This window comes from Amblyraja radiata, chromosome 26 (genome assembly GCF_010909765.2).
Source record: "Amblyraja radiata isolate CabotCenter1 chromosome 26, sAmbRad1.1.pri, whole genome shotgun sequence".
Lineage (NCBI taxonomy): Eukaryota > Metazoa > Chordata > Chondrichthyes > Rajiformes > Rajidae > Amblyraja > Amblyraja radiata.
The window spans coordinates 8,956-132,981 of NC_045981.1; the positions used below are offsets into that span (position 1 = coordinate 8,956).

At 44.5% G+C, this 124,026-nt stretch overlaps 2 protein-coding genes across 9 annotated transcripts; one reads left to right on the forward strand and one right to left on the reverse strand.

The window, feature by feature from the left end:
• Nucleotides 1–3,736: 3,736 nt before the first annotated feature.
• On the reverse strand, nucleotides 3,737–76,659 carry ogfod3 (2-oxoglutarate and iron dependent oxygenase domain containing 3). 2 transcript variants are annotated; one of them, XM_033044002.1, is made up of 9 exons: nucleotides 76,413–76,588; nucleotides 72,440–72,654; nucleotides 68,487–68,562; nucleotides 65,293–65,335; nucleotides 57,317–57,381; nucleotides 50,087–50,143; nucleotides 37,877–38,030; nucleotides 30,709–30,832; nucleotides 3,737–4,143 (listed from the first exon to the last, which is right to left on the reverse strand). In XM_033044002.1, exons 1-9 carry the CDS (start codon nucleotides 76,484–76,486, stop codon nucleotides 4,007–4,009), a joined length of 945 nt encoding a protein of 314 aa, XP_032899893.1. In that variant the 5' UTR covers nucleotides 76,487–76,588; the 3' UTR covers nucleotides 3,737–4,006. The 2 variants fall into 2 exon arrangements, with proteins under 2 accessions (XP_032899893.1, XP_032899894.1); XM_033044003.1 differs by lacking the exon at nucleotides 30,709–30,832 and having other exon boundaries at nucleotides 76,413–76,659.
• hexd (hexosaminidase D) lies at nucleotides 75,938–121,491 on the forward strand. 7 transcript variants are annotated; one of them, XM_033044000.1, is made up of 14 exons: nucleotides 75,961–76,076; nucleotides 79,726–79,771; nucleotides 80,533–80,679; nucleotides 85,381–85,490; nucleotides 89,141–89,228; nucleotides 90,519–90,683; nucleotides 92,703–92,886; nucleotides 94,126–94,197; nucleotides 96,130–96,331; nucleotides 98,491–98,573; nucleotides 110,802–110,877; nucleotides 114,346–114,450; nucleotides 120,370–120,459; nucleotides 120,610–121,491. In XM_033044000.1, the coding sequence occupies exons 3-14, from the start codon at nucleotides 80,551–80,553 to the stop codon at nucleotides 120,782–120,784; spliced, it is 1,479 nt and encodes a 492-aa protein (XP_032899891.1). In that variant the 5' UTR covers nucleotides 75,961–76,076; nucleotides 79,726–79,771; nucleotides 80,533–80,550; the 3' UTR covers nucleotides 120,785–121,491. The 7 variants fall into 7 exon arrangements, with proteins under 7 accessions (XP_032899889.1, XP_032899891.1, XP_032899892.1 ...); XM_033043999.1 differs by lacking the exon at nucleotides 75,961–76,076 and adding an exon at nucleotides 76,327–76,336; XM_033043998.1 differs by lacking the exon at nucleotides 79,726–79,771 and having other exon boundaries at nucleotides 75,938–76,076.
• The last annotated feature ends 2,535 nt before the right edge of the window (nucleotides 121,492–124,026 follow it).

The following is a 124,026-nucleotide window of genomic DNA, read 5'->3' on the forward strand; positions in this document are numbered from 1 at the left end:
CCAGGTTCCCAGCCAAGGTCTGTAGAATCATATAAATATAAATAAAGTATTATAGTTTTAACAATTGTAATTGTTATGTTATATATATCTTTTGAATGTTTTTTCCCCCACTCAAAGTAGAGAAAAAGGAAAACAACACTAACAGCAGCAAAATAAATGACAATAAATGGGATGGGCAGTAAGAAGCCATTGTTTCCTATTACTTACTGTTCTTTAACCAATTCACCTTCTCATATTATCTCAAACCCATATCCGCATTCTATGTTGTAACCTTCTGTATGTTAGCTTTTCAAATATCTTTGAATCTGTGGAATTCATTGCCACAGACTACTGTGGAGGCCTAGTCATTGGGTATTTTTAAAGTAGAGATTGATAGGTTCTTGATTAGTATGGGCATCAAAGGTTATGAGGAGAAGGCACGAGAATGGGGTTGAAAGGGGAAGATAGATCAGCCATGATTGAATGGCAGAGTAGACTTGATGGGGCCGAATGGCCTAATTCTGCTCCGATAACTTATGAACAAACATTTTTAACATTTGTTCAATTTCCTAAAGTGGTGGTCATTAAATTGTTGTGAATCAAGTGTATTGAAGTGCCAAACTGTTACAGATGGATGAAGGAGGTATAGTTGTTGATTTAGACATTATCCAATATGCTCAAGGTCTTTAGTCATAAATCGGAATTGTTTTGATTTATTCATGTCAAAATATTGAGTTAAAGCGAGCAGATTTAAAGAAGTCTGAAAAAGGGTCCCAACCTGAAACATCACCGAAGAGATGATGCCGGGCCCACTGAGTTACTCCATCCAGCACGCTGTCTTTTTTTTAAAGAGGCAACGTAGTTCATCTTTAATCTAAGAATAAAAGGACATACCTTTAGAAAGTAGATGAAAAGGAATTTTGTTCATCAGAGGGTGGTGAATCTGTGGATGCTAAGTCAATGGATAATTTTAAAGTGGAGATTGACAGATTCCTGATTAGTAATATTAAAGGTCCTGAGGGGAAGGTAGGAGAATGAGGTTGAGAGGGGAAGATAGATCATCCATGATTGAATGGCAGAGCAGACTCGATGGGCCGGATGGCTCCTGTTACTTATCTTTGGAAAACATTTTGAGGACTGACCAACTTTGAATTTTTGTACAATGGGGTTTACAGGTGGCTGTAAATCGGGTGGTTACACTCTCATGTTCTCCAAGGACTGGAATGTAATTAATGTCTGAAACGCCTACCTGTTATATTGTGTAGATGTGTACTGCTTCTTAATGGTAGCAATCTATAGGGTTGACCTGTTTTTGATAGAGAGGGGTTATCACTTCCATTGGTGCTGTTTGGAGCTAAACAAGTTCTGTTCTATAGTTACCATACCAAGTAGTGCTAAGGAATTAAAGTATTCCATTCCTGGAAATTAACAAAACAAATGGCTGTTTAGTTTATTGTCACGTGCACCGAGGTACAGTGAAAAGCTTATGTTGTGTGCCATCCAGTCAGCAGAAATACAATTCATGATTACAATTGAGCCAATTATAGTGCATAGATACATGATAAGGGAATAGCGTTGAGTGGAAGATAAAGTAAGAAAAATTGCTGCACAAACAGAGATATAATGGGCCTGTCCCACTTAGGCGACTGCAGACTATGCGGTCGCCACATGTTTGCGGGTGGTTGCCGGGGAGTCGCCTTCATGGTAGTGAGGAGTTCCCGCATTCTGGGAACTAGTCGCGGTCTCATTATGGTTGCCGTGGATTTTTCAACATGTTGAAAAATTAGCGGCGACTAGAATGAAGCCGCCATAGAGAGTAGCGAGAATTCTCGAGCCGTAGATGAATCGCCAGGAGGTCCTAATGGGTCGAAGGTTCTCGGAGGTTCTCGTAGGTTGTAGCTGATGCTGACCGGTGAATTTCATTGGCCCATTGGGGAAAAAAAAGGTAAGCAGTAGTTTTCAGAACCAAGGATAACCAATGTTAATGTCTGCCGAGCTTCACAGCCGTGTATCTCTGGCTTCTTAAAAGTTGTCTCCACTCCTTCTCCCTCCCTCTTCCCCCTCTTTTAAAGGACTTACCATACACTGTGCTTTAGCTGTCTTTTTACAGCGCCAACCTTCCTGTTCATCGCGGTGTGTGTCTGTTTCACCTTGGCTTTGCACCATGTGAATTTTTTAGGCAGCGCTCCCCCCGCTTGCCCTGTCCCCCGCCTGCATAACCGGCTAGTGAAGGAAGCGGTGTGTGTGTGTGTGTGGGTGTGTGTGTGTGGGTGTTCCACTCTGACAGTCGCCGGCTGTCTGCTGAAAAATCACCTAAGTGGGACAAGCCCATAAGAGTGTGGAGCGATTGTAATATGTTCGTAGATCTGCTTCTGTGGCCAGCTTGCAAATAGTCGCCTGGGTTGGGCGCCACTGAATAAGTATATAAATGTGACAAAGCAAATGGTGGTGCTCAATAGACTGCAAGCCACCTGATTTATAGCCACCTGTCCAAAAATCCAAAGTTACTCCAGTCACTGTGAACTCGATTTGGCTTTGAAAAGCAAATTATTGTGGGAGCTAAAGAAACAAAATAGAATTAAATTAGACAATTTCATAACCTGATCAGCATCTGAGAAGGCAGGAGTGAAATATTTCTCAACAAATGCTGTAGTTTATTCAGGCAATTGAGAAAACATGTTTAAAGGTGAAAAAATGAAAGCTAGACACAGCACACCCACAACAAACATCATTTATTTACCTAGATATTCTTATCAAATCTATTTGGGTACAATCATGGCCAGAGGTTGATAATGTCTTAAAGGCTCCTTAATCGAATGGTGCTGACCAGAAATCATTTTGAAACAAAGAAATGTGTGAAAAATGTTATATATTTCTTATTGTGTGAAAGCAAAAGGTTTCATATCTAATACATGTAAACTTCAATGAAAAGAGAAAAAACTAGTGATAAATTATGTCCAGAGATTCTAACAATCATCAGTATTCGATCCATGTCAAGATCCTCTGGATAATCATTTTTATTTCAGATTTACAGCATTTGCAGGTTTATTTTGCTTTTAGGCAGCTGTTTTGTTACTTGTGCCATCAATCCTCTCTTAGAATCTCCCTCAGTGCTAAAAAATGACAGTTAATAACTATATGGTCAATCAATTAATAACCTGAGTATTTCATCGGTCAGTGAACCATTCAATATTTGACCAGCCTTTTAATAATTTCAAATACCAAATCAAATAATTGTTCAATATTTTATCAACTAAACAAAAATATCTAATGTTCACCAATCGGTCCTTATGGTCATTAACTCTTAACTTTAACTATATTCAGTATTTTAGCAAAAACATACACCTTTAAAATTACTGTTCTTGAAATACTGATATGAGACGCAGAACCCAATTGATGATTAATACTGTATTACCCCCTCTTCTTTTATTTACGTACAATCATTGTATAATTAGTTTAGTAGAGAGACAGCATGGAATCAGGCCCTTTGGCCCACCGAGTCTACGCTGGCCATCGATCACCTATTCACACAAGTTCTAAGTTATCCCACTTTGGACATCTACTCCCTACACATTAGGGGCAATTTACAGAAGCCAATTGACCTACAAACACATAAATCTTGGGGATGATCTAACTTAGTTAAAATGTAATGACACAAAGGGTTGGAGTAACTTCGCGGGTCAGGCAGCATTTCTGGAGCAAATGGAATAGGTGACATTTTGGGTCAGGACCCATATTCAGCTCAGCGGGTCAGGCTGCATCTCTGGATAAAAAGGATGTGGTGTTTTGGGTCAGTCCAAAGAAAGGTTCTGTCCCAAAACGTGACGTAATCCTTTTTTTCCCCAGAGATGCTGCCTGACCCGCTGAGTTACTCCAGCGATGTATCGATCTTTGGTATAAAACCTCATCTGCAGTTCTTTGTTTCTACTAGTTAAAATGTGTAAGTGATTAATGGCTGTGTTTTCATGAAATACTTTCCAGGAATAAGATGCTCTTCAACCCTTAACTCTTCAGGCTGTCAACCAGTTCATGGTAACGAAGGGTCTTGAATGGCATGGACAGGATCACATGTGAAGGACACTGTGATGGCATACCGGGTGCCCCATGATACCTTTTCCACATAGTGAAGATTTTCGGAGCCAGATGTGAAGAACGAAACTCGACCTGGGATATGAAAGATGAGCAACATTAAACTTTGTCATATTTACTTTAGTTTAGAGATACAGCATGGAAACAGACCCATCCGCCCTATCAGCCCAGCGATCCACGCCCACAAACACTATCCTACACACACTAGGGACAATTTACAATTTTTCCAATGCCAATTAACCTACAAACCTGTACGTCTTTGGAATGTGGGAGGAAACCGGAGCACCCGGAGAAACCCCACGTGGTCACAGGGAGAATGTACAAACTCCGTACAGACAGCACCCATGATCTGGATCGAGCCTGAGTCTCTGGAGTTGTAAGGCAACAACTCTACCGCTGTGTCACTGTGCCGCCCCCATATAATAATGTTCTGTAAGACTCGTGTTTACAATTACAACCATTCTGGATGGTTTTATTACTGCTAAATATAGCTGTATTCTTGAGAAAATACTTAACAATTTTTTTTTTTGCAGAGCACAATTATGGAAACCATGGATAATGACAGCCATTGCTTTTTTTGTGTACAAAATGGTGGCTGAACGCATGATTAATAAATTAATACGCGAGATGTAGCCGGAAAACAATGTGTTGCAACTGGTGGAGCTGCTGCCTCACAGCTCCAGAGGCCCGGGTTCGATCCTGATCTCGGGCACTGCCTGTGTGAAGTTTGCTCATTCTCCCTGTGACCATGTGGGTTTCCTCCAGGTGTTCCGGCTTTGTTCCACATCCCAAAGACGTACAGGTTTGTAGGTTAATTGGCCCTCTCTGTAAATTGGCTGTGCAGTTGATGCCAAAGTGGGATAACATAGCACTGGTGTGAATGAGTGATCAATGATCGGCATGGACTCGATGGGCTGAAGGGCCTGTTTCTATGTGTCTTTCAATCAAACAAAGCTTTTAAGAAACAATGCTGGTACATTGCACCGGCGCATAGCATCACAAAAAATCACTGATGTCAGGAAAAATCATTAAATGCATACAAAGGTCAGTGGTCGCTTTTGGAATATGCTTAAATTCCCGTTAACTAGACTTTGATCATCCTCATCACTATAAAACTACTGATGCACAACATTTAAGACATGCAAAACATTTCTCATTAATGTAACTGGACACAACACAATAGCTGCTTTTGCAGGGATATTAAAATATTATACAGCAAGAAGCAAATGCACGATACATTTATCTCGGTCTAATTGTCAAGCACAAGGTTATCTCCTGCACATGCGGGAAATCATTATAGTTTCCATCAGTAGTTTGGTTTGATTTGGTCATGGCAAATTTGACTACAGGGAGATAGTACTTATATGTGAAAACGCACAAAAATATAGCAACAGATTAATCTTCTACTGAGAGAGATCTTTTTGCAGATGCTCAGCCCAGACACAGATTGAGGGGAAACCTGGTAGGTATATAAAACTATGAGGGGCATGGATAGAATAGACATGGAAATGTCAAAGGCCATAAGTTTGAAGTGAGAGTTAAGGTATTTCAGAGACTTTTGTATAGACATTTGGATATGCAAAATATGGAGTATGTGCAGATTGATAAAAGTTGATTTTGGCATCATGTTCAACACAGACATTGTGGGCCAAAGGGCCTCTTCTTGTGCTGTATTGTTCTACAACACATTCATGTTAATAAGTTTAGTTCCTAGTCGATTTTGGTTTGGTGTGGCACCCACATCTCAACAAGAAATTATAAGGTTTAAGTTGATAATGCAGACATCTAATGTAGGTAGGTACCACTTTCACACTGTCATTTCATTGGAGCTGCAACAGCTTAGTAATAAAGCATGCATATTTCCATGATACACAATTCCACAATAGAAGTGATTATCTGAAGTAAAAGTTTATGGATGCTGTTTATCCTAAAGCATCTGAGCAATTACATTGTAGATGACAGAAGATTACACTAACAAAGAAGATGCAGACACTGCGGAAACCAATTCTTATTTCACTACCTAGACAAAACTGGCAACAAAACTGCAATTTAATTCCAATAAATCTCGAAAAGAACTGTTATTCTGGATTCACCATGTGCTCACCATATACACCATAAGGTTGCTTTCCTTGGAGCAGTAATGCCTGAAGGGAAGCTGAATGGAGGTGTACAAAATTAGGAAGAGCAAAGAGAGGATAGATTGTAGGAAACCTTTCCCCTTAACACCAGTGCATAAAACCAAAGGGTGTTGGTTTAAGATAAGGAGAATTAGTTTATAAGGGGCCCGAGGAAGTATATTTTTCACTCAAAAGAGTATGGTTGGAATATAGAACGCACTGCCTGAGGGTGTGCTGGAAAGCTTGTTCTAACTTAACTAGTGCCAACTTAATGTCTGAGGTACTGAGATGATTTAGATTGATCAGCATTTCAGATTTCAAACACAATTAAGTTGTAAAAGTGTGTTAAAACATTTAAGCAGAACATAAACACACTTAAACCACCAAGGCATAGAAGGTGTGTAGTAAGTGCTGGAATGTGGGATTAGTGTAGGTGGGACCTTGACGAACAGCATGGATATGGTGGGCTGAAGGGCCCGTTTCTGCCAAGGGCACCAGTTCTCAAGAGAATGATTACTGGTTCTATGCCTATATTCTGAAGTCAACATGAACAGCAGTCCTAAGAGCCACCGTGTCACTGCCTAGTATCGGCCTCTTTGTTGCTGATCTCCCTGGAGCACCTGACAGCATTTTGGAACGGAATTAGAGTAACTAATTACAACTCGGGTCAGGTCATCTTCATTTGACGCACGTTTTCCACTTGCCTCGCATCTCACCAGAACTCAAACGATGAAAGATTCCCAAGTATTTACTGCGATCCCAAAATAAATGCTTAATTCAGTCGTGAGAGAAATTGAAATACAATTCTTGCCAATAACAAAAGGGGGAGAAGGTAAAGGAATAGGGCTAGGTACACAAATATCTCTCTAAAGTACACAAATCACATGTAATTATTTTACAGGTTACGTGCATTTTATGAAGAATTACACAACCGTAGCAAATGATAATTACACCCCAAAGACTTACACAAAAATAAGGTCACCATTATAAGGCATTTTTTAAACACAGTTTCAACAAGGCGGCAGAGTAGCGCAGTGGACAGAGCTGCTGCTTCACAACGCCAGAGACACGGGTTCAAACCTAACCTTGGGTGCTGCCTGCATGGAGTTTGCACGTTCTTCCTGTGGCCGCGTGGGTTTCTTCCAGCTGCTCTCTATTTCCTCCCACATTCCAAAGACGTGCAGGTTTGTAGGTTAATCGGTCTGTGTAAATTTCCCTAAGTGTGTAGTAATGGTGTGTAGACAAAGTGTGATGATCTAGAACTAGTGTGAACAGATGATTGCTGGGCGGCATGGACTCGGTGGGTCAAAGGGCCCATGCAGTGTCTCTAAACTGAACTGAAAATCTTTCTTTTGAATCAATCATTTTGTAGTTTCTTTAATTATTTCAGTAATTCAAGTATAACACCCATCAACAGTATTGATCGTACTACATAAGGTTTAAATATTGTGTTACTTATCAGTTTCCATCTGTTGCAGCTTTAGTTTAATTTAGTTTAGTTTAAAGATAGAGTGTGGAAATAGGTCCCCGCTGACCAGCGATCCCCCGCACACTAAAACTATCCTACACACGCTAGGGACAATTTACAATTTTACCAAGCCAATTAGCCTCCAAACATGTATGTCTTTGGAGTGTGGGAGGAAACCGGAGCACCCAGAGAAAACCCACGCCGGTCATGGGGAGAACGTACAAACCCCATACAGACAGCACACTTGGTCAGGATCGAACCCGGGTCTCTGGCTCTGTAAAGCAGCAACTCCACCGCTGCGCCACCATGTCGCCGTTAACTTGTTCTTGGAAAACCTGCATGTTCTTGGAAAACCTGTGTGAGGGATAAGATGATTAAACCACCACCATTGTGAGGGGCCGAGTGATTGTAGTCACCGACCTTGTCATGGGCCGAGTAGCTGGAATCACCAACCTTGTGATTCGAACAAACAGTCAGACCTTCAGAGCTGTTGATAACATTGTAGAATAACAAGATGAGGTAAGGAATGTAGCTGACAACACAGAAGCTATTCTTTAGGTCAAAGGCAATTAAATAGGTTAGGCCAACAGATACTGCGCATGCTTAATAAGTTAAATGAATATTAACTTTACGCCCCTCATGACAAAGAACCTAATTTAAATGTACATACGATGTATGATGTGGGAGGAGAGGGAATGATTGATGACGCACGGAGGAGAGGGTTGGAAGATTGTGAACCTCGGTACCCTGATTGGAAGGGGTCAGAAGGGGAGTAGTCCGATCAATAAAGACTGTATACTGAATTGTATAAAAATAGACGTTTTTCCTTAGCTCGGTGTGTCTCAACTTGGAGAGGCACCCGATTCTGCAGACTCGCAAATAAAGCATTTCCACGATTTAGTCTCTGAGTAGTGATTGTGAGCACAAACAATATATCTCACAAGTTGGGGGCTCGTCCGCGATCGCCACTCCGGCCGCTTGACGGAGGCATGAAAGGAAGGGAAGGTGCACCCTGCTGATTTCAGCAGTCTCTGATCTCCTTGCTTGCCGTCAGCGGTTTGAGCGAGTGATATTCGGACAAGAGACTCTGGAAACAAGAGGGAATCCGGTGAAAGGGATCAATCAATCGAGCAATTCCTGTGCACAGGACTCGGGTAAGAATATTGACTATTAAGTATTACTCGGGCGATTGGGTTCTGTTGGACGGGAAAAGGTCTGACAGGGATGGGTAACCGGAACGGGCAAAGTAAGGGCCCGGGGAAAAAGGCTCAAACTGGTGAAGAGCCACACATTCCGCCTGATAGTCCATTGGGGCGGATGTTGCACGGATGGGGTGAGGGGGGGGGGGGGGGGGGGGGGGGGGTGAGGTGTGCGTCTGGCTTATTGAGACATCCGAAGAGTTGTCGGATTGAGAAATAAGTGGCGTTGGAACCCAACCCAAAGAACCCCCGTGGTCAGGGCATCTGCTCCTCCCGTGAGGGGGAGCGAGAACCAGGGACCCCAAACTTTCAAAGAAGAGAAAGAGGAAGGGGTGAATGGAGGGACCAAGGTTGGGGTCCCCCGGGAAATAAAGAACAAGGATCAGGGGGATGGCGCACCGGGCCATCCCGGTGTTATCATTGTCACAAAGAAGGACACTTTAAAAGAGAATGTCCAAAGATAAGGCATGAAGTACAATCGTACACACTGATGGAGGAATAGGGGGGTCAGGGGTTCCCCTCCTTGGGGTGTGTAGGACGTACACGGGAACCCTTGGTAAACTTAAAATTAGGTCCCCAAGGAGAAGACACGGTATTTATGGTGGACTCAGGGGCGGAAAGATCAAGTGTAACCAGGATACCAGAGGGAATGGAATTAGGGGAAAAGCAAGTCAAAATCTCTGGAGTAGGGGGAAAGGTAATGACAGCTCCCGAGATAGAAGGAGTAATGGTAAGATATGAAAATCGAGAGGCCATGGAAGACTTAATCCTGGTGCCCCAGGCAGGAATAAATCTGATGGGAAGGGACTTACAAGTTCAATTAAGAATGGGCACAGCTCCCGTAGGTGCAGATTATAGTACAACTATATAAATTGACGACCGAAGATGAAGAAAGAATAGTCTCACAGGTGTGGGCAAGAGAGGGAAATAGGGGAGGGCTAAGAATACCACCTCTGAGGATAGCCTTGCGAGAAGGAAGTGAAGTAGTACAAGTAAGACAGTATCCGATTTCAATGGAAGGAAGGAAAGGGCTGCAGCCAATTATAGAAAACTTACTGAAGGATGGAGTATTGGAGAGTTGTATGTCCCCCTACAACACGCCAATACTCCCTGTAAGAAAGACTGACGGAACGTTCCGACTGGTCCAGGACCTAAGAGAATTGAATAGGGTAGTTAGGGCTCGACACCCGGTAGTCCCAAATCCTTATACCATAATGGGACGTATACCCCCTAACCATAGGTGGTTCAGTGTGGTAGATCTGAAAGACGCCTTTTGGAGCTGCCCCCTGGCTGAGGAAAGTAGAGACCTCTTTGCATTCGAGTGGGAAAACCCAGACACACTGAGGAAGCAACAGTATCGATGGACTGTGCTCCCTCAGGGATTTACTGAATCCCCGAACCTGTTCGGGCAAATATTAGAACAAGTATTAGAGGATGTTCCCAGGACCAATGGGACACAATTATTGCAGTACGTAGATGATTTGTTACTCTCAGGCGGAGAAGAAGAGCCAGTAAGGGATGCAACCATAACCCTCTTAAACTTTTTAGGGGAAAAGGGATTGAGAGTGTCCAAAAATAAACTACAATTTGTAGAACAGGAGGTTAAATATCTAGGACACCTGATTAGTGACGGGAAAAGGAGAATAAATCCCAAAAGAATAGCTGGGATCACCGGGGTGCCGATGCCAAGGAACAAAAAAGAAATCAGGAAGTTTCTCGGGTTAATTGGATACTGTAGATTATGGATAGACAATTACACCCGACAAGTCAAGTTCTTGTATGATAAATTGTGTGAGGAGACTGATAAAGTACAATGGGATTCTGAGGACGAACAGAGATTTGGAGAAATAAAGAATAGCCTGATCACCGCACCGGTACTGACCCTCCCGTCCATCGATCAACCATTCCATCTCTTTGTTAACGCGGAGAATGGAATTGCGTTGGGGGTACTGACACAAAAGAGAGGAGGGAAGCGACAGCCAGTCGCATTCCTTTCTAAACTCTTGGATCCGGTATCACGAGGGTGGCCTGTATGTATTCAAGCGGTAGCAGCAACAGCAATATTAGAGGAAGAAAGTAGAAAATTGACATTTGGAGGAGCAGCCTCTGGTAGAGGGAGAAAGGTGGTTTATAGACGGTTCTTCCCGCTGTATAAATGGAAAAAGATATAGTGGGTATGCCATAATAGAAGGAGAAGGATTTGAAGGAGTGGAGGCGGGCAGGTTGCCAGGTAGTTGGTCGGCTCAGTCATGTGAATTGTATGCCTTAATACGGGCGTTAGAATTGTTGGAGGGGAAGGAAGGAACGGTGTACACCGACTCCAAATTTGCATTTGGAGTAGTGCACACGTTTGGGAGAATATGGAAAGAAAGGGGGATGATTATAGCAAGAGGAAAGGAGTTGGCACATGAGCAATTAATTGAGAAGGTGCTGGAAGCATTACATTTGCCAGAAAGGATAGGTCCATGTGGCGGGACACCAAAAGGGGAACTCATTAGAAGCAAGGGGAAATGCAATGGAAGACATTTAAAGACTGCATGGATGAACTACAAAAATTGTTCATCCCAGTTTGGCAAAAGAATAAATCAGGGAAGGTAGTGCATCCGTGGATAACAAGGGAAATCAGGGATAGTATCAAAGCGAAGGATGATGCGTACAAATTAGCCAGAAAAAGCAGCATACCGGAGGACTGGGAGAAATTCAGAGACATAGCAGAGGAGGACAAAGGGCTTAATTAGGAAAGGAAAAATAGATTATGAAAGAAAACTGGCAGGGAACATAAAAACTGACTGCAAAAGTTTTTATAGATTTGTGAAAAGAAAGAGATTAGTTAAAACAAATGTAGGTCCCTTGCAGTCAGAAACGGGTGAGTTGATCATGGGGAACAAGGATATGGCTGACCAATTGAATAACTACTTTGGTTCCGTCTTCACTAAGGAAGACATAAATAATCTGCCGGAAATAGCAGGGGACCGCGGGTCAAAGGAGTTGGAGGAATTGAGTGAAATCCAGGTTAGCCGGGAAGTGGTGTTGGGTAAATTAAATGGATTAAAGGCCGATAAATCCCCAGGGCCAGATAGGCTGCATCCCAGAGTACTTAAGGAAGTAGCTCCAGAAATAGTGGATGCATTAGTAATAATCTTTCAAAACTCTTTAGATTCTGGAGTAGTTCCTGAGGATTGGCGGGTAGCAAACGTAACCCCACTTTTTAAGAAGGGAAGGAGAGAGAAAACGGGAATTACAGACCAGTTAGTCTAACATCGGTAGTGGGGAAACTGCTAGAGTCAGTTATTAAAGATGGGATAGCAGCACATTTGGAAAGTGGTGAAATCATTGGACAAAGTCAGCATGGATTTACAAAAGGTTAATCATGTCTGACGAATCTTATAGAATTTTTCGAGGATGTAACTAGTAGCGTGGATAGGGGAGAACCAGTGGATGTGGTGTATCTGGACTTCCAGAAGGCTTTCGACAAGGTCCCACATAAGAGATTAGTTTACAAACTTAAAGCACACGGCATTGGGGGTTCAGTATTGATGTGGATAGAGAACTGGCTGGCAAAAAGGAAGCAAAGAGTAGGAGTAAACGGGTCCTTTTCACAATGGCAGGCAGTGACTAGTGGGGTACCGCAAGGCTCAGTGCTGGGACCCCAGCTATTTACAATATATATTAATGATCTGGATGAGGGAATTGAAGGCAATATCTCCAAGTTTGCGGATGACACTAAGCTGGGGGGCAGTGTTAGCTGTGAGGAGGATGCTAGGAGACTGCAAGGTGACTTGGATAAGCTGGGTGAGTGGGCAAATGTTTGGCAGATGCAGTATAATGTGGATAAATGTGAGGTTATCCATTTTGGTGGCAAAAACAGGAAAGCAGACTATTATCTAAATGGTGGCCGACTAGGAAAAGGGGAGATGCAGCGAGACCTGGGTGTCATGGTACACCAGTCATTGAAAGTGGGCATGCAGGTGCAGCAGGCAGTGAAGAAAGCGAATGGTATGTTAGCTTTCATAGCAAAAGGATTTGAGTATAGGAGCAGGGAGGTTCTACTGCAGTTGTACAGGGTCTTGGTGAGACCACACCTGGAGTATTGCGTACAGTTTTGGTCTCCAAATCTGAGGAAGGACATTATTGCCATAGAGGGAGTGCAGAGAAGGTTCACCAGACTGATTCCTGGGATGTCAGGACTGTCTTATGAAGAAAGACTGGATAGACTTGGTTTATACTCTCTAGAATTTAGGAGATTGAGAGGGGATTTATAGAAACTTACAAAATTCTTAAGGGGTTGGACAGGCTAGATGCAGGAAGATTGCTCCCGATGTTGGGGAAGTCCAGGACAAGGGGTCACAGCTTAAGGATAAGGGGGAAATCCTTTAAAACCGAGATGAGAAGAACTTTTTTCACACAGAGAGTGGTGAATCTCTGGAACTCCCTGCCACAGAGGGTAGTCGAGGCCAGTTCATTGGCTATATTTAAGAGGGAGTTAGATGTGGCCCTTGTGGCTAAGGGGATCAGAGGGTATGGAGAGAAGGCAGGTACGGGATACTGAGTTGGATGATCAGCCATGATCATATTGAATTGCGGTGCAGGCTCGAAGGACCAAATTCATTTTATTCTCAAACATTAGACCTAATTAAATAAAAGGACTGTTGGCACAAAGTCCACCACTCGACTTTCCAATACACGCTATAAAGGCCGGTGACTGGGTACTGATTAAAAGTTGGAAGGAGGAGAAACTGCAGCCCCGGTGGACTGGCCCATACCTGGCATTGCAGACAACGGAGACAGCAGTACGAACAAAAGAAAAAGGGTGGACACAAGCGACCCGGGTTAAAGGACCCGTTGACCCGCCGTCAGTTCCTGAGAAAGACGATCAGTGGACGGTAAAACCAGGGAATAAGCCCCTGGCATTAACTTTCAGTAAGAAATAAGTGTATGAAACTAACAGCATGAAAGGAGCAGTTGTACTATTACTAACTATGTATGTAACCATTATAAGAAGTGTTAATAACTGTGATAAGTGCTACCATCCTATCAGATATGGAGGGCGAACAACCAGATCATTTACCTATCATTCCCATGTAAGTGATGATTGCTACGACCTAAGGACTAGAGCTGTTTGTCAGGACGGAGGGAGGGGGTATTATGTAGTAGAAAATAAGGGACATGTAGGAAGTGTTGGGCACATTACCTGCCCAAAAGGGGAGAAATGGGTCTGCATGACCAAGAGAGGATAGTTAGGCATCCCTTCCCGAGCCAGGGAGGAAACATTAGACAAAATTAAGGAGGTAGTGATAGGGAAGTTAGCAGAAGCAGTAGTCAACAAACCTCCCCCACCTTCCCAGCCTCAACTGCACCAGACTATGTATGATGAAATAAAGCAGCAGGTTGAGATCCCGGAAGTGGGGAGAAACCTGTTTGTGGACTTGGCCCTACGGATAGCCAGAACCCTGAATGTGACTAATTGTTGGGTTTGTGGAGGACCGCTGATGAGCTCACGCTGGCCATGGAGAGGATCTATCATTGAGGTATGGGACCTGATAAAGTGGAATTTGACGGTGGGAAGAGATCGAAGTCCCCAGGAATGGGTCCTGACACACACCCCGGTTGGAACTGAGTGTATCGCCAGGCCCTGGTCAAAGGATGCCATCCTAGTAGGCAGCAGCCCCTGCCAGCGCATCATCACCCAGTGGCCAAATCAATCCCGAGTGTGGTGGCCAGAGGAACCTCAATGGTATCCCACTGTAAAGGATGAAGGAAACTATACTATCTGGATGAAGACTGATGGAAGCGAATCGACTGGATTATGGAATTGCACCGGGAACAACCCTTACCAGGGAATCCCAGTGTTGCAGGACATATGGGACAATGTTACCTCTAGTGGACCTGCCCCTGAAGGACTGCTATGGATATGCGGACACAAGGCATACTCGGTATTGCCAGAAAAATGGAGTGGGACTTGTTTAATTGGACTGGTACAACCACGGTTTTTTTCTGTTGACCACTGAGGAGGGGCGGTCGCTAGGAACACCCATCTTTGACGATCTACACCGAACGAAGAGAGGAATGGACATCGGAAAATGGGAAAATGATGAGTGGCCACCTGCAAGAATCATCTCATATTATGGACCAGCCACTTGGGCACAGGACGGATCCTGGGGCTACCGGGGGCTACCGGACCCCAGTGTATATGTTAAATCGGATCATAAGACTACAGTAAGGAGGTAGTGCTGGAAGTAATTACTAACCAGACTGCATCTGCACTAGAGATGTTGGCAAAGCAGCAGACACAGATGAGAACAGCGATATACCAAAACCGTTTGGCCTTAGACTACTTGCTAGCCGAAGAGGGAGGAGTATGCGGAAAATTCAACCTCTCTAATTGCTGCCTAAACATAGATGACAACGGGCAAGCAGTAATGGATATATCAGAAGGAATCAGAAAAATAGCACATGTCCCGGTACAGAGATGGAACACAATCATGGGAGCAGGATGGTGGGATTACATCTTAGGAGGAGCTTGGTGGAAAGCGGTGGGACTGGTGATTTTATGGGCATTAGCTGCATTGATCATTATCCCCTGTTGTATACCATGTCTCAGGGTTCTTATAACTAGAAGTATAAGCCAAATGCAGGCAGTTGTAGTCCCCATGGGGGAGAAAGGGGGCGTCCAGAAGATAATGATAATGAAGCCGAGAGAGGACCCAGAGGAAAGAGAGATAAGAAGAATGTTATTAGCTTTGGAACAGCAGGAAGTCTAGGAATGGGGTTTAATACAGGATGCGTAGCAAAAGAAAAAGGGAGGATTGTGAGGGATAAGATGATTAAACCACCACCATTGTGAGGGGCCGAGTGATTGCAGTCACCGACCTTGTGATGGGCCGAGAAGCTGGAATCACCAACCTTGTGATTCGAACAAACAGTCAGACCTTCAGAGCTGTTGATAACATTGTAGAATAACAAGAATGAGGTAAGGAATATAGCTGACAACACAGAAGCTATTCTTTAGGTCAAAGGCAATTAAATAGGTTAGGCCAACAGATACTGCGCATGCTTAATAAGTTAAATGAATATTAACTTTACGCCCCTCATGACAAAGAACCTAATTTAAATGTACATACGATGTATGATGTGGGAGGAGAGGGAATGATTGATGACGCACGGAGGGGAGGGTTGGTGAACCTCGGTACCCTGATTGGAAGGGGTCAGAAGGGGAGTAGTCCGATCAATAAAGACTGTATACTGAATTGTATAAAAATAGACGTTTTTCCTTAGCTCGGTGTGTCTCAACTTGGAGAGGCACCCGATTCTGCAGACTCGCAAATAAAGCATTTCTTGTTTCCACGATTTAGTCTCTGAGTAGTGATTGTGAGCACAAACAATATATCTCACACCTGCTTCATCATTGTTTTCCTGTACACTTAAGGCCCTGTCCCACTTACGTGTCCTTGGCACACAAATTACGCGACCTCGTCGTCGCGTTGAGGCGCACGGGCATCGTGTGATGGTGCGGGGCCGGTCCCACTGAGAAGTGCGGAGGGGTATGTAGTTGTGCGCGGTATCGCGCGGCGCTCCGGGATTTTGTACCGAACAAAATCTTCGCGCTCCACTGGCCTGTCGCGTAACTTACGGCCAAAGTGGGACAGGCCCAAGACCCTGGCGCGATGCAACGTCTCACCTCCAACAGCAGCAGAAGCGGGCAAACGATCGTCGAACTCGGCCTGGGGCTCACGGCCGTTGCGAATCCAGTCCGCCCCCACTTCTATTCTCAGAGCGGGGCCAAGAAAATTGAAGATAGACACAAAATGCAGGAAACATAGAAAATAGGTGCAGTAGTAGGCCATTCGGCCCTTCGAGCCTGCACCGCCATTCAATATGATCATGACTGATCATCCACCTCAGTATCCTGTACCTGCCTTCTCTCCATACCCCCTGATCCCTTTAGCCACAAGGGCCACATCTAACTCCCTCTTAAATATAGCCAATGAACTGGCTTCAACTACCTTCTGTGGCAGAGAATTCCAGAGATTCACCACTCTCTGTGTGAAAAATGTTTTTCTCATCTCGGTCCTAAAAGATTTCCCCCTTATCCTTAAACTGTGACCCCTTGTTTCAGGTCAAGACCCTTCTTTCAGACTGAAGAAGGGTCTCGACCCGAAACACCACCCATTGCTTCTCTCCAGATATGCTGCCGGTCCCACTGAGTTACTCCAGCATTTTGTGTCCATCTTCAAATGACGTCACAAGCTCCAGACGGCTGTGCGGACGCATTAAGTCGCGTGTGACCTTCGCGGGACCGTCGCGCCTCAACGCAACGACGAGTTCGCGTAATTAACGTGCCATGGACACGTAAGTGGGACATGGGCTTTACTTTCACACATCTCCATGGATTTCTAAAGAAATGATCAGGCAACATAACTTAAGTAGGAAGTACAATTACAGGTCATAAAACAATGTAAATGTTTATGGTTATGAATAATGTGGTTCTATTGTATTTTAAGATATCTGTGTTAATTACATTAATAGAAATATATTAATGGTAAATCAATAATTCCTCTTGTTTTGTATGCCTGAATGTTCTTTTACAATAAATGTTGCAAAATAATATAATTGTACGCACTGATTATAAATGGTGATCAAAGTGAACCGCTGCCTGTTCTATTTCCATGGTCACAATTATTTTATGCAGCCCAGCACTCTGACGTATGTAAAAGCAAGGGGGAGACACAAGAAATTGCAGATGCTGTCATCATGAGCAAAACATAAAGTGCAGGAACCACCCGTGGAGTTTGAACCGTCGCCACGGCGCAGAGGGAGAACAAAGAGGGAAGAGACAGAGACTTTAAGATTTTGCCTTCCACCACAGTGAGGAGGTGTTTGGTGAACTCACTGTGGTGGATGTTAAATTTGTGTTGATTGTGTGTTTTTGTCATTTTTTAATTATATGTATGACTGCAGGGAAACAAAATTTTGTTCAGACCGAAAGGTCTGAATGACAATAAACAAATCTAATCTAAACTAATCTAATCTAATCTAAGGAAGAACTCACTGGGTCAGGCAGCATCTGTGGAGGGAAATGGACAGACGATGTTTCGGTTCGGGAACCTTCTTCAGATTGATAGTAGGTGGGAGAAAGGTGAAAAAAGAGAGATGCAGGTGAGACGAAGCCTGGCAAGAGATAGAGAAGAATGAAACTGCAGATGCTGGTTTACAAAAAAAGACACAAAGCGCTGGAGTAACTCAGCAGGGTCAGGCAGCATCCCTGGAGAACATGAATAGGTGGTGGTTTGGGTTGGGACCCTTCTTCAGAATGGTTGTGGTGGGGAAAATGCAGGAGAATGGGGTTAGGAGGGAGAGATAGATTAGCCATGATTAAATGGCAGAGTAGACTTGATGAGCCAAATGGCCTACTCCTACTCCCATCCCTTATGACCTTATGAGAGGGGGGAGAGAAGGAAAGTTGGAAGAGAGGAGGGGCAGGACAAAGTTTGATGGATGATCGGTGGATTCAATCCAATGAGGTAGATGGGAGGTCAGGACCACTCTCTAGTTGGTGATAGGATGGCCCAGTTGCCTGACAACATCTGGAAAGAAACCTCCCAGCTGTAACTTCCTCCAACCCAGTAAAACCTAAAAGTGCTCAGCAAACCGATGAAACTGTACAATATGATATTTCTGAAGCAGTGATAAACCGCATGCTACTTAAATGTATCTTCAAATTGCAAAACGTAGTGCTTTTTTAAACACAAAAAAAAAATTCTGAGCAAAAAAAACATTCAGTATTCTAAAACAGTTCAATTGAAAATTGCTTCAGCTCATTCCATTAACCCGAGTTATATACAGTATATTCACTGCTGGGAGCTAAAAACCTAGTTTCAATCTTCGTTTATCAAATGTTTCATGCCTTTAATATCTTATTCATAGTAATGGTTCTCAATGAGATAGTGGTAGGCACTGCATAAATTGACAGCTCCCTCAAACCCCATATACTCAGCAAGAGATGATTGGTGATTGCATTACAGATTATTCAGACTCATCAGCACACTGCTAAAATGCAATAACCTCAGCCTGAAAATGGCTCAGGGAACAGGAATATTATCCAGGTGAATAGCAAATTAATTCATTTGCAGGCATGATCAACTTTTAATCGACAAACAATGCAATTATGCATGTTTTTGCAAATTAAGAGAAATAAGACTGAAGGACCTAAATCAAATGCTGATGTCAGAGGTCAGTTAATAGAAGCAACATATATTTCTCCAAAGAAAGAGAAATACAGATAAGGAATAAACCTTTTCTCTGCATGAGATTGAGTTTGAAACCAATTCCAAAACATAAGCAATGTTACTGTTTACTATCAGCATCCTCTTGGTTACAGGTAACAATTTGGGATAATTTAGAATGTTTAGTTCAGTTTAGAAACATAGAAACATAGAAAATAGGTGCAGGAGTAGGCCATTTGGCCCTTCGAGCCGGCACCGCCATTCGATATGATCATGGCTGATCATCCAACTCAGTATCCCATCCCTGCCTTCTCTCCATAACCCCTGATCCCTTTAGCCACAAGGGCCACATCTAACTCCCTCTTAATTATAGCCAATGAACTGGCCTCAACTACCTTCTGTGGCAGAGAATTCCACAGATTTACCACTCTCTGTGTGTAAAAAATGATTTTCTCATCTCGGTCCTAAAAGATTTCCCTCTTATCCTTAAACTGTGACCCCTAGTTCTGGACTTCCCCAACATCGGGAACATTTAGATATACAATTTGGAAAAAGGCCCTTCAACACAATCACCTCGTACATTAGTTCTATCCTACACACTAAGGACAATTTTGACAGAAGCCAATTAATCGACAAACCGAAGATAGACACAATGGAGTAACTCAAGGCAGCATCTCTGGAGAGAAGGAATGGGCGACGTTTTGGGCTGAAACCCTTCTTCAGATGGTTTTTTAGCTGCCGAGGGGATAAAGGGCTACGGGGAGAGGGCAGGGATATGGACCTAGGTATGGTTAGTATAGTAAGACCTGAGTGATCTCCTGGACAAGTGTCGATCGCCTGGATTGGGGTCGGAGAGGAATTTCCCGGATTTTTTTCCCGAATTGGACCTGGGTTTTTATCCGGTTTTTTGCCTCCCCCAGGAGATCACGTGGTTCTTGGGGTGGAGAGGGGTGATAGCGGTATAAAGGGGAGGGTAGTGTCTTGTGTTCTGTGTCTTGTGTCTACTGTTTGTGGGTAAGTGTGTCTGTTTAGTGTTCAGCCATGAGCGAATGGCGGTGCGGGCTCGACGGACCTGGTGGTCTACTCTCGCACCTACTTTCTATGTTTCTATGTTTCTATGTTTCAGACTTTGGAATGTGGGAATAAACTGGAGCACCCGGAGAAAACCCACCCGGTCACGGAGAACGCACAACCTGCAGACACAGAGCTGCCAAGTTTTGTCAGAGCATTTCAGTATTCTAGTACCTGAAAATTAGTATTTTGCTGAGGAAATCAGTATTTTTACATGGTGCCATTTTGCTGAAAAAAATGTTATTTTTTAAGTGCGGTCATACCCGTGTAAGAGTACAAGAATGCATAACTTTGCTACCAATTGACATGTCTTCAACGCATCTTATTTAACAGTGCATTCATTGCCATCTCCTCAGGGCCGGATTTAGATGAAGAGAGGCCCTAAGCTATTTCATTTGTGAGCCCCCCCCCCAATCCCCCACCCCCACGACTAGAGGACCATGACTACCCGACAGTGACAGTGTGACACTTTTAGATCCTACTATATGTTGTCATTAAACAGTTGGTTTTAAAATACATATTGGATTCACCGCGGAGCGGGCGATGCTTTACCTGGATCGCCGTTTGAAACTCTGGAGTGTTGGGCCTACTGCTTCAACATCATGGAGGGGTCAAAGGGGTCAAAAACTTTATTTGCCATTTGTGCTTACACACATAGGAACTCTTGTGCGGTTGTTCAGAGAGTCAAGTCAAGTCAAATTAAAAAGACACACAGAAAGACACATAATCTATAAAAACATATACTTCTCTAGAAATAAAAAAAGAAAGTGCCTAAAACCCTATATAAAGGGGAAAGTGAGAGCATTGTAACTTGCACAAACCCTATATAAAAGTGTCGATTGCATTGTAAATTGCACAGGCCCAGGAGACAATATAATATGATATAATATGATATGCTATGAGGTAGGTCAGGACATCAGTTCATTTTGTTTTGGCCAAGAGTCTCACTGTGGCAGGGAAGAAGCTCTTAAAAAAGCGTGTTCTGTTTGTGGCGATGCTGTCCGCTCGTCTGTGCCTGAGGTTGTATGTGCAGTTTTTGTGTTTGAGCAGGGAGTGAGCTAGATATAGTGTCTCTCTGATGATTCTCTCTGCTCTTTTTTGACAGCGCTGTGTGTAGATTGTGTCCATGGAGGGGAGTTCCGTTCTGATAGTCCTCTCTGCAGTCTTTATGACTCTTTGCAGAGCCTTCCTCTCTGTCTGTATGGTGTTTCCATACCACACCGTGATGCCTGTGGTGAGGATGCTCTCTATCAGTCCTTTGTAGACCTGGGTGAGAGGGCGACAGTGCAGACCAGCTTTTCTGAGCAGCCTGATGAAGTACAGTCTCTGCTGGGCTTTTTTCACTGTGGCTGCAGTGTTCAAAGTCCAGTTCAGATCTAATGTTACTTGTAATCCCAGGTATCTGTAACTGTCAGCCCTCTCCACCACAGTCCCCTTGATGATGAGGGGCTGCAGGGGGGGTGGATTTTTTCTGAAGTCCATTATTATTTCTCTTGTCTTGTCTGTGTTGAGGTTTAGGTCGTTCACCTCACCATAGGCAAGAATGTCGTTCACCAGACTCCTGTAGCCCGACTCGTCCCCCCCCTTGATGAGGCCCAGGATGGTGGTATCATCCGCATACTTAATAATGATGGTATTTTCCTGGGTGGAGACACAGTCGTGTGTGTACAGGGTGAAAAGTTTGGGACTGAGACAGCAGCCTTGTGGTGATCCTGTGCTGACGGTAAGCTCTGCAGACACCCTCCTCCCCATCCTCACCACCTGTGGTCTTTCAGTCAGGAAATCCAAGATCCAGTTGCAGGTGGGAGTCGGGACGCCGAGGTCTGTCAACTTCTCAGTCAGCCTGCCCGGGCGAATGGTGTTAAAAGCCGAGCTGTAATCCAGGAACAGCGTTCTGACGTATGTTCCTCTGCTGTCCAGGTGTTGCAGGATGTGGTGTAGAGCAATGGCCACTGCGTCGTCCACTGAGCGGTTGGGGCGGTAGGCGAACTGGAGGGGGTCGATCGTGCCTGGGACCATGTGATTGATATGTGTGAGAACCAGTTTTTCTAGACACTTCATGGCAACTGGCGTGAGTGCCACTGGCCTGAAGTCATTCAGGGTGGATGGGTTTGGTTTTTTTGGAACTAGTACAATGGTGGAAAATTTAAAAATACGGGGGACCACTGCTTGGTTTAAAGACAGATTGAAGATGTCTACATACACTCCAGTGAGTTGTTCTGCACAGGCCTTCAGAACTTTAGGAGGGACGCCATCTGGTCCCACAGCCTTGTGGGGGTTCACCTGCCTCAGAGCTTTCAGGACCTGTGTGGGTGTCACCTGAAAAACAGTGTCCGTGGGGTTGCATGGGGCTTTTGAGGGGGTGTCTGTGTTCAGTCTGTCAAACCTGGTGTAGAAGGTATTAAGGCTGTCTGGGAGGGTGACATCCTGGGGGTCTGTGGTTGGTACTGTTTTCTTGTAGTTTGTGACTGCTTGGATTCCCTGCCACATACTGCGTGTGTTGTTACTTAGGTAAAAGCTTTCAAGTTTTTGGGAATAAGCCCTCTTTGCAGCTCTGATGGACTTCTGTAGCTCGTACCGGGCTTTCTTGTACTCCCTTTGATCTCCTGACTTAAAAGCTTCCTGCCTTTTCCTGATCTTCTGTTTTATGTTTCCATTGAACCAAGGTTTCTGGTTTGGAAACACACGCACAGTTCTGGGAGGGGCACATATAGATGTGCACCAGCTGATGTAGTCACTCACAGAATGTCATCTGTGGCCACCTTAAAGATGTTCCAGTCTGTAGCCTCTAAACATCCCTGCAGGCTAGCCTGTGCACTGTCCGTCCAGGTGTTAACAGTTCTGACTGTGACTGGCTGTGACTTAAGCCTCTTGGTGTAGGTGGGCTTGAGCCGAATTGCCAGGTGGTCAGACTTGCTGAAGTGGGGTATTGGTTCAGCTATAAAAGCATTTCTGATATTACTGTAGCAGTGGTCCAGTATCTTATTTCCTCTAGTTGGGAAAGTCACAAACTAATACAGTTTTGGTATGTTTTTCTTGAGGTTGCAATGATTAAAGTCTCCCAGAATAATAAAAGCAGCATCAGGATATTTGTTTTCATGCTCATTGATCATGTCGTGTAGCTCCCTGAGTGCAGCCTCTTCTTTGGCAGAAGGGGGAATATACACGACACTCACAATAATACATTGCAGTTCTCTGGGTTGATAAAACGGCCGTAGCTTCACAGTTAGATACTCCACATTCTGAGAGCAAGATTTAGAAATAAGCTTACAGTCGGTACACCAGGTTTGTTTGACGAGTACAGCCGTTCCTCCGCCGCGGGTCTTGGCGCTGTCCGCTGCGCTCCGGTCCTCCCTGAAGGCCGTGTAGCCGTCTGGTGTTATCGCCTCGTCGGGTGTCCTTTCCCCCAGCCATGTTTCACAGAAGCACAGCATGGAGCAGTCCTGTAAGTCCCTCTGCGTGGAGATCCGAGCATGGAGCTCATCCATCTTATTTACCAGAGACTGGACGTTAGCAAACAGTATGACCGGGAGGGCTAACCTTCCACTGCTAACCAAGCGCCGGAGTCGTCGTTCGGCCCCTCCCCGTCTGCCGCGTCTCCGCCTAGGCCTGTCGTTGTCCGGGTGTCGGCCTAGCGTCGAGTCGCCGTAGCGTATTAGCTCAGGGTAGGGGTTAAACGTGCTCGGGTCTAAATGTCCAAAAGGACTGCACTCTCTCAGCCGTAGTAGGTTCGCCTGGTCATAGATGCCGTTTGCTGACCATGCTGTTACCGTAGTATGGCACAAAATAACAAGAGACAGACAAAAAAGCAGGTTGACTCTGAGAGCTCCGCGACGTCGCCCTCTCAGGAGCTGTGGTTTGCGGAGCTCCCAGCCTCGGGCTGTGCTGATTTTAATATAGCGCAGCCCTGGGAACCCTTTGCCGAGGGTCGCCAGCGTGAATCTCCGCCCAGCTCAGCCTGTGGACTTTGGGTGCCCCGGTCTCCGGTGGGAATTGGCCGATTCGGAACTCCAAGCCGCTGAGAATGTTCTGCCGTTCTGACGTCGAATGGTGACCCCCAAATTTCATTGTACCAATGACCATGAGGGGGGGTCCAAGGGGAGGGGGTCCGTAGGAGACGGGAAAAGGGATCATTAATGGGGGCGAGGATACCTTCCCATGGAAGAACGGTGTGAGGCGCAGACGACAGAAGAGCTCCAAATCGCGGCAGGCGTGGAACTCATTGAGGTGGGGATGGAGGGGGACAAAGGTGAGGCCTCTGCTGAGGACAGACCGTTCGGTATCTGAGAGGGGGAGGTCAAGGGGGATGGTGAACCCACGGCAGGGATGGGGGTTGGGGGCGGAGGAAGGCAGGTGAGTGGACTGAGGCCGAGGCGATGTCTGGTGGGGGTTTGGTGGGGGGTGGTCAGGGGGTAGGGGGGTATGAGGACTGTAGTGTGGGTGGGGAAGAGCTTGGGTCACATGGTTTGAGGGGAATGGGGAAGTCCCAGTGGAACAGCCACTGAGGTTACCAGGGTTAGGGGGACTGGCACTAGGACCCAGCGCAGTCAACCCCAGGGGAGTGGGAGTCTGCAGCATGGAAACTTCAGGCCCGGTGCTGAGTCCAGGCTGCAGGTAAGGCGATGGCTGCGGGCTGCTGGAGGGCGGTGGAGTGGCGAGGCAAAGAGTAGGAGGTCCCGGTGAGCGGATGGTCGGTGGGGCGGCGAGGTTCGACGGGTCCGGTGAGGCAGCGAGGTGAGTAGGCCCCCCTAGATCTCAAGGCCCTAAGCTTAAACTTGTGTAGCTTATACGTAAATCCGGCCCTGCATCTCCTTGTACACTGCTGTTTGAACGGCAGCTTCCTGCTTTTAGCACCAGATGATGATGATGTAGAAGCCATTTTGGAAGCCTCCCTCTCCCTCCCTCGCTCTCTCTCCCTCCTTCCTCTCTTTCCCTCCCTCTTTCCTTCCCACCCTCCCTCTCTCTTCCTCCCTCTCTCCTTCCTTTTTTTCTCCCTCCCTCTCTTATTCGCTCCCTCCCTCCCTCCCTCCCACTCCCTCGCTCCTTCTCCCTCGCTCCCTCCCCTAACAGTCTGTGACCCATAGCGCTGTGGCCATAGCGCTATGTGTAACGCGCCCCAGCTGGAAGCGCTATTTTTAGAACCCATAGCGCTTAGTTTAAATTCCCATGCGTTAAACTGACAGCGATGTTTAAACCTGGAGCGGGACAGGCAGATCAAAGCTTACAAAAATAACCATCCAGATCCTGAAATGTAACATACTAATAGATTTAATCTGCTATAATGTTTAGAGTTGCAGTATGACTTTTTATATCCTTGCATTTTTTAAGCAGCAAGATGAAACAGGAAGTCGGGCTGATTTAAAAAAAATCCGTATTTTACAAAGCAAATCCGTACATCTGTATTCTGATCGCATTTCCGTACAAAATACGGAAAATCCGTACTACTTCGCAGCTCTGCAGACAGTACTCATAGTAAGAGTTGATGCCAGATACCTGGATTCGATCATGACCTCGGGTGCTGTATATACGGAGTTAGTATGTTTTCCCTGTGACCCCGTGAGGTTTCTCCAGCTGTTCCGGTTTCCTCCCACATTCTAAAGACTTGCAGGTTTATAGTTAAATTGGCTTCTGCATATTGTCCCTGGTGTGTAGGATAGAACTAGTGAATGGGTAATCACTGGTCGATTATGCACATGGTGGGCTGAAGGGCCTGTTTTCACACTGTATCTCTAAACTAAACTAAACATCTGAATCTAATCCAATGAGGTTCAGGATAGGTATACATTAGTTGCATGGACAACTTACTAAGAGTGCTGGTATTATCATACCTAAATCTCATCCAAAATACAGTCATTTACATTTCTTTAGTCAGAAGCTATTTCCCATTCTCCCTCATCACACTGTTTCTGCTAAATCAAGAGATTCTAATCCCTGTGAGTGTTCCGCCCAGCATTAAATGTCACCTGTTGCGAAGCTGCATATTTTTACACCCTCAGGAAGCAGGTCATTTGATTATATGACTAAACATTCCTTTGGGAATTATGGTTTAATGCCCGGGATTGTGGATGGACAGCGTGAATAGGTGAGGACAATCTTACTTGAATCTTGAAAGAACAAATACTAATATCAGTTAAGATAACGCTATTAATTTGAGGCTTACAAGCGGCCTCTGATAAAGATAGCGCATTGTAGATTGGGAGTACGTAAAATCAAGAAACAACCAGCAAAAGACTAATTTAGCAAGTTGGTACTTGGTCAACTTAACGGGCACTTGGCACTTAACAGCATCCATGGAGACAGAGGTCATAAGTCAACATTTGGGGTCAAAATGTTTTTTGACTGAATTAATTGAAAGATACAGCGTGGAAACAGCTGGCCCACAGAGTCCTCTGGCCCACCGAGTCCATGCTGACCATCGATCACCCATTCACACTAGTCTTATTTCATCCCACTTTCATATACACTCCCTACACACCAGGGGCAATTCGCAGAGGCCAATCATCCTACAAACCTGCATGTCTTTGGGATGTGGGAGAAAACCTGGGCACCTGGAGGAAACCCACGTGGTCACGGTGAGAGTTTGCAAACTCCACACAGACAGCACCCGAGGTTGGGTTCGAATCAGCGTCTCTGGTGCAGTGAGGCAGTAGTTCGACTGTTGCTCCACTGTGCTGCCCCGAATGGAATATTTTGAAGCAAATATAATCTAATTTTCAATACTCTCCATATAGTTGAATTTTCTTAAACCTGGTACCTTTTGCAACCTACTGCAACCTTTTCTTAAATGTCTTGGGGATGGGTCACATTTCAGAGACTTTTAGATCGGCACATGGGTATGCAGGGAATGGAGGGATATGGATTATGTGCAGGTAGATAAGAGTTGGTCTTTGTATCATGTTCGGCACTGGCATAGTGCGCTAAAGGGCCTGTTCTTGTGCTGTACGGCTCTCTACGTTCTGCGTATAATTATTGGTTTTTGATGAGTCCTATAATGTCCTATAAATACATTCAAAGTCACTCATCCGTTGCACGGCATGGGTACAGGCCCTTTGGCCCACCAAGTCCGCGTCGATCAGCGACCCTCGCACACTTACACTATCCTACACACAGTAGGGACAATTTTACCAAGCCAATTAGCCTACAAACCTGGGAGGAAATTGGAGCACCCTGAGAAAACCTACACAAGTCACGGGAAGAACGTACAGTTTCAATCGCACCAAATTATCTCCTCAACTTAAAATGTATCGTGCACTGACCACAAGCCGCAGGGGAAGAATTTCTCTTCCAGTAATTCAAACATTGCTGTGACTAATGAACATCACACTTTTAATTTATGATAATTTCAATCATTACTCATAGAAATGAAACTGCAACAAGTTCACTACATAATTGCCACCACTGAACACCAGCCATGGGGCATTTAACGAGATAAGCATCATATTTAGAAATAATATGCTGATATCCTTCCTCATTGTGTAAATTCACCCCAGTCTCCCGTCAATCAGTTGCATATTATCTGCTATTTCTAAGATTGCTGCAATCAGTCAAATAATGATTGGAGTTGGCCGATACACCTTCTGCTGTTTATATTCAGCTTCACTCTTTCCTGACAATTTCTCAAGTGATTAGTAACAAACAAATTATGTCTGCTTGCTAATTCTTGCATCCTTCTGCTCTGGTTTAAGGATCCATTCTCTCTCTGCTTCTTTGGTTCTGATATACCTTTGCTAATTATCTCGGTATGTCATAAAACGACACATAGTGCTGGAGTAACTCAGCGGGTCAGGCAGCATCGCTGGGGAACATGGATAGGTGACGTTTCAGTCCAAGAGCCTTCCACAGTCTAGTTGTAGGATGAGGGGAGGGGGGGGGGGGGTGGGTGGGAGAGGCAGGACAAACCGTGGCAAGTAATATGTCGACACAGCCAAGGGTGGGGGGGGGGGGGGGTTTTGACAGCCAGATGATTGGAACAAAGGCCAGTGATATGAACAATAGGTGTGAGACAGGTTTGAAACGTCATGGATTTTGAAGCCAGAGGGAGAAATGTTGCAAGAGGAGTGGGGTTGGGGGGAAGAATAGGTGGGAGTCAAGATGAGTCATAGGGGAGGCAGGGGGGGAAATAGCAAGGAGCTGTGGGAAGAAACAAGGGGGGAGGATGGTTAGAGGTTACTTAAAATTGGCAAATTCAACGTTGGTACCGAAGATAGACACACAATGCTGGATCAGGCAGCATCTCTGGAGAAAAGGAATAGGTGGCATTTCAGGACGAAACCCGTCTTTTGACCCGAAACAGATTTGAGTCACTTTGACTCAAAACATCACCTATTCCCTTTCTCCAGAGATGCTGCCTGACTTCACCGAGTTATTCCGGCATTGTATGTCTATTTTCAATGTAAACCAGCATCTACAGTTCTTTCTTACTCAATGTTGATATCATTAGGTTTTATGCTGCCCAAGCGAAATATGAGGTGCTGTTCCTCCAGTTTGCATCTGGCCTCACTCTGACAAGGGAGGAGTCCCAGGACAGAATGGTCAGCGTGGGAATGGGAAAGACCTGCCCTTAAGATATGGTTTCCCCCTGCAATGCTCATTCTCTTCATCTCCTTCAGTAGTTTCGTGTTTTTAGTTTAGATACAGCGTGGAAACAGGCCCTTCGGTCCACCGTGTCAACACCAACCAGCGATCCCCACACACTAACACTATCCTACACACACTAGGGACAACTTACAATTACGGGGAGAACTAATTCAATGCCACAGACGACTGATAGACACAATATGCTGGTGTAACTCAGCGGGATAGGCAGCATCTCTGGAGAGAAGGAATGGGTGTCGGTGCGGGTCTTCTTCAGACATTTTTAGTGTAGATTGACTGATTTTTGACTAGTGAGGGTCTCAAAGATTACGGGAGAAGGCAGGAAAATGGGGTTGAGAAGGCAAAATAGATCAGCAATGATCGAAAGGCAGAGTAGACTGGATGGGCCAAATGGCCTCATTCTGCTCCTTTGTCTTATGGTCTTGTATTTCTCACATTAAATCTGAAAACACAACAAATTTCCTCGGATATGGTTCGCTTGTTGTCTGCTAATTCCCAATTGTTCCCTCTTGCCAAACCCTGGAATCAGTGCCTTACATAAATAAAGTTATGCAGCAGAAATGAACGAGCGAAAGCAAAATTCTATTTCACTCAGGCATGGGTTTGATTAAGTGCTTAATACAACTGGGAGATTCTGAAACAACTAAATGTAAATAGAGCTGCAGATTCTCAGGCTTGTTGTTCAGGCGAGCCACAAAGCTTCTGGAGTCATCTGTAATCGTTGAACTAATTTTCCAATGTATTCACAAGTATATCAAGGTGTTGACAATAACAGCTCTTGGCAGGAATCCAAGTCAAGATTGGTCACACAGAAAGATTGAAGCAATATGGACCTGCACAAGACCACATTGTCCAGATTCCAAGACAAGGATTATTGCAACACAAAGGCTGCACGGGACCTGTAAACTGCAGTTTAATGTACGAAAGAACTACAGATGCTGGTTTAAACCAAAATTAAACACAAAAAGCTGGAGTAACACAGCAGGACAGGCAGCATCTCTGGAGAGAAGGAATGGGTCTGAAGAAGGTCTCGACCCGAAATGCCACCCATTCCTTCTCTCCAGAAAAGCTGCCTGTCCCGCAGAGTTACTCCAGTTTTTTGTGTCTAACTGCAGTTTAGTGTTGAGCATTGCATTGCAATTCTCCAGGGGAACAATTGAAGAAAATGATGCAAATGAAAATGATGATCCTTAGTCTATCACACAGACTGGTCTCCCCACCATTGACTCCATACACACTTCACGCTGCCATGGAAAAGCAGCCAACAGAATCAGACCTGTCCCACCCGAATATTTGTGTTTCTCCCTGCAGAGAAAGGAATGCAGGGAGAAGATACAGAAACTCGCAGGCAGGCACGCACCACCAGGTTCAAGGACACTTTCTTTCTCTCTGTTGTCAGGCTTCTGAACGGTCCTTCCGTAAACTAGGCCTGGGTACCGTGTGACTCATCTCGACTCCAGGGTATCTGTTCTGCTTGGATAGCATGCAAAACAAAGCTTTTTCACTGAACTCCAATAATGAACCTAAACCCCTAAACCATAAGGTAGACAAAAATGCTGGAGAAATTCAGCAGGTGACGCAGCATCTATGGAGCGAAGGAAATAGGCAACGTTTCCAGTTGAAACCCTTCTTCAGACCTTTGCTCCATAGATGCTGCTGCACCCGCTGAGTTTCTCCAACATTTTTGTCTACCTTCTATTTTCCAGCATCTGCAGTTCCTTCTTAAACAACCCCTAAACCATAAGCTAGGATACTATCTGATTCATCCCTACTCCATTGCAGATACAGGACTTTGTCCGTGGAACTGATGCTACAATGCTGAGAACTGTATTCTACACTGTATCTTCCACTTTGCTCTTTTTCCTGTACCGGATCTGTTTGGACAGCATCCAAAACAAAGCTTTTTCACTCGCTGTGACACTCATAAACCTAAACAAGAATGGGGAAATGAGAAGCGAAATTCATACCTATTCGCGGCTCCACAGTTCTGTTAACAAGCTCATCAACAAACACAAATTTTCCACCTCCAAAATCAATCTTGTAGTCAGACAAGTAGAGTAATGAAGTGTAGTCAAATGATCCATACGTCACCTGTGGAAGACAGCAGGACAAGCAGGTCAGATTTAGTGTGTAGGAATGAACTGCGGTTGCTGGTTTAAATCAAAGATAGACACAAAATGCTGCAGTAACTCAGCGGAACAGGCAGTCAAGAAGGGTCTCGACCAAAATATCACCCTTTCCTTCTCTCCAGAGATGCTGCCTGTCTCGATGAATTACTCCAGCATTTGTGTCTAGGTCAGATTTAGTTCCTGTTTGTATTCCGCCGAGAAGAGTATAACTGAACATAATTTGATGTAACAACATAAAAGTGGCGATTTTGCTCATATTTCGCTTGGGTAGCTTGCAACTCAGCGGCATGAACGCTGAATTCTCTAATTTTAAGTAACTTCTACCTTCACTCCCCTCCCCTCTCTCTTCCCGAGTGGTCTAACCAGTTCGACAAGTTCACCACATTGTATCCCTCCTGAGATCACACCTTCCCAAGATGGGCCTACCAGGGCACCACCCTGCCTGAGGTCATTTGTGACTGTCCCTGAATGATCCTGGTCTTTTCTAACCGCCAGCTGTTTCCCTCCTCCCTCTCCCCCCACCCTACGTTCAGTCTGAAGGTGGGTTCTGCCAGCCCCGCTGAGCTACTCCAGCATTTGTGTCTATCTTTGGCATAAACCAGCATACGCAGTTCTTTGTTTCTACTAAACGTGGAGACAAGCAAGTATACATTTTAGTTTGGATACGATAGTGGTGTTTAAGAGCCTTTTAATGGATATACAGAGAATGAAGGGATGTGAAACACGTGCAGGGTGAAGAGATTAGTTTATCTTGGCATCTTGTTCGGCATAGACATTGTGGGCTGAAGACATGTTCCTGTTCTGTTACTCAGCGCAGTGCAACCCTTACAATGTCACAACACCAACATTCATCAGAATAACTCCTGTTCACGGGAAAATGTTTCTCCATGGCAATCATTTTTTAAAACGTCTGGTTGGAAATTAAGTGATCATTCATCGTTGGAAGATACAACTGAGCAATACCCGAGTGCCGCATTTGCCTGTCGTACAACAGCAACTGATAACTTTGAGCCATGTATGCTAGAGATGATAAATGCTGCACAGTCCGTACAAAACATGATGAACACATCATTTGCAAATCTGAGCACATAGACATGGCAGTCACACAACTGCAATGAAGAGGCAACAAAGTTTTCAATGCATTAATAATAATAATAATAAATTTTATTTAATGCGCGCCTTTCAGACATCTCAAGGACACCTTACATAGTAATCGGAATAAAAACATATAATCGGAATAGAACAAGTAAAAAAGACATCACAGAGACACAAATTAAAAACAGAATTCAATCCAAAAACAGAAAATCAAAAACACAGTGTGAAGAGAGAGCAGCGGCAGCCAAAGCGCGCCAGCGTCCACTCTCTCTTCACGGCAGCCAAAGCGCGCCAGCGTCCACTCTCTCTTCACGGCAGCCATCTTGGACACAGACCTACAGGACTACAATTAGACAAAAAAAATCATCCCCCCACAGTGGATAGCACTGTGGAGGAAGGCACAATGTCCAGTCCCCACCCCATGTTCACCCCAAAGTAAGGCCTATTGAGGCCACCGCAATTGCCTCTACGGAGGCCCGATGTCCCTGGCCGTTCTCACCGGGTGGTCTTGCCCCGGCGTCGGGAGAGTCCTTTCGGCGGCTGGGCCACCTGGAATGGCCGCTTCCTGGTTGGAGCCCGCGGCTGCCGAAGCCGACAAGGCCGCGCCGGTTTGGAGCTCCCAGGCTCCCGATGATAAAGTCGGCGCCGCCTCTCCGCACTGCCGCCTCTCCGCTCCGCAGACCCGCAGCCTGGAGATGTTGCTCTCGGCGGTCCAGCTTGCCAGAGCTCCAGCGCGTCGCTCCAGCGTGGCGACCCAGGCAAGGCATCGCCCGCTCCACTCCGCTCCAGCGCTCCAACGCTGTGCCGCCGCCGAGGCCGAGATGCCGGGCGGTCCCCGCCAGGAAACGGCGCTCCAAGCCCGCAGGTATGCCACGAGGACGGGTCATGTTCATAAGTCATAGGAGCAGAAGTAGGCCATTCGGTCCATTGAGTCGACTCCGGCATTCAATTGGATTGGATTGGATTCAATTTTATTGTCATTGCACTTTTCAGTGCAACTAAATGGTTTAGCCTGCAGTCATAACATAGAATAAATAACAAAACAAACACTCAACACAGTTTAAAGTCCCAAAGTCATTGTCTCTTCCCTCCTTGCTCTCCCTCTGCGCTGAGGCAATCCAGGCCTCCGATGTTGTGACCCCGCCGGGTGATGGTGAGCAATCATGGCTGATCTATCTTTCCCTCTCAACCCCATGCTCCTGTCTTCTCCCCGTAGCCTTTGACACCCATACTGCTCAAGAATCTGTCAATCTCCGCTTTAAAAATACACAATTACTTGGCCTCCACAGCCGTTTGTGGCAATGAATTCCACAGATTCACCATCCTCTGACTAAAGAAATTCCTTTTCATCTCCTTTCTAAAGGTGCGTCCTCTTATTTTGAGGCTATGGCCTCTGGTCTCCCACTAATGGAAACAAAGTCTTAACAAAGCCAAAACATTTTGATAGTTCTTTGTTTATTAGATATCACGCAGTACATTAACTCTGGTAAGATTCTTGTGATGCTGTGGATTAGTTTAGTTTGGAGCCAAAACCTTGTGTCCTTCATATACTGTCTCAGTGTCTATTCCTGCATGTTACCACCTAATCTAAGATTGTGCTTATGTTTAGTAATACTTTTACTGAACGGTATGCAAAAAATAGTTTCACTGTGACACTAGAGTACCATTGAACCACTGAGATACAGCATGAAAATAAGCCCTTCGGCCCACCGAGGCCACACTGCCCAGCTTTATGGTTAGAGGGGTAAAGTTCAAAGAAACTGTGCTGGGCAAGTTTTATTTTACACAGAGAGTGGTAAGTACCTGAAACGTGCTGCCATGGGTGGTGGTGGAGAAGATGCGATAGTGGCGTTTGAAACTTTCAGCTAGGCACATGGATATGCAGGGAAGAGAGGAATATGGATCATGTGTAATGAAAAGTTCTTCAATAGAGGATCCCTGAAAGTGGCAACATAGAATAGTAAAGAATGCATATGTTACACTGGCCTTCATAAGTCGGGGCATTGAGTATTAGAGTCAGGAAGTCACGATGAAGCTCTATGAGAATTTGGTTCGGCCACATTTGGAATATTGTGTGCAGGTCTGGTCGCCCCATTACAGGAAAGATGTGGAGGCTTTGACAAGGATGCAGATGAGATTACCAGAGTGCTGCCTGAAGTTGAGGGTATTAGCTACAATGGGCGGTTGGACTCAGCTGGATTGATAAAGACCCAGATTTTGAATAAAGTTGCTTTAAACTCACTTTTTAAAATATAATCGTCACTTGCCAGCTGCTGACGTCACAATGCCCACATGCCCACCAATCCACACTACCTGCCTCCTGCCCCCCCCCCCCCCCCCCCCCCGCCGCTGTGGATTAAAGGCGCAGAAAGATCGAGAAAGTTCTGCAGAACAAAGATTCTATGGCTCCGTTCCGCTATAGGATCTTTGTTCTACAGATCTCGGAGCAGCGGAGCCTCACGCGCTGAACCTTCGCCTCACGGTCGGTGCAGTTTGTGAAGCCCCGCCCCCTGCGCGCTCATTCCAGCTGTGGGTTTCCAGTCAGAAGTCGCTTCTCTCTCCTCATTTGACAGTCCACTCACTGGCCCGGGTCCCCTCCACCCCCCCCCCCCTTCTCTTCTCATCTCCTCCCCTCTCCTTCCTCCCTCTCTCCCCTCTCCTCTCAACCAAAGATCCTATACCGTTATAGGATCTTTGCTCTCTACCCGTCACAGGGGACGATCGTCTGTCCCCCCCCCCCAACCCTCCATCCCTCCCGGCCCGGATCTGTCACGCTGGGGGAAGCCATAATCGGTTGGTCCCCCCGCTGCTTTTCAACGTCCTCAGATCGTTCCGTGCCTCGCGCTCGGGCTGCCGCCCCTCTCCTCTCTCCCTCTCTCTCTCTCTCTCTCTCTCTCTCTCCCCCCCCCCTCCCCCTCCTCTTCTGACCTCCTCCCATCTCCTTCCTCCCTCTCTCCTCTCTCCTCTCTACCAAAGATCCTATGGGAATTCAGGGCTCCTCCCCTGAATTTCATCGAGCTGCCAACAGCTTTCATGCATGAGATGCGCACGCTTCATTTCCAGAACATTCTGAACACGTGTGCACGGTTGCATTTTGCTCTCTCTCTCTCTCCCTTCTCTCCCTCTCCCCCCTCCCTCTGTCTCTCCCCCTCCCCCCCTTCCCCCCAACCTCTCCCCCTCCCTTCCCCCCCTCTCAGCCCCCCTCTCACCCTCTCTCTCCGCCCTCTCTCTCATCCCCTCTCTCTCTCGTCCTATCTCTCTCACCCCTCCTCCCCCACCCTCCCTCTCCTTCTCCCCTCCACCCCCTCCCCCTTTGTCTCTTACCCTTCTGTCTACCACTTTCTCTCTGTCTCTCCCCATTCTCTCTCTGCCCTCACTCTCTACCCCCCCCCCCTCTCTAGATGCGCCTGTGAGTTGGGGGCTATGTGTCAGTGGTTAGTGTGGCTATGGGGTAAAAGGAGCAAATTAATAATATTAATATAATATCAAGGGGGGTAGTTAGTGTGTGTGACGCCGCCTGCCCCCCCCCCCCCCCCCCCCCCCCCCCCCCCCCCCCCCCCCCCCCCCCCTCGCAACCAACGGGTCTGCACTTGGTCTAGTGAAACTTAAAGCTTGCGGTTCTTTGTGATTTACATATAAATAGAACCAGTACAAATAAGCGATGAATTTGAATGATCAAGAGAGATTAATTACTTGCAGCACAAAAAAATAAATTCTGGGAAATAATTATGTTATCTTGTCAGGCCATTACTTGGCAATTAGAATATGGTGCAGTCTGACGTCTGCTTATAAAGTCACAGCAGAATTCGTAATTATATAATTGACGTTGATGTGCAAAAATGCTCGCTTTAAAAGAGATAAAACTATGTTTTCAAATCGCCTGTAAAAATTAGTGATTTTTGTCTGCCAAAATGAATACAAACGGTAATCAGGCTTAATATTGAACCTTTCGAACGACTGATTCAAATATTCACGAGGTAATGTCTCTCATCAAAAAAAATTAACCAAAAAGCAAATATTCTGCTTCACTCAAAGATTGTGAACGTAAACGAGTTAAAGTTCAGCAACTGTAGGGTCGACAAGCTACAAATCCAATTATCCTCCATGTGAATGCTTCTACTTGTTACTTCAGAAGCACTGTCACTTTACTGTTGTTATTTCATTATGTACTACACACAATCTATAGAGAATGGAATAAACTTATAGTATTTCAATTAGTTGCCTTTGACACGTACAACATAAACAGTAAAAATCATAATATCACACCATACACTCGATATCAAACCCCCCTCGCCTATGTCAACCTATTACCCACCATGCTTTGTCCTGCCTCTTCCCTTTTCCAGCTTTCTTCTCCACCCCCAACAATCAATCCAAAGAAGGGTCTCAACCCAAAACACCACCTATCAATGTTCTCCAGAGATGCTGCCTGACATGTTGAGTTACTCCAGCACTTTGTGCCCTTTCATGCACTCTGCATCTCCCCCTTTGCTCTATCTATTGTACTTTAGTTTGACTTGATTGGCTCGATTGTATAGAATTATCTGATCTGATTAGATAGCATGCAAAACAAAGACAAAGCTTTCCACTGTACCTCAGCACATGTGGCTATAATAAACCTAAACCCAGTCTTACCATCAGAGTGACACACTAGTATTCCCTGAAAGGCAAGAAAAAAGGATATGCACATGAAAGCTCTTCCTTCTGAAAGTCCTCGAGAATATAAGCCTAAGTCTCCAGGATAGGTAGCAGTCAAATAAGACACACTTAAATGGATTTGTGACCCATGGATAGACAAACAGGTTTAATTCATGCCAGATAATCGACCAACCAAGTCCCCAAAAGTGAAATGAAAATAGCCGAAGATTTTGTAAACTTCACCCATCAATAACTTGGAAATAAAGTCCAAATGGCAAGCCTTCAATAAGTCAATTGTTAACTAAAATAAAAGCTTCCTTTAAGTTAGGTGACATTCAAATCTCGTTTATACAATCAGTGCCGTCTTTGTTGAATTGAGGTCAACATTTATGAATCTTCTGAGATTGAACTTCAATGTCAAACCCTTTGATAAGCAGAGGCATAGAGCCATACAGTACAGAAACAAGCCCTTCGGCCGACCTTGTCTATTGTTAGCACAAATAACTCACCGCAACTACCCTTTGATTACTTTTTTCAAGCTACTCTTACATCATTTATTAATACACAAATTGGTGATAATGAGTAGAAAGAAGGAACTGCAGATGCTGGTTTATTAAAAAAGACACAGATTTGGGGTAACTTGAGGGGTCTGGCAGCATCCTTGGAGACGTTTCGGGTTGGGACCCTTCTTCTGACTGATTTTGGGGGGGCGGACAAAGAAAGCTGGGAGAGAGAAGAGGCAGGATGTCACAATAGGTGAACAGATGGGGAAGGGATTTTGATAGGCGGATGGTTGGACAAAGGCCAGAGATGAGAAAACAGGGGTGAGACAAAAGGATTGAAGAGTTGCCAATTGTGAAGCCAGAGGAAAGAATGTAGATGGAGGGGAGAAATAGGTGCAGAGTCCAGGTGAGGGATGGGGGAGCGGGTAGAAAGGATAAGAATATGGTTTTCCATTTGCATATATTTTGTGAATACCCTTAAATCTAGGCTCCATTTATTTTGGGCAACCAATAATGAGGAACTTGAAGACATATGTGTTTTTAAAAGCAAAGCTCCGAGGCAAATGTTGTAACACACGCTACTGTGTGCACAGCACCGCAATAAATCAATAAATTGTAGCCCTTCACCATGATAAATGAGCAGCAGATTTTATCTGAATTGCAACAAATTATTTGCGGATAACATATCCTCATAAAATTATATGAATCATAGAACTGAATGAATTATAACTGCAATATTTACCATTGTGTGTCAAGATATTAGCCAATACCTTATCAATGTGCGGGTGCCAATATTCATCATGCATTGTCTTGGCTTCTGTATTGTTCATCCTTGAGAAAAATGTGGGCTTTGTGAGGTGCAAGCGAGTTATGTCGATCCCAAATGCTTCAGCAATTTCCTTCTGAATCCGCCACCTCACATTGCTACAAAAGAGAGCACTCCATAACGTCAACCATCCTTCTTTAAATGACCGACAGCAAGACATACAGAGGTCAGTGCACGGCAGGGCAACAGGTTAATATAGAAAAGACACAAGAGGCTGCAGGTGCCTGAATCTTGAGCAAGACACAAAGTACTGAAGGAACCCAGCGGGTCAGGCAGCATCTGCGGAAAGAATGGACAGACCACATTACGAGTCAGTCTGAAGAAGAATCCTGATCTTAATCACTCCCCAGATGCTGCTTGATCCACTGAATAACACCGACAGTTTAATACACTCAGGTGAACGTGGATGAATTTTCAAATCTGCGGCTTTAAGTTTTCAGACAGAGGACATAAGATGATTCGGAGTTCGAAGCCATGCAGCAGTGCGTTTTTAGTGACATTACGTACCGCTACAGCGTACTGATGCATATGTTTATTAATCATGCTTAACTAATGGGTAATATCAGTGAATGAATTAGAAAATTTATATGTTCAGACATTAGATTACAAGTTAAAGTATCCTCAACATTGGTCATATTGAAAGACACAAAAATATTGGTCAATGTAGCTTAATTTTTAATTGATATTAGACCAAGTGGGACACGTTGGGCCCCGTTCCCCCAACGCAATATTCCACCACTCACCCATAGCCCCCAACTGCACAGGCGCGGCTCATTTCCCCACATCCCCCAGCACTCCCTTCCCCTCCTCTTCACCCTCCACTCTTCTTTCCCCTCTCCTCCTCTCCTCCCCTCCCCCATTCCCTCCCTCACTTCACCCTCCCACTCCTTTTATCAATCCTTATTCACGCTCTCCCTCCTGCCACAAGCCCTCTCCCCACCTTACCCCTCTCATCTTCCTCGATCTATACAATAGATATATAATAGACTCCGCTATTTTTAAAAGCCCTATCTAGCTCTCTCTTGAAAGCATCCAGAGAACCCGCCTCCACCGCCCTCTGAGGCAGAGAATTCCACAGACTCACCACTCTCTGTGAGAAAAAGTGTTTCCTCGTCTCCGTTCTAAATGGCTTACTCCTCATTCTTAAACTGTGGCCCCTAGTTCTGGACTCCCCCAACATCGGGAACATGTTTCCTGCCTCGAGCATGTCCAAACCCTTAACAATCTTATATGTTTCAATGAGATACCCTCTCATCCTTCTAAACTTCAGAGTGTACAAACCCAACTGCTCCATTCTCTCAGCATATGACAGTCCCGCCATCCCGGGAATTAACCTGGTGAACCTACGCTGCATTCCCTCAATAGCAAGAATGTCCTTCCTCAAATTAAGGGGCCAAAACTGAACACAATACTCCAGGTGTGGTCTCACCATAGTTCTGTACAACTGCAGAAGGACCTCTTTGCTCCTATATTCGACCCCTCTTGTTCACTGCCTGCTGTACCTGCATACTTACTTTCATAGACTGATATATAAGGATCCCCAGATCCCGTTGTACTTCCCCTTTTCCCAACTTGACGCCATTTAGATAGTAATCTGCCTTCCTGTTTTTGCTACCAAAGTGGATAGCCTCACATTTATCCGCATTAAACTTCATCTGCCATGCATCTGCCCACTCCCCCAACCTGTCCAAGTCACCCTGCATTCTCATAGCATCCTCCTCACAGTTCACACTGCCACCCAGCTTTGTGTCATCTGCAAATTTGCTAATGTTACTTTGAATCCCTTCATCCAAATCATTTATGTATATTGTAAATTGCTGCGGTTCCAGCACCGAGCCTTGCGGCACCCCACTAGTCACTGCCTGTCATTCTGAAAGGGACCCATTAATCCCCACTCTTTGTTTCCTGTTTGTCAACCACTTCTCTATCCATGTCAGCACTCTACCCCCAATACCATGTGCCCTAATTTTGCCCACTAATCTCCTATGTGGGACCTTATCAAATGCGTTCTGAAAGTCCAGGTGCACTACATCCACTGGCTCTCCCTTGTCCATTTTCCTAGTTACATCTTCAAAACATTCCAGAAGATTAGTCAAGCATGATTTCCTCTTCGTAAATCCATGGACTCGGACCGATCCTGTTACTGCTATCCAAATGTTCGGCTATCTCATCTTTTATAATTGACTCCAGCATCTTCCCCACCACCGATGTCAAGCTAACTGGTCTATAATTCCCTGTTTTCTCTCTCCCGCCTTTCTTAAAAAGAGGGATCTATTTAAATAACATTAAACAACAATTGTCTCCTCGTCCCCTCTCCTACTACCTTTTGCAACAAAATAACAAATCTCTCATTGCATTGGCAGTCCTGTCTTTGTTAACATTGTAATAGTGGAGCATTGTAAATTAGATCCAATTGTGACGTCATAGCTGTAACTCCCACTGCAACTTAAAATGATTTTTCTCAAACTGGATTTTGTAAAGCTGACAATGTGAATAACTTGTAAAATATACCATCAATCTGAACGAAACTTGCTACAACACATCACAGGACAATGGTCAGTGCTATCATGTATCGTTTTGGCGTAATTCAGGGCATGACTGACACACAAACACGCAGACTCACAAACTAATAAGATGAGAGGTTTAGTAATATATAGAGAGATAGATGCGTGCCTACACCTTTGATAACAAAACTCAAGCAGTAAGTGCTGCTGCCTCATGGCTCAGGGATCCAGGTTCGATCCTGACCTTTGGTGCTGCCAGTGCGCAGTTTGCAGTCTCCCTGTATGTGCGCCTGACTAGTTTTTGTCCCACACCTGACAGGGTGGCACAGTGGCACGGCTGGTAGATCTGCTGCCTCACAACGAAGGGACCCGGGTTCGGTATTGACCTCAGGTGCTGTCTGTGTGGAGTTTGCACGTTCTCCCTCTGACCGCATGGGTTTCCTCCGGGTGCTAAAACTCAAACTGGCTCTACTGGCCACTGAAAATATGAAGTTACTACTATTAGAGGTACTACTAATATTGCGTTACTGCAGAAATAAATTAAGCCTCAGAATCCCCCTTTGGACCGAGAGAGGAACAATAGTCATTGAGATGTTCACAACACCCACAAACAGTTTGAGATATAGTGAGAGGCAATAGGAGAATGGGAAAAGGAAAATAAGAAGCAGACATGTAAAAATCAAGGGCGGCACAGTAGTGGAGTGGTCGAACTTCTGCCTCACAGCGCCAGAGACCCAGGTTCGATCCTGACTTCGGGTGCTGTCTATACGCAGTTTGTAACCGCAATAAGTGGTGAACACTGCCCAGTCAATCATGGGAACTGACCTCATCACCATCAAAAAGGCATCCTGCATCATCAAAGACCCACACCACCCTGGCCACACTCTCTTTTCACTCCTACCATCAGGAAGGAGTTACAGAAGCCTGAAAAGTGTAACATTCAATGTCAAGTCAAACTGAAATGCAAGAAACTTGCGAGCAGAGAAATGCTACAATTGAAATCACGAGACAGTGATTGAAGTGGGCGGAACCCCAGCCTGCCGAGTTCTGCCTGGGGGTCAAAAGGGCACAGAGCACCAGAAGCCAGTGAAGGAGAGACAAGAAACTTGCGAGCAGTGAATCCAGCAGTAAATCAAAAAGACTGTCCGAAAAGACTGCCGCGAGAGCCAGAAAAGGCAAGCAGGACTGATTTTTCTACAGACCCGATTGGCAGCCGGTAAGGACTGAACTCTAAATGGACTGAGTCGAAGACTGCAGCCCCAGAGACTCTGTTTAACCATTTAAAAGCTGAGAAACTTGTCTGGCTAACGTGTTGATATTGGTGGTGTTTGTTAACCAAGATGACAGGGTGATGATAATGTTTGTTGCCTATGTGAAGTGCATATGTTAAGGGCTAATGTAAGCTAATTTCTAATACTTATATGCTATGTGTGGTGTTAGTTTAAATAATTGCACTTTAAAAAATATGATAAAATGTGTTAAAAAACAGTAAAGATTCATATGACACCAGCTAAAAAATTGGTAACAGTAGTGGGCATTATTTGTATTTTTCATTTAATGAAATGTGAAAATTATTTAAAAAACAAAATGGCTGCTATGAGTTGGAATGTAAATACATGTAATTTTCTGTTATTTATATTTGGTTACAGTAATGTGTATATTTTTTGCCTTTGTGTCTAAAGGTTTTTCACCTGATAAAGACCTAAACTGATAAAAACTAATCTGCCAAAATAAAAGAAGGAGAAAATAAAAGGTGGAAAAGAAGTGTTTGGTCTGAGTGAATCCAGTTCATCATTTCGGGGTAGATAAATCAAATCCCTTTCAAGCGGGGAAACTGCAAAAACATTAGAAGACTTGACAGTGAAAAACCGCTGTGACCAGGAGATCTGGAAACAGTAGAAGACTTAACAGTGAAAAACCGGGCGGGGCCAGGATATCTGGAAACCTGGAAAAAAGACAGTTAAGTCAAGATAAATCATGGCTGATGAAGTTGCTGTAAAGTCAGCTGAGCAGCTCAAGCTGAAGAGGACAACAGCAAAACGGGCATTCTCTCGCCTTGTTAACAGCATCATTAGGAACCATGAAGAAATGTCTGAAGAGGAGCTCAGGAACAATTTCAACAAACTCATGCAGGAGGCCGAAAAAGTCATGGAAGCCAATGACAATGTGGAGGCTGGACTCATTGCAGAGCTGGAGGCGGAGCTGGACGCAGATGAAGAAACTGTGTTAACTGAACAGCAAAATGCCGACCTGGCAAAGACTGCAAAGGAGTGTAAGTCGAAACTAAAAGAGGTCAAAGGGCTCATCCAGGACACTCTATGGGCAAACTTTGGAAATGTTGAGTTATCCACCTCACTACAGACAGCAGATGGTGCATGTGAACTTGCTGCTGCCACCGCACCATCAAATAGCAACCAAGAAGCATATGAATTCATGCTTAACCACCTGCAGAAACTGGTAGAGACTGCAAAGGAGACGTACAGTCGGTGGAAACGTTGGGTCCCTCTGGATGAGCAAGAGAGCTTCCAGAAACACCTAAGAACACTCGAGCTTCTTGTCCCCAAGCTGGTTTCCAGAAAGGCTGACTTCATACAGGCAAGAATAAAGAAGGACGCTGAAGGATTAGCACAAGCGGCGAATGCTTTCAATTATCCTTCACCAGCCATCAGACTGAGGCCCACGGCCCTTCCTAAGTTTACTGGAAACAAGCGTGACTTTTATAGATGGAGGAAGGATTGGGAAGCACTGCAAAAGCAAGGTGAACCCACTGGATCAAATGAGGTGAAGAAGGTTCAATTGCTGGACAGTCTGGAGGACAAAATTACAAGAGACCTCCGCCTCACAAGTTATAACACTGCAGATGATATCTTTCGTGTCCTAGAGAACCGGTTTGGAAATCAAACAGCTATTGCTATTGAGATAGTGGAGGAGCTTCAGGGAATCCCACCTGTCAGAGGACATCAGCCACGTAAAATAGTGGAATTAATTCAAGCTGTGGAAAAGGCGCTTAATGACTTGAGCGATCTCGGAGACACAGGCGCTATTAAAAATCCACTGATGACAAAATCAATTGAAACCAAGCTTCCAGAAACCCTTAAGAAGGAATGGCTGGTTTATGTAGCTGACAAGAGGAATGGTGTGGCACCAGAGAAACGGTTTGACAGTCTCTTGTCATTTCTCAAAGAGCAGGAGAGCATATACGAACAGCTCGAGCAACTGAGGGACGAGGAGCCGAGTAGAAAGGAAACTCGGATTGAACCAAGACATGCCAGAACCAAGTCTACCAAGTCAGAAAATGACCACACAAGTTGTGTAGTCTGTGGTGACATAAAGCATAAAAGGAAGCTGTACTTCTGCAAGCAGTTTCGAGGGCTAAAGCTGACAGAGAAAAGAGCTGCAGTAAAGAAGTTGGGAGCATGCAAAAAGTGTCTTGAAGTCCATGATGATGGTTCATACTGCAAACCTGCATATCTGTGTAAAAATCTAATCTGCAAGGATGAACAAAATCCTGAGCATCATTTTTATCTGTGCCCCAATTATGAGATGAGGAAAAGCAGTGTGGATCAGAGAAGAAGTAAATTTGGTCCAGAGGAAGATAAAGGCAAGAAGAAATATACAGTGCACCAAGAGGAGTTTTTCAGCAAACTTCCACCAGAGTTGGCAAAACAATGCCGAGATGTGTTCTCCAACACTGCATCAAGAGCCTTCAACACTGCAAAGCATCAGCCAAGCCTCCTAAAGGAAGGTGGACTGCAAGAGCATCCAGTGATTTTGATGCTTCTGGAGGTCGTAGCAAATGCTGGACAAAAGGTTGGGACATTAATTGACTTGGCTTCAGATACCAACTACATAACTCACAAGGCTGCGAGTAGACTGAACCTTAGGAGTGAAGACATCACGCTTATCGTCCATGGAGTTGGGGGGATGAAGGTCCACGTAGAGACGATGCGCTACCTTCTAAAGATCCGAGTGAAGACTCCCAAGGGCACACTCAAGTCGCACCAGTTAGTTTGTTATGGATTGGACAGCATTGCAGATGTTCACAAACATGTGACACCACAGCAGCTGCAAAAGTTCTTTCCAGACGTCCCACTTGAGGAACTTGTGAGACCAAAAGAGATACATTTGCTCATAAGCCATAGAGAAGGTCAGCTAGCGCCTCAGAGGATTAGAACTGTTGGAGATCTCATTCTGTGGGATGGACCACTGGGAAAGACTGTTGGAGGTTGTCATCCTGAGCTGTTTGAGAAGCTTACCATGTCAGCCCACATGTCCAAAACACACTTCGCAAGATCAATGAGAGCAGCTGCTTTAAAGTATGAGGAGCTCACTGCCCCAGTCCCTGAGGAACTTTCACCAAACGGACAGGTCGCCGTCAAAGTTCAGAAGTCACGCACATCAACCGCCAATCGGGACTTCTTGGATTGGTGGAAGTGGGATAGCATTGGAGCAGCATGCGAGCCAAAGTGCGGGGGTTGCCGTTGTGGAAACTGCCAGCCAGGCGGAAAAGAAATTACTCTTGCTGAAGAGAGAGAGCTCGAAGTGGTAAGGGAAGGCCTCACCTACGTAACAGGAGACCGTCACAGTAAAGACCCACATTGGCATGCTAGCTATCCTTGGTTGGAAGACCCAGCTTCTCTACCAAATAATAAAAGGACAGTGGAAGCCACATTTCTCAGGACGGAGAGGCAGCTATCCAGAGAACCTGAATGGAAAAGTGCCTACACAGCTCAGGTGCACGACATGGTGGACCGAAAGGCTGCAATCAAATTGTCCGAAGACATGATTGCAAACTGGAAGGGACCAGTGTGGTATGTGAGTCACCTTATTGCTCCAAACCCCCACTCTGTCACAACCCCAGTGAGACTAGTGTGGAACAGCAGCCAAAAGTGCAATGGTGTCAGCTTAAATGATTTGCTGATGAAAGGTCCAGACGTCCTCAACCAAATTCGCGCCGTCCTCCTCAGATTCAGAGGCGGAATCTATGCTGCTCTGGGAGACATAAAGAAGATGTATAACTCAGTCTGGTTGGAGGACCGTGAAGTACACTTACACAGATTCCTCTGGCGAGATTCCGAGGACGAGGAGCTGGGAGAGTATGCTATCACAAGAGTGAACATCGGAGACAAACCTGCGGGGTGCATTGCACAGTTGGCAATGCGTGAGACTGCTAATCTTCCTTCTTTTACCCACCTCAAGGATGAGCAGCAAGTACTCCAGAAAGACAGCTATGTTGACGACATCCTCACATCTCACAACAGCCTCGACCAGTTGAGAATCATCACAGCAAATGTGGAACGAATCCTAAAAGCTGGTGGGTTTGGCTCAAGCCTTGGGTTCTGTCTGGCCAAAGTGGGAGGAAGGAGGACAGTGATGCTTTAAAGAAAAGCAAAACAAAAAGCATGATCCGACCAAACCAAATGCATGATGATGATAACAAGGCACTTGGTCTGGGCTACATTGTAGAAGAGGACATGCTCCACGTTATGGTGGAAATCAATTTCTCCAAGAGAAAGAAAAAGATGCGGCTTGGTCAAAGCCTTCTACAAGAGCAAATCAGAACTCAGACGCCAAATCCCCTAACAAGAAGAGAGCTTCTCAGCCAGGTAGCAGGGCTATATGACCCCATCGGCATAGTGGCTCCTGTTAAGCAAAAGGGAGCGATTCTAGTACGCAGAGCTTTCCAAGAAGCAAAAGAGGGAAGCTGTTCGGTCAGAGACACATGGGACATGGCACTCTCAGATGGACTCAGGGAGGATGCAATTAAGCTCTTTGAAGAGTACGAACAACTTGGAAAAGTCAAGTTCGTCAGGGCACTGACTCCCTCTTGCTCCGCAACTGAACCCTTGGGAATCACCTTTTCTGACAGAAGTGAGCACACCTACGGGGCAGTGATGTACGTGAGATGGGATTCAGACCATGGCCCAATTGTCAGACTTGTGGAATCCAAGGCCAAGTTAATTCCCTTGGACCACAGAGGAGACGCTGTTAAAGCAGAGATGTGTGGAGCAGTGTTCGCCTCACGTTTAAAGAAGTATTTGAGCTACACAGTCAAATTCAAGTGGAGAAGTGGTATCATCTTGTGGAAAGCCCTAAACAATCCAAAGTGGGAGGCCATCTCTTTGACAGGAGTCATTACAGTAAGAGAACGAGAAAATGCTCTAAAAGACATTTTTTGTGCTGCGCAATTGGGCACAACTTTCCCAAGCACCACAACAGATCGACTGGTAGCCTATAAAGACCAAGATTCTGGGCTGATGGTTTGTGGTGGCAGAGTGCAGAGCTTTGAAGAGGATAAAGTTGCTGTTCCCATCCTACCCGTTGATGCCTGGGTGTCCATGCTGCTAGCTCGGGAGGCTCACAGGGAGAGTCATGACGGAGTGGCTGGGACCTTGCTTAAAATGAGAAGAAAGGCTTGGGTCATAAAAGGAAGGAGAATTGCTCAAAAAGTTGTTGATCACTGCATAATCTGCAAGAAAGCAAAAGCAAAGAAATGTCAACAAGTAATGAGTGATCTGCCGCCTGAAAGAACTGAACCTGCTGCTCCTTTTGAGTTTACAACAGTAGACCTCTTTGGACCCTACCACGTACACGATGACATCAAGAAGAGGGTAAAACTCAAAGTCTGGGGAGTTGTCTTGCTTCCAGTAGAAGGACAAGACAAAAATGCATCAGGTGACTAAGTTCAAACCCCCATTCAAAGTTTGACTTTAAAGCGTCGATCTCCCAAGTGGTTCCATTGGAAGATCGAGTGGGAGGTGTCAAGTCAAACTGAAATGCAAGAAACTTGCGAGCAGAGAAATGCTACAATTGAAATCACGAGACAGTGATTGAAGTGGGCAGAACCCCAGCCTGCCGAGTTCTGCCTGGGGGTCAAAAGGGCACAGAGCACCAGAAGCCAGTGAAGGAGAGACAAGAAACTTGCGAGCAGTGAATCCAGCAGTAAATCAAAAAGACTGTCCGAAAAGACTGCCGCGAGAGCCAGAAAAGGCAAGCAGGACTGATTTTTCTACAGACCCGATTGGCAGCCGGTAAGGACTGAACTCTAAATGGACTGAGTCGAAGACTGCAGCCCCAGAGACTCTGTTTAACCATTTAAAAGCTGAGAAACTTGTCTGGCTAACGTGTTGATATTGGTGGTGTTTGTTAACCAAGATGACAGGGTGATGATAATGTTTGTTGCCTATGTGAAGTGCATATGTTAAGGGCTAATGTAAGCTAATTTCTAATACTTATATGCTATGTGTGGTGTTAGTTTAAATAATTGCACTTTAAAAAATATGATAAAATGTGTTAAAAAACAGTAAAGATTCATATGACACCAGCTAAAAAATTGGTAACAGTAGTGGGCATTATTTGTATTTTTCATTTAATGAAATGTGAAAATTATTTAAAAAACAAAATGGCTGCTATGAGTTGGAATGTAAATACATGTAATTTTCTGTTATTTATATTTGGTTACAGTAATGTGTATATTTTTTGCCTTTGTGTCTAAAGGTTTTTCACCTGATAAAGACCTAAACTGATAAAAACTAATCTGCCAAAATAAAAGAAGGAGAAAATAAAAGGTGGAAAAGAAGTGTTTGGTCTGAGTGAATCCAGTTCATCATTTCGGGGTAGATAAATCAAATCCCTTTCAAGCGGGGAAACTGCAAAAACATTAGAAGACTTGACATTCAATTTCAGGGACAACTTCTCCCCTTCAACAATCAGGCTATTAAACACTGCAATCACCCAATAAGCTCTGACCAATATAGACTCGGGGGCATTTTTACACTATTATTGTTTGTTTTACAGTATGTGTGTAAATGTATGTATGTGTGTATATATATATTTGTGTGTTTGTGAAGGCATATACTAGCAATGTTACAAAATTTTGAGATTTAAAAAGTCAAGTCTGTAATTTATGCCATCAGATAAAGCATAAAAATAAGTTTAATTTGACACCTAATTCACTTTCATATCTCAAGTATTTAAAAAGTTATGGCCATTTTCATACTCGGAAATGAGCATCTTGTTCCCTATTGATTTTCTATGGACATAACAAAAAAGCTGTGATCGTGGACAGTCAAAAGCCCATAACTTTCTTAAAAATTAAGAGAACTGAATGAAATTTTCAGTTATCATAGATTGAAGCATTCTGAAACAAATATAAAATAATCTTACTTGGATGACCTGAAGTTAAAGCATATAATTAGTTAGTTACCTAATTGTAGCTAATTTCAGACTTCAATTACTAGATCTAAACATCTATCCATTTCTTAATAAATGATTAACATTTTTAAATAGCCTAAATGTCCAAATAATATTCACGAATAATTCACAATAAAACATGATTTTAAAAATCTCATTTACATTAATTTATAGACCAAATGGAAGGAATTTAGTGTTCAATTGCTGTAAATAAATGCCCATTTAAATCAGTTTTCCAGTGGGTCCCTGTGAACGCGCTGGTTTAGAACGTTCACATTGCGGTAGATTTGTGCCCCAAATGCCCAGAAAAATACTGCGGGATATAATGGGCCCAAAATGAGCTACTCGCAATATTAAACTTTGTATAAAGGGATCTTAAGAAGCCCTTTTTAATGTAAAAATATACAGCCCACCTTCTGCTATTTGCTTTATGAGACCCTGCGGTTGCTGGCGGTCGCGGGTTTAGAGATTGATTTTTAAACTACTATAACTATTATACGAGGCCTTTAAAACTAATAATAGCTTTTGCGACGGGGTCTTCCAGCGATTTTTCGTTAATAATTAACTAGGCTGAACATCTTCGATTTGAACAGCCTAGAGAAAATCGCGTTTTAAACCCGCCCCCCTCTAAACGGCGCCAAAATCGCGCACACCCGCAGCGGCAGATTTTCAAAGACGCTTCAGGTAGGCTTTGCAACATACCTACATATACATATAAAACTTATTTTTGTTTATTAATTTATTTGGAAAGTACTATGCTTACATATTCTGTTGTGCTGCTGCAAGTAAGCAGTTTCAATGTTCTGTTTGGGACTTATGACAATAAAACACACTTGATTCCTGACTGTTTAACTGTCTGTATGGAGTTTGCATGTCCTCCCTGTGACCGTGTGGGTTTTCTCCCACATTCGAGCGATGTGCAGGTTTGTAGGTTAATTGGCTTCTGTAAATTGTCCTTAGTGCTTACGATGCAAAAGTTGGATAAAATCGAACTATCGATGGTCGGGCTGGACTCTGTGGACTAAAGGGCCTGTTTCCAGGCTGTATCTTTAAACTAAACTAAACTAAGCAAACTGCAGGAGTAACTCAGAGGGCCATTCAGCATCTGTGGAAGTCATGAATATGTCTGAACAAGTCTGAAGAGGGGTCCCGACTCGAAACGTTATCTATTCATTTCCTCCACAGAAGCTGCCTAACCTAGTGAGTTCCTCCAGCACATTGTGTTTGGCTCAACAGCACCTGCAGTTTCATGTGTCCCATCTTCAAGAGATCAGTATCAGTCAACCTTTTATTGAAGATAGACACAAAATGCTGGGGTAACTGAGCGGGTCAGGCAGCATCCCTGGAGAAAAGGAATAGGTGACTTTTCGGATCAAGACCCTTCATCAGACCAAACCTTTTATTGAGCTATCCTTACATGAGAAAGTTATCAGAATAAACAACAATAATTTTCTTACCTGTATAATGCAAAGTCTTCTTCGTCAAATAAATCATTTATTTGATCGCCGAAGTACCTGCAAATGTAATGTTGAATTGACAATTTATACAGTTCTCAGTTTAATTCCCCTTTAAAATTATTCCACCCTGTATATTCTATGCTGTTTCAATTCATGCAAAAACGTTCTTTATCTGGGGATTATCCATCTAGGAACATTTCAGAGTAATTCCAGGAAAACCATGTGTAATGTTGTGTGTTCTTTGACCCACCTCCAAAAGATAAACACGGATAACAATCAGAAAAATTCAGTTTGCATGATATTGGATATTAGGCTGAGACAATAATGGCACAAAGTATACTACAATATATAATTGATTGAAAGATAGAGCATGGAAACAGGCCCTCTGGGTCACCGAGTCCACGCCGACCATCGATCACCCATTCACTCCAGTTCTATGTAATCCCAACTTCTCATCCACATTAGGGGCAATTTATAAAGGAAAATTAACCTACGAACTTGGGATGTGGGAAGAAACCAGAGTCCCCAGAGGAAACACACACAGGGAGATCATGCAAACTCCACACAGAGGTCAGGATGGAACCCGGGCCTTGAGCACTGTGAGGCGGCAACTCCACCAGCTGCACCACTGTGCAGCCTTGGCCTGAATGATGAGAGACACTGGCAGCTTGTTGGAGATACAACTTTAGCGTGATGTCAGCTGGAGAAAAGCCATGTTTTAAAAGCAAAATTGAATATTTAGAGAAAGGTTGGCAGTCCCTCAGCTACTGACACCTTCACCAGTAATAAACATAAAATCCAGCAGAAACAGTATTGAGTAATTCCAGTTATTCAGCTTACTGGAGAGGAGGCAGATGTGTCACCATAGTCTTCCTTCTGCTCATTCTTTCTCCAGATTCACAACTTCACAAGATCCAGGAGTAGAATTAGGCCATTTGGCCCATCGAGTCTACTCCACCATTCAATCATGGCTGACCTCTGCCACCTAATCCAATTTTCCTGCCTTCCCATAACCCTTGACACCTGTTCTAATCAAGAATTTGTCTATCTCTGTCTGAAAAATATCCACTGACTTGGCCTCCATAGCCCTCTGTGGCAATAGGTTCCACAGATTAACTACCCTCTAAAGAAGTTTCTCCTCACCTCCTTTCTAAAAGAGTGCCCTTTAAATCTGAGGCTATGGCCTCTGGTTCTAGACTCTCCCACCAGTGGAAGCATCCTTTCCACATCCACTCTATCTATGCCTTTCTTTATTCTGTAAGTTTCAATGAGGTCCCCCTTCAACCTTCTAAACTCGAGCGAGTACAGGCCCAGTGCTGTCAAACACTCATCATATGCAACCCGCTCATTCCTGGAATAATTCTTGTAAACCTCCTCTGGACCCTCTCCAGAGCCAGTACATCCTTCCTCAGATATGGGGTCCAGGTTTGCTCACAGTTCTCGAAATGCGACCTGATCAGTGCCTAAAAGAGCCTCAGCATTACATTTCTGTGTTTGTATTCCAGTCCTCGTGATATAATTGTTACATTGACTTTGCCTTCCTTACTACCGGTTTGACTTGCAAATCAACTTTTTGTGAGTCCTGCACCAGATAAGGGGACAACTTTGCTAATTCACTCAGGGGTCAGGACAACAGACTGTATGTATATAGCCTTAAAAATCACCATGTGAAGTCAGACCCGGCTATCGAAACTTTAAATAAGAATGGAAAAACATCCAAAATGTACAAATTTGCAATAGTTTGAAGAATTTGAAGTGGCAGGGTGGCGCAGCAGTAGAGTTGCTGCCTTACAGAGCCAGAAACCCGGGTTTGATCCAGACTACGGGCGCTGTCTGCACGGAGTTCCTTCATTCTCATTGTGACCAGATGGGTTTTCTCCGGGTGCTCCGGTTTCCTCCTACACTCCAAAAACGTACAGGTTTGTAGGTTAAATGGTTTTGGTAAAAATTGCGACTTGTCCCTAGTGTGTATGATAGTGCTAGTTTAGGGGGTGATTGCTGGTCGGTGCGGACACGTTGGGCTGAAGGGCCTGTCTTCACGCCGTATCTCTAAAGTCTACATTATTTGGGGTTTATGAACCCCTAAATAGCATGAAAGCAGCATCTCACAGATCCCACGGCCTGGGTTAAACTGTGGTCTCGGGTACATGTGAGGAGTTTCCATATTCTCCCAGTGACCAATTGATTTTCCCCCTGATGGTCCAATTTTTTCCTGCATCCCATAGACACACTGGTCAGTAGGCTGAGTAGTAATTTAAATTGCTTTTGGTGTCGATGGCTGGTGAGAGAATTGGTTGGGACAAGGCAGTCATTTAGTCTTGTTTAGAGATACAGCGTTGAAACAGCCCCTTTGGCCCACAGAGTCCACTCTGAACAGCAATCACACAAGTTCTATCCCTTCACACCGTGTACACTAGGGACAATTTACAGAAACCAATTAACCTACAAAACCTACACATCTTTGAAATGAAGGAAGAAACCGGAGCACTCGGAGAAAACCCAAGCAGTCACAGGGAGAACATATAAATTCTGTGCAGACACTGGCACTGTAAGGCAGCAGCTCTAATGCTGCACCACCATGCGCTAAGAAATTTCACACTGGGAAATAAGTGGGGAATTGGAATAGATGGAAATGCTCAGGGCTGGCATAATCTTAATGGGCCAAATGGCCTCCAGCTAGGTTAGTGAGGAAATGTAATCTATATTACTAAATCTCTGTTCTTGACCGCTTTTGGCCTTCTGTGCTGCGATTTCCGAGAGAACGCCGCCACCTACGGCCGTCATTTTTGGCCACCTCGCTCAGAGCCCCCCTCCGCCGCATGTGTGCCGAGGATTTTTCCCGTCGATGAAAAATGACAGAGATATTAATGTTTTTACAAAATTCCCCATTCTCTCTGCTGCCCCTGCTGGAGGGAGGGGGAGGGACTATAAAACCAGGAAGTGGTGTGCCTCAATCAGTCTCTGCAAGTGGTGTGCCTCAATCAGAGCTCTGAATAACACTGAACAAATGTCTCCACAGTTGTGAGTACCCATAATGTGGTATGAAAATGAAAATATGGTTAGTTTGAGGAAAAAAGCACTGCCTGCAAATGGTTGTTTGGGTTGAAGTAAAAAAGCACCCTCTCTCTCTCTCTCCCCTCCTCTCTCTCCCCTCTCTCTCTCTCCCCTTCTCTCACTCCTTCCCTCTCTCCCCCTCTCTCTCCCTACACTCTCTCTCTCTCTCTCTCCCCTCCTCTCTCCCCCCTCTCCCCATCACCCCCCCCCTCTCCTCTTCCCCCTCTCCTCTTCCCCTCTCCCCCCCATACCTCTCTCTCCCCTCTTTTTCTCCCTCTCCTCCCCTCCACCCTCCCTCCCCTCCCTGCTCCCCACCTCTCCCCCTCCCCTCACCTCACCCCCCTCTCAGCACACCCTCTCTCCCCCTCCTCTCCTCCCCCCCTCTCCCCTAAACCCCCTCCCCTCCACACCCCCTACCCTCTTCCCTCCACCCTCCCCCCCCCCGTCCCTGCTCCCCACCTCTCCCCCTCACCCCCCTCTCAGCACCCCCTCTCTCTCCCCCTCTCTCTCTCCTCCCCTCCTCCCCCACCTTTCCCCCCTCACCCACCCTCCCTCTTCTCCTCCTCTCCACCCCCCATCCCTCTTGCCCCTCTCTCTGTGTCTCTGTCTCTCTCTCTCTCTGTCTCTGCCCCTTCTCTCTCTGCCCTCACTCTCTAAACCCGCCCCCCCCCCCCACCTCTCTCTAGATGTGACTATAAGTTGGGGGCTATGTGTCAGTAGATAGGGTGGTTATGGGGTAAAAGGAGCAAATTAATAATATTAATATAATATCAAGGGTGGTAATTAGCGTGAGTGCGAGGGGGTGGGGATAGTTAGTGTGTGTGATGCTGCATGCCGCCTCCCCCCCCACAACCGCACGTTGGGGGAACAGACCCAACGGGTCTGCACTTGGTCTAGTAAAAATATAAATCCTTCATGCTGCTTAACACAAGTTCAACTGTGCACATCCTCCAACCTCATCTTGGTTCACTTGCACCTCCTCCAACCTCATCTACTGCATCTGCTGTACCAGGTGTGGACTCCTGTACATCGGCGAGACCAAGCGCAGGCTCGGCGATCGTTTCGCTCAACACCTCCGCTCAGTTCGCCTAAACCTACATGATCCTCCGGTTGCTAAACACTTCAACTACCCTTCCCATTCCCAATCTGACTTTTCTGTCCTGGGCCTCCTCCACTGACAGAGTGAGGCCCAGCGCAAATTAGAGGAACAGCACCTCATATTTCACTTGGCAGCTTACAACTCAACGGTGTGAACATTGACTTCTCTAACTTCAAGTGACCTTTGCTTTCTCTCTCTCTCTCCGTCCTCTCCCCCTTCCCAGTTCTCTGACCCGTCTTAATGTCTCCAACTACATTTTATCTCTCTGATTGCTTTGTTGTTACCCTCTCCCAACTAACAATGATCTGCAGGGCTCTCCATAATGTTTGGGACACAGACTCATCATTTATTTATTTGCCTCTGTACTCCACAATTTGAGATTTGTAATAGAAAAAAATCACATGTGGTTAAAGTGCCCATTGTCAGATTTTTATAAAGGCCATTTTTATACATTTTGGTTTCACCTGTTTTCACACCTTACACTTCCTTATCTATACACTTATCCCACTCCCTGACATCAGTCCGTAGAAGAGTCTCGATCTGAAACGTAACCCATGCCTTCTCTCCAGAGATGCTGCCTGTCCCGCTGAGTTACTGCAGCATTTTGAGTCTATCTTCAAAGTCAGGAAGAGACAAAGACTGGATTGTGGGGCTCCAAAATGGCATTGGCCAGGTCTAAATCCCTGATTGACACCTTGAACTATATCCTGATGATCAACCCTGCCTATACCTTCTCCACTGTCAGAGTGAGGTCACATGCAAACTGGAGAAACTGCACCTTTTTTCCACTTGGGCAGCTTACAACCCAGCGGTATGAATTTGATTTCTCTAATTTCAAGTATCCCTTGCATTCACTCTTTCTCCGTCCCTCACCCACCCTAGTTGTCCTGCTAGTTTCACTGTTTGTATCCTTTTGTTATCATCCCTTCCACAGTCAACAATGGACCATTGTGGGCTCCACTTTTCCTTGGTCATGTATTGGCTCCGATTTGTTCTGAATCTCATGTCAAGTCAAGTTTATTCGTCACATACACATACGAGATGTGCAGTGAAATGAAAAGTGGCAATGCTCGCGGACTTTGTGCAAAAAGACAAACAAACAAACAACCAAACAAACTACAAACAGAATGGAACAGAATCACATATTCTTTTACATATTAAATATTGTGGGTGGAAGGAAAAATGGAAAAAAAACAGCAATTTAAAAAAAAGCAGTAGAGTGGAACAGTAAAGTTAGTCCCTGGTGAAATAGGAGTTTCTGGGCCTCTGGGAAGAAACTCCTTCTCAACCTCTCCGTTCTCACAGCATGGCAACGGAGGCGTTTGCCTGACCGTAGCAGCTGGAACAGTCCGTTGCTAGGGTGGAAGGGGTCTCCCATGATCTTGTTGGCTCTGGAGTTGCACCTTCTGATGTATAGTTCCTGCAAGGGGGCGAGTGAAGTTCCCATAGTGCGTTCGGTCTAACGCACTACTCTCTGCAGAGCCTTCTTGTCCTGGGCAGAGCAATTCCCAAACCAGATTGTAATATTTCCGGACAAGATGCTTTCCACAGCCACTGAGTAGAACCACTGGAGGATCCTCGGAGACACTCTGAATTTCCTCAATTGCCTGAGGTGGTAAAGGCGCTGCCTTGCCTTACTCACGAGTGCTGCGGCGTGTGATGTCCATGTCATATCCTCAGAGATGTGGACTCCCAGATATTTAAAACAGCTCACCATATCCACAGTATCCCCATTTATCCTCAATGGAGTGTACGTCCTCGGATGATGTGCCCTCCTAAAGTCCACGATCAGCTCCTTAGTTTTTTTGATGTTCAAGAGGAGGCTGTTGTCCTGACACCATAGTGCCAGATCAGCCACCTCCTCCCAGTAGGCTTTCTCATCGTTGTCTGAGATCAGGCCCACCACCACAGTGTCATCAGCAAACTTGATTATTGAATTGGAGCTGAACCTAGCCACACAGTCATGTGTGTACAGGGAGTACAATAGGGGGCTGAGGACACAACCCTGGGGCGATCCTGTGCTCAGGGTGAGGGACTTCGATGTATTTCTTCCCATCTTGACTACCTGGGGCCTGGCGGTGAGAATGTCCAGGGCCAGGCACACAGGGGGGTGTTGAGCCCTAATTCCAGTAGCTTCTCGGCCAGTCTGGTGGGGACTATCGTGTTGAAGGCTAAACTGTAGTCTATGAACAGCATCCTCACGTAGTCCCCCTTCTGGCTGTCAAGATGAGAGCCATACCTTAAGTTTCTCCTCTCCGTCTGAAGAAGGGTCTCGACCCGAAACGTCACCTATTCCTTATTCCTTGAGATGCTGCCCGACCCACTGAATTACTCCAGCATTTTGTCTCTATCTTCTGCCCATAGCTTATTATTTTTACTTGAATGTGGCTGAATTTTAGGGATGCCAATGAACAAGTCAATGCTGGCACAAAAACATAATAATGGCAGAAAATCTTTACATATAAACTGCACTCCCCAAATGAAGAGAGGAAATAAAAGGCATAGATTTGCAGTCTAGGTCAGTGGATGGAGGAGAGGATCATTGTCAAGATAAGACTGTATTCTGTAGAACCAGAAACATGGCGGCTTTGTGTAAAGTCTCGGTGAAGTCGACTATTGCATCACAAACGTTGCACTTTCATGCCTATCTACGATTGTGCTTATCTATAGTATGGTTTTACTGAATTGTATGCAAAACAAAGTATTTCACTGTACCTAGGTACATGTGATAATAAAGTATCATCATCATCATAACTCCAGTCCAAACAGATGGGGGTGATAAGGTTCCTTCCTCTATGAGGTATTCTTCATTCAAATAATTTGTAAGATCCCAGGCCATGAAGAACATTTAGGGTGGTGCAGCGGTAAAGTTGCTGCCTTACAATGACAGAGACCCAGGTTCGATCCTGACTACGGGTGCTGTCTGTGCGGAGTTTGTACGTTCTCCCTGTGCCTGGTGTGTTGCATAGTGTTGGTGTACAGGGATCGCTGGTCGGCGTGGACTCGGTCGGCCTGTTTCCACGCTGTATCTCTAAAACTGTTTAAGAAAGTCCAAACTGTGGAAAACCATGTCTTACCTATAGATATTGACAAACTGTTTCCCCATGGAGAGAGCACCCGAGTGCAGATCAAGAATGGAGGCCTGTGAATAGAGAGAGAATTCAACAAATTAATGATTGCCACGTGCAATACAACACTTGTCCCACTGCGAAACTACCATCATTTTCGTAATGTTTTGCAATATAAAATTGAATTGCTTTATATTTTAAATAAAATTAAGCAAATGGATGAGGGTTTCGTGTTAGAATCAAGCAGCTTCATTGCCATAAACAATCAGCAAAAAGCAGCAGGTAAGGAATTCAACAACGTGGAGAGAAACTGTTGTAAAACCCAGCAGGTCTGGAGGTTAACACTTCACACTGAAAAGGTTTTGCACAGTTTTGCTCCACAAATGACATATAATCTGCTGCACAGTTTCAGCGGTTTCTCTTCTTGCTGATTGGAATAGTGGACTAAAGTTCCACTGCTTCACTTCCTCAGTCAGATAAAACATGACCAAAAAAAAAAGCAATCAGATTGATTCGCAGCAACCAACTGTATCAGGAAATCACTGCGTTTGCTCAGAAACTGTGCACAAGCTAATTGGTTCTTTTAAGCAGCAAACTGAATTCAAGAATGGTTCATTGCCATTTGCACCAATCGCAGACCAATGATATTCTTACTTATAGCAGCAGAACAGGCCTGTAAACACAGTACTCATACAGAAGGTCATAAGGTCATAGAAACATAGACATAGAAACATAGAAAATAGGTGCAGGAGTAGGCCATTCGGCCCTTCGAGCCTGCACCGCCATTCAATAGGATCATGGCTGATCATCCACCTCAGTATCCTGTACCTGCCTTCTCTCCATACCCCCTGATCCCTTTAGCCACAAGGGCCACATCTAACTCCCTCTTAAATATAGCCAATGAACTGGCCTCAACTACCTTCTGCGGCAGAGAAATCCAGAGATTCACCACTCTCTGTGTGAAAAATGTTTTCCTCATCTCGGTCCTAAAAGATTTCCCCCTTATCCTTAAACTGTGACCCCTTGTTCTGGACTTCCCCAACATCGGGAACAATCTTCCTGCATCTAGCCTGTCCAACCCCTTAAGAATTTTATAAGTTTCTATAAGATCCCCCCTCAATCTTCTAAATTCTAGCGAATACAAACCGAGTCTATCCAGTCTTTCTTCATATGAAAGTCCTGACATCCCAGGAATCAGTCTGGTGAACCTTCTCTGTACTCCCTCTATGGCAAGAATGTCCTTCCTCAGATTAGGAGACCAAAACTGTACGCCTTACTCCAGGTGTGGTCTCACCAGGACCCTGTACAACTGCAGTAGAACCTCCCTGCTCCTATACTCAAATCCTTTTGCTATGAATGCTAACATACCATTCGCCTTCTTCACTGCCTGCCGCACCTGCATGCCTACTTTCAATGACTGGTGTACCATGACACCCAGGTCTCTTTGCATCTCCCCCTTTCCTAATCGGCCACCATTCAGATAATAGTCTACTTTCCTGTTTTTGCCACCAAAGTGGATAACCTCACATTTATCCATATTATACTGCATCTGCCATGCATTTGCCCACTCACCCAGCCTATACAAGTCACCTTGCAGCCTTCTAGCATCCTCCTCACAGCTAACACTGCCCTCCAGCTTCGTGTCATCCGCAAATTTGGAGATGTTGCATTGAATTCCCTCGTCCAAATCATTAATATATATCGTAAATAGCTGGGGTCCCAGCACTGAGCCTTGCGGTACCCCACTAGTCACTGCCTGCCATTGTGAAAAGGACCCGTTTACTCCTACTCTTTGCTTCCTGTCTGCCAGCCAGTTCTCTATCCACATCAATACTGAACCCCCAATACCGTGTGCTTTAAGTTTGTATATTAATCTCTTATGTGGAACCTTGTTGAAAGCCTTCTGAAAGTCTAGATATAACACATCCACTGGTTCTCCCTTATCCACTCTACTAGTTACATCCTCGAAAAATTCTATAAGATTCGTCAGACATGATTTACCTTTCATAAATCCATGCTGACTTTGTCCAATGATTTCACCACTTTCCAAATGTGCTGCTATCCCATCTTTAATAACTGATTCTATCAGTTTCCCCACTACCGACATTAGACTAACAGGTCTGTAATTCCCCGTTTTCTCTCTCCCTCCCTTTTTAAAAAGTGGGGTTACATTAGCTACCCTCCAATCCTCAGGAACTACTCCAGAATCTAAAGAGTTTTGAAAGATTATCACTAATGCATCCACTATTTCTGGGGCTACTTCCTTAAGTACTCTGAGATGCAGCCTATCTGGCCCTGGGGATTTATTGGCCTTTACTCCATTCAATTTACCTAACACCACTTCCCGGCTAACCTGGATTTCACTCAGTTCCTCCATCTTATTTGACCCCCGGTCCCCTGCTATTTCCGGCAGATTATTTATGTCTTCCTTAGTGAAGACAGAACCAAAGTAGTTATTCAATTGATCTGCCATGTCCTTGTTCCCCATGATCAATTCACCCGTTTCTGACTGCAAGGATCCTACATTTGTTTTAACTAATCTTTTTCTCTTCACATATCTATAAAAGCTTTTGCAGTCAGTTTTTATGTTCCCTGCCAGTTTTCTTTCATAATCTATTTTCCCTTTCCTAATTAAGCCCTTTGTCCTTCTCTGCTGGACTCTGAATTTCTCCCAGTTCTCTGGTAGGCTGCTTTTTCTGGCTAATTTGTACGCTTCATCTTTTGTTTTGATACTATGCCTGATTTTCCTTGTTATCCACGGATGCACTACCTTCCCTGATTTATTTTTTTGCCAAACTGGGATGAACAATTGTTGTAGTTCATCCATGCAGTCTTTAAATGCCTTCCATTGCATATCCACCGTCAACCCATTAAGAATCAATTGCCAGTCTATCTTGGCCAATTCACGTCTCATACCCTCAAAGTTACCTTTCTTTAATTCAGGACCCTTGTTTCTGAATTAACAATGTCACTCTCCATCCTAATGAAGAACTCAACCATATTATGGTCACTCTTGCCCAAGGGGCCACGCACAACAAGACTGCTAACTAACCCTTCCTCGGAGACCCAGGACCGTTGGAGACAGCGGTGGAGGGTCAGAGCGGTGAGGGCTTGAATCGGGCACGGGGCTTGTTCTCACAGAGACCCAGGACCGTTGGAGACAGCGGTGGAGGGTCAGAGCGGTGAGGGCTTGAATCAGGCACGGGGCTTGTTCTCACAGAGACCCAGGACCGTTGGAGACAGCGGTGGAGGGTCAGAGCGGTGAGGGCTTGAATCGGGCACGGGGCTTGTTCTCACAGAGACCCAGGACCGTTGGAGACAGCGGTGGAGGGTCAGAGCGGTGAGGGCTTGAATCGGGCACGGGGCTTGTTCTCACAGAGACCCAGGACTGTTGGAGACAGCGGTGGAGGGTCAGAGCGGTGAGGGCTTGAATCGGGCACGGGGCTTGTTCTCACAGAGACCCAGGACCGTTGGAGACAGCGGTGGAGGGTCAGAGCGGTGAGGGCTTGAATCGGGCACGGGGCTTGTTCTCACAGAGACCCAGGACCGTTGGAGACAGCGGTGGAGGGTCAGAGCGGTGAGGGCTTGAATCGGGCACGGGGCTTGTTCTCACAGAGACCCAGGACCGTTGGAGACAGCGGTGGAGGGTCAGAGCGGTGAGGGCTTGAATCGGGCACGGGGCTTGTTCTCACAGAGACCCAGGACCGTTGGAGACAGCGGTGGAGGGTCAGAGCGGTGAGGGCTTGAATCGGGCACGGGGCTTGTTCTCACAGAGACCCAGGACCGTTGGAGACAGCGGTGGAGGGTCAGAGCGGTGAGGGCTTGAATCGGGCACGGGGCTTGTTCTCACAGAGACCCAGGACCGTTGGAGACAGCGGTGGAGGGTCAGAGCGGTGAGGGCTTGAATCGGGCACGGGGCTTGTTCTCACAGAGACCCAGGACCGTTGGAGACAGCGGTGGAGGGTCAGAGCAGTGAGGGCTTGAATCGGGCACGGGGCTTGTTCTCACAGAGACCCAGGACCGTTGGAGACAGCGGTGGAGGGTCAGAGCGGTGAGGGCTTGAATCGGGCACGGGGCTTGTTCTCACAGAGACCCAGGACCGTTGGAGACAGCGGTGGAGGGTCAGAGCGGTGAGGGCTTGAATCGGGCACGGGGCTTGTTCTCACAGAGACCCAGGACCGTTGGAGACAGCGGTGGAGGGTCAGAGCGGTGAGGGCTTGAATCGGGCACGGGGCTTGTTCTCACAGAGACCCAGGACCGTTGGAGACAGCGGTGGAGGGTCAGAGCGGTGAGGGCTTGAATCGGGCACGGGGCTTGTTCTCACAGAGACCCAGGACCGTTGGAGACAGCGGTGGAGGGTCAGAGCTTACCAAATCCCGTAACGTTCCATACTCCATAGGGAGGGTTTCTGGGGAAGCCGCTGATTGGTGGGAGCAGACTAGAGGAGGCAGCTGATTGGGTGCAACCTCAGGTTAGCATTTCTGCTTTCTGGTTAAAGGTACAGTGATTTAGTAAGGGTACGGTGAGCTAAGGGAGGCTAGGGAAGCGGAAAATCAAAATGTGACAGGAGGATCCAGAATGTGTGAAGATAAAGCTCTAGATGTAAAAGGGGCAAAAACGGAAAGGAAGGGTAGTAAGAATCATCTGAAAGTGCTTTATCTAAATGCGCGGAGTATTCAAAATAAGATAAATGAATTAACGGTGCAATTAAGTATATTTAGTTATGATATCGTGGCCATTACGGAGACATGGCTGCAAGGGGATCAGGACTGGGAGTTAAATATAGAGGGGTACTCGACAATTAGAAAAGATAGACAGGAAAGAAAGGGAGGAGGGGTGGCCCTTTTAATAAGGGAGGGAATAACGGCAATGGAGAGGAAGGATATTGCGTTGAAGGATCAGGATAGTGAAACAGCTTGGGTACAGATAGAGAATAACAAAGGGAAAAAAACACTGGTGGGTGTAATTTATAGACCTCCAAATAGCTGTGACGCTGTTAGTCAGAACATAAATCTGCAAATAGTTGACGCATGTAAAAAGGGAACTGCTGTAATCATGGGGGACTTCAATTTTCATATTAATTGGGCAGACCAAACTGGGCAGGGTAGACTAGAGGAAGAGTTTATAGAATGTATTAGAGACGGGTTCCTAGAGCAGTATGTCACGGAACCGACAAGTGGGGAGGCAATCTTAGATCTGGTCCTGTGTAATGAAGCAGGATTAATTAAAAATGTCATAGTTAGGGACTCGTTGGGAACAAGTGACCACAATATGGTCGAATTCCATATTCAGATAGAAGGGGAGCAGGTTGAAACTCAGGCTAGGGTGCTTAGTCTAAATAAGGGGGATTATGAAGGTATGAGGACTGAGCTGATCAAAGTTGACTGGGATAGCAGACTCAAGAATCAGACGGTACATGAGCAGTGGTGTACGTTTAAAGGTCTTCTGTATAACCTTCAAGATAAATTTATTCCTATGAAGAAAAAAAGGGGTAAGGGTAAGAACAGTCAGCCATGGCTCAGTAAAGTTATAAAGGATAGTATTCGGCTGAAGGCAAGGGCATACAAGGTAGCCAGAGGTAGTGGGAGGGTAGAGGATTGGGAAGCATTTAAAGGTCAGCAGAAAGTAACTAAGAGATTAATTAAGACGGGGAAAGTAGGCTATGAAAGGAATTTAGCGAACAACATAAAAACTAATAGTAAGAGTTTTTATAGCTATATAAGAAGAAAAAGGGTGGTTAAGGTGAACGTTGGTCCATTGGAGGGTGAGACTGGAGAGTTGTTGGTGGGGAACATGGAAATGGCAAAGGCATTAAACGAGTATTTTGTATCGGTCTTCACCATAGAAGACACAAAAAATATTCCAACGCTGGATAAACAGGAGGCGGTAGGAGTGGAGGAGCTAAATACTATTAAGATCACCAAGGAGGTGGTATTAGGGAAATTAATGGGACTGAAGGAGGATAAATCCCCTGGACCTGATGGATTACATCCAAGGGTCTTGAGGGAGATAGCAGTGGGGATTGTGGATGCATTGGTGATAATTTTCCAAAACTCCCTGGAGGCAGGAACGGTCCCAGTGGATTGGAAAATGGCCAATGTAACACCTATATTTAAAAAAGGAAGTAAACAGAAGGCGGGTAACTATAGACCGGTTAGTCTAACATCGGTGGTGGGTAAAATGTTGGAGACAATTATTAAAGAATCACTAACGGGCCACTTGGATAAACATGACTTCATCAGACAGAACCAGCATGGTTTTGTGAAGGGGAAGTCGTGTTTAACGAATCTGCTCGAATTCTTTGAGGAAGTAACAAGCCGAGTGGATAAAGGGGAACCGGTGGATGTGGTATACTTGGACTTCCAAAAGGCTTTTGACAAGGTGCCACATAAGAGACTGTTGCTAAAAATAAAAAATTGTGGGATTGGGGGTAATATATTAGCATGGGTAGAGGATTGGCTAACGAATAGGAAGCAGAGAGTGGGGATAAATGGTTCATACTCGGGATGGCAACCGGTAACTAGCGGGGTTCCGCAAGGGTCGGTGCTGGGACCACAGTTGTTCACAATTTATATAAATGATTTGGAGGAGGGAACCAAGTGTAATATATCAAAATTTGCGGACGATACGAAAATGGGAGGGAAAGTAGGGGATGAGGAGGATAGGAAGAGTCTGCAAAAGGATATAGATAAGCTAGGTGAGTGGGCAACAACTTGGCAGATGAAATTTAATACTAATAAATGTGAAGTCATTCACTTTGGGGAAAAAAATGATAGGGCAAGTTATTTTCTAAATGAGGAGGAGCTGCGTTGTAATGCAACGCAAAGGGATCTAGGGGTATTAGTACATGAATCACTAAAAGTCAGTATGCAGGTGCAGCAAGCAGTCAGGAAGGCCAATGGAGTTTTGGCCTTTATTGCTAGGGGGATTGAGTATAAAAACACGGAGGTCTTGCTGCAGCTGTACACGGTATTAGTGAGACCACATTTGGAATACTGTGTACAGTTCTGGGGTCCATACTTAAGAAAGGATGTACTAGCCCTGGAGGCAGTGCAGCGAAGGTTTACAAGATTAATTCCTGCAATGAGGGGATTGACATATGAGGAAAGGTTAAGTAAGCTGGGACTCTACTCTTTGGAGTTTAGAAGAATGAGAGGCGATCTCATTGAAACGTATAAGATCGTGAGGGGCCTTGATCGGGTGGATGCACCGAGGATGTTCCCAATGATCGGGGAGGCTAGAACTAGGGGACATAGTTGCAGAGTGAGGGGGGGCTCTTTTAAAACTGAGATGAGGAAGAACTTCTTCACCCAGAGGGTGGTTAGTTTGTGGAATTCACTGCCCCAGGGAGCAGTGGAAGCAGAAACGTTAAATATATTTAAGTCAAAAATAGATGGTTTTTTAGCTGCCAAGGGGATAAGGGGCTACGGGGAGAGGGCAGGGATATGGACCTAGGTATGGTTAGTATAGTAGACCTGAGTGATCTCCTGGACAAGTGTCGATCGCCTGGATTGGGGTCGGAGAGGAATTTCCCGGATTTTTTTCCCGAATTGGACCTGGGTTTTTATCCGGTTTTTTGCCTCCCCCAGGAGATCACGCGGTTCTTGGGGTGGAGAGGGGTGATAGCGGTATAAAGGGGAGGGTAGTGTCTTGTGTTCTGTGTCTTGTGTCTACTGTTTGTGGGTAAGTGTGTCTGTTTAGTGTTCAGCCATGAGTGAATGGCGGTGCGGGCTCGACGGACCTGGTGGTCTACTCTCGCACCTACTTTCTATGATTCTATGATTCTATGATTACTCAATACCCAATCTAGAATAGCCTGCTCTCTCGTCGGTTCCTCTACATGTTGGTTTAGAAAACTATCCCGCATAAAGAACCACCTTTAATTCTGAGGCTATGACATCTAGTTCTAGACTTCCCCCACGAATAGAAACTTTAAAAAAAGTTTGCTATTTAAGTATGAAAGTTCATAACATTGAGCCACTTACCCCACCATCCGAGCCACCCAGCGATAGGCCTCTCTTTGCTATGCTGCAAATAAAAAGTAAAGTTTGAAACGGGGAAGGTATCATTTAGATCCACATTTCATTTGCCACATGTTACTACAGCTCAGTTTAAGTGGGCCTTACCTCATTTAATTGAGTCAAAGTAAACATTAACATTTTAATTTGTATGAATCTAGTGCTTCTTTGTCAAATCTTTTTAGTGACATGTTGTGAACTTTCTTTTTGCAAACAAAATGTTAGATTACATGAACAAATATAGTACAAAACAACAACAGTGAAATATTGAGCACAACAGTGAGAGGGGAAAGATTTAATAGGAACCTGAGGAGCAACTTTTTTCACCCAGAGGGTGGTGGAACAAGGAAGTAGTTGAGGCAGGTACAACATAACCATTTAGACATGTGGGCAGTTGCAGGGATCGGAAAGGTTTAGGATACGGGCCAACTGGGACCAGTATAGATGAGTCATCTTGGTTACCTTTGGTTCCAGAGGCTTTTGGGATTATCCTTTTTGTTGGGACAAACAAAGGTCAAGGCCTCCATAGGAATCGAACGGTACCAAAACGGTCTGCCTAGGCCGCCGAGCCACTGAGATACTAGCCTGCAAAGTCGACCTTGGAAGTCGGCTATGGGAACGGATCTGCCGGCTCCGGTCCAGCTGGAGTTCCTGAGCCCTGGCTACAGGGGGCAAATTCGACCCGCCAATCGACGTGGAATTCCCGATGTGGTCGAGATCGGCCACTTAACCCGGCCTAAACGTCACATTTAGCCGCTGTGCCACCCCGTGTATTCACTTGCAGTTGTTCCAATTTAGTGTGCAACGTTCAATGCTCACGATGTAGTCGTCTCTACACTGGAGAAACCTCACACAGATTAGGTTAATGCTCGCAATAACAGCAAAGAGCTTTCTTACAGCCCCAGTGACCCGGGTTTAATCCTGACTTCGGGTGCAATTGTACATAGTTTGCACGTTCTCCCTGTAACTGCATGGGTTTCCTCCCACATACCAAAGTCGTGCAGGTTTGTTAGTTAATTGGCTTCTGTAAATTGCCCCTAGTGTGTAGGATGCAAATGTGGGATAACATGGGTGATGGATGTTCACCGTGAACTCGGTGGGCCAAAGGGCTGGTTCCATGCTGTATCTCTATAGGCAACATCTGTGGAGAGAGTGGACAGGTGCTGTCTCACGTCTAGACTTTTCTTCAGACTTGGCTGAGGGAAGGTCCCAACTTGAAACGTTGTCTGTCCGTCCCCTCCAGAGCCCCGGATGCAGGGGGCAGGTTCGAACTGCCGATCGGCCGCAAAAGTCCCGATGAGGTCAGGATCAGCCACCTCACCCGGCCTAGGCACTACATTTTCGAGAGGGAACTTCATGTGTGCTCTTGTAATTTGTCCGGATTAAAGGAGATGCCGGACCACCAGTTGCTGGACAATCGATGGTGGACCCCGTACCATGGTTTGACTTTCCAAGATACACCTCAAACCAATCCAAATTAACCTTCATTGCCCAACTTCATTAAATCTCCAAAATATTCACGGTTTTTAGGGCGGCACGATGGCGCAGTGGTGGAGTTGCTGCCTTACAGCGCCAGAGACCCGGGTTCGATCCCAACTACGGGTGCTGTCTGAACGGAGTTTGTACGTTCTCCCCGTGACCGCGTGGGTTTTCTCAGAAATCTTCGGTTTCCACCCACACTCCAAAGACGTACAATTTTGTAGGTTAATCGGCTTTGGTATAAATGTAAAATTGTCCCTAGAGTGTGTAGCGTGTTAGTGCGCGGGAATCGCTGGTCAGCACGGACTTGGTGGGCTGAAGGGCCTGTTACCGCGATGTATCTCTAAACTAAACAACACTAAACAATGTAGCTAGATAGGAATGTGCAGTCGTCCATTAAAGTGCTGAGTTCAGCAGCCTACCAAGCAGAGCGGGACTAATAGGAGCAAGTGCACTTTAAGTTGGAGAATAGGGTAAGTTAATTCAGTCCTCTATTTCCAATTACTGACATAATACATAATACATATTTGTTTTGTTAACTCTTCACGCTCCTAATGCATGGTATTCTAAATTTGACATGATTGATTGTACCTGTACTCCCAGGAGCAAAGAAGATTGCAAAAAGTGGTGAACATTGCCCTGTCCATCACAGGTTCTGACCTCCCCACCATTGATGGGATTTACAGGAGTCGTTGCCTCAAAAAGGCAGCCAGCATCATCAGAGACCCACACCGCCCTGGCCACACTCTCATTACATTCCTGCCACCGGAGCCTGAAAACTATAACGTCTAGGTTCAGGAACAGCTTTTTTCCTACAGCTGTCAGTTTATCTATATTACTAAAAGTCTGATCTTGACCACTTCCTGTTGTTCTGTATATTGATTTTAGAAAAAACGCTGCCACTTACGGCTGTGATTTTTGGCCATCCTACTCAGAGGCCCCCTCCGCTGCGCAGGACAAGAGGATTTTTCCCATCGATTAAAAATAAAAGAATTATTAGTCTTTAAAAAATGTTAAAGATTCTCTCTCCTGAAGGACACGTCCCTTCCGGAGGGACTATAAAACCCGGAATTGTTGAGTGCCTCAGTCAGTCTCTGCAAGATGGGGGAGCGAGTGGGTCACGTCTCTCAGTCTGAGCTGTGAATAACACTGAACACATGTCTACTAAACTGTGAGTGGTTTTACCGACCTGTCAGTGCCCTTAATGTGGTTTGAAAATATAATTTGGAAATACCAAAGCTGTGTTGCCTTTGGTTTGGAAATGCTAAAGCTGTGTTACCTTTGGTTTGGAAATGCTAAAGCTGTGTTGCCTTTGGTTTGGAAATGCTAAAGCTGGGTTGCCTAATTAAAGTTGCCTTGCCTAATTAAAGTTCAGTGTGTGTGTGTGTGTGTGTGTGTGTGTGTGTGTGTGTGTGTGTGTGTACACATACACACACACTGAACTTCTCGTTCATTATATTATTTACAGAGTATTATGTTTACATATTCTGTTGTGCTGCCGCAAGTAAGAATTTAATTGTTCTGTCTGAGACATATGACAATAAAACACTCTTGACCCTCTTTTTCCCTTCAAGCCAAATATATTTAAGCTAACAAATAACAAATAACCAGGTATTGCAGTCTGTTTTTTCTCCATCTTATTTATTGAGGTATTATTGATTTTTAAAAGATAACAGCAGTACCGTAGCATCTTCAAAGCTTCCTCTCGATTAACCACTGTGTCTTGCACCGCTCTGCCGCATTTTGTTGGAGTACAACCTATTAAAAATTTAAAAAAAAGACAAAACACTTAAAACAAAAGATCTAAAGACAAACTTTGATGATACAACATAGACAGGGAAACTTCTCAGTTTGATAATTCAACAACAAGAAAAACTCAAGATGGACACAAAATGCTGGGGTAACAGGCAGTCTGTCCCGCTGAGTTACTCTGGCATTTTGTGTCTATCTTCGGTTTAAACCAGCATCTGCAGTTCTTTCCTAAACAAGAAAAACTCCATAATTCTAACCGCACTTGCACCTGCCAATTGAATAAGCACAATGATTCAACGATACTTTGAATAGTTGTAGCGGCACCTAGTGGTGGGGTGGGGAGGTCAGAACCCTCATCATTGGTCGGTTCCGTCACGAGACCGCGGGGGTTCGCTCGCAGGCTTTTTAGGGTGTGTTAGTGAGTCAGAGCTCCTCCGAGTAACTGGAGCTATTATTGTTACCCGTCGATCCCAACGTTTTTCCCCGATCCGCAGCTCAGATCCACATCTGACGTCGGTGGGGGCATATGCTCCGATCCTGACAGAGTTCCCGGAGATCCTGACTCCACGATTTCACTCAGACACACCTAAACATGGAGTGGTGCATCACATCCTCTCCGCTGGCCCTCCACTGCATGCAGGGGCGCACAAGCTCACACCCGACAAGTTGCGTTTAGCGAGAGAGGAGTTCCAGATGTTGGAGGACATGGGGATCGTGCAGCGCTCCGACAGCCCTTGGGCTTCCCCACTGCATATGATTCCCAAGCCGTCCGCCGGGTGGTGGCCATGTGGGGATTATCTCCACCTGAATACCGTCACAACCGCCAATTACTACGCAGTCCCGCACCTCCAGGACTTCACGGCCCACTTGGATACTGTTACCATATTCTCCAAGGTCGATCTGGTGCACGGCTACCATCAGATTCCCGTCTACCCCGACGATGTGCCATCATTACTCCGATCGGCCTGTTTCAGTGGCTGTGAATGCCTTTCGGACATAAAAACGCTGCGCAGGCTTTTCAGCGCCTAATGGACATGGTTGCTCGCAGTTTGGACTTTGTTTTCGTGTACCTCGATGACATTCTGGTCGCCAACGGCTGTGAGCACCTTCGCGTGCAGTTACAGCAGCTCCGGATTCACGGCCTGGTCATTAACGCCGGAAAGTGCCAGTTCGGTCTCAGCTCCATTTCCTTCCTTGGGCACCTTTTTACCCCACAGGGCGCCACCCCTCTTCCCAGCAAGGTGGAGGTGATTTGGCAGTTCCCTCGGCCGCTCACCGTCAAGGGGCTGAAGGAGTTTGTGGAGATGGTGAACTTTTACCATCGTTTTGTACCTGCGGTGGCTCGGATCATGCGGCCTTTGTTCCAGTGCCTGGCCGGTAAGCCGCGGGATCTCATATGGGACGCCGAGACCGAGGCCGCTTTCGATGGTGCCAAGGAAGTCCTAGCCAATGCCACATTGCTGGTGCACCCGTGGGCCGCTGATCCCACCACCCTCACCGTTGACGCTTCGGATACTGCTGTCGGAGGGTTCCCGGAGCAGTTTATCGACGGTCGTTGGCAACCGCTTGCTTTCTTCAGCCGGCACCTACGCCCTCCTGAGCGGAACTACAGTGCATTCGACCGTGAGCTTCTGGCTCTTTATTTGGCGGTCCGGCATTTCCGGTATTTCCTGGAGGGCAGGACGTTTACGGCATTTACTGACCACACGCCTCTCACGTTTGCCTTCGCGAAGGTGTCCGACCCCCGGTCTGCTCGTCAGCAGCGGCACCTGGCGTTCGTTTCCGAATTTACCACGATGTTCGGCACATGGAGGGCAAGCAGTTGGCCGATGCTTTGTCTCGCCCTGCGGTCCGTGCTCTGCTGGCCGTGTCCCCGGGTTTGGACTATTCTGGGCTGGCTGCTACACAGTGCGAGGGAGACGAGATGCAAGGCTATCGGACTGCCGTGACGGGATTGGTGTTGCCGATGTTCCATTCGGTCCAGCAGGTGTGACGGTCCTGTGCGATGTCTCCACCGGGCAGCCGCGACCTTATCGTCCCTGCGGGTTGGTAGCGGCATGTGTTTGATTCTATTGACGGGCTGGCTCATCCTTCCATCCGGGCGACTTCTGCGTTGGTGGCCGCCAAGTTCGTATGACATGGCCTTCGCAAGCAGGTTGCGGCCTAGGCTCGAGCCTGCATTCCCTGCCAGAGGTCCAAGGTCCAGTGGCATGTTCGTGCGCTGCTCCAGGATTTTGTGCTCCCTCCTCACCGGTTTGCCCACATTCACGTTGACCTGGCTCCTAAAGTCAATTCCTCTCACAATGAAGGCCAACATTCCATTAGCTTTCTTCACTGCCTGCTGTACCTGCATGCTTACTTTCAGTGACTGATGGATAAGGACACCCAGGTCCCATTGCACCTTCCCTTTCATTTATTGCAAGTACTTTGCAGACTCACAGTTCAGTTGACTCACAGCTTAGAATGACTGGGGTCCCAGCACTAAGCCTTGCGGCACCCCACTAGCCACTGCCTGCCATTCTGAAAAGGACCCGTTAATTCCCATTCTTTGCTTCCTGTCTGCCAACCAGTTCTCTATCCATGTCAATACCCTTCTCCCAATACCATGTGCTCTAATTTTGCACATTTGTGTGGGACCTTGTCAAAGACTTTTTGAAAGTCCAGATAGACCATATCCACTGGCTCTCCCTTATCCATTTTACTTGTTACATCCTCAATAAATTCCAGAAGATTAGTCATGCATGATTTCACCTTCGTAAATTCATACTGACTTTGACTGATCCTGTCACTGCTTTCCAAATGCGCTGCTATTACTTAGTTATTAGCTTAGTGTAATTTAGAGAAATAGCGCGTAAACATGCGCTTTGGCCCACTGAGTCCATACCGACCAGTAATCACCCACACACAAGCTCTATCCCACACACTAGGGACAATTTACAGAAGCCAATTAACCTACAAACTTGCATGACTTTGGGATGTTAACACCCGGGTTAAGCCCACGCGGTCACAGTGATAATGCGCAAATTCCACACAGACAGCACTCGAGGCCAGGATCAAACCCGGCGCTCTGGTGCTGTGAGCCAACAACTCGACCGCTGCACCACTGTGCCATTCATTTGCTGTTTAATTGGCCATCACCATTCACGACTAGTTGTGACAGGAATGGAAATCTCTGATTTAACCCCTTGGTTGTAAGATCTTCTAGTTCTATCATTATGCTGTTGGCACCAATGCAGTGTGTGTTGCATTGTTACCAGTTTGGCAACTTATTGGTTATGCAGTTATAGGGTTACAGATTTTATACACAGCATATATATTGTGCAATTCAGTGGGTCAGACAGCATCGCTGGAGGACATGGATCGGTACCAATTAAGGTAGAGTGAAATTTGAGTTACCATACAGCCATACTAAGTGAAAGCAACAATGCACACAGCCACATAAAATAAAATGTAACATAAACATCCACCACAATGGAATCCACAATCCTCATTGTGATGGAAGGCAATAAAGTTCAGTCCTCCTTTGTTCACCGGTGCTCGGGGCCTTTGAACCCTCCGCAGTACGCCGCTGCTGATGGTGCGATGTCCGAGGCCCTTGCATTGGGATGATCGAAACTCCGTCGTCTGGACGGATCGGAACACTCCGCTAAGTGGCTGAAATAAGTTTCCCTTGATCTCCCCCCCCCCCTCCGCACCCCTACATAAAACAGGCCAAGAAACATTAAAACATACTTTTAAGATACTTAAAGTAATAAAAACAGAGAAGGGCCGAGACAGACTGTTGGCGAGGCGGCCATTACGGGCGCCAGACTGAAGGCTCAGACTCATATACATTAATTCTGCACATATATTAATTGATTTTTAAAAAGGAACAATTACTGACCTGCAAATCGTTTGTTACTTTCATAATCTTTGGAACATGGTACTTCGAAAAACTTTCCTTCCAAGATATCCGTCTGTCGAGCAAACACTTCTTTGAAGTCATCCTCCTGCAGATAATCCCAGAGTACAACCGTACTAACAACAGATAGTGTAACTGATACTGCAACTGTGAACCACTTCTGCCAGGTTGCTCGCTTGGATTTGTTCTTTATCATGCTGCAAGTAAAATAGAAATATGAAACTATCAATCATTTGTTTGACAACTTGGGAATTACCTGTTTCTGTACGATTATCAAATATGCATAATGAATTCTATTAGCAACACAAAATACTAAATTGCTTTTCAAGAGATGAAACAACTCAAAATACCAAATTGCTTTCCACTTAACATTGTACCAGATGAACAGCTTCGGCAATTGCCAAACAGATAATGCTTACATTATAATATCAATTTTATGCCAATTATTTGGAAACGTATCATTGCTTTTGAAGTAAGGTAATATAATTTGATTAAACTTCACATTAACCCTTTCAAAATGACAAAATGTTCATTATTCTTCATAGGAATAATACCAAAACACTGAAAATGCGAAGGCTGCGGATGCCAATAGGTTCAACAAACTCATCAGGAAAGCTGGCTTCGTCCTGGGGGCGGAGTTGGATTCATGAGAGGTGGTCTTGGAGGGGAGGATACTCCTCAAACTGTGGAGCATCCTGGACAATACATCTCACCCCCTCCATGACACATTGGTCAACCTGAGGAGCACCTTCAGCAACAGACTGGTTCCACCAAGATGCAGCACAGAACGCCACAGGGGATCCTTCTTCCCTGTGGCTATCATACTGTACAACTCCTCCCCCTTCTGTCATGGGGTAGACTGAGACCGACTCCCCCCCACCCCCCAATGTTTGCACGTCCCCCAAGCCTTTCCACTCGTCACTTTAATTTCATGTATTTTGTGCTTTTATGACTATTGGCAGATCAATTTCCCTCCTGAGATAAATAAAGTTTTATCGTTTCAAATAATATTGTATATGTGAGGAATTACAAGTCAAGACAGTCAAGTTTGCTCAGTGGTAATAGTTAAGGAATACCATCATCCACAATCAGTACCCCGTTCCTGCCTTCTCCCCATATCCCCTGACTCCGCTATCTTTAAGAGCCCTATCAAGCTCTCTCTTGAACGTATCCAGAGAACAGGCCTCCACCGCCCTTTGAGGCAGAGAGTTCCACAGATTCACAACCCTCTGTGTCAAGGAAAAATAATTGTAATCTTTATTTTCAACGTTAGCGATATTTAAAGGAAACAAATGGAAATGTTTTCCTTGACATCAGTTGAAAATATGATTGTTCATAGTATACAAGACCATTATTAACCTTGTAGATAGTTCTATAAAGTTGACCTAAAGTATACTTAAGAAATAATTTCCATACATGTAGCCAACAAAACATGAATATCAATCTTTTCATGTTGGAGTTATTGGTACCATCCGCATTCAGAATATTTTTTTTTCAATTATTATTTTCCACTATATTGAGCACAAGAAGTAAGTATGTAAGTTTATTGGCCAAGTATTCACAAGTAACAACATGACATACAATGACAGACACAAGGAACTGCAGATGGTGGTTTACCTGAAAAGACGCAAAGTGCTGAAGTATCTCTGTGGGTCAGGCAACGTCTCTGGAGAACATTGTTCTGTGACATTTCAGATCGGGACCCTTCTTCAATCTGAAGAAGGATCCTGACCCAAAACATCACCGATACATGTTCTCCATAGATGCTGCCTGACCCGCTGAATTACTCCAGCACTTTGGGTCTTTATTGAGCACAAGATTGCTTTTACGATGTTTTTTGTGTACCGACATATTCACTTCTCTGAGAGTAACTGACAATCCAACAGAATGATCAATGAATTTTCCAATTTCAGGTAACCCACCTCTAGTGTTCCTGTCCCAGTCCCCCCTTAGCATCGACATTTTCTCTCTCTCTGTTCACCTTTTCCATTCAAGTTCAAGTGAGTTTATTGTCATGTGTCCCTAATAGGACAATGAAATTCTTGCTTTGCTTCAGCACACAGAACATAGTAGGCATTTACTACAAAACAAATAAGTGTGTCCAGATACCATTATACAAATACAATACAATACAATACAATTTATTTGTCACTTGAACCTCATAGAGGCTCAAATGAAATGTTGTTTCTGCAGTCATACACACAAGAAAAAAAGACCCAAGACACAACACAATTTACACAGACATCCATCACAGCGCATCTCCTCCTCGCTGTGATGGAAGGCAAAAACTTATCTCTCCCCTGCACTCCCCATTCCCCTCACGATGTCAGAGTCAAAGCCCCCAGTGGGCGATGGCAATTGTCCTGCCGCCATTAACGCCGCGCCGGGCGATGCAAGGCCACGCTCCGGGTCTTGTTGTTGGAGCCCCGGCGGGCGCTAGCAAAGTCCCGCAGCCGTTGAAGCCGCGCCGGGCGGTGATGTAAGGTCCCGCTCCAGGTACTCCTCGACCCCGCAACTCGGGTGGGAGAAGTCGCCGTTGCAGAAGCCCCGAAAAGCGGTCTCCCAGCAGGGACCCGCGGGCTCCCGATATTACTGTCCACTGGACCTGCGGTTGGAGCCTCCGAATCTCCGGGGGTCGGGTCGCAGCAGCGCGCCACCACAGCTCCACCCGCTCCGAACTCGGCCAGCTCCGCGATGGTGGGTAAGTCCGCAGCTCCGTGACTGGAGCCCCAGGTCGTTCCTGCTGGAGGCCGCTCCACGTTGCTCAGCCCCAACGACAACGGAGACCCGACAGGGAAAAGGTCGGGTTTTCCGTGCAGGGGAAAGATTATACAAATATTACACACATGAATAAATAAAATGATAAAGTGCAAATAACAGATAATTGGTTGTTTAATAGCCTGATGGCTGTGGGGAAGTAGCTATTCCTGAACCTGGTTGTTGCAGTCTTCAGGCTCCTGTACCTTCTACCTGAAGGTAGCAGGGAGATGAGTGTGTGGCCAGGATGGTGTGGGTCCTTGATGATACCAAAGATCATAGAGCTCCTCTATGATCTTTGGATGATACTGCAAGCCTTTTTGTTACTTGAATTTGATATCTTCCCTCCAACCTGGTTCCATCTGCCCATCACCTACACTTCTACCCACCTGAGTTTCTTCTCCCTTGGCCTACCTTTCTATCTCCTCCCCATTTGGTTCCATCCTTCCCTTACCTGGTTCCAAATCACCTTTCAGTGTTTGTCTTTACCTTCCCACCCCATGTTTAATTGTTCGTGAAAAGTATGATCGTGCAGTTTGAATGTTAGTGCAACGTTTAATTGATAGTGCAACATTTGAATAATAGCGCAAAGTTTGATTGATAGTAGTTTTAGTGTTAGCGCAAAGTTAAGTTAGTGCAAAGTTTGATTGATAGTTTTAGTGTTTTTTAGTGATAGACAGTTTTAGTGTTAGTACAGAGTTTGACAGTGCAGTTTGATTGATAGAGTAAAGTTCGACTGTTTGTGCAAAGCCAGGTTGTTTGCAGCAAGTTTGCAGCAGATGCCAGGATAGAAACAGTGATGCTGCAGCTGCAGAGCGTGGAACTGCGAGGAGCAGCGAGCCTCGCGCGGCCTGTGCAATAGGTGGGATGCAGACCTTGATTGTGTGCAGCAGCGGTGCAGTAGCCCGGGGAGGGGGGGGAGGGGCAGCGGTGCGGTAGCCCGGGGAGGGGGGGGAGGGGCAGCGGTGCGGTAGCCCGGGGAGGGGGAGGGGTAGCGGTGCGGTAGCCCGGGGAGGGGGAGGGGTAGCGGTGCGGTGCAGGAGGCAGCAGCGGTGCGGTAGCCCGGGGAGGAGGGGGGGAGGTACAGCGGTGCGGTGCAACGGGGACGGTGGCGAGGACGCGGTGCGATGGCGATGGCGGCTGCGGCCTCTCCCTCTCTCTCTCCCTCTCCCTCCCTCCCTCTCTCCCCTCCGCCTACCCGGGCCGGGTCTGGTCGCCGTCCTGGTTTCTGTCCTCGACCTTCCTGGGTCCCGCTCTCCTCAGGGTCGACATGGCGGGCAGGGACGGGAAGGACAGCGAGGCCTCGGCTCGGGCTCGGGCTCAGCCCCGGGAGAGGAGGGGAGGGGAGGGCCGGGCTGGATGGGTTGTGTGTGTGGGGGGGGGGGGGGGGTGATCTGTCCCTCCGGCCTGCCCCCTTCCCCACAGGCCACAGGCTGGCCAGCTCCACTGCCCCTGGGCCGGACGCTGATGCTGATGTTGCCACGCTGGCTCCTTGGTTTATTTGTCTTGTGTAAACAGGGTTTATAGTCGGTGGCCACCGACCTAGTGTTGGCCAAAGATACTAGAGGTGTTGGCTATGTGGCTTCATGCGTGGAGCATTTTACTCCAGCACTTTGGGTCCATCTCAGGAATTGCAGATGCTGATTTACAGAGAAAGACACAGTACTGGAGGAACTAAGAGGGTCAGGGAGTATCCGCGTTGAAGGATAAAATGTAGACAAGGAACTTTAGATGCTGATTTACCAAAAAAAGACATAAAGTGCTGGAGGAACTCAGCACAGGTCAGGAAGCATACAGTGCCCTCCATAATGTTTGGGACAGACCCATCATTTATTTATTTGCATCTGTACTCCACAATTTCAGATTTGTAATAGAAAAAAATCACATGGTTAAAGTGCACATTGTCAGAGTTTAATAAAAGCCATTTTTATACATTTTGGTTTCACCATGTAGAAATTACAGCTGTGTTTACACATAGTCTCCCCTCCCCCCCTTAGCAGTATGTTTGGGATCATTATCTTGCTGTAGAATGAACTGCTGGCCAATGAGGCATTTGTTTGAACGAGCACATAGGATGTACACTTCAGAATTCATTACACTACTACTATTAACACTGCAGTCGTATCATTAATGAAGATAAGTGAGCCAGTACCTTCAGCAGCCATACATGCCCAGGCCATAACACCCCCACCACTGAGTTTCACAGATGAGGTGGTATGCTTTGGATCTTGGGCAGTTCCTTCTCTCCTCCATCATTTGCTCTTGCCATCACTCTGATATAAATTAATCTGTGTTTCTTCTGTCCACAAGACCTTTTTTCCAGAACTGTGGTTGCTCTTTTCGGTACTTCTTGGCAAACTGTAACCTGGCCATCCTATTTTTGTGGCTAACCAGCAGTTTGCATCTTGCAGTGTAGCCTCTGTATTTCTGTTCATGAAGTCGTCTGTGGACAGTGGTCATTGACAATCCACACCTGACTCCTGAAGAGTGTTTCTGATCTGTCGGACAGGTTTGGTGATTTTTCTTTATTATAGTGAGAATTCTTCTGTCATCAGCTGTGGAGGTCTTCCTTGGCCTGCCAGTCCCTTTGTGATTAGTAAGCTTACCAGTGCTCTCTTCTTATGTTCCAAACAGTTGATTTTGGTAAGCCTAAGGTTTGGTTGATGTCTTGTTTCTCAGTCTCATAACGGTTTCTTTGACTTTCATTGACACAACTTTGGTCCTCGTGTTGATAAACAGCAAAAAAAAAAAAAAATGTCCAAAGGTGATGGAAAGACTAGGTGCTGATAGCTCTCTTATACCTGCATTAAGGAGGCATTTAAACACACCTGACCAATTACAAACACCTGTGAAGCCATCTGTCCCAAATATTATGGTGCCCTGAAATGGGGGGGACTATGTATAAACATAGCTGTAATTTCTGCATGGTGAAACCAAAATATTTCAAAATACCCTTTAATAAAATCTGACAATGTGCACATTAACCACATGTGATTTTTTTCTTCTATTACAAATCTCAAATTGTGCAGTACATGGGAAAATAAATAAATGATGGGTCTTTGTTCCAAACATTATGGAGGGCACTGTATGTCGATGGATAAAGTGTAGACAAGGAACCGCAGATGTTGGTTTACATTCGAAACACACAGCCTGGTGGAACTCAGGGGATCCTGGAGTATCCGTGTTGGACGACAAAATGTAGAGGAGGAATTGCAGATGCTGGTTTTACCGAAGATAGACACAATGTGATGGAGTAACTCAGCAGGTCAGGCAGCTTCTCTGGAGAACATGGAAGGGTGATGTTTCAGAACGAGACCCTTCTTCAGACTTCCCAACCCGAAACATCACCCTTCCTGTTTCTCCAAAGATGTTGCCTGATCTGTTGAGTTACTACATCACTTTATCGATCTAAAGAACTGCAGATGCTGGTTTACAGAAAAACACTGCTGGAGGAACTCAGCGGGTCAGGGAGCATCAGTGTGGAAAGATTAAGTGTAGACACGGAACTGCAGATGCTGTTTTACCCAAAAAAGACAAAGTGCCGGAGGGAGTTAGGTGGTCAAGCAGCAGCTGTGTGGAGAGATAAAGCAACACAAGGAACTGCAGATGTAGAAAAAATGAAACGCAGATGGTGTTTTTTTATCAAAGATAGATACAAAGTGCTGGATTAACTCAGTGGCTCAGGTAGCATCTCTGGAGAAAAAGCATAGATGATGTTTCGGGTCGAAAAGTCTGAAGAATGGTCCAGACCCGAAAAGTCACCCATGCTTTTTCTCCAGAGTTATTGCCTTGCCTACTGAGTCATTCCACCACTTTGTGTCCAAGGAACTGCAGATGATGGTTTACCCAAAAGCACATAGTGTTGGAGGAACTCAACAGACAAGACAACATCTGTGTGGAAAAATTAAGTGTAGACGCAAGGAACTGCAGATGCCAGTTTTCCAAAAAAGAAACAAAGTGCTGGAGGAATTCCGCAGGCCAGGCAGCATCTGTATCGAAGGATAAAATCTAGACAATGAACTGCAGATGCTGGTTTACAGAAAAACAAAAGTGCTGGAGCAAATCAGCAGATCAGGGAGCATCTGTGGAGGGAAATGGAAAACACCATTTAGGGTTGGGACTCTAGAATGAATATGGTTATTTACCTTCCGTCAACCCCCTCCCTCATTTGTACACACCTATCACTTGCCAGATTTTGTCCTGTCTCCGCCTCTCATTTTCAACAGTCTGAGAAAGGATCCCGTCCCAAATTGTCACCTCTGTATTCCCTTAACAGAAACTGTCTAACCTGCTGAGTTACTCCAGCACTTTGTATCTATTTTTGTAAACCAGAATTTGCAATTTATGTATCTCCGTCTGCAGGAGATATGTTAGTACATACCTAGACTTCAGGGGCCTAACCAGCATGTGCTAAAGGGATGGCAAAATAGCTGTATGCATTCCCCATTTTCTATTTTTCAATGTTAAATGAATAGCATGTTGTCCCTGATACTATCAATGTTTTTCCACAGCTTTTATACCACCCTGCATACTGACCCAACAGAAGCACCTGTGTCGGTGAGTTGTGTAGTTAGTAATCCAAGCAATGCTAACAACTGATGCTTTATAAATAAGGCACAACCCTCAGTGTAGCATGAAAACCGAGAGCAAAGTGCTGCAGAAAGCCACTCTAGCAAAACTTAGCACAACTGTAGAAAAATTATCTTCCTCGATATTCCAGCTACCGTGTAATTGAGGCTTACTTACTATTTGTCTTTTTAATCGTCTTTTGCACATGCGTGTAGTGATTCGCATGCAAAGTTTATATCCATTACAACTCAAATTGCTTTGTATTTCAATTTGTCGGCTTGAAACAGTCATTTTCCTTATCTTGTCTAAAACTGGAACATCAGTTGAAGATTACCCTCAATATTTTGGTTGCAGAAAATTTGTTGAAATTAATTTGTTCTCCACGACCATTATCAGATAGAAATTGTTCTATTTCCTATTTCTGAAATTGCAACATTTAATTGAGTTGAGGATCTATTGCAAAAATAATTGGTCTAACAGCACAAATTTGAATATTCTTGAATATTGAAAAAATAATAATAATTTTGATAAAATATTTTTTTTTGGAGTCCTGAAATATTCACAAGGCAGAGAAAATACTCAATCTTAAAACATTGTCGATCCATGTTCTCCAGAGATGCTGCCTGGTCCACTGAGTTACTCCAGCACTGTTTTTTTATATATGCATAAAACATATTTTTATATATATTGTATGATTTAGCTGAAAATAAGCGAGTGTGCAAAATTAATTTCAATATTTTTTCCTTCAGGTGGTATCCTGCCCCAAAATGGCTGACGGTCAAGGGGATAATCCAATGGAGGCAGATGTTAAAATGCTTAAATCTCCACAGATGGGGTTGAAATTGGTACATATGGATTTGAAAGGAGCCCCACCCAAGATGTCCTACCTACGTGAGGTAATTTGGTGGCCGATTAGGAAAAGGGGAGATGCAACCGAGACCTGGGTGTCATGGTACACCAGTCATTGAAAGTAGGCATGCAGGTGCAGCAGGCAGTGAAGAAAGCGAATGGTATGTTAGCATTCATAGGCAAAAGGATTTGAGTATAGGAGCAGGGAGGTTCTACTGCAGTTGTACAGGGTCTTGGTGAGACCACACCTGGAGTATTGCGTACAGTTTTGGTCTCCTGATCTGAGGAAGGACATTCTTGCCATAGAGGGAGTACAGTGAAGGTTCACCAGACTGATTCCTGGGGTGTCAGGACTTTCATATGAAGAAAGACTGGATAGACTCGGCTGTACTCGCTAGAATTTAGAAGATTGAGGGGGGATCTTATAGAAACTTACAAAATTCTTAAGGGGTTGGACAGGCTAGATGCAGGAAGATTGTTCCCGATGTTGGGGAAGTCCAGAACAATGGGTCACAGTTTAAGGATAAAGGGGAAATCTTTTAGGACTGAGATGAGAAAAACATTTTTTACACAGAGAGTGGTGAATCTCTGGAATTCTCTGCTACAGAATGTAGCTTTTTCTTTTTTTTTTATTTCTATATGCACTACTACTACTACGGACTGACGCAAAACTGCATTTCGTTGTACCCATACTCAGTATTTGTGCAATGACATTAAAGTTGAATTGAATTGAATTGAATTGAATTGAATTGAATTGAATAGTTGAGGCCAGTTCATTGGCTATATTTAAGAGGGAGTTAGATGTGGCCCTTGTGGCTAAAGGGATCAGGGGGTATGGAGAGAAAGCAGGTACAGGATACTGAGTTGGATGATCAGCCATGATCATATTGAATGGTGGTGCAGGCTCGAAGGGCCGAATGGCCTACTCCTGCACCTATTTTCTATGTTTATCAAACAGAATAATGGAATTCTTTATATTTCTTTTGCATGTCATTCCAACCTTCAAAATGTCAGCTTTTATTAACGATCATAGAATTTTAGCAACAGCACAGAAACAGGCCCTTAAGCTCATGGGCTGAAATCCCGGGGTAGGGGGGAGGGGGGGAACATGTCCCTGCCATGTTTTGAGAGGTGGGGTACAATTCCCCCCCCTCCCCTCCCATGTTTTGTAATCCAGATTTTGAAATTCGGTGGAAAAAAAAATCTATTAGAATCTCCGCTTTCCGCGAGACAGCGGGGTGTCACTAATAAGCGCTTGTTAAATGTCTATTAACACGGTGTGTCATCAATTGTGTTTTGACCAAGTATTACTGAAGGTATTCACAGAGAATTTCTTAAAGCTGTCGGATGCGGGTACAATTACCATTTGAACTAATGGATGGGAAAGATTTAAATGGGTATCGGATTTAAACGGGTCAGGTCATTAAGGGCGCTGGTCGAACGGGTTTCCTGGCTGGCTTGCAGGTAAGTCCCTCATTCAGGTTACTCACGTTATTTAGTATTTTTTTCCCATCTGTCTCTCTCTCTCCCCCCTCCAAGGTTGGTTCGTCTGTTTACATTTATTTGCTTCAGTTTTATTTGTTTAAATGTTATTTATCACATTGTAGTTTTTGAAAGATTCAAGCGGGTATCAGACGCTTTCTAAGGGCTGAATTGGCCCGTTCGCAGGGCCTTTTCATCGCCCGGCGCGGCTTAAAATCAAACTACTGCATCTAGGCGATCGAGGCTCCCGATGTTGAAGCCCCCGCCGGACGATTTTAAGCCGCGCAGGGCTTTGAAAGGCCCCGCGAACGGGCCGATTCAAGCCCCATGATTCGGGGTGGACGAAGCTGCTGTTGCTGGAGTTTGGAGTCGGTCACCAACCAGGTCAGCTCCCGATGTTACCGCCCATAGGGCCCACGGCCGAAGACGTGTGTGTGTGTGTGTGTGCGCGCACATGCGCGGGATCACCAAGAAATTGTGTGTCCCCCATGTTTTAATAGCGATTTCTCCCCTGCTTAAGCTCAACCTGTCCAAGCCGACCAAGATGCTCCATCCAAGCTAGTCCCATTTGAATTGCATTGAATTGAATATATTTTATTAGCCAAATATGCATACATACAAGGAATTTGCCTTGGTGCTTTGCTCGCAAGTAACAACATGATATACAGTAGACAATTAAAAATAAAACATTATAATTTAAACAAGTGAAGAATTAGATAAAATACCGGAGCACAAGGAGGCTACAGACTTTTGGCTGTTGAGTAGAGTTACTGCTCGTAGAAAAAATATATTTTTATGTCTGGCTGTGACAGCTTTGACAGTCCGGTTTGTGACCAGGGTGAGAGGGGCCAGAGTTGATCTTACCCGCTCTCTTCCTGGCCCTTGCAATGTACAGTTCGTCAATGGAGGGAAGGTTGCAGCCAACAACCTTCTCGGCTGATCGAATGATGCACTGCATCCTCCGGATGTCATGCTTGGTGGCTGAGCCAAACCAGACCATGATGGAGAAGGTGAGGACAGACTCTTTGATGGCAGTAGAAAACTGGACCATCATTGCCTGTGGCAGATTGTGTTTTCTCAGCTGCCGCAGGAAGTACATCCTTGGTTGGGCCTTTTTGACTGTGGAGTCGATGGTGGCCTCCTAGTTAAGGTCCCTGGAGATTATGGTTCCAAGGAACTTAATTGACTCCACAGATGTGACTGTGGTGTTGTTAATGGTGAGTGGGGGAGAGGGAGGGGGAGCTCTCCTAAAGTCTACAATCAATTCCACAGTCTTTAGAGCATTGAGCTCCAAGTTGTTGCGATGGCACCAGGACGCCAGCTGTGTCACTTCCTGTCTGTAAGCAGATTCCTCCCCATCCTGGATCAGTTCAATCAGGGTTGTGTCGTCCACAAACTTGAGAAGCTTGACAGAGGAGTCTGTGGAGGTGCAGTCGTTGGTGTAGAGAGAGTAAAGGAGAGGGGAGAGTACGCAGCCTTGCGGTGCTCCTGTGCTGTGTGTCTGCGGGTCCGAGATGAGCTTTCCCAGCTTCACATGCTGCTTCCTGTCTCCCTCCCAACCACCTTCTCTCCCTCAATCCCCCCCATCTCCCTCCTCACCTCCCCAGGATCTCGAGGTTGCCACTGCTTTCCCCTGGAGCGGCTGCGGCTGTGGCCTGCGGCGGCTCTGGCTGTGGCGTCTGTGGCCATCCCCTCCGGCCGACTGTGCTATGTAGCTGTGGCCGTGGAACGCTGGGCGAGGAGGGAGCTGCCGGTGAATGACAGGACATGAGACCAATCAGCGTGAGGGTCACTGACAGGAGAAGTGACCAATCTGCGCATGTGCGGTTTTTAAGATTTTCAAACCTTAATAACTTTGAAACTATACCATCGATTGGAACAAAACTTGGTACACTTGAGCACAGGAGAATGGTGAGTAAGGTGGCGAAAAATCGTAGCGCTATCTTGTACCATTTTGCACAAAGAGGAAAGAAAACACAAACCGGAAGAGCACAAGATCAGAATTTTTGTTATGTATAGATAGATGTTTTGTAAAATGTCTATCATTTGACTTATTTTCTCAACTTTATTATTTGAAGGTTACATAACATAGGAAATAGAATATTGTTATGGTCCACTTTTTAATTGATAATACGTGTGATTTTTTCAAAAGTGTCCGCCTCCTATGTAGGTATGTTGCAAAGCCTACCTGAAGCGTCGCTGAAAATCTGTCGCTGCAGGTGTGCACGATTTTGGCGCCGTTTAGAGGGGGCGGGTTTAAAACGCGATTTTCTCTAGGCTGTTCAAATCGAAGATGTTCAGCCTAGTTAATTATTAACGAAAAATCGCTGAAAGACCCCGTCGCAAAAGTTATTATTAGTTTTAAAGGCCTCGTTTAATTGTTATAGTAGTTTAAAAATCAATCTCTAAACCCGCGACCACCAGCAACCGCAGGGTCTCATAAAGCAAATAATAGAAGGTAAGCTGTATATTTTTACATTAAAAAGGGCTTCTAAAGATCCCTTTATACAAAGTTTAATATTGCGAGTAGCTCATTTTGGGCCCATTATATCCCGCAGTATTTTTCTCGGCATTTGGGGCACAAATCTACCGCAATGTGAACGTTCTAAACCAGCGCGTTCCACAGGGACCCACTGGAAAGCTAATTTAAATGGGCATTTATTTACAGCAATTGAACACTAAATTCCTTCCATTTGGTCTATAAATTAATGTAAATCAGATTTAAAAATCATGTTTTATTGTGAATTATTTGTGAATATTATTTGGACATTTAGGCTATTTAAAAATGTTAATCATTTATTAAGAAATGGATAGATGTTTAGATCTAGTAATTGAAGTCTGAAATTAGCTACAATTAGGTAACTAACTAATTATATGCTTTCATTTCAGGTCATCCAAGTAAGAATATTTTATATTTGTTTCAGAATGCTTCAATCTATGATAACTGAAAATTTCATTCAGTTCTCTTAATTTTTAAGAAAGTTAAGAAAGACTGTTCACGATCACAGTTTTTTTGTTATGTCCATAGAAAATCAATAGGGAACAAGATGCTCATTTCCCAGTATGAAAATGGCCATAACTTTTTAAATACTTGAGATATGAAAGTGAATTAGGTGTCAAATTAAACTTATTTTTATGCTTTATCTGATGGGATAAATTGCAGACTTGATTTTTAAAATCTCAAAATTTTGTAACATTGCTATCCTATGCTGTACGATTTTTAAACCTTCATAGCTATAAATTCATTGTAGACTTTTTTTTTGTAGATCTTTCCTCTGTTTGAACAGCTTGGTGCAGATGGCATTCTCCTGGAGTACGAAGATATGTTTCCTTATAATGGAAATCTGCAAATATTACGGTCTCCAAATGCGTACAGGTAACTTAGATACATGTTTGTACAAAATGGCTTTGTGTTTCTTATTAACCATACGATGACCTAAGCAATGAATGCAACATGTGACAACTAAAAAAGAAATATTGAAAAAATGTTTTTGGAATGTGGAATTATCAGGAAACAACATGAATTAATTCCAATTGCTTTAAATGATCATTATTTCCTTGTCATTCATGGAGGTTCATGGTCATTTCCTTTGTAATCACAACAGTGCACAGTTTATATCATTACAACCCACTTTCTGAGCTGCATAACTTACATATCCCTGAAGGTGGCATAGCAGCAGTAATGTGGTCCACCCAGCATCAACCACATCTGTCTTCCCAGAAACAATCAATATTATAGGATGTTCCATGGCACACATTCTGGCTGCCCCTTAAAAGGCCAACATCCATCTCATTGTCCTTTTTGCCTTGTAGATTTCATTGTGATAGCGGCATCTCTTTCTATGCTGCTACTTCATCCCTTTGCATAGTTTCCTTTCTTAAAAATAAATCACTACATTTGAATGCACACTGAATCACGTTGATCATTTGATTTCCTGATCTTACCATGTGAATATGTTCACAAGCATTTTTTTTTGGAAGATTCAAAGCACCTTATGCCAAACGAGTGTCTCCCATTTTTTTTTATCCAGCTCTTTTAAAGTTTGCAAACTGCCTCTAGTCAGACAGCCGGTTAGACTCAATGGCCCTTCAAGCCAGCACCGCCATTCATTGCAATCATGGCTGATCGTCCCCAACCAATAACCCATGCCTGCCTTCTCCCAATATCCCTTGATTCCACTAGCCTGTAGAGCTCTATCTAACTCTCTCTCAAATCCATCCAGTGATTTGGCCCCCACTGCCCTCTGGCAGGAATTCCACAAATTCACAACTCTGGGTGGAAAAGTTTTTTCTCACCTCAGTCTTAAATGGCCTCCCTCCCCTTTATTCTAAGTGCCGCTACACTTTGTCTGAGAAGCAATGGGTCTTACACTTATCATTTCTGGATGTCTCTGGGGTGCAGTACCTACCACTGAGTTGGGCAACAGAGGAAATTCATGCCGATATATTCATATTTATGTGTCATGTAATTGGAGATTAGTGTCATGTAATGCATTACATTCATAGACTTGTTAAGAACTAAATGTGCATGGAATGGTTGATGGATTTTAAAATAGACAGATGTCAGGTAATGTGTACTGAGTTTGACAAATAGTGTATCATGTGAGAAATATGAAATATCCTATTTTGGCAAAAGTTTGAGATGCCCAAGTGAAAAAAAGCTAAAATGCAGATAGAGCATATTCACAATGTTTTTGCTCTTTACTGATAAGGAATTGCATACAAAAGTAGAGAGATTGCATTTCAACTATAACTGGCTTTAGTGATATTGCATTTGTAGTTCTATGCATTGCATTGGGTGTAGGAAGGAACTCCAGATGCTGGTTTAAACCAAAGATAGACACACAAAGCTGTAGTAACTCAGCGGGTCAAACAGCATATCTGGAGAAAAGGAATAGGTGACGTTTCGAGTCGAGACCCTTCCTCAGACTCAGGGGCCTTGGAAGTAGTTCAAAGATGTACAAAACTAATATCTGAAAGGGACGGATTGTCTTATGTAGAAATGTATCGTATGATGCTTTGAGACTGCAGGGTGACTTGGGATAGGTTGGGTGAGTGGGCAGTTACATGGCAGATGCAGTATAATGTGGATAAATGTGAGGTTATCCACTTTGGTGGCAAGAATAGGAAGGCAGATTATTATCTGAATGGTGTGTGCTTGTACATCAGTCACTGAAAGTAAGCATGCAGGTACAGCAGGCAGTGAAGAAAGCTAATGGCATGTTGGCCGTCATTGCGAGAGAATTTGAGTTTAGGAGCAAGGAGGTCCTACTGAAGTTGTACAGGTCCTAGGTGAGACCTCACCTGAAGTATCGTGTGCAATTTTGGTCTCCCAATTTGAGGAAGGACATTATTGCTTTTGAAGGAGTGCAGTGTAGGTCCACCAGGTTAATTCCCGGGATGGCAGGACTGAAAGAATGGGTCGACTGGGCTTGTATTCACTAGAATTTAGAAGGATGAGAGGAGATCTTACAGAAACATATACAATTCTTAAAGGATTAGACAGGCTAGATGCAGGAAAAATATTCCCGATATTGGGGGAGTCCAGAACCAGGGGTCACAGTTTAAGAATAAGGGGTAGGCCATTTAGGACTGAGATGAGGAATTTTTTTTTCACCCAGAGAGTTGTAAATCTGTGGAATTCTCTGCCACAGAAGGCAGTGGAGGCCAATTCATCGGATGTTTTCAAGAGGGAGTTAGATTTAGCTCTCAGGGCTAAAGGAATCAAGGGATATGGGGGGAAAAGCAGGAACGCGGTACTGATTTTTGATGATCAGTGCTGGCTTGAAGGGCTGAATGATCTGCTGCTGCACTTATTCTTCTGTTTCTATGTATTGGAGTTTCGAATGCTGAGAAGGAAATTAATTGAAACAAATTAGATCCTGGGGGCTTTTGACACGGTGAAGATGGGAGGAAAATGTATTCATGTGGGTGAATCTAGAATTAGGAGTCACCTAATTAAGGCAGATGGTGCAATTTTGTTTCCCTCAGCTTGTCTTATGAAATCCATCAAGTGAAAGCAATGTTTTTACATATTTTTTATGGCATGTCGATACTTGATAAGGAGAGGAATGAAAGGTTACCATAGGTACACGAAAACATGAAGTTGAGATTATAATCAAATCAGCTCTGATGATGCCAACGATTTGACTGCCAGCTGCCTATGTTTGCAAGAACAATCACTGCAAAATTGTCATACAACTTTTTATAGAGACAAACACAATCGTAACCCATCAAAATATCCAACATCTACTTTCAAGCTTCACATTGCTCTTTTGGTCTCCTGATTTCAATTCTGTGTGTTCGGCTGATGCCCAATTCATCTAAGGAGCTAGTTTTATACTTGATATTTTGGTTCTTTATTGCCTGCCTCTGAAGTAGAATTCATTAAGAAGAAATGTTAGAATTGGTCACCTAACCCAGTCTGTCTGGACCATTCTGCTTTCAGTTTAGTTGAAATGATGAATCACTACATGTGAACTATTTTTTTTTCTATTTTCCATGAACCAATATCTCTGGTCAAGCGGCAGGAGTGCCGATGTTATTTCCACCTCATTGGACTTGAGATGTACTGTTATGAATTTTGGACAGTTGGAGATTGCATGAGCATTAAAATTACAATTTGAACTGTAATTTTAATGCTCATGCAACAAATGAGCATTAAAATTACAGTTTTATTGTCATTTTAATGCTCATGCAATCTCCAACTTGGTTACCTGTGTCCTGCCAATAGAGTATATGAACGCACGTAAATTTGTGCGCTCAACCATGCAAGCTCAGAAGAAAATTGTCTCACATTCTGTGCCAGACACTGAAAAGCAGACATCCAGCAAAGACTTTTGTCAATGATTGAGTGTGAAATAATGATAGGGGTTTTGTTTTAAGACACAGATTGTTCATTATTCTGCTGCAGTATATATTAACGACTCGATGAAATTCAACCAGCTCTGTAGGAGATGGGAAATGAGGGTTGGGACAGATCTGTAATGTGTGTGGATTTCAGTAACAGTACATTCTGCATTGCAGTCCTTCAGACATCACCAATCTTATAAATCTGGCCAAGAAACACAATTTTGAAATAATTCCATTAGTACAAACCTTCGGCCACATGGAGGTGAGTTCTGAAACAAAAGAAAATGATAAAGCATTTGTGGTTAACAATAATAAAATCTACAAAACATGAATAAATATACTGCAAATTATGTTCGTAACACAATGTATAAGAAATTGTTAACTCGTATAATTTAAATCAATCTTGTATTTGTTTCGAATTAAAGTCTTGATCAAAACAAGAAAATATTTATAAAATGTTATATAATTTTACCATGTTGATACTTTAAATATAGTAGATAAGAATAATATTACACAAACCTTTTAAGTCGTTGAAACCCTTCAAAATCTCAAATTGACTTAGCCCTCTTTGTATGGGGTTGCTTATGTGACCCATGTGCAAGAGGCTGGTCCTTCACCAATTCATTGTCCATGAGCTTGGATTTCTTTGCAAAAGTGGATTAATCTAGTGGCCTAACTGTATACCTGATACTCTTCATTATTGCTCTGGAGAATTGTTTCTCAGGTTGTGTTCTGGTCACTGATACCTATTGAGTTACTAAATCTGCAGATTAGGTGACAGAGAAAGCTAAGTAATTTAGGGTGGCACAGTGGCGTGGCAGTAAAGCTGCTGCCTTACAGTGCCAGTGACCCAGGTTCGACCCTGACCTCAAATGCTGTCTGTATGGAGTTTGTACATGCTTACTGTGATCATGTGGGTTTTTTATGGGTGCTCTGGTTTCCCCATACACTCCAAAGATGTACAGGTTTGTAGGTTAATTGGCTTCTATAAATTGTAAATTATCCCTAGTATGTAGGATAGTGCTAGTGTACGGGTTGATTGTTGGTCGGCATGGACTTGGTGGGCCGAATGGCCTGTTTCCATGCTTAAGGTAAATTAAAGTAATTTATTTTTCCTGGTTTTCCTTTAGCTTCGGTTTAACCATGTTAACTATTTATGATTTTTTAAATTTTAATTTCTATTTTTAGATTATTTGCCTCAACCTAAATAGTCCTTATTAAAAATCTAAAGCTCAGAGATATTTAATATTTCTTTAAATGTATCCAAACTTTAAAGCTCATAATTGGTCTTTCCCCAATCTTCCCTATCTTCAACTTACCTGTCTTTCAGAATACGGACTTGAGGGTAAGCATGATGGGTTTCCATATCCAGTTTAGATAAGCGTAAATTAGCAAGCAGAAATGCCAGGCAGTGAGGTCAATTCAGTTTAAAGTTGCCCTTTGATAAATACAATAACGTGAGAGATTAGAAAAATTATTTATATAAATAGGATGTTTTTAATGTTAAACTGTCATTCATGCTTTTTCTATCTCTTAAAACTTATTCCTACAGTTTGTACTTAAACATAATTCCTTTTCTCACCTTCGTGAAATGAGAGCATTTCCTAACAGTCTCAATCCACACAAAGAAGAATCAATGGAACTAATAAAATCCATGATCGACCAGATAATGGCAATACATAATGACATAAGATGGCTACACATTGGATCAGATGAGGTAATGCAAAGATATGCATGTGGTTTGATACTAATTTTGAATAATTTGGCTGGCTGGAACTTGCTAGCAGCTGCCATCATTTCTCTACACAAGCATGATCAAAGTTGGGATTATGCATGAACCTAGAAATCCCCAATGTGCCAAGGACTCAACACTTAACGTCTTGTCTACACACTATCTTAGACTCCGCTGTGAATCCAACAGTAGATCATGAACTTAATTTAGTTCTCCAGCACTGACATCTACCAAATTAGAGGCAAAGGATAGTATGGGTTGATTTTTTTTAATTAATTGAGTTTAATTAGATATAGTCTTGTATCTTAGTAATATCTTAGATAGTTCTTAGTAACTATCATTCTGTTTTAAATTGTTTCATTGATATACGATAGTGACACGGGTAGACAAAATGGTAAAGGTGAAAGATGTGCTTCCCTCAGTGTAGATGGTTTTGAGTGTATCTTGAGTGTAACTTTGAGTTTTGCAACAGGGTTTTACAGTTGTATGGACAAGACTGCACCTTGAATTATGCATGCAGTTCTGGTCACCATAGTATAGTAAGGATGGCATTAAGCTAGATAGGGGGCACAAAAGATTCTCAAGGAATTGCCAGAACCTGATGCTTAAGTTATTTGAGGCTGGGACTTGTTACCCTTGGAGTAAAGGAGGCTGACGGATAAATTCATAGAGAGGCATACATGGGTGGTGACAGTCATTTTCCAAGAATAGGTGAATCTTAAACTAGTGAACTAAACTAGTTGGTGGAAGTGCTGGGGGCGAGTACAATTATAGTGCTTAAAAGACTTGGACAGGCTTGAGGGATTGGGCCAGATTCAGGCAAATGGGACTAGCTCAGGAAGGATCCTTGTAGAAACAAAGAACTGCCGATGCTGGTTTATTACCAAAGATAGATACAAAGTGCTGCAGTAACTCTGCAGATCAAGCTGCATATCTGGAGAAAAAAAGATAGGAGATCTGAAGAAGGGTCCCAACCCAATGCATCACCTGTCCTTTTTCTCCAGAGGTGCTACCTGACCTGCTGAGTTACTCCAGCGCTTTATATCTATCTTAGGAAGGATCCATGGACCAGTTGGGCCGTGGGGCCTGGTCCCAGGCTGTATGGATTTGTGATTATATATTGTTTTTGAATGCCAAAAGCATTAGTTCCTTCCTGTATAGATTTGGGACAGCACAGTGGCACAGCAGTTAGTGCTGCTGTCCAAGGGAGCAGTGTACAGTCCTGACCAGGTCTATGTGTATTTCTATGCGGACTTTGCTTGTTATTCCTGTGACTGCTGTGTTTCCTGTATTCTTCATTATCCCAAAGATGTGCTGGTTGATAGATCAAGAGTCAAGAGCGTTTTATTGTCATATGTCTCAGATAGAACAATGAAATATTTACTTGCTGCAGCACAACAGAATGTGTAAACATAGTAATATTAATTGTCCCTTGTAAATAACCACACGTGTAGGTAGCTGAGGAAATGGGGGTGTTGATGGGCATGTGACAGAGAATAGGTTGCAGGGAAATAAGTGAGGGAATGGGATTGATTGGAAGAATGAACTTGTTGGGACAAATGGCTTTCTTCTGTGTTGTGTTTAAAAAGAAAAATAGAACTGCACTGAATGTCATGTCCACACCAGAAGATCCAGAAAAGACGAGGTGACTCTGTTTCAAAGGAAAGCTGGGAGTCTTGGCCAATATTTACCATCAATCGACATTATCAGGAGAGATTTACTGCCAAAACAGTAAATAAAAATAAAGTAGAAGAAACAAGTAGATGCTGGTTTACAAAAATCGTCAGAAAGTGCTGGAGTAACTCAGCGGGTCAGGGCAACATCTCTGGAGAAGATAGATGGGTGACAATTTGGGTCGGGATCCTTCTTCAGACTCAGATAAAAATATAGACGGCTGCTGCATTTCCAGCCTATTTTCTTTTGCGGCAATTCGGGAATTTTTGGTGATGCTTTGTCTTAAATAGCATTTACATGAAAATTAATAATCTGCATTATTTTCTTTAGGTTTATTACCTTGGTGAAGGTGAAGAATCCAAGCAATTGATTGAGCACGGTCAAACTAATATAGATAGTCTGTTCTTGTCTCATGTGAAAGCAGTTGCAAGTTACGTCATCGCTACTTACCCGAGTGTGAAACCTATCATGTGGGATGACATGCTCCGAAATATCAGCATCGATAAACTTAAAGGTACAACTGTTTTATCACTGATGGTGTAGGAAGGAACTGCAGATGCTGGTTAAAATTAAAGATAGACACAGAAAGCTGGAGTAACTCAGCAGGTCATGTTTGATACCATCCAGTAATTTAGTTAAGAGATACAGCACAGAAACAGGTCCTTCGGCCAATGAAGTCTGTGCCGACTAGCAATCCCCATACTCTTACTCTATCCTACGCACGAGAGATAATTTACTATCTACCAAAGCCAATTAACTTACAAACCTGTACGTCTTTGGAGTGTGGGAGGAAACCGGAGACCCCATGGAAAACCCATGTAGGTCACGCTCTCTCTCCACTCTACCTATTGTATATAAGTTTGGCTTGATTGTATCCATCCATGGTATAATTGAATTTGATTAAAACAAAGCCAAACAAAGCTTTTCACTGTACCTTGGTACACGTGATAGTAAAAAACTAAACCTACGTTAATTCCTTTTTCAATTGTGCATCTCCAGATTCAGATCTATTCTGTTTTTTTTGTCAAAAATGTAATCCAAGACACACATGATTTCTTGTTTTGGGAGGTTTCTTTTGTTAATTTTCGTTGTGAAACAGTTTTAGTGACAAATTCTGTCACCCAATGCTGAGGTATTGCAACAGAATTATCAAAGAACTACAGTTGTCTTTGATGTTTAAGAATAAATGGAGAGAATATTTTGATCTCATTATTGTAAATTAGTTTTATTCATAATTGAAATTAACATTAAAAAACATTTAAATTAAGATGAAAATTATTTATCCTAGATGCATTAAGAAAGGTTTGTTGCCAAGAGTTACGTGACAGGTTGCTCTGGAAAAAAAATGATACTTGTAAAACGTTGAAATACTTTACATTTCTATTCATAACATTCACTTGTATTCATAATTCTGAATAGGTTGAAATATCTCAAAAATATTTGCTGCAATTAATTGGTGGTTTTTTATAGATCTAATGTTAAAAATGTGTTTTCCTTCATAATTTATGGTACTAATAGAATAATAATATGTATACCAAGATAATGACGTCAACAATTGCCTTCATAAGCAGCTGTAAAGAATTAAAATGCAAATTAAATTATGAATTGGTAAGCAAACCTGGAGGTTTATATTTTAGCTTTTTAAAATAGTTAAGGGGTTTGTGTTCTTTATTTAATTTTCTTTTACTTATTTTATCTTTGGTTTTGGGACATTTAGAAATGAATAATTTGCTTGCCTTCGTTCTCCCTTTAGAATCCATGTTGGATCAGCTGGTTGAACCAATGATCTGGGAATATAATGCTGATCTTGATGTGCGTATGATGTGTGAGTAAAATTATTTTGAAATTTTTCAATAGCTCGGGTATAGTGAAAGCTCTGAAGATAAATCACATGGCACAAGTGGTTCAAAGTTGAAGCCATGTAATCTGAAAACATTCAAACTCATTCCAAGTTATTGTTGGTGAGATTGCACTATTATGTCATACAAAAAGGGGAATATGCAACCTATTAAAGTTCTATTAAAGTAATTCTATTTGTTTAAAGATTTAAGAGAGTCATGTATTAAGTCACTGGTATTATTATAATAGATCATTATTAAAACTCTTGTAAGAAACTGCATAATAGTTTATCAGAATTATGTTTATTTTTTTTCTTTTAATATTTATATTTAGAAGGCCATTGTGTCGAGTATAGCAAAGTTGATCTACTTTTCTCTAGCAATAAATTTGAGCAATTTCAGTTTAGTTTATTATTGTCATTTGCATCAAGATACAGTGAAAAGCTTTTTGTTATGAAATTTGTAGTCGAGGGACAGAAACCTGCCGATTATGGAAAGATAACAGTGGACCAGATAGTTGGGATTTAATCAGGAGGTTATGACAGTTGATTCTGCAAAAATGAAAGGACTGTGCACAGGCACGTTGGAGTACGTGTCCACAGATCACCAAAAGCAGCTGAATAGTTAGATTAGGTGGTTGAAAATACATGGATAATTCTCTTTATTGACCAAGTCATAGGATATGAGAGTTAGGATGGTTCAAAATTCTAGTTAGAGTTGGAGTACAGTTCAGTTTATTATTGTCAAGTGTACTGAGGTACAGTGAAAAGCTTTTTGTTGCGTGCTAACCAGTCAGCGGAAAGGCTATACAAACAAGCTGTCCACAGTGTACAGATATAGGATAAAGGGTATAATGTTTAGTGCAAGAGCCTGATTAAGTGCAAAAGTATGATTAAAGATAGTTTGAAGGTCTCCAATGAGGTAGATGGGAAGTCAGGATCGCTCTCTAGCTGGTGAGAGGATGGTTCAGTTGCCTGATAACAGCTGGGAAGAAACTGTCCCTGAATCTGGAGGTGTGCCTTTTCAAACCTCTGTGCCTCTTTCCTAAAGGGAGAGGGGAGAAGAGGGAGTGTCCGCGGAAGACTCGTTCTTGATTATGTGTGGCCTCGCCAAGGCAGCGTGAAATGCAGATAGAGTCAATGGAAGGGAGGTTGGTTTCCATGATGGTCTGGGCTACGTCCACAACACTCTGCAATTTCTTGGTTGTTGCTTTTCCCAATCCATGCTGTGATGCATCTTAATAAAATGCTTTCTACAGCACATCTGTGGAAGTTGGTGAGTGTTGTTGGGGACATACCGAACTTTCAAAGCTTCTGAACTTTCTATAATGCTTCCATGATTACAGGCTGTAACGGCTAATTTGATTTAAATAATTAATTGTTTTCTATCATGCATTTTAAAACTTACTGATATGCGGTGTTACGGTTTTGAACAATTGAACCAATAGATATATGACTTCTAAAGACGTGAAAAGATGCAATCACATTCCGTTAATGTGGGTGAGCTTGCACTATTATGCAACATAAAAAGAGGAATATGAAACCTAGTGAAGTTCTGTAAACCTATGTGTTTAATGATTTAAGAGAGTCATGTATTAGGTCATTAGAAAAACAAGATTATCTATTGCAACTCTTTCTTGTAAGAAACTGTATAATAGTTTATCAGAATGATAATGGTTCTTTACTTTTTACTTTTTTACTTCTAATATTTTCACATTTTATAATATTTATATTTAGAAGGCCAGCATGTCGGGTGAAGCAGATTGATTTGTCACAAAATGAATCGCTCAGTATGCTGCCTGTAACAAGGCTGAAAGCACATTTTACTTTGCATTTGTGGTGAACTCTGATTAAATGGTTTTATTTTAAACATAATAGACTAGATTATATATCGTAATGTAATATTGATTTATTTTACAGCACTTCAAATAGAGAAGTATCAGAACACAGGATTCTCTCAGATATGGTTTGCAAGTGCTTTTAAAGGAGCAACTGGTGCAGCTCAATGTCTAACATCCATTAGCTATCACTTAGCTAATCACCTGCAGTGGCTGAATATAGCTGAGGCTCTGCCCAGGAACACCATTCACTTACAGGGGATAGCACTCACTGGCTGGCAGAGGTATGCAAGCTCTCTGACGTTGCAGTATTTGCGCCACAACCATTTGTGTCCCAATGCTTTTGCTTGTTTTGTTTCATTATTGAGTATCACTTTAGTGTGGTTTAGGGATACAGCATGGAAACAGGCCTTCGGCCCACCGAGTACGCGCAATCAACAATCACCCATACACACTAGGGACAATTTACAGGAGCCAATTAACCTACAAACCTGCTTGTCTTTTGAGTGTGGGAGGAAACCGTAGCACCCGGAGCAAACCCATGTGGTCCCAGGAAAAACGTACAAACCCCATATAGACAGCATCCGTAGTCAGGATCAAACCCTGTCTGTCGCTGTAAGGCAGCAACTTTACCGCGGCGCCATTGTGCCAACCTTGCACTTGTAGATCATATCCTTCTTTAAATCAACTATTATTATCTCCTTGCTTAATTTTGCCAATCCTTAATAAGTAACCTGTGGTTTACTAATTTTCATCATAATGGAAGAATGTATCTTTGTATTAACTATAGAAACATAGAAATTAGGTGCAGGAGTAGGCCATTCGGCCCTTCGAGCCTGCACCGCCATTCAATATGATCATGGCTGATCATCTAACTCAGTATCCTGTACCTGCCTTCTCTCCATACCCCCTGATCCCTTTAGCCACAAGGGCCACATCTAACTCCCTCTTAAATACAGCCAATGAACTGGCCTCAACTACCTTCTGTGGCAGAGAATTCCAGAGATTCACCACTCTCTGTGTGAAAAATGTTTTTCTCATCTCGGTCCTAAAAGATTTCCCCCTTATCCTTAAACTGTGACCCCTTGTTCTGGACTTCCCCAACATCGGGAACAATCTTCCTGCATCTAGCCTGTCCAACCCCTTAAGAATTTTGTAAGTTTCTATAAGATCCCCCCTCAATCTTCTAAATTCTAGCGAGTACAAGCCGAGTCTTTCTTCATATGAAAGTCCTGACATCCCAGGAATCAGTCTAGTGAACCTTCTCCGCACTCCCTCTATGGCAAGAATGTCTTTTCTCAGATTAGGAGACCAAAACTGTACGCAATACTCCAGGTATCTCACCAAGACTCTGTACAACTGCAGTAGAACCTCCCTGCTCCTATAGTCAAATCCTTTTGCTATGAATGCTAACATACCATTCGCTTTCTTCACTGCCTGCTGCACCTGCATGCCTACTTTCAATGACTGGTGTACCATGACACCCAGGTCTCATTGCATCTCCCCTTTTGCTAATCGGCCACCATTCAGATAATAGTCTACTTTCCTGTTTTTGCCACCAAAGTGGATAACCTCACATTCATCCACATTATACTGCATCTGCCATGCTTTTGCCCACTCGCCCAGCCTATCCAAGTCACCTTGCAGCCTCCTAGCATCCTCCTCACAGCTAACGCTGCCCCCCAGCTTCGTGTCATCCGCAAACTTGGAGATGTTGCATTCAATTCCCTCGTCTAAATCATTAATATATATTGTAAATAGCTGGGGTCCCAGCACTGAGCCTTGCGGTACCCAACTAGTCACTGCCTGCCATTCTGAAAAGGACCCGTTTACTCCTACTCTTTGCTTCCTGTCTGCCAGCCAGTTCTCTATCCACATCAATACTGAACCCCCAATACCGTGTGCTTTAAGTTTGTATACTAATCTCTTATGTGGGACCTTGTCGAAAGCCTTCTGTAAGTCCAGATATAACACATCCACTGGTTCTCCCTTATCCACTCTACTAGTTACATCCTCGAAAAATTCTATAAGATTCGTCAGACATGATTTACCTTTCATAAATCCATGCTGACTTTGCCCAATGATTTCACCACTTTCCAAATGTGCTGCTATCCCATCTTTAATAACTGACTCAAGCAGTTTCCCCACTACCGATGTTAAACTAACTGGTCTGTAATACCCCGTTTTCTCTCTCCCTCCCTTTTTAAAAAGTGGGGTTACATTAGCTACCCTCCAATATTATCCCGTTCTTTATTCAATTTAATGAGGATTCAACCTGTTAATTGGAGACACATAATGCCATTCAAACTTGTTGCAAGGATAAACCTGTTATAATGAATATTCTCCAACATGTTTAGAAACTGTGTGCATACAAACTAAGTGTAAAGGTAAATATTGGAAATAGCAATGATTTTTATATTTGTCTGTTCTCTTATTTTGCAAGGTATGATCATTTTTCAGTTTTGTGTGAATTACTTCCTCTGGGGATTCCATCATTGGCAATCTGTCTGCAGACCTTGAAACATGGTAAGCCCTAAATATATACTGGTGCTTAAATACCTATTGACTTTCTAAAGTATTAAATGGTGAAGGCAGGTAGACACAAAATGCCGGAGTAACTCAGTGGGACAGGCAGCATCTCTGGAGAGAAGGAATGGGTGGCGTTTCGGGTCGAGACCCTTCTTCAGACTTCAGTCTCCATTCCTTCTCTCCAGAGATGCTGCCTGTCCCGCTGAGTTACTCCAGCATTTTGTATCTACCTTTGATTTAAACCAGCATCTACAGTTCTTCCAAATGATGAAGGCATCACTGTCTGAGCCACTGTTGGCTTAGAGACTGTTACACATCCAGTGAATAATTTCTAAATTTTAGGCATTGGTTGGATATTTGGGACTAGAATTGGTAGGGCATGACACTTGTTCAGTGGATACATACCAGTCAGAGAATAGGAGCATTACTTAAATATTGTTTTCCTCACAGCAGTAAATTTGTTTCGTTTTAGAACTTTCCTTCTTATAGAATTCCAATGTTTTTCTTTGTATTTCTGGTAATAATTATTCTCATAAGTGTTTCCTTCTCAATTAATATCACTAAGGTTAAACTGCATTCAATTTTAATGTTAACTAGACTAAGTGGGACCCGTTCGGTCCCAATCACACGGGAGGCCTGGTCTGCCAAAGCAACCCATTCCCCAACGCAATATTCCACCACTCACCTGTTCCCCCAATGCAATATTCCACCACTTACCCATAGCCCCTAAATGCGCAGGGGCAGCACATTTCCCCTCATCCCCCAGCACTCCCTCCCCCTCCTTTTCATGTGTGCGGGAGGGTGTGTGTGTGGGCGTGGAGGTGTAGGGGGGGAGGGAGGATGTGGGGGAAGGGGGGCTGGGCAGAGAGGGGGGGGGGGGGGGGGGGGGGGGGGGGGGGGGGGGGGGGTGTGGGTGGGTGGGGGGAGAGGTGGCGTAGGGAGGGGTGTGAGCGGGGCGAGTGGTGTGGGCAGGGGGGAGGGGTGTGGGCAAGGGCGAGGGGTGTGTGGGCAGTGGGGAAGGGTGTGAGGGCAGGCGGGGTGTTGTGGGGGAGGGGAGTGTGGGCAGGGGGGTTTGTGGGGGGTTAGGGGGGTGGGCAGCGGGGAATGTGGGGGGGCAGGGGATGTGGCGGGGGCGGGGGGTGTGGGCAGGGGGCAGTGTGGACGGAGGGATGTGTGGGGGATGTGGGCAGGGGGTTTGTGGGGGGGAGGGGGGTGTGGAGGAGTTGTGGGTGGGGGGTTTTATGGGGGTGGGGGAGGGGGGTGTGGGCAGGGGGGTTGTGGGGGGGGGGAGAGAGGTGTGGGCGGGAGGAGGAGAGAGCTCGGAGAAAAGATGGGGGAAGAGCCATGGGGAGAAGGGGGTTTCACGGGGGGTGGGGCGGGGCAGCATGCGGCGTCACACACACTTACCACCCCCACACACACACTAACTACTGCCCTTGATATTATATTAATATTATTAATTTGCTCCTTTTACCCCATAGCCACCCTATCCACTGACGCATAGCCCCCAACTCGCAGGCGTGTCTAGAGAGAGAGGGGGGGTAGAGAGTGAGGGCGGAGAGAGAATGGGGAGAGACAGAGAGAGGCAGAGACAGAAGGGCAAGACAGAGGGAGAGGGGGTGTGGAGGGGAGGAGGAGAGGGAGTGTGGGAGTGGGGGGAGGAGGGGAAAGAGAGGGGGGAGGGAAGGGGAGAGGGGGTGGGGTGGAGGAGAGGTGGGGAAGTGAGGGGGGAAGGGGTAGGGGAGGGGGTTTAGGGGAGAGAGGAAGGGGGTTTAGGGGAGAGGGGTGGCGAGAGTAAGGGGGGAGAGAGGGGGGAGAAAGAGAGGGAGGGGGAAGAGAGAGAGGGAGGGGAAGAGAGAGAGGGAGGGGGAGAGAGGGGGGGAGGGAGAGAGGGAGGGAGGGAAAGAGAGAGGGAGGGAAAGAGAGAGAGGAGTGCAGCAGGTCGCGGGGACCTGAGCAAGGCACGGAGCGATCTGACGAGCAAAGATCCTATATCCTATAGGCTCTTTGCTGAGCTGCCAAAAGCAGTGGATGATCAGCCGATTTGAATTGAATTGAATGCCTTTATTGTTATTCAGACGTTACGGTCTGAACGAAATTTCGTGCCTGCAGTCATACATACAATCATACAATAATAACAACAATAAACACAAATTAACACCACCACAGTGAGTCCTCCAAGCACCTCCTCACTGTGGTGGAGGCAAAAATCTTAGGGCTGCAGTCTCTTCCCTCCTCTTCTCCCTCTGCACTGAGGCGATTCCCCACCGGGCGATGGCACAAACAGTCCCGCGGCTCACCGAGCCCCGCAACGGGCCGGCTCAAACACCGCGGCCCGGGGTGGTCGAAGCTGCCGCCCTCCAGTCCAACGGACACAGCCGCTGGCCCGCGGCTCAACCCCGGACTCAGGTCATAGCCGCCAGAACGCCGTCCCAGCCACCCGAGCACCGTTCCAGCCCCGAGCCGGATCGCCCTCACGTGAGTGCCGTTCCTCCCTCGAGCTGGGCCACTCCGACGGGAGTTCCGTTCCTCCCTCGGGCTGGGCCACTCCGACGGGAGCGCCATTCCTCCCTCGGGCTGGGCCACTCCGACGGGAGCGCCGTTCCTCCCTCGGGCTGGGTCACTCCGACGGGAGCGTCGTTCCAGCCCCGAGCTGGGCCGCCCTCACGGGAGCGAGCCCAGTGCAAGTCCTGACTGGCTCTGCCTCCGGAGTCTCGAGGCCGCCAGCTCCGCCATCAGGCCTCAGCGCAGACAGAGGCAGAGAAGGGGGATACGATAAAAAAGTCGTATTCCCCGGAAGAGAGAGACAGCAAGCCCCGTTTCAACCCCCCAACCCCCCCCCCACATAAACACAACCTAAAAAACAAAAACTAACTAGACAAAACAAAAAAAAACAACATAAAAAAGTGTGGCTTCCGCCTGTGTTACAGACGTTCGGACCGCGGACACGGAGAGCAGATGGTCCCCTGTGACGGGTAGAGAGGAGAGGGGAAGGAGGGAGGTGAGAAGATGAAGGGGGGGAGAACCGGGCTGCAGCAGCCGTTATCGTCACGCGGGGCACGCGATGAGAAGGTGGCCTCTCCATTTGACAAATGATAACTTGCTTGTATAAGCAGCTTGCATTCCCAATTTGAACATGATGTTGCCTAGGATACTGACACTGTGCTTACCCCATTTATTATAAATTATTGTTATCCTGTGCTGAAGCAAGACTAAAGTAAATGTCATTTTAGGTTTAAAGCTGATAATTAATTTGGAATATCACTGGGTGAATAGAAGACAAATAAACTGAAATGCTCCAGCTCATAATATGAATGTGCATTTGTAAATTGCTCATTCTAAGCTTCCCCTCAGTCTAGTTTCAGTCAAAAACCACTGAAACAAGCACTTGATCAACTAATCTTTATTTTAACAAAACACAAGCACAGTTCCCACCACAGGACCTAACCACCGCGGGTTCAATCCTCGTATCTGCCTGTTCAAGCACTCTAGGCCTCGCTCAGACAGAGACACATCAGAAGGTCACGCAGTCCTAAGCGCTCTCCCAGAAGATCGACGCAACACCTTGTGGCAGCGGTCTTTATATGTCCCTGAACCTTGAGGGGCCGAATCACATGGGGTGGTCTCTTTACAATCCAATTACAGATATCAATTAACCCCATACATGACAGACTTCCCTAACCCAATAATACAGTAGCTAATACATTGTATTCAAACAGGGCTTCTCGGAGGAAGCAAACATAGCACCGTTTACCCTGATCTGCAAGAAAACCAGAAAAGGCTCAATCTCATCCAATCAACACTCAGTAAAGTAGAACTCTGCAACATTATTTACAAAGTGTATGTGTGGTTTACAGTCACCCAATCCATTCTATGCATTTTGCAACTAATTGACAGGGTCTGCAGATGTTCTTATTCTTTTCCTGCAGCTTGGATCTACGTTCTGGACAAACTGGCACCACTCTGCAGCTTGTCCCAGTTCCACAGAGAGCACTTTCAAATTGACCAAATCTCCCAGCAGCCCCGAAGCTTTTACCCAATTTTAGTCCTAGCCCCTCCAATCTGGTCAGGATCAACATTCCTTCCTTTTTATCATATATGATAACCCATCATTTATGATAACCAAATAGTCCAATAATCAGCTAACCAGATATACATAAGTGTATCCATTACATATCCCATTTATCAGCAACACAAGATGATGATGTTTCTTCCCAGAATCTTATCAAGCTTCCCGAGTTTTCGTGGGTGTAGCTTCACAATTTCCGTCTGATGAGTCTTCACCTCCCGAGTTTTCGTCGGCGCGAATTCCCTCCATCTGTGTTGTTGCCCATTCTTCCATCCCTTTCCATAGTCAAACCTATAACCTAAAATTCCTGAAAAACTAGGGCCAAAGCAAGTTACCATCATGCACCCATGCTTTCCCATACATACATCTATCTATCTATCTATATCTATATCTTCTATATATATATAAAACTGTGTGGCTGCCGGCTGGCTGTGTGTGTTTCTGCCTGACTTGTGGCTGCCAGCCTTTGATTCGTTGCCACGACAACACCCGACCCACAAATGCCCTGATTTTTTCCATTTCACTAGAGATTTCACTTTTCATTCCAAGTATCCACTCCTCATTAAATTTCGTCGTGTTTATGTACACATTTTTAATCAAATCCTTCTCCCCCACCCCACTCACTCATTTTGTCGCCTCCTGCTGGCCAGCGACCATAACGGCTGCTGGCGCCTGCATCTCGCCTCAAAGACGCCATTTAAAAACAGCCGCACTGCTGAGTCCTGAACGGCTTGAGTTGGAGGACCACGTCTCCCGTGGAGGCTATGGGTAGGGAACGGCTGCGTTGGGGCAGCAGACCCAACGGGTCTGCACTTGGTCTAGTATACTTCTAAAACTGTGTATGTGTGTGGTGTATGTCATTATTTTTGCCCTTGATTCGTTACTCCGCGAAAACCAGACGCAAAAACTCAGAGATTTTTACCATTTCACTAGCGATTTTACTTTTACATTCGCTCATCCACTCATTAAATTTAGTCATTTTTTCTGTACATATTTTTAATAAAATCCTTCCCCCCTCCCCACTCACCCATTTTTTCGCCTCACACTGGCCACCTTCTCATCGCATGCCCCGCGCGACCACAACGGCTGCTGCCGCCCGGCTCTCCTCCACTACCCCCCCCCCCCCCCCCCCCGGCCCGGCTCTGTCACGCTGGCGGAAGCCAAAGATCGGCTGGTGCCCCCGCTCCTTTTCTCCATCCTCGCTGGCGGCCCGCAGGCTCACTCGGCATCCCGCCCGTCTATTGCTATTTTGTTCCCTAATATACTCTTTATTCTCTTGGGATCAACACAAATCAGCCCTCTCCATATTCACACAATGTTATAATATGTATATCTGGTGATGGGTTCACATATAAATTTCAGCTCGGTTCAGTCCAGCTTTTCCTACAGGCGTGACTCTAATTTAAAGCAAACCATGATAAATGTTCCAATTTAACCAAATTCAGTCTCACCCTTCAACTTACTATTTCAAATTTCAGTGTCCATCTCATCCTTCTCATTCCTCAGCATTGAAGCTGATAACACAATTCCATTCCAATTCCTGTGGAATTCCCAGCTGTTCAAATTTAAGCAACCAATTTCTATATGCCGTCAATTTCAAGTTCAAGTTCAAGTGAGTTTATTGTCATGTGGCCCTAATAGGACAATGAAATTCTTGCTTTGCTTCAGCACACAAAACATAGAAACATAGAAAATAGGTGCAGGAGTAGGCCATTCGGCCCTTCGAGCCTGCACCGCCATTCAATATGATCACATGGCTGATCATCCAACTCAGGATCCTGTACCTGCCTTCTCTCCATACCCCCTGATCCCTTTAGCCACAAGGGCCACATCTACCCCCCTCTTAAATATAGCCAATGAACTGGCCTCAACTACCTTCTGTAGCAGAGAGTTCCAGAGATTCACCACTCTCTGTGTGAAAAATGTTTTTCTCTTCTCGGTCCTAAAAGATTTGCCCACTCACCCAGCCTATCCAAGTCACCTGCAGCCTCCTAGCATCCTCCTCACAGCTAACATTGCCCCCCAGCTTTGTGTCATCCGCAAACTTGGAGATGTTGCATTCAATTCCCTCGTCCAAATCATTAATATATATTGTAAATAGCTGGGGTCCCAGCACTGAGCCTTGCGGTACTGCACTAGTCACTGCCTGCCATTCTGAAAAGGACCCGTTTACCCCTACTCTTTGCTTACTGTTTGCCAGCCAGTTCTCTATCCACATCAATACTGAACCCCCAATACCGTGTGCTTTAAGTTTGTATACTAATCTCTTATGTGGGACCTTGTCGAAAGCCTTGTTGAAAGTCCAGATATAACACATCCACTGGTTCTCCCTTATCCACTCTACTAGTTACATCCTCGAAAAATTCTATAAGATTCGTCAGACATGATTTACCTTTCGGAAATCCATGTTGACTTTGTCCAATGATTTCACCAATTTCCAAATGTGCTGCTATCCCATCTTTAATAACTGACTCTAGCAGTTTCCCCATTACTGATGTTAGACTAACTGGTCTGTAATTCCCCGTTTTCTCTCTCCCTCCCTTTTTAAAAAGTGGGGTTACATTAGCTACCCTCCAATCCTCAGGAACTAATCCAGAATCTAAAGAGTTTTGAAAAATTATCACTAATGCATCCACTATTTCTGGGGCTACTTCCTTAAGCACTCTGGGATGCAGCCTATCCGGCCCTGTGGATTTATCAGCCTTTAATCCATTCAATTTACCTAACACCACTTCCCGGCTAACCTGGATTTCACTCAGTTCCTCCATCTCATTTGACCCGCGGTCCCCTGCTATTTCCGGCGGATTCTTTATGTCTTTCTCAGTGAAGACAGAACCAAAGTAGTTATTCAATTGGTCTGCCATGTCCTTGTTCCCCATGATCAATTCACCTGTTTCTGACTGCAAGGGACCTACATTTGTTTTAACTAATCTCTTTCTCTTCACATATCTATAAAAAACTTTTGCAGTCAATTTTTATGTTCCCTGCCAGTTTTCTTTCATAATCTATTTCCCTTTCCTAATTAAGCCCTTTGTCCTCCTCTGATGGACTCTGAATTTCTCCCAGTCCTTTGGTATGCTGCTTTTTCTGGCTAATTTGTACGCTTCATCTTTTGTTTTGATACTATCCCTGATTTCCCTTGTTATCCATGGATGCACTACCTTCCCTGATTTATTCTTTTGCCAAACTGGGATGAACAATTGTTGTAGTTCATCCATGCAGTCTTTAAATGCCTTCCATTGCATATCCACCGTCAACCCTTTAAGAATCAATTGCCAGTCAATCTTGGCCAATTCACGTCTCATACCCTCAAAGTTACCTTTCTTTAAGTTCAGAAACCTTGTTTCTGAATTAACAATGTCACTCTCCATCCTAATGAAGAACTCAACCATATTATGGTCACTCTTGCCCAAGGGGCCACGTACAACAAAACTACTAACTAACCCTTCCTCATTACTCAATACCCAGTCTAGAATAGCCTGCTCTCTCGTTGGTTCCTCTACATGTTGGTTTAGAAAACTATCCCGCATACATTCCAAGAAATCCTCTTCCTCAGCACCCCTGCCAATTTGATTCACCCAATCTATATGTAGATTGAAGTCACCCATTATAACTGTTTTACCTTTGTTGCACGCATTTCTAATTTCCTGTTTGATGCCATCCCCAACTCCACTACTACTGTTAGGTGGCCTGTACACAACACCCACTAGCGTTTTCTGCCCCTTAGTGTTTCGCTGCTCTACCCATATCGATTCCACATCCTCCAAGCTAATGTCCTTCCTTTCCATTGCGTTAATCTCCTCTCTAACCAGCAACGCTACCCCTTTTTCCTTTCTGTCTATCCCTCCTGAATATTGAATATCCCTGGATGTTCAGCTCCCAGCCTTGGTCACCCTGGAGCCATGTCTCCGTGATCCCAACTATATCATAATCATTAATAGCTATCTGCACATTCAACTCATCCACCTTATTACGAATGCTCCTTGCATTGAGACACAAAGCCTTCAGGCTTGTTTTTACAACGCTCTTACCCCTTATACAATTATGTTGAAAAGTTGCCCTTTTTGATTTTTTTCCCTGGATATGTCTGCCTGCCACTTTTACTTTTCACCTTGCTACCTATTGCTTCTACCCTCATTTTACACCCCTCTGATCTGATCTGAATCTGATCTGTCTCTCTGCTCACACATTTAAGAACCCCACCACCTCTTATTCTCTGTTTATTATTTTTTTCTTCTTTCCCCCCTACATGTTGGGTCTGAGTGCTACCCTTCTTTGCCTCCTGCCTCACACACTGTCTACTAACATAGTAGGCATTTACTACAAAACAGATCAATGTGTCCATATACTGTAATATAAATATATACACACATGAATAAATAAAATAATAAAGTGCAAATGACAGATAATTGGTTATTAATGATCAAAATTTTGTCCGAGCCAGGTTTAATAGCCTGATGGCTGTGGGGAAGTAGCTATTCCTGAACCTGGTTGTCGCAGTCTTCAGGCTCCTGTACCTTCTACCTGAAGGTAGCAGGGAGATGAGTGTGGCCAGGATGGTGTGGGTCTTTGATGATACTGCCAGCCTTTTTGAGGCAGCAACTGCGATAAATCCCCTCGATGGAAGGAAGATCAGAGCCGATGATGGACTGGGCAGTGTTTACTACTTTTTGTAGTCTTTTCCTTTCCAGGGGGCTCAAGTTGCCGAACCAAGCCACGATGCAACCGGTCAGCATGCTCTCTACTGTGCACCTGTAGAAGTTAGAGAGTCCTCCTTGACAAACCGACTCTCCGTAGTCTTCTCAGGAAGTAGAGGCGCTGCTGAGCTTTCTTGATAATTGCATTAGTGTTCTCGGACCAGGAAAGATCTTCAGAGATGTGCACGCACAGGAATTTGAAACTCTTGACCCTTTCAACCATCGACCCGTTGATATAAACGGGGCTGTGGGTCCCCATCCTGCTCCTTCCAAAGTCCACAATCAGTTCCTTGGTTTTGCTGGTGTTGAGGGCCAGGTTATTGTGCTGGCACCATATGGACAGTTGCTCTGACTCTTCTATACTCTGACTCATCCCCATCAGTGATACGTCCCACAACAGTGGTGCCGTCAGCGAACTTGATGATGGAGTTCGCACTGTGACCGGCTACGCAGTCATGAGTATAGAGTGAGTACAGCAGGGGGCTGAGCACGCAGCCTTGAGGTGCTCCCGTGCTGATTGTTATCGAGGCTGACACATTTCCACCAATACGAACAGACTGTGAATGAGGAAGTCGAGGATCCAATTGCAGAGAGATGCGCAGAGACCCAGTTCTGCGAGTTTGGTAACCAGCTTGGAGGGGATGATTGTGTTAAATGCCGAGCTATAATCGATGAATAACAGCCTGACATATGAGTTTTTGTTGTCCAAGTGGTCCAGAGCGGAGTGGAGGGCCAGCGAGATCGCATCCACCGTTCATCTGTTGTGATCAGAAGTGAGAGGTTGAAAATGTCCGTATAAACTCCAGCCAGTTGGTCCGCACAGGTTTTTAGAACACTGCCATCAGGTCCAGGCGCTTTTCGAGGGTTCACCCCTCTGAAGGATTTCCTGACGTTGGCCTCTGTGACTGAGATTGAAGGCACATCAGTATTCTCCCTATCAAATGTGTCTATTCTCCCTATCAAAGCATGCACAAAACGAATTGAGCTCGTCAGGGAGTGATGTTTCGCTGACATTCGAGCTGCCTCCTGTTTTCGCCTTGTCGGAGATGATTGCATTCAGGCCCCGCTACAGCTACCGAACATCTGTCTCATCCTCCAGTTTGGAGCAGAAGTCCCTTTTGGCCTTTTTGATGGCCTTACCAATGTCGTATCTGGACTTCTTATAGGCCACTGTATCATCGGACGTGAATGCCCGATGTCTGGACTTCAGAAGAGTGCGGATCTCAAAGTTCATCCAAGGTTTCTGATTGGGAAACTCTCGGAAGGTTTTTGTCGGGATGCAGTCCTCCACACATTTCTTTATGAAGTCTGTAACGACTGTGGCGTACTCGTTCAAGTCCGCTGCCAAGTCCTTGGAACATAGCCCAGTCTACAGACTCCAAACAGTCTGGAGTTGTTCCTCTGCCCCCCCCCGACCAGCTTTGTACTGTCCTCACTTCTGGGGGTGCGCTCTTCAATTGCTGCCTGTAGGCAGGAAGAAGCAGCACCGCGGTATGGTCGGATTTACTGAAGTGAGGGTGAGGGATAGAACGATAGGCATTCTTGATGGTGGTAGCAGTGGTCGAGGGTGTTAGGTCCTCTAGTGCAGCAGGAGACATGTCGGTGGAAGTTTGGGCGTGATTTCTTGAGGTTTGCCTTTTTGAAGTCCCCAGCAATGGTGGTAAATGCCTCGGGGTAAGACGTCTGGTGTTTGTTGACCACTGCGTGCAGCTCCTCCAGTGCCAGATGGACGTCTGCCTGGGGTGGGATGTAGACCGCGGTCAGGATGATGGAGGTGAATTCCCTCGGAAGGTAGAAGGGACGGCACTTCATCGCCAGATGTTCGAGGTGTGGAGAGCAGGAGTTGGACAGGACTGCCACGTCTGAGCACCACGCAGAGGCAGACGCCCCCTCCTCTCCCTTTCCCAGATGCCAGTGTACGGTCCATACGGTGGATGGAGAAACCTTCAGGCTGGACCGCTGAGTCTGGGGAGCTGGGGGTGAGCCATGTCTCTGTGAAACAGAACACAGAGCATTCCCTCAGCTCCCTTTGATAAAGCAGCCTTGCCCTTAAGTCCTCCACTTTGTTTGCAAGCGATTGTACGTTGGCCAGTAGGATAGTAGGGAGAGGGAGCCGAAGTCCCCTGCGCTTCATTCTGACCTGAAGTCCTGCCCGTCGGCCATGTTTCCGGACACAATGGAGGCTTCCCCTTTGTTTCCAGGTACTGAGTTTACTGTACCTGCTGTTTCTGCAGACCTGCGCTGGAATGGGAATTCCCTCACAGACGGCAGCTCCAGCTCCGTTACGGACGGGGGTTCCCCCAAAGTCGGCAGCTCCAGCTCCGTTGTATCTGGGAGATCCAGCCCGTCGGCTCTGGAGGTCACCCCGGGGTCTCCAGGTACCGTACCAGGGATCCTCAGTCGGGTCGGGAGTTCCACAGCCAGCGTGGGAAAATTTAAAGTCTGGGGCTCCCGCAGCTGCGGGAGATCTCGAAATTGACAGCGCTTTCAGCTGCCCAAGCAGCTTGTCTGAAACGGCACCGATTACTGCCATTTCCCTGATGCAGGTAAATTGGTAGAAATTGTAGGTGAACCTTTTATGTTCTGGTGCTCCGCAAAAGTCGCCGCAGGCAGGCGTCATCTTGTAGTTCCTTCCGAAAATTTCATCATAAATCAAATTAAGAATGCTGAATCCAGGGAATCTAGCCCCTCCAATCTGGCCAGGATTAACATATTGAAAATAGAAATGCCATCAAAGTGAAAATCACATGCAGGGAGAATGATGCACCTGACTGCCAGCTTCAATGTTCTGATAATGAACTGAATCATTTTTAATTTATGACATTCAAGAGAATATATTGGCTATGGCATTAATACCACATTTTTGTGTGTATCATTTTAAACATCATCGAACAAACATTATTGTAGAAATTCTGGGGGAAATCCTCAAATTAGGAACTCCATTGAGAATCAGATCCACCTATTGCAGTCACGGTGGCGCAGCGGTAGAGTTGCTGCCTTGTAGCGAATGCAGCGCCGGAGACCCGCGTTCGATCCCGATTATGGGTGCTGTCTGTACGGAGGTTGTGCGCTCTCCCCGTTGGGTTTTCTCCGAGATCTTCGGTTTCGTCCCACATTACAAAGATGTACAGGTTTGTAGGTTAATTAGCTTGGTAAATGTAAAAATTGTCCCTAGTGGATGTAGGATAGTGTTAATGTGCGGGGATCGCTGGTCGGCGCGGACCAAAGGGCCTGTTTCCATGCTGTATCTCTAAACTAAACTAAACAACAAAAACAAACCTAAACTTGCTTTGTGAGTGGAATTCGCCAGGAGGTTATTGCTTCAGCCAGAATGTTGTACTAATGTCAATTAGGACGACGTGTTTTTAAATTATTTTACCTGAGTAATGCTCTTATATCCTATGAAATAAAAATTATTATTTCTCCTTAATCTGAAAACCTATTGTGTGTTACAAATAGGTGAGTTCTCTGAAAATGTAGAGGAATTGGTGAAGAAGTCTCTTGGATGCAAATCATTGCAACTTAATTTTCCAAGGTAACTGATCACTGGATTGTATTTGTCATGTTTTATTTCAAGGGCACTAATTCAATCTGGAGAAATTAGGTTCCTTAAGGAAATTATGTCATTGAAAAATGATCTCTTTATTTGATTCTTATTTAGAAAGCAAATACAAAAGTGAGTTTGGCCCGGCAACAGTTCATTTGAATATGGCATTAATTATCTGAAAAATATGTAATAAATAGAAGAAAGCTTTGTCTATTTGTTGATATGCTACAGAAGTGATGGGATAAGTTTAATGTGGGGTCTTTCTTCCAAGAAATAAAAAGATCTTTAAAGAGATAACCTGATAAAGGACTTTATCTTTGTGAACTGAAATGTTAATAGAACTTTTCTATTAATCAATAAAATGTAAGCAATGACACAAATTTAAATCAATCAAACAAGGAATTAAAGAGGCTGAAAAAAGGCAGTGGGCCGAGCATCAAAAATGTGTCTAGAAATCAACTTTTGCGACCCATGTCTCAGAACTACATGAAATTTAGCACGGATTTAGATAAAATATAATTGAGAAGGAAGTCATAACTCGTCAGTGCCAAATATTGACGATAATTAATTAAACTAATTAGAACATGAGATCGAAAAAGTAGTGTCCAGTGCCCATATTACACCATGGGGAGCCTATTTCAGTCTCCTGTTGCAGTCTATTTAAACCATATATACATATACGTGTGTGTGTATATGTATATTGATATATATATTTATATTTTAATTTGTTTATATATATATGACATGAATATGACTGTAATCAAAGATAATTATGTATAATATTATATAAAAATAATATTTATATTACTAAAAGTCTGATCTTGATCACTTCCTGTTCTGTATATTGATTTTAGAAAATACACTGCCACTTATGGCTGTGATTTTTGGCCATCTTACTCAGAGTCCCACTCCGCTGCGCAGGACAAGAGGATTTTTCCCATTGATTAAAAATAAAAGAGTTATTAGTGTTTAAAAAAATGTTGAGATTCTCTCCTGAAGGCCACGCCCCTTCCGGAGGGACTATAAAACCCGAAAGTGTTGAGTGCCTCAGTCAGTCTCTGCAAGATGGGGGAGCTAGAGGGTTACGTGTCTCAGTCTGAGCTGTGAATAACACTGAGCACATGTCTACTAAACTGTGAGTGTGGTTTTACTGACCTTGAGTGCCCTTAATGTGGTTTGAAAATGAAAATGTGGTTGGTTTGAAAAAGCACAGCAAATGGTTGGTGGTGGTTGGTTTGAAATAAAGCACAGCAAATGGTTGGTGATGGTTGGTTTGAAATGGCAAATGATTAAAAGTCTAAACTTGACAACTTCCTGTTTGCACTGTATATTGACTTTAGATAAAACGCTACCGCTTACGGCTATGATTTTTGGCCATCTTACTCAGTCCCCCTCTGCTCATCAGGTGCAGAGGATTCTTCCCATCAATGAAAAATAAAAGTGTTATTAGTGTATAAATTATTTTGAGAATCTCTCTCCTGTCAATCACGCCATGAAGGCCACGCTCCTTCCGGTGGGAGGGGGGGATTATTAAACCCGGAAGTGTGGGTGTGGCTCAGTCTCTGCATGATTGGGGAGGGAGAGGTCACGACTCTGTCTGAGCTGTGAATCAACTGAACACACTGAATGTCTACTGAACTGTAAGTGTGGTGTTTTGTGTGATTTTATGGTGGTTTCACCCTGCTTGAAACTGCATTTGAATTTGGTGGCCTTGCACCCTGCTTGAAATGGTATGAAACTGCACTTGAATTTGGTGGCCTTGCACCCTACCTAATGTGGTATGAAACTGCACTTGAATTTGGTGGCCTTGCACCCTGCTTGGAGTGGTAAGAAACTGCACTTGAATTTGGTGGCCTTGTACCCTGCTTGAAATGATAGGAAACTGCATTTGAATTTGGTGGCCTTGCACCCTGCTTGAAATGGAATTTCAAGGAATAGCTGTGAGTCAACTGCCAGCCCACCTGCCGTGAGTGAGCTGCCCGCACATCAGGCTTGAGTGACTAAACTGCCACACCAAGAACCCATTTGGCCCACAATGTCCATACGAGCCCTCTGGAAACCAGTCCCTTCAGCCCACAACACCCATACTAGCGCTCCAGAAACCCCCTCCCCACTGGCCATCAATATTGAATTGGCGGAGAGGTGGAATATTGCGTTGGGGGACCAGCACTCCCGTGTGAACATGGGACCCAACGGGTCCCACTTAGTCTAGTAATGAATATTATTGTGAGTGTGGTTTTTGAATGAGACTGCCGCAGTGGTCCGACTCCTGAAACAGCCTAATTAATGGGTGAGGGCAGTTCCTGTGGGTTCCCCCGTTTACTGAACCCCACTGACTGCCATTGTGCAGAGGGGGTCACAGCCATGGTGGGACTGGGGCAATGCCTAACCCTAACCCTAATTCGCCCCACTTCCAGAGTTGAACACGGATGGAGCTGGAGCCGCTTTGGGACCGGCTGCGGACTCTGTACTTGTGGCCCCGCAGCGCGTCCACCTCGGCCAGCATGCCCTTCTGGATCATCGTGGTGATGATGGTGGGGAGCAGCACTGCCCAGCACGCTGCCCGGGCCGCCTTCAGCACCCCCAATAGCGCTGGCTCCGTCAGTCCGCCCGTTCGCTCGCCTACCAACAGCCCGACCGACCACTCGCAGCACCCACCGGAGGCCTGGCCCAACTCTCACCACCCACCGGAGGCCCGGCCCAACCGACCGCTCTCACCACCCACCGGAGGCCTGGCCCAACCGACCGCTCTCACCACCCACCGGAGGTCCAGCCCGACCGACCGACCCACTCTGATCCTAATCCTAATCTTAACCCTAGCTCGACATTTGTTATTTATCATTCTTATTTAACAGTTTACATCATAACTTTATAAAGATACATCAATTGAAAAACAAAATGATCAGCAAGGTGAGCATTACCTTTATTCCTTCGAAACCTTGTTATTGTTTTGATGCAATTAGGACGCAGCCATGATCCCAGGGTCGTCGCTACCTAGCGACCATAATATTGGTCAATTTGCATCCGATCTCAATGTCAAACGTGCATTGATTGGGCAATTACAACTCGGAAAAATTGAGGTTTTTCTCATATTTTATAAGAATGTGCAGTTTTTGTTCTTGACGAGTTTCAGGTATGATTTATATAATATTTTTACACAATATGTTATTATTACGTGACCTCTGTTGGTCTGGCAAATGTATAATTCAGCAAGGATCTGGAACCATGGGTGTTGGAAAATCGATGGTGTATCTGTAATGGGCGAACTATAAGAGAAAAGGCAGAATCACTGATTTTATGGAAGTGTTAGAATGTCTCTATCTCATGGGATAGAATTAATATTAAATTGCAATTAATTAATTGCAATAAATGTACTTATAATTGGCAGTTCAAAAAATAAGCAATACTCGACTGTTGAAACTTTAATCTAAGGAGATTCTGACACTTGTTTTTCAGCAGTGAAGATGCTGGCAAATTTCCAGGCAGCGACATACTTGCACTAGTAACTGAGGTTATCATTAATCTGCAGGTGTCTGTTGATAAACTTCTTAATGAAAACATGTAAGAACTTACTCTTTTTAAAATATTTTAACGATTAAGACGTTAATAGAATACATTTAAATGCTGAATTTGATTTCATTGTTGAGTTCAAGGTCTAGGTTTACAGGCTGAGGCTTATTTAGAGAGGATGGAACGTGTTCACCTTGAGAGTGGCTTTTGATCATGTGCAACATTTTGGCCCTGTGATCATCCAAAAGCTATGGGCTAGAATCGTCACCAATGCATTGCAACTGGCAGCAGATAAAAACCACTCCGAATGACCCCCAGAAAAGACAGGCATCGTTTTTGGGGGGGGGGAAAAATCTTTCTCTTTAAGGTTTTAAGGTTGGGTTAATAGATCTAAAAAAAAGGAGTTCTGAATTAGACCCTGAATATTAAATGTCGAGAAATCATGTTTCAGAAAATGGTGCTATTTTTTTCATTGGTGAGATGGTGTTTTATTGCATCCGTTCATCCACACGCGACACGAGGACACTCCAGACAAATATTTTTTAGGTAATTTAAACAGGGCATATTAGGTTATTGGACCACGAGCAACAACCATGATATTCCTCAGATGAAAGCTTTAACCTGGTTAGATTACTAGAGTTAAGAATTAAGAGAGTTTAATTGTCATATGTACCAAAAACAGAACGATAACATTTTGATTTGCAGCAGCATAACAGGCCTGTAAACACAGTAATTCTGGAGAACACAATAAACAAAAGGAAGTTCAATAAAGTAAAACAAGCAATATAAGCAAAAGAAAACGTAGTCCCGAATGCAAACCTCTTGTTTGTAGTTTAGTTATTTGTAGTATTCAAGAGTCTGATAGTTGTTGGGAAGTTGTACCTGAATCTAGAGATGACAGTTTTCAGTCTCCAATACCTTCCCGATGGGGAGAGTAAATAAGAGCACAGTCAGGGTGGTGTTGTCCTTGATAATGCAGGCTGCCTTTTTGAGGCAGTCCCTCGCATAGATCCCAACAATGGTGGGGAGGTCAGTACCCGTGATGGAACAGGTAGTGTCCACCACTTTTTGTAATCTCAGGGCTCGAAATTAACGGTTGCCCGGGTGCCAATTGCAATCTAAAGTCCCAACAGGCAACCTAAAAGCCATGCCATTTTGCCGGGCTTGGCAAGCACCCGGGACACCTGCCGTTCAACTCTGAGCGGGCCCCCCCCCCCCCTCTCTCTATCTCTCTCTGTCACTCTCCGTCTCCGCCCGCCGTCCGTGTCTCCGCTCTCCGGCCGCTCCTCATAGAAACATAGAAAATAGGTGCAGGAGTAGGCCATTCGGCCCTTCGAGCCTGCACAGCCATTTGATATGATCATGGCTGATCATCCAACTCAGTAGGTATGTTGCAAAGCCTACCTGAAGCGTCTTTGAAAATCTGCTGCTGCGGGTGTGCGCGATTTTGGCGCCGTTTAGAGGGGGCGGGTTTAAAACGCGATTTTCTCTAGGCTGTTCAAATCGAAGACGTTCAGCCTAGTTAATTATTAACGAAAAATCGCTGGAAGACCCCGTTGCAAAAGCTATTATTAGGTTTAAAGGCCTTGAATAATAGTTATAGTAGTTTAAAAATCAATCTCTAAACCCGCGACCGCCAGCAACCGCAGGGTCTCATAAAGCAGGCAACTGAAGGTAGGTTGTATATTTTTACATTAAAAAGGGCTTCTAAAGAACCCTTTATACAAAGTTTAATATTGCGAGTAGCTCAATTTGGCCCCATTATATCGCGCAGTATTTTTCTGGGCATTTGGGGCACAAATCTACCGCAATGTGAACGTTCTAAACCAGCGCGTTCCACAGGGACCCACTGGAAAGCTGATTTAAATGGGCATTTATTTACAGCAATTGAACACTGAATTCCTTCCATTTGGCCTATAAATTAATGTAAATGAGATTTAAAAATCATGTTTTATTGTGAATTATTTGTGAATATTATTTGGACATTTAGGCTATTTAAAAATGTTAATCATTTATTAAGAAATGGATAGATGTTTAGATCTAGTAATTGAAGTCTGAAATTAGCTACAATTAGGTAACTAACTAATTATATGCTTTAATTTCAGGTCATCCAAGTAAGATTATTTTATATTTGTTTCAGAATGCTTCAATCTATGATAACTGAAAATTTCATTCAGTTCTCTTAATTTTTAAGAAAGTTATGGGCTTTTGACTGTTCACGATCACAACTTTTTTGTTATGTCCATAGAAAATCAATAGGGAACAAGATGCTCATTTCCGAGTATGAAAATGGCCATAACTTTTTAAATACTTGAGATATGAAAGTGAATTAGGTGTCAAATTAAACTTATTTTTATGCTTTATCTGATGGGATAAATTACAGACTTGATTTTTAAAATCTCAAAATTTTGTAACATTGCTAAACTCAGTATCCCATCCCTGCCTACTCTCCATACCCCGTGATCCCTTTAGCCACAAGGGCCACATCTAACTCCCTCTTAAATACAGCCAATGAACTGGCCTCAACTACCTTCTGTGGCAGAGAATTCCACAGATTCACCACTCTCTGTGTAAAAAATGATTTCCTCATCTCGGTCCTAAAAGTCTTCCCTCTTATCCTTAAACTGTGACCAACGTGTACAAGCCGAGTCTATCCAGTCTTTCCTCATATGAAAGTCCTGCCATATGAAAGTCCAGTCTTTCCTCATATGAAAGTCCTGCCATCCCAGGAATCAGTCTGGTGAACCTTCTCTGTACTTCATCTGCCGGCATGGCCGGCCGCCTTGCACATGCGCACTGCCACGGCCTGCACATCCTCCCCGTGCACATGCACACAACCACAGCCAGCACATCATCGGCCGCCCTGCACATGCGCACTGCCACGGCAACTGGTCGGCGCCGGGCACTTTCTCCCTCCCTTTGCATTGTGGGAGATCTGGCAGCCATTGCTGTCCGGTCGTTGCCTCGCCGCGACCGCTGAAAACCAACGCAGAATCACTCCCTGGAGCTGAAGTAACTCCCTGGAGTAACTCTTGCTTTAGGGATCAAGAGTTACTCCAAAAATATTCTAAATTGAATTTAAACTAGAGGTGGTGAAGGGTCCACCACCAAACTACAAACTCTGAGCAATAATAGCCATTTATCTGTTTATTTATTGTGAATATATATATATATATATATATGGTCTGTGGTATATAGACACACTGAACTTTTATCTCCTGTTCTGTATTATGTTTACATATTCTGTTGTGCTGCAGCAAGCGAAAATTTCATTGTCCTATCTTGGACACATGACTTTAAATTCTCTTTACTCTTGACTTGGACTTAAACAGAAAAGGGTTCTTGGGGAAAAAAGAGATACCGTAAATTTTGTTGCATCTGGTTGGGTAACTATGGTAGGGTGAAGACTATTCCATGCTTTAATTGTGCAGGGGAACTCTGGTTTTAGTGTTTTTAGTTTAATTTAAAGATACAGCATGGAAACAGGCCCTTCGTCCCACCGAGTCCACGCAGACCATCGATCACCCGTACACTAGTTCTATCCCACATATTAGCGACGTAAGTCAACAGTGTTTTATTCTCTCACGTCCCAGTTAGAACTATGAAATCCTTGCAGCAGCGCAACAGAATATGTAAACATAGTACTCTGTAAACAATGTTATAAACGAGTAAACAAAACAGTGTATATTTATATATGAATATATAACTATATAAATATATATGTGTGTGTGTGTGTATAATATATATTCCCACACATACACACACACAATTTCCCTCCTGGGATTAATAAAGTTCTATCGTATAGTATGTGTGTAGGAAGGAACTGCAGATGCTGGTTTAAACTGAAGATAGACACAAAAAGCTGGAGTAACTCAACAGGTCAGACAGAATCTCTGGACAAAAGAAAAATATTATATTTTGGGTTGGGTCTGCTAAAGGTTCCTGCACACCTTTGGAATGTAGAAGGAAACAAGAGCACCCGGAGAACACTCATGCGATCAAAGAGAAAAGGAGCAAACTCCATACAGACAACACCCATATTCAGGATCAATTCCGGGTCTCTGGCACTTTTAGCTAGCAACTTTATGGCCCATGTACTGCCCTATAGTCTTGAACTGAATTAAAACATACAGTAGCTGTAAAGGGGGACATAACGTCACTTAGAGATTTAAAACTGAAAATGGATAATTTCTTATTTTTACTAACCAAAGTTATCAACATATAATTTTTTGTGTGTTGGAAAACAAAATATAGTGGCACAGCTGGTAGACTTGCCTCACACACCAGAGATCTGTGTTCGATCCTGTCCTCGGGCACTGTCTGTGTTGAATTTGCACATTCTCCCTGCATTCGTGTGGGTTTCCTCCCAAAGAAGCATTGGCTTTGGAGGTTAACTTGTATCTGTAAAATTGCCCCTAATGTGTAGGGAGTGGGTGAGGAAAGTGGGATAACCGAACTTGTGTGAATGGGTAGAAAGAAATGCTGGAGAAACTCAGCGGGTAAGGTAGCATTCATGGAGCAAAGGAAATAGACGACGTATCGGGTCGAGACCCTTCTTCAGACTGATGTGAGGGTGGGGGGGTCGGGAAGAAGAAAGGAAGAGGCTGAGACAGTGGGCTGACAAAGAGCTGGGAAGGGAAGGAGAAAGCAGGGACTATCTGAAATTGGAGTTCAATGTTCATACTGCTGGGTTGTAAATTGCCCAAGCAAAATATGAGGTGCTGCTCCTCCAATTTACGGTGGGCCTCACTCTGGCCATGGAGGAGGCCCAGGACAGAAAGGTTGGATACGGAATGGGAGGGGGAGTTGAAGTGCTGAGCCACCGGGAGATCAGGTTGGTTATTGTGAACTGAGTGGAGGTGTTGTGCGAAGCGGTCGCCAAGCCTGCGCTTGGTCTCACCGAAGTTGATCATACGCTGAATTATCCAACCACATTTTTGTTTGGAAGTGGAAAGAAATAATAGAAATTGCATTCATTGCAACGTGTAAAAATAGTTGAGATACTGTATTATAATTTTGCTGCATGTCGTTATGGTATATATCATGGCTTGATTGGTGAATATGTTTAGTTTGTGACTTTATTTGAAGCAGAAATAATATGTGAATGCTTCATTGAGCATAATTCCGACTGGTAACTACGCACTTCGTCCGAGCACATTGTTGCACGTGTCATGCAAGCCGTCTTAGATGACCATCTAAACTGTCATTTGGCAACCTAAAAAGCTGCCTGGGTTACCTGGCTGGCAACAGTGGGGAAAAAAGTTAAGTGAGAGCCCTGAATCTCCTACATTTCTGGGCATTCAAGTTACCGAACCAGGCCGTGATGCAACCAGTCAATATGCTCTCCACCTGTCGAGATTGAAGAGAGTAGTCGCCAACATAATGACGTGTTGACCAATAATGAAACAGTGGCCTTGTATGTTATAAATACAGTTGACTTTTATAACTTTATTTACTGTTTGGCATTATTTTAACACTGATGTTAAAAACACTTTATGGATTTTAATCAAGTTTATAAAACGCATTGTAATATTTCTACAATTTATTTCTCGTTTATTATATTGTCTACAGTTTATATTATTTACATATTCTGTAGTGCTGCTGCAAGTAAGAATTTCATTGTTATATCTAGGACATGACAATAAAACATTCTTGACTCTTAACAGTATCTCTTTAAAACTTTGTATAGAAACAGGATAATACAATTATTGCAGTGATATTATCTGAAAAAAATGAATGATGAATGCTTTTATTGATACCAAAATTAGTCAAAAAGCAGTTAGCAATATCTGGAATTTTTTTTAGCAGATTCAGTTTATTGCTATTTCTTACACAAAAATATGAAAATTATTAACTATGCTTTTGATAAATGTCGCTACTTAAAATTAGGGCAGATGTTTCAGGTATTATGCATTTTAAGGCAATCTGGTCCAGTTTCTATTATTTACTAAATATTCTTTCTTTTATTAGATACATAAAAGGATGGTTCAGTAACTACCACAGAAAGAGAAAGTTTGTTCACCTTGGAATAATTCAGAACTTTGAAGGAGACGCAAGAGGGTATGATTTTTTATCCAGTTTTATAATTTAACATGCATCGACAATTTTGAAATATAATCTTTAGAGGCAATTATTGATCTGAAATTCACCAGCTATCAAATAAAGCAGAAACATTATTCTAAATAATAATGTATAATAAATGTCTTCTAGTGTCCATGCACAGTGGGAGGCAGCTGTCAGTAAACTGCGTACGGCAATGGAAAGAATCTATTATCCTGATGCTGTGGAAGAGTGGTTAGAAGAACATGTTAACCCAGCTTTGACAAGGTTGCAAATCTTTGTGAAAGATATGGATGAAACTTTAGCATCATCTACCATAAACTAAAAAAAACATGTTCTTTCCTCCAATAAAAATCAATATATTGATTTATTTAAATTGGATTCATGTTGGTTTACATTTATGCTAATCCAGGATTCATCCTGTCATTTAATAATTAACGAAAACATGAAGTGAGAATAGTTAGATCACCTAGATTCAAAGTGTCCAAAAGAATACATGCTGTCAATCCTGGTGTGGTCACTGCATGTATCGTTTGCTGAGGTATCGTACTCTCAACCACTGAAGCCGATATGTGTAAAATCTAATAAAACCAGCTATAGACAATGACCACCATTTAACAATTCAGTAACCCCTGAAACACATACTTTGAATGTGGAAAGTTTAATTGCCTCAATGGAAACACACCTCTAACATTTAATCCACTAATCTGTTCTATTTTGAATAGCATAACTGAAGTCCAACACGTTTCTAAACCAAAAACCAAAATACTTGCAGTGTGGAAAATTTTAATTAATTTTCTCAAAGATTAAAGACTCTGAAATATAGTAACAGGAAGTAGTTTGGAGTCTCTCTGCTTAAAAAAATCAAATTAAAAATTATTGTGAACCATGACTATTAATGAATAACATATAAAGCATGTATCAACAATTTTTTAACTTATTAAATATTGAATTTAGATTTAACATTGATTATTAAAACATGTTAACATTTTCTGATGTGAATGAATAACTAAATAAATAGTTTAAATCAAATATTGGACCTAACTGTTACCCTTCATTTTCATCGTGTTTCTTGACATTGAAATTCCATTACTTGCACATAAATCATTCCTGTAATTTCATGGCTCAGTATTGCACTGAATTTTCACATATTCAGACATGCAATTGGCAACTGCTGAAGAGTAAGCTTTATTCAAACTTCATTGCAAAGACTAAGTGCAGGAAGATGCAACGTGCACAGTCCAATGACTGCTGAGGCATGAAGTGAACATTAATCTTTGTCAGACTTGGGAACTTTAGCATTATCTGAAGGTTGCTTCTTGCAAGCATTGGTTCAATGGTGCTTTATTTCTCACATATGCAATAGTCAAGTCAAGAGAGTTTATTGTCATGTGTCCCAGATAGGACAATGAAATTCTTGCTGGCTGCAGCACCACAGAATATTGTAAGCATAAAAAATACAGAACAGTTCAGTGTGTCTAAATAGCATAGACCATGTATATACACATATAAATAAACAGATAAAGTGCAATTGGCTGTTATAGTTCAGAGTCTGTTTGTTGGCGAGTTTAATAGCCTGATGGCTGTGGGGAAGGAGCTGTTCCAGAACCTGAATGTACTAGATATCAGGCTCCTGTACTTTCGACCCAATGGTAGTGAGAGATGAGTGTGTAGCCAGGATGGTGTGTGTCCTTGATGATGTTGGCAGCCTTTTTGAGGCAACGACTGATAGATCCCTTTGATGGTGGGGAGGTCAGAGCCGATGCTGGACTGGGCAGTGGTCACAACTTTCCGCATTCTTTTCCGCTCCTGGACGCTCAAGTTGCCGAACCAAGCCACGATGCAACCGGTCAGCAGGCTCTCTACTGTGCACCTGTAGAAGTTCGAGAGAGTCCTCTTTGACATACTGACTCCTCCATAAGCTTCTCAGGAAGTAGAGGCGCTGATGTGCTTTATTTATAGTTGCATCAGTGATCTTCGGAAATATGAACGCCCAAGAATTTGAAGTTCTTGACTCTTTCCACCATCACCATGTTGATATAAACGGGATTGTGGGTCCCTATCCTACCCCTTCCAAAGTCCACAATCAGTTCCCTGGTTTTACTGGTGCTGAGAGCCAAGTTATTGTGCTGGCACCATTTGGTCAATCGGTCAATCTCACTTCTATACTCTGACTCGTCACCATCAGTGATACGTCCCACAACAGTGGTGTCGTCAGCGAACTTGATGATGGAGTTCGCACTGTCGGCTACGCAGTCATGAGTATAGAGTGAGTAAAGCAGAGGGCTGAGCACGCAGCCTTGAGGCGCTCTCGTGCTGATTGTTATCGAGGATGACACATTTCCACCAATTCGAACACTGTGGCCTGTGGATGAGGAAGTCGAGGATCCAATTGCAGAGGGATGCGCAGGGACCCAGTTCTGCGAGTTTGGTAACCAGCTTGAAGGGGATGATTGTATTAAATGCCGAGCTGTAGTCAATGAATAACAGCCTGACATAAGATTTTTTGTTGTCCAAGTGGTCCAGAGCAGAGTGGAGAGCCAGTGAGATCGCATCCACGTTGATCTGTTGTGGCGGTAAGCGAACTGCAGTGGGTCCAGGATTTTGTCGAGGTAGGAGTTGATTTGCGCCATAATCAACCTCTCGAAGCACTTCATCGTTACCGGCGTAAGTGCCACTGGTCGATAGTCATTGAGGCACGTCACCTTGCTCTTATTGGGTACCGATATTATTGATGCCCTTTTAAAGCAGGTGGGAACCTCAGACCTCAAAAGTGAGAGGTTGACAATGTCCATAAAAACTCCAGCCAGTTGGTCCGCACAGGTTTTTAGAACACGATTGGGTATACCATCAGGTCCAGGCGCTTTCCAAGGGTTCACCCCCCTGAAGGATCTTCTGACGTCGGCCTCTGTGACTGACTGAAATATCATCACGGTGAATCGGGGCTCGGGAAGGCACAACGCATTGAGCTCGTCAGGGAGTGATGCTTCGCTGACAATTGAGCTGCCTCCTGATTTCACTGCACAGTGAAATTAGTTTTATTACACATGCACATGCAGAGTGAAATATATTACACATGCAGGTGCCGCCATGTTTTAGCGCCATTTCCAAAGTCCCGTCGGCCAGCGTACTCAACGTACTGGAGCAGTTCCCATGAAATGACATCCCTCTCCTCCTCATCTTTGTATCCTGGAAGTACCTCCTGCAACCGTACTTGAAGGCGCTGGAGGCATTACCCTGGTTCACCCTCCTACCGGCCCTTGATCCTCATGTCTGATATCTCCAGCTCCCTCCCTGTTTCACTGTCCGCCGAGCCTTTGGGTAGGTTCCGGTCTTGCCGACCAACGAGCTTTCGGGCAAGTCACAGTGCTAATCGATATTCCAACTGCAGTGGGACAAGGATGGCTAAAATGGGTGGGTTCCCGGTCCCAGTCCCGCAGAGCCTTTGAGTGGGTTCCTGCCGACCGCCAAGCCTTCATATCTTCCGGTTATTGATGCCAGGTTATCACATTCAGAAGTTAGAAGCAAATCTTATTTGCAGGACCCATCTCCCTCCTTTCCTTCTAT

Excerpts from the sequence above, each read along its gene's own strand:
- ogfod3 (XM_033044002.1), bottom strand. The coding sequence starts at position 76,486 with ATGTCGACCCTGAGGAGAGCGGGACCCAGGAAGGTCGAGGACAGAAAC. Across the intron at positions 38,031-50,086 it reads GAAGACTTTGCATTATACAG|CAATGTGAGGTGGCGGATTC; the intron begins GTAAGAAAATTA and ends TCTCTTTTGTAG. Across the intron at positions 4,144-30,708 it reads AACTGTGGAGCCGCGAATAG|GTCGAGTTTCGTTCTTCACA; the intron begins GTATGAATTTCG and ends TTCATATCCCAG.
- hexd (XM_033043994.1), top strand. The coding sequence starts at position 79,682 with ATGAATAGCATGTTGTCCCTGATACTATCAATGTTTTTCCACAGCTTT. Across the intron at positions 85,491-89,140 it reads CGGTCTCCAAATGCGTACAG|TCCTTCAGACATCACCAATC; the intron begins GTAACTTAGATA and ends TCTGCATTGCAG. Across the intron at positions 110,878-114,345 it reads TTGCAACTTAATTTTCCAAG|CAGTGAAGATGCTGGCAAAT; the intron begins GTAACTGATCAC and ends CTTGTTTTTCAG.